The sequence below is a fragment of the Bufo bufo genome, chromosome 1, assembly GCF_905171765.1.
Source record: "Bufo bufo chromosome 1, aBufBuf1.1, whole genome shotgun sequence".
In the NCBI taxonomy this organism is placed as follows: Eukaryota; Metazoa; Chordata; class Amphibia; order Anura; family Bufonidae; genus Bufo; species Bufo bufo.
Genome location: NC_053389.1, coordinates 791121708 through 791265886, shown reverse-complemented (window position 1 = coordinate 791265886; position 144179 = coordinate 791121708). Strand labels below are relative to the sequence as shown.

The window sequence follows — 144179 nt, the reverse complement described above, 5'->3', positions numbered from 1 at the left end:
ATATGTTTGGCATTGATCGCACACTGCTCTGCGCACAGTAATAAGTTTGGCACATGCTCTATGCTTTCCTTCTCAGAGTCTGCGCCAGTGCCTGCGTCAGGGTTCCCCTCTCGCCACCATAATAGAGATGCCAGGCTCCTAATTGTAAGGCAGGGTGACGGGGGCACAGCAAGACCCAGATGCGCTATTTCTAACAGATGGTGTTGGCATTCCCTATTCACTGCCTTCATGCCAGCCTTCATGCCACCTGCACCCACCCTCCCTTCCCCCATCTCCTTTCTCCTTCCCTATTTCCACAAAGTGGTTATTACGGAGCCAGCACTTAACCCTCTCACCCCCAAACAGACCTGGCACCTGTATTGTACCAGCTGCAAATGTCAAGCCACCAGTCATCCTCTCGGGAGGGTATTCACAAGAAGGCAGGTGGCACGTCGCAGATTACTTCCTACAAGCAGAACAACACCAATTTCATTCCATCCTCGCTGACTAAATGTATCGCACTGGAAAGCCATTTCCCGCACCTGCCTTCCTCCTGTCCTCATCCCCAGGTCCATCATTTCTCCTGGCGTTCTCAACGCCCGTCCTTCCCGTACCCACACGTCTCAGTATCTCGGCTATCTATCATACGTGATACAATAACAGACGTCTGGGATTATGTGCAGAGCGCAGAACAATTACATACAGAGAGGAGACAATTTATGCAAACGCTCTGCACCCAATGGGAAAGATTAATTACTCCGGATATGCCAGGAAAAAAAATGTAAAAGTCAGGTTTCAAGGGAAATTTTAAATTTCGGTGGATTTTTAGCGAATTTTTCAAATTCACAAATTTCCTTGTACAATCTTTGACTTTTCTTGTGGCGTCTTAACCATCATTACACCTTTTTAATTTCTTACGTTAGAAATGTGAAGAAGGGGGGGTTGGTTTCTCTTTTCCATTACCTGGGGAAGGTCATGAAACCACGTAAGCCGTGTCCGCTTTTGAGAAGCGAACAAGGGGTTTTAGCACATACCGCACATGAAAGGGTTAATCTTCTCTGGCTCACTAAGTCCCTGCTTAGCGACGCTCTGCGGGCTCTCCGCCTCAATGGAGTTAGAGGGAAGAGTGCTCTGTGTGATCCTGCCAAAACTTCCATTTGGTTCGGTAAATATTTAATGGCTGTCAGGACTCCCCGAAGCATCTTCAGAAATTAAAACAGGGGGAGCCTGGCAGTGGCATTGCCCAGAGTGTACCTGCGCTGGGTACACAGGTCAGGGTGTAGTAGGACTTTGTATGAGTATGTCCGGTAGACTGGCATGGGTTCTTATTCATTGCGGTTGGCACGGTCGTTCTGAGGCATCAGGAACTTCTCTCTCACAGTGAAGCTCCGCACTTTCCTCAGTGTTGGCATATTTGAAAACATATTATGTTATACAGTATATATCAGCGTTCCTCAACTCCAGTCCTCAGGGCCCACCTGGCGGCCATGATTTGAGAATATCCCACAGAATGAATACCTGTGGTAAGTTCTAATGTATGGACACTAATTACATCACCTGCTCAATACTAAGGAAATCCTTAAAACATGACCGGTAGGTAGGGTGGCCAGAAGTCCGGTTTTAGGCCGAACAGTCCGGTTTTTAGACTCCTGGTCCTCCGCAAGGCCAGGACGGCCGGCCAGAAGTCCTCCTTTTTTGTGGTCATCGGTAAGTCCAGCAACTACTAGTACGGGGCACTTTAAGTATCACTCACATGTCACATCTGGATCACTAAAAGTGCAGAGCGCTCAGCGCACTGACATCCGGCAGCGCTGCCTGCAGATTTGCGCCAGTCAGTGGCATACCGCCAATATAGGCAGGGTACGCCACTGCTATGGGGCCCGCGGCACAGGGGGGCCCGGAGCGCACGGAAGGCGTTGCCCCCTGCAACTGCGCTCACTAAAGGCTCAGCTTGGGGCAGAGGCGGTCTAGCTCCCAGCGCCGCCGATAACACCCGGCCCGGGGCCCCCCCCCCCCCCTTCCCGAGTTCTCACTGGCTCTGCGCGCTTCCTAGTACCCAGCCTGGCTGAGCGCTCCCTCGGCTCGTGCGCCTGCACAGCTTCATACAATGGGCCAATCAGCATTAGGAGTGTGCAAAGTTCCTGCTGCTGATTGGCCAAGTGTTTCGCTGGCAGGCAGCAGCCACGCACCCAGCGTGGAAGAAGTTGAGAGTGACTTGTGCTGCCCGCCTCGCCAGTGTCGCCAGCCAAACTGTCATCCCACAGCCAGTCTGGAGACTGCCCCAACCCCCAGTCACTATCTTTCCAACCCCAACCCGGATCATTAAGTTTCACTGGCGTAATTAGAAATGACTGGGCCCCACAGCAAAAATTTTTAATGGGCCCTCCAGTTGTCTGGCACCTCTGACCGGCAGAGACCCTTGACTTCTTCCCTAATACAGTCCAATTATCGTCCAATAGACAGTGTTAAAATATCATATTACAGTATACATATATTTTCATTACTCGTCTATTGGTCAATAATTGGACTGTATTAGGGAAGAAATCAAGGGTCTCTGCGGGACAACTGGGGGGGCCCAGTCATTTCCAATTACGCCAGTGTCCCTAACGTTTTCAGTAAGTCATGTATACATTTCTTTATTAACAAATGGGGGGGTGGCAGGGGAGGAGCCAGGGCAGGAGGTGGGATGGGCCAGGGTAGTGGGCGGGGCTATGGGGCCCAATGATTTCTATGTACGCCCCTGGCACCAGTCAATTCTGGTTTGCAGGCGCGGGGGGAAGTGGAAGTAAGACTCTGAGGAGGTAGTCGTAGCTTACTGGTCTGAAAGACTGTGCTGTTGCTGTGGCCGGGCTGGGGATTGCTGAAACTAAAAGGGGGGGGGGGGGGGGGGGGAGTCTGAATGGGGGGAAATAAGTTGTAAGAAAGTGAATGGCTAGTGGCTACTGGGCTGGCACTGCTGATTTTGAAAGGGGTTAATAACTACTATGGGAGCTGAAAGGGGGGGAATAAATAACTACTGTGAAGAGGGGACTGAAAGGGGTTAATAAATACTGTGAATGGGGGACTGCTGAAAGGGGTTAATAACTACTGTGAACTTCCGAGAGAAGCACTCCGGCTGCCCCCAGCTCACTTTCCCCTCCCCCATTTTTTCCCTGCCTGCAATGGGGTCGTGGCTTCACAGAGCCGGGGTGTTGCTTATCCCTTTGGGGGCGTAGCCAGTGAGGTCCAGCTTTCTGGGGTGAAGCCAGTGGACACCCTACTGGTAGGTGGGACCAGAGACTGGAGTTGAGGAGCCCTGGTTTATATGGATCACACATGTTTTGGTAGTGAAGGACCTGTAAATAATCCATGTGGAGAACATCAGCAAGCTGCAGAATAAGGAAGGCAATCGTACCGTACACTGCAGATCACACAAATTTGCAGGGGCTTTCCCTTCATAATAAAGCTATGTATACTTTGTGTCCCCATATTCAGGACTGGCATCAGGAAGAACATCGGCCCCGTCTGGAGGCATTCATGTCAACAATGCCAGTGGCTTGACATGGTTGCCAGGGGTGCTTATATGATGAAGGGGCCTTGTTCCCACCCTTCAGGGTTAAGTTCACTGGCTACAGAATGTTTAAGAAGTTCCTGGAAAAAGGGAGTCTTCCTGGACTACCGGAAAAGATAGGAAATCTCCCAGTGCTGCCGCTGCTTTTGTGCACTGCGCTCTCCTACCTTCTGGATCCCCCGGCTCATGGTACGTATGGATTAATATTCTGTGGCACCGAGGTTCTCTTGGTTGCCCTCCCTTTCTTCCCCTGCCTCCTCTGAGGGTACCACAGTGAAGCCTCCCACCCAACTTCCCTTTTATTTCAATTGTCATTCTCTTATCTTGTTGTTTCATGTTTGTGTTACGAATTTTAATTCACAGCTGGAGGCCAGAAAGATGGAGAAGACATGAAGGTGGACCTGACCGTTGAGAGCATACCGCTATACAATCTAATAATGTTTGCAATTAAAGGGGTGGCAGACCATTTCTGACAAAAATAATAATAAGTTGTCTGAAGTGGGGGGAAAAGAGCTGAAATGAGAGTTGATTACATTAATTAGGGGGAGTTTGGAGTTGCCACCGTCCAAAACGTGACAGGATTGTTCTGAATTTACAGAGATAATCCTTACAAATTATTTTTCTTAAAGGGGTTGGCCACTCTCTGGTTATTGTTGACCAATGTGTTTGTGAGATGATTATATGGCACTTACTAATGTAGATTTTCTTGAAATTCTGCACCATTTTCTATATTTTATAAGGTTTGCCTCTTGGACTGTCCACACAGAAATCCTGTCCATAAGATGGCCGCTGAAGGAGGGTCATGTGACCAGACAAATCACAGTCTTTTCTGTTGAAACACACTGCACCAAATTCCTAACAGAACAAGTGCAGATGGCAGGGGCAGTGTATGTACAATGAGAAGACATCACATGGAGATGATTTGCCTGGTCACATGACCCTCCATAAGCGGCCATCTTATGGAAAAGGCCTTTGTGTGGACAGCACAAAAAAACTTTGTAATCAAGGGGCATATCTTATGAAATATAGAAAATGGTGCAGAACTTCAACAAGGATTATATTAGGAAGTGCCATATAATCATCTCAACCACATTGATCAACAGTAACTAGAAAGTGGCCAACCCCTTTAAGTTTATAAAATAGGTGAGGTTTATGTAAACCACACCCAGAAATGGGTGTTTCCAGGTAGATGTGGGTCAGGGCTAAAATTCCTCAAATTTACCAATAAACACATTGGTGAGTATAGGAGAGCTGTTCTGAGCAGTCCCTATGAAGACGTTCCTACATTAAATGGGTTGTGCACCTTTGGGGAGTTTTTGGAAACCGCCTTTGCTCTCTTTGGCAAACCCTTGAAAGGAAGCTTACCTGCTTGCCGGCGCTGGATCCTCACTCAATCTCCAAGGCCTCGGCTGTTCCATGGACTCCCTTGATGTAAACTTCCTGTTTGACGCTGCTGCAGCCAAATGCTGGCCACAGCGGTAACCTGCTCCTCTTGCATCACATGACCATTTGTCATCATGCAAAGGAAACAGGTCATCATGCAGGGAGCGCAATGGAGCAGTGGAGCGAAGGAGCTAGCACCGGGAAGCATGCAAGTTTGCTTCCCTTCACAGGTCCAGCCAAAGAGGGGAGGAGTGCTAAAAAAACAAAAAACAAAACAAAAGGGGGGCAACCCCTTTAATACTGAAACGTCCACATGACAGCCTGCACTCACCCTCAGAGCTACAAAATGTTTTTCTTAGGCCTCATGCACACGGCCGTGTGTCACGGCCAAGAGCGGTCCGTGGTAACCCGGCCAGGATTCCTGTTGACAGCAGGAGCGCACGGCGTCATTGGTTGCTATGACGCCGTGCGCTTCATGCCGCCGCTGCACTACAGTAATACACTCGTATAGATCTATACGAGTGTATTACTGTAGTGCAGCGGCAGCATAAGGCGCACGGCGTCATAGCAACCAATGACGCCGTGCGCTCCTGCTGTCAACAGGAATCCCGGCCGGGTTTCCACGGACCTCTCTCGGCCGTGACACACAGCCGTGTGCATGAGGCCTTAGGGTCCATTCACACGTCCGTAATTTGGGTCTGGAACGGATGCAAATCCACATTTCCTGGATCCGCATCCGCATTTTCGGGATCCGCATCAGTTTTTTTGGGATCCGTTTTTTCGGGATCCGCAATTTCCTTCCTGGAAAAAATAGAACATGTCCTATTCTTGTCCGCAATTGCGGACCAGAAAAAGCATTTTCTATCAAAGTGTCTGTGATGTGCGGATCCGCAAATTGCGGATCGCACATTGCAGGTGTCCGTGTTTTGCGCAAAACACTTACGGAAGTGTGAATGGACCCTTAGTGTGTTTAGACAGTTTCATACATGTCAAAGAAATCGGATGTGCATTTCCTGTGGAATCCACTGCAAAAGTCTCAGGCTGATGGTCAGATTTCGGCTGCGGGTTTGCACTATGTACTGCCATGGATCTGACCGTGGATTGGCCCCTTTCAACAGAGCAATCCACTTGCAGTCACTTTTTTTTTCCATCCTATAAACTAAAAATATGAACTATGGTGCAGAGAGGCCAATGGCAACTGGATTATGAGTGGAGTGCACACGGGAAAGCAGCGCCTTGTGAACATAACATTCGGCAGAATTCACACAGGCAGATTTTTTAAAGAAATTTGTGATTCTACCAATTATCTCAATAAGTCTTGCAGAAAGCCATGCAAACACTGACAAACTGAACCGATTGAAACTCACAGAACTTTCTGCAACAAATCTGCAGTGTGAAAATACACCCTTCGGCCAGACATACACAAGCTATTTCAATGAGAGGAACTTGCAGCGTGTCGGCGCAAGTTCCCGTTCTGACCTCTACTCAGACAGGATCGCGCAAGATTATAATGAGTTATAATTGATTTATTTTGCTGTCTAAGGGCACACACCCGTATGTATTTTGCAGTCCACAAAAAAAAACAAAAAACGGATGACGTCTGTGTTGGATTGTTTTTTTTTTTTTGCAAAACAGACAAGAATAGGACATGTTCTATTTTTTTTGCGGAACAGAGATGCGGACATATAGAAACGGAATGCACACATTCATTTCAGTTTTTTATTTGCGGACCCATAGAAATCAATGTTTCTACATACAGACCTGTAAAAAAAAAAAACAACGGAACATAAACGGAAAATACAAGATTACACTCACCGGTAATCACTTTTCCATGAGCCCATGACCGCACCCTTGAGAGAGCCTGCCTCTATCCAGGACAGGAAACAGGAACTTCCGTGGAGAGCTTCTTAAGGAGGGACCCGGCCTCTATCCACCAGTTATTTGCGAGAACCTGTCCCAAAACATATAAACCATCCAACAACTCTTTTTTATTTATTTATTATTTTTATTATATATATATATATATATATATATATATATATATATATATATATATATTTGTGGTCAAGGCTACGGCCAAGGGGATGCCTGGAAACCTAAGGAGATAACACTAAGACTAACCTAACCTAACTGGACCTGTCTTAGATGACCTGACTGAATGGCTGATGATGTGCCCTTTTGCCAATGCCGTGGGTAGGCCTATAAGGGGGCAAAAACCGAGCCGTGTAGTATAGGAAAGAACCTAATTGGCATGTACAACCAAATCACCAAGCCAAACTGCGAAGAGCGACAGAATTCTTCACATGGGGGTTCGGGATGTATTGGGCAAAACAAGAAGAACGCCGAGGTCCCATCTTGCTGATGACGTGGCCTGAGACATGCTGCTTTGACACTGCAGATGCTAACCCCAATGTGGAACGAGTGATCTGAAATGGCATTGGGGTCGGAACCTGGTCTAGCCGCTAGGGTACGGACATGGGAGAATTGAGATAAGGTGATGGCTCGGACTTTGAACGGAAGTAGTGGGCTATCCGGGGCGGAGTGACCCAGAACCCGCAATAAACTATTGGAAAACCTTAACTGGGCACCAACACAAAACAACCGGAAGTACTTGGCCTCCCCTGGTAGACTGACCTGCGATGTTTTAAAAGAGCGGAGATGCAATGTGAATGGACATTGCACCATGCTGACTGACGCTTGGTTAAGCTTTGGTGCTATCGAAGTACTAGTGAATTCCCTGGTCTCAGGAACTGAAGAAACCGAAATACATGGTCGCCTTTATAACTATGCTGGAATGGGGCCCAAAAAGGATTACCATCTAGGGAGGAAGAAAGATTCCTGAATGGTTCCCCTGATATTGGCTGTCCTCTTGAGACAGTCCCTCTACTGTTCTTCTGTATGCCCCTGAGGGTTACTTTTATCGCTAGGGACGGCAAGACCGACCTACTAACTATCTTCTGCCGTGAAGAAAAGCTGGACCCCGGCCAAATACAATTTAACTGTGTTGTAAGAGAGTCTAATGCCAGTATGGCAATAAGCTAAGAAGGTCATAATATACGAGGTCCTGTCAATGTCCTCCCGTGGGTGAAGGAGTGCAAATTTGATATAAATGCTCCAGGCGGTTTTGTAATTTCTAACCGTATTAACAGACCAAGACTTTTGCACAAGAGACTTGGCTGAGGAGATGTATGCCTTTTGACCGTGATCAGAGACTGAAATGCTGGAGAGGATAGCCCTACTTGTTCCTTTTCCCCACATGACCTGAAAAAAGCATGGAGAATTAAAAACAAGACAAGGCAGCTGCGGCAAAATTCTTTTTTTTTTTTTTTTTTTTTACTTCTTAGACCCTGGATGGAAGGGGCGACCGGGACATTGAGTTCTGAAACGCTTGTACCGGGGAAGCGACAGACATTAGCGATTTAAAAAGTGAACCTGAAGAACGTGACAGGTAACAGACATTTGATAAACATAAGCTTGAATAAACGTAACAGTCAATGGAAATTCGGGATTAATAAATGTAAGCCTGAATAATGTAAACAGGCGACAGACATTAGAAATTTAAAAAACTCGAGCCTAAGTAACGGAAACAGGCAACAGACCTTAGTAGTTAGTAAACGTAAGCCTGAATAACGTAGACAGGCAACAGACATTGGTAGATAGTAAACGTAAGCCTGAATAACGTAAACAGGCAACCGTAACCAGTTAACGTAAGCCTGAATAATGTAAACAGGCAACAGACATTAGTAGTTAGTAAACGTAAGCCTGAATAACGCAAACAGGCAACAGACGTTAGTGATTAATAAACGTAAGCCTGAATAATGTAAACAGGCAACAGACATTGGTGGTTAGTAAACGTAAGCGGCCACAGACAGTTGTTAGCAAACGTGAGCCTGAATAACGTAAACGGCCACAGACAGTTGTTAGCAAACGTGAGCCTGAATAACGTAAACGGCCACAGACATTAGTTGTTAGCAAACGTGAGCCTGAATAACGTAAACGGCCACAGACATTAGTTGTTAGCAAACGTGAGCCTGAATAACGTAAACGGCCACAGACATTAGTTGTTAGCAAACGTGAGCCTGAATAACGTAAACGGCCACAGACATTAGTTGTTAGCAAACGTGAGCCTGAATAACGTAAACAGGCAACAGACATTAGGAGTTAAAATCAAAGCAGATTGTTTTGGCTAGCAAAGGCAAGGAGACCAAGCTGAGTGAATACGAACCGAGGCATGAATACAAACAGTAGCATAAAAACCAGCTCACCCAAGCACCACAGACTGCTTTTTTTTTTTTGTAACAGAACCGCTCTCCAGTAAAAAAGCTATGCTTTAACCAAACTGTTGCTATCCCTCCATGATTTCTCCTGGCAATGCTGGTACAACATGGCAGCTGAGTGCCAGACAGACGGATCCAAGGGAGCATAGCCGGTAGGGTAGAGAACGCTGGAGGCAGACACCCCATAGCTGCGACACTAGGAGCGGTGAACAAGAGACCAGGGTGGCGAACAGACAGACGAAACAGCCACACTGTGCGAGACCGTGAGTGTGCCGCACATGCAAGGAAGCCGATGGCGTGGCTGCGAGTGCAGGTAAGGAAAGCTCAAGGCGGGGAGGGAGATCAGAATGATCCGTGTGCTTGAAGCTGCGGGAGCCCTACCCGACCTGCAAGCCCAGCCAGAAACAAACCCAGAGCGGCGGTTGTCCTTGAGCCAGAGTTGTGCTTACCGTAAGAAACTTTGGCTGGCTCGAGGCACCGTGGCCCCTGCATACTTACGAGTCGAGCGCTCTTCAGCGTAGCTGCTGTTGGTGTGAGCTACTTGGGTCAGGGATGAAAACACGCCCCCCCTGCACCTGAGAACTCACACCCGTGGGTGAGGCCGTGCCTCGTTTATGAAGTGCCTCCGCCCCTCCCACAAATACAGGCTGACTCATCAGCCTTAACTACATATATATATATATATATATATATATATATATATTTTTTTTTTAGTTTTTTTTAGGGAGGGAATAAGTAGCGGGTGCTGTCATGGGCTCATGGAAAAGTGATTACCGGTGAGTGTAATCTTGTATTTCCCTTATGCCCATGACAGCACCCTTGAGAGAAGACTATAATAGAAGTAGTCTAGGGAGGGATTACAGCCTGTAAAACTTTCCTACCAAAGGAAAGCTGATCTCTGGAGTCTAGATCTAGCTTGTAATGGCGGAAGAAAGTACAAGGGGATTTCCAAGTAGCGGCCCTACAGATCTGCTCTAGGGAAGCTTCAGCTCTTTCTGCCCAGGAGGTAGAAATGGACCAAGTTGAATGTGCCCCGAATCCCAAAGGACAAGGCTCCCCTGCCGAGAAATAGGCCAAGGAAATGGCTGCGACAATCCATCTAGATAGTGTTCTGGATGTGACTATCACCTTTGTTCCTCCCAGCAAACTGCACAAAAAGCCTAGAGGATCTCCTCCAGGGTTCAGTCCTCAAGATATTTCAGGAGACATCTCCTGACATCCAGACAGTGCAATATCTTTACTTTTTCATTATTCGGAGCTTGGCATAATGAAGGAAGGACAATGTCCTGAGATCTATGAAAAAAGGAAACTACTTTGTGGAGAAAAGAAGGGTCCGGCTTAATTATTACTCTGTCTTCCAGGATCTTAGTATAGGGAGCAGAGGTGGAAAAGGCAGAAATTTCACTTACACTTCTGGCCGAGGTGATAGCCACCAGGAAAGCAGTCTTAAAGGAAAGTACCGTATTTTTTTCCCCATAAGACGCACTTTTTCTCCCCCCAAAATGGGGGAGAAATGCCCCTGCGTCTTATGGGGCGAATGCTGGCAGTTTTACATCGCAAGCTGCGATGTACGAGCGAGCGGGGGAGGGACTGGGAGGAGGAGCTGGGGGTCGGCAATAGCGGCGGGGCGGTGCAGTCAGTGTACTATAGCCCCGCCGCTCCGGTATACTAATATAAAATGTCTTATTCAATTAATAGTTATTAAACATGCCCCCCAACTCCTAATAGTACCGTACATCCTAACCGCTTCAGTAGAATGCAGGCAGGCAGGCCGGGCGGGCGGCAGCGTAACTCCCTGATGTCACGTGCCTGCGCCGCCTACTTTATGAATGAAGCAGGCGGCGCAGGCAAGTGACGTCAGTGAGTGACGCGCCGGCCGCCCGGCCTGCCTGCCTTCTACTGAAGCGGTTAGGATGTACGGTACTATTAGGAGTTGGGGGGCATGTTTAATAACTATTAATTGAATAACACATTTTATATTAGTATACCGGAGCGGCGGGGGGATCTGTGGATGACATTTTTATGGGGGACATCTGTGGATGGCACAGTTATGGGCTGGGGGGGTCTGTGTATAGCACTGTTATGGGCTGGGGGGGTCTGTGGATGGCACTGTTATGGGCTGGGGGGTCTGTGGATGGCACATATATAACAGTGCCACCCACAGATCCCCCTGTAACAGTGCAAGCCACATATCCCCCTGTAACAGTGTCCGTCACAGATCCCCCCCCCATAACAGTGTCCGTCATCCACAGATCCCCCCATAACAGTGTCAGTCATCCACAGATCCCCCCATAACAGTGTCCGTCATCCACAGATCCCCCCATAACAGTGTCCGTCATCCACAGATCCCCCCATAACAGTGTCCGTCATCCACAGATCCCCCCATAACAGTGTCCGTCATCCACAGATCCCGCCATAACAGTGTCCTTCACAGATCCCCAGTAATAGTGCCATCCATAGACCACCATTAGTTCCAAACCCACCAAAAGCACACCTTTTGGTTAAAAATATTTTTTTTCTTATTTTCTTCCCCAAAAACCTAGGTGCGTCTAATGGGCCGGTGCGTCTTATAGGGCGAAAAATACGGTAATTTAATTGGCAAATCTTGAATAGGTTCTAATGGAGGTTCCATCATCCTGGACAATACTAAGTTGAGGTCCCATGGAGGGGCAGATATTCTGGTAATTGGTCTGGTACGACTGACAGCTTTAAAAAAAAAATCTTCTCACCCAAGGATGGTTGGCTAGGGAGAAGTCAAAATATGCACTAAGAGCTGAAACATGCACTTTAAGTGTACTTATCCTCAGTCTTTTGTCTAGGCCGTTTTGAAGAAAATCTAGGATTATCGGCATAGGAGGGGGACCTAACGGGTCTATTGGAAGCGCAGAAAAATTTAAGAAGTTCTTCTAATCTAAATGCTCAGGTATATAGAAGTGACATCTTTCCTACATGACAGAAGGGTATTGATCACATCCCTGGAAAGGCCCTTCTTCTCTAGTATAGACCTCTCAGATACCATGCTGCTAGGTGTAGATTGGTTACCTCGGTATGGTGAACCGGTCCTTGATACAGAAGGTCTTGTCTGTCTGGCAGAATCCATTGTTCGGATATTGATAGTTTGCGTAGCCAGGTGAACCATGACCTTCTGGGCCAAAACGGGGCGATCAGAATTAGTCTTGTCTTGTGTTGCCTCCGCTTCTGTAGAACCCTTGGAATTAGTCTTATGGGTGGAAAGGCGTAAAGAAGATCGTTCGGCCAAGGTAGGGAGAAGGCGTCTATGCCAGTTGGAGAATATTCTGTATTTAAAAAGAAAAAGATAACATTTCCGGTTTTGCCTGTTTGCAAACAAGTCTACTAGAGGACTGCCCCAGAGGTGGACAATCTGCTTGAACACTGTTTGATTTAAACACCATTCTCCCTGATCTAGACGATTTCTGCTTAAAAAAAAAAAATCTGCTTTTTTGTTTTCTGAACCTTTCAAATGTACCGCTTTTATGAAGGAGACTGAGGGAATGATTATGGAAAAGATTCTTTCTGCCAGAGACATAAGATCCTTTGACCTTGTTCTGCCTTGTCTGTTCAAATAAGACACTACCGTGGTGTGGTCTGAAAAGATCTTCACTATTTTTCCTTTTAATTTTGGAAGGAAGGCTATTAGAGCGAGGAGTACTTCCATTAATTCTCTTACATTCTGTGAATTCCTCTTTTCTAAAGGGGACCATCTTTCCTGAACAACGTCTTCCTGACAGTATGCCCCCCAACCTGTCAGACTTGCATCGGTGGTGATTGAAATCTGCTCCTGCATATTCCAGGGGAGTCCCTGAGACAGGTTTACTGGGTCTAACCACCACTGCATGGACTGAATGACCTGGGATTCTCTCAGAATCTGCCATTGAAGCTTCAGAGAATGCAGCAACGCCCATTTGACTGCAAGAATTGCAGATGTCATCCTGCCCAATACCGCCATTCCCCTATCTGATGGTTCTGTGTTTGGATGAAATCAAAGATTGTACTTCTTTCACAATTTTGGAGATCTTGTTCTGAGGAAGAAAGCAGCATTATTTCACAGAGTCTAGAATTAGGCCCAAAAATGAACAGCTCTTTGATGGGATTAGGTTTGATTTCTCCCAATTTATCCACCACCCCAACTCCCCCAATATCCTGATTATTTCTGAGAGGTGGGAGGACAGAGTGCTTTCTGATTCTGCCACTACCAGTATGTCGTCCAGATAGGGCATAGTCGGGATATCGTTTTCTCTCACACGAGCCATCACCTCTCCCAAAGCCTGGGAGCTTGGGATACTCCGAATGGGAGCGCTCTGTATTGAAAGTGGTGGGTCTGCCCGTCCATGGATACTGCTACCCTTAGGAACTTCTGGGAATCTGCATGGATTTGGATGTGATAATATGTGTCTTTTATGTCTAGGGTTGACATTACGCATTCCGGAAACAGCTGATTTATTGCTGATTGTATCGATTCCATTTTGAACTTTTTGTATTTTAGGAATTGGTTTAGGTATTTCAGGTTTATTATCATCCTGAAAGTCCCATCCGGTTTGGGGACCAGAAAAAAAGGAAGAAAAGAATCCTCTCCCTCTTTCTGACTCTGGAACCTCTATTAAAACTTTTTTCTTTAGGAGGATAAGTAAGGCCTGGTTTTAAGGCCTGTTTTTTTTTAATAGACTTTTGATCCAGACTTGTAACTATCATCCTCTCTGGTGGGAGAGGCAAAACTCTAGACGTAAGCCGTCTCTTATGACGCCCAGAATCCAAGGACTTGCAGAGATCTTCTCCCAAGCCTGAATAAAAAGAGACAACCTTCCTCCCACCGGAATGGAACCGTCATTGCTGACAGTTATTAGAACGGCTACTGGACTGGGAGCTGAAGAGGAAACCTCTTTCCTAGCTTTGTTATTCCTCCAGAATTTCTGTCTTTTATCTTGATTATATTCCCTCTTGTTTTTACAAAAAAACTGACGCTTTTTTGTTGGTTTGGAGGATGGAAAGGCTTTTTTGTCATCTGCGGCTTTTTCTAATAAATCATCCAAAACAGATCCAAATAAGAAATCCCCCTGGCAGGGAATAGCACAATTTATTTTTGGAACCTGTATCTCCAGACCACCCCTTCAACCATATAGCCCTTCTTGCAGAATTAGCTAAGGCCACGGACCTAGTACTCAGCTTTAAAGGGTTTCTGTCACCCCATTAAACCGTTTTTGTTTTTTTCTTTAATAATAATCCCTATAGTGCGATCTCATGATACATAATCAAATTAATAATTTTGGTTCAGTAGATTTTGATAAAAAACGATTTTTAAAATATGCTAATTACCTTGCTACCAGCAAGTAGGGCGTCTACTTGCTGGTAGCAGCCGCATCCTCCTCTGGTAATGACGCCCCCTCGGCAACATGATTGACAGGGCCAGGGAAGGGAATCTTTCTGTGCTGGCGCTGTTAGAATTTGAAATCTCGCGCCTGCGCCGTACCTGGCTTCAATCGGCGCAGGCGCACTGAGAGGCGGCCGCTCGCTCGACCGCTCTATCCTCAATGCGCCTGCGTCGATGACGTCATCGCATACACCCGGAAGAGAAGACGCCGGCATCGCTGGAAGGAGGCGGAGAGTCTGGATGACGTCGCTGGATGCTCGAATCAGGTAAGTATGTATGTACTAAGCATGCTGCCACAAAAACCACCAACGAAATGGGACTAAAAAACAATAAATAATTGTTATCAAAATTACAATTATTAACACTATACCACCAACGATTGAAGCCAGGTACGGCGCAGGCGCGAGATTTCAAATTCTAACAGCGCCAGCACAGAAGGATTCCCTTCCCTGGCCCTGTCAATCAGCATGCCGAGGGGGCGTCATTACCAGAGGAGGATGCGGCTGCTACCAGCAAGTAGCCGCCCTACTTGCTGGTAGCAAGGTAATTAGCATATTTTAAAAATCGTTTTTTAGCAAAATCTACTGAACCAAAATTATTAATTTGATTATGTATCATGAGATCGCACTATAGGGATTATTATTAAAGAAAAAAACAAAAAACGGTTTAATGGGGGGACAGAAACCCTTTAAGGCATCTGCAGAGGCGTCTGATACAAAGTCGACAGCGGTTCAAAGGGGGCTACAGTCAAACCAGATAGGACTAAGTTAAGATCCCAGGGAGGAACTCTAGGTCTTAGTAAAGGCCTTAATCTATCTGCCTCTTTCAAAATCCGGATGACCCACGGGTGATCCGCAATTTTTTTTATCAAACACTGAACTTAATGCCGAGATATGGACTCTCAAAGGGGTATTCCCATCTTCACTTTTCATACTTACCTTCATTGAGCGCGACGTTCACTTCCTGGATTCGGCTGGGCTTGATTGACGTCTTCTCCCGGCCGGGCCACGCTTGCGCAGAAGACTGAAGATTTTCTCCCGGCCGGGCAGTGCAATGTCCTGAACGCGCACGCTGCCGCGCATGCGCCATGGTGACTTATTCCTGGCCTGTATAGTAGAGAGCCGACATGCGCGTTAGCGGCTCTGTACTATACTGGCCAGGGAGAAGTCATCATGGCACATGCGCGGCGGCGTGCGTGGTCAGGACATTGCGCGGCCCGGCCGGGAGAAAATTTTCAGTCTTCTGCGCAAGCGTGGCCCGGCGGGATTCAACAGGAGAGGTGGCCGTAACCAGGGGAGACGAAAGACAACGATCAGGTAAGAGGGGACTTATTTTCTTAAAAAGGGTGGGAATTGGGTAATTAAATGTATTTACAAAAATGATCACTCTCAAATCATTAACAGATTTAACAGTGATCATTGTGATGGGAATACCCCTTTAAGGTATTTGGATGCAACCCTTTCTCAAATCCTGATTGCAGAACCCCTAAAATAGCTTGAATGGAGAACTTCTGTGAGGAATTTTTTGATTGAGTACACCAGCCACAGAACCTTTTCCAGAATTTAGAATAAATCTTTCAGGTAACCTCTTTCCAGCTGGCCGCCATGGTATTAATTAGGTGATCAGATAAACCCCTGGATCTCAAGGTCACCCTCAAGTTCCAAGCAGCCACCTTGGGATGGTGAACCGGTCCCTGGGACAACAGATCTTGCCTCCAGGGAAGAATCCATGGGCTCTGAACTGAAAGGAGCTTTAGAAGAGGGAACAACGACTTTTTCGGCCATAACAGAGCTATTAAGATAACATGGGCTCTGTCCTGACGAATCTTTTTTAGCACCCTGGGAATCAGCGGAAGGGGAGGAAAAGCATATGCCATTTTTTGGGATAGCGCATCTACCCCTATGTTCCCGTCAAAGGGGTTTTGGGAAAAGTACTTCTTGTTCTTCGTGTTTTTTGCAGAAGCAAACAGATCCACCCGGGGCGTACCCCATAAGTGTGCTATCTGGAGAAAAACAGGCTAGGCTCCATTCTGTTGACCTTAGAGATACCCTGCTTAAGAAATCCACCTTTGTATTTAGGGACCCTTTTAGGTGTACTGCAGATGGACTTGAGATGAACCTCTGCCCAGGAAAAAAAAATTCTGTCATCAGATTTAGGCTTACACTTCTTGTTCCCCCTTGACTACAGTCATGTTGTCCGATCTTACTTGAATGTCTTTCCCCTCTATATTTTGAGATAGCGCTTTTAGAGCTTCCCAAACCACGGATAATTCCCTCAGGTTTGAAGATAGAGTCATCTGATCCTCGGACCATTGCCCTTGGAAAGAGAGATGAGAGAGATGAGAGCAATGAGCTCCCCATCCCCAAAGGCTTGCATCTGTTGTGACAATCCGCAGGGACTCCATGAAACCCCTCTCCTCAGATGATCTGGATTTAGCCACCACTGCAGAGACTGATTTACCAATAAGGGAATTTGAATTGTTTGCATGATGTTAGCATGCCCAGCAGTTTCATAGCTTCCCTGATCGTACAAGCTGAATGCCCCTGGAAGCTTGAAACTTTCTCCATTACCCCTGCCACTTTTTGAGTGGGAAAAAAGGTTTTTTGAAGAGTGGAATCTAAGCAAACCCCTAAAAAGATTAAACTTTGGGATGGACAGGGTTTTGACTTTTTCCAATTTATCACCCAGCCTGTCCGATAAAGCATCTGACAGGTTTGGAACAAATTGCTTTCTAGACCTTCTTTTGAGTTTCCTACAATTAGGAGATCGTCTAGGTAGGGGATTATTATGATATTACGTTTTCTCAGGTGAGCCACCACCTCTATCATTACTTTTGTAAAAGCCCTCCGAGCCGAGGTGATCCCAAAAGGGGAAGACTTGGAATTGAAAATAATGTAGATCTTTCCCCAGAAAAACTATTATACAAAGGAATTTTAGAGCTCTCTCACCGGAATATGGTAATATGCATCTCTCAAATCTATTGAAGCCAAAAAGTCTCCTTCTCTTAACAGGCTTATGGTGGATCTTATAGGATTCCATCTTGAATTTCTTGTATTTTATGACTCTGTTCAGGCTCTTCAAGTTTATCAGACGGAATCCTCAGTTTGTATTTTTTTTACCAAAAAAAACTGTTGACTTTGTTGAAGGGTTGGAACCGGGATAATAGCCTTTTGAGCCAACAGATTCAAAATACCTTCCTCTAGCTTTTCTTGTAGAAGAACAGATTTCTGAATGGGGGTTACTTTGAAGATATTTATGGGTGGAGGAAGACTGAAAGAAATATGGTAACCTTTTGATATAATCTTTAGAACCCAAGGGTTCATGGTAATTTCTTCCCATTCTTTTGTAAAGAGTTTTAGTCTTCCTTAGCGTCATTGCTTGGAAGATTCAGAATTTTTGGGGTTAAACAAGAACCCCCTGCCTCTACAAATCTTCTGACCTTTGGACCACTGTCCCTCTCTGTCAGATCTATTAGACTGGAAGGAACCTCCTTTTTTAACTTTCCAAAAGGGAAACTTCCTTTTATTTGTTTCACGGGGAAAAGATTTTTTAGAAGCAGACGCCTTCTCTAAAATACTCTCCAAACCCAGACCAAACATTAGGTTACCGTGAAAAGGAAGACTACATAGTTTCATCTTTGAACTGATGTCACCTGTCCAAGATTTTAACCATAGAGCCATTCTGGCCACAACCGCTAACCCAGTGGTTCTTGCCACCATCCTTACCGACTCTGCAGTGGAATCTGACAAGAAATCCACTGCCTTCAGTATAAGAGGGAAGAGTCATAAGAGGAACCGTTTTTCATAAAGGGATTCCAACTGTTGTAACCATCTTTTAAGAGATCTGGCAACAGATGTGGCAGCCAGATTTGGTTTGAAAAGGGCAGCAGAGCAGGCTCCCAAGTTCTTTTCAGCCCTGAATCTACTTTTTTATCCACGGGGTCTTTTAGGGACCCATGTCCTCAACGAGAAGAGCATTAGACCCTTTAACCAATTTTGAAAGGGACACATCTACTTTTGGACAGGAGGTTAACAATACTTTCTTCACTAAAGGGACGTCTGATTGTTTTTGGAATAAATAGCTTCCTATCTGGAGTCTTCCATTCCCTTTTTATCATTTCATGCATGTTTTTATGGACTGGAAAAACTATTTTCTTTGTTCTAGACCACTAAACATCTTCTCTTGGACCGACCTATGGACTCATCGGAGCGGTCGATGGTTGCCCTGACTGCTTTCATCAATTGTTTTGTATCTTCCAAGGAAAAAAAGAAAGCTTTTAAATTCTGTATCAGATCCAGAGGAATTGATAGAGCAAGAGTCTGAGTTAGAGAGTCTCAATTCTGAGTCTGAGGACGAGGAATTTGAGTAGACCATTTTTGGTTCCCTAAGCTTTGATGTAGTGGGACCAGGAACGGCTGTAGGATTTTCAGATAGGGCCGAACGCATCTCCTCTCTGATTGATTAATCCCTTATTACATGCATCTGGTAATTTTACCGAACATATCACACACTTCCTATTTTTAGGACTGGTTTTTAGCTCTTTGAGCACTATCCTTATCACTCTGCATGCACACAGGGGGAGAGGGCAAGAAAGGTAACAAGGGGGTTAGCATAAGTAAATATATACCGCATCTCCCCCAAGCGAAAGTAACTTACAACAGTAGGCCCCAGAGAGGTCTCCATCTGGCTTGTACCCAGTTCAGACATACTGTCCAGCCTCTGTAACCTCAGTTCCCGTTTAAATATCTCTTACCTGCAGACCTCAGATCAGAGGGCGATTTCCACTTTGATCTGTGCGCCAAATTAAGCTCCACCCCTTCTAAGCGCGTCACGCATGCCGGAAGTTCCTGCTGAAACGCATCCAACTTCCTGTGACGTCATCGCAAGCACCAAAAGTATCGGGTTGCGACGGGGAGCGCTCAGAAAACCAGAGGAACTTACTGAGTGTCCGGTCACCACATGGACCTCCTCGCCCGACCTACAGACTCCCCAGCACTTCAGAAACCCAAATAGGGAACGGGTGCTGTCTGCTTCACTCATGTGGTCAAGGCATAAGTAAAATAAACAGCCGCCTCTGTCTGTCTTCACAGACGTGGACCCATAGCAACTGCCATGAGGAATAACCCGTCTTCCACCTGGAGGGACAGGAAGAAACTGAGGAGGAGCCGGAGGAGGGTCTAAATTTATTCTTCCTGTCCCTACCTGGATGGAGGCGGGTCATCTCTCATTGTATGCAGTCATGGAGGATGAAAGGGGAAAAATAACTGAATGGACATGGAAAGAAAATACCTTTGTGTGCATGATCCCTTATACTGGCATAATTCAGTAGATTCCAGGTCTCTCAGGGACACACAGCATTATTAACCACCTCAGCCCCCAGTGCTTAAACACCCTGAAAGACCAGGCCACTTTTTACACTTCTGACCTACACTACTTTCACCATTTATTGCTCGGTCATGCAACTTACCACCCAAATGAATTTTACCTCCTTTTCTTCTCACTAATAGAGCTTTCATTTGGTGGTATTTCATTGCTGCTGACATTTTTACTTTTTTTGTTATTAATCGAAATTTAACGATTTTTTTGCAAAAAAATGACATTTTTCACTTTCAGTTGTAAAATTTTGCAAAAAAAACGACATCCATATATAAATTTTGCTCTAAATTTATTGTTCTACATGTCTTTGATAAAAAAAAAATGTTTGGGTAAAAAAAAAATGGTTTCGGTAAAAGTTATAGCGTTTACAAACTATGGTACAAAAATGTGAATTTCCGCTTTTTGAAGCAGCTCTGACTTTCTGAGCACCTGTCTTGTTTCCTGAGGTTCTACAATGCCCAGACAGTACAAACACCCCACAAATGACCCCATTTCGGAAAGTACACACCCTAAGGTATTCGCTGATGGGCATAGTGAGTTCATAGAACTTTTTATTTTTTGTCACAAGTTAGCGGAAAATGATGATTTTTTTTTTTTCTTACAAAGTCTCATATTCCACTAACTTGTGACAAAAAATAAAAACTTCTATGAACTCACTATGCCCATCACGAAATACCTTGGGGTCTCTTCTTTCCAAAATGGGGTCACTTGTGGGGTGGTTATACTGCCCTGCCATTCTAGGGGCCCAAATGTGTGGTAAGGAGTTTGAAATCAAATTCTGTAAAAAATGACCTGTGAAATCCGAAAGGTGCTCTTTGGAATATGGGCCCCTTTGCCCACCTAGGCTGCAAAAAAGTGTCACACATCTGGTATCTCCGTACTCAGAAGAAGGTGGGGAATGTGTTTTGGGGTGTCATTTTATATATACCCATGCTGGGTGAGAAATATCTTGGTCAAATGCCAACTTTGTATAAAAAAATGGGAAAAGTTGTCTTTTGCCAAGATATTTCTCTCACCCAGCATGGGTATATGTAAAATGACACACCAAAACACATTCCCCAACTTCTCCTGAGTACGGAGATACCAGATGTGTGACACTTTTTTGCAGCCTAGGTGGGCAAAGGGGCCCATATTCCAAAGAGCACCTTTCGGATTTCACAGGTCATTTTTTACAGAATTTGATTTCAAACTCCTTACCACACATTTGGGCCCCTAGAATGCCAGGGCAGTATAACTACCCCACAAGTGACCCCATTTTGGAAAGAAGACACCCCAAGGTATTCCGTGAGGGGCATGGCAAGTTCCTAGAATTTTTTATTTTTTGTCACAAGTTAGTGGAAAATTATGATTTTTTTTATTTTATTTTTTTTCATACAAAGTCTCATATTCCACTAACTTGTGACAAAAAATAAAAACTTCCATGAACTCACTATGCCCATCAGCGAATACCTTTGGGTCTCTTCTTTCCAAAATGGGGTCACTTGTGGGGTAGTTATACTGCTCTGGCATTCTAGGGGCCCAAATGTGTGGTAAGGAGTTTGAAATCAAATTCTGTAAAAAATGACCTGTGAAATCCAAAAGGTGCTCTTTGGAATATGGGCCCCTTTGCCCACCTAGGCTGCAAAAAAGTGTCACACATCTGGTATCTCTGTATTCAGGAGAAGTTGAGGAATGTGTTTTGGGGTGTCTTTTTACATATACCCATGCTGGGTGAGATAAATATCTTGGTCAAATGCCAACTTTGTATAAAAAAATGGGAAAAGTTGTCTTTTGCCAAGATATTTCTCTCACCCAGCATGGGTATATGTAAAATTCATGCGGACATCTGAATGGAGCTTTACAGGGGGGTGATCAGGGAGTCTATATGGGGTGATCACCACAGTCATTGATCACGCCCCTGAGAGGCTTCATTCAGACGTCCGGATGCGTTTTGCGGATCCGATCCATCTATCAGTGGATCCGTAAAAATCATGCGGACGTCTGAATGGAGCTTGACAGGGGGGAGATCAATGACAGGGGGGAGATCAATGACAGGGGGGAGATCAATGACAGGGGGGAGATCAATGACAGGGGGGAGATCAATGACAGGGGGGAGATCAATGACAGGGGGGAGATCAATGACAGGGGGGAGATCAATGACAGGGGGGAGATCAATGACAGGGGGGAGATCAATGACAGGGGGGAGATCAATGACAGGGGGGAGATCAATGACAGGGGGGAGATCAATGACAGGGGGGAGATCAATGACAGGGGGGAGATCAATGACAGGGGGGAGATCAATGACAGGGGGGAGATCAATGACAGGGGGGAGATCAATGACAGGGGGGAGATCAATGACAGGGGGGAGATCAATGACAGGGGGGAGATCAATGACAGGGGGGAGATCAATGACAGGGGGGAGATCAATGACAGGGGGGAGATCAATGACAGGGGGGAGATCAATGACAGGGGGGAGATCAATGACAGGGGGGAGATCAATGACAGGGGGGAGATCAATGACAGGGGGGAAATCAATGACAGGGGGGAAATCAATGACAGGGGGGAAATCAATGACAGGGGGGAAATCAATGACAGGGGGGAAATCAATGACAGGGGGGAAATCAATGACAGGGGGGAAATCAATGACAGGGGGGAAATCAATGACAGGGGGGAAATCAATGACAGGGGGGAAATCAATGACAGGGGGGAAATCAATGACAGGGGGGAAATCAATGACAGGGGGGAAATCAATGACAGGGGGGAGATCAGGGAGTCTATATGGGGTGATCAGGGGTTAATAAGTGACGGGGGGGTGTAGTGTAGTGGTGCTTGGTGCTACTTTACTGAGCTACCTGTGTCCTCTGGTGGTCGATCCAAACAAAGGGGACCACCAGAGGACCAGGTAGCAGGTATATTAGACGCTGTTATCAAAACAGCGTCTAATATACCTGTTAGGGGTTAAAAAAAACACATCTCCAGCCTGCCAGCGAACGATCGCCGCTGGCAGGCTGGAGATCAACTCTCTTACCTTCCGTTCCTGTGAGCGCGCGCGCCTGTGTGCGCGCGTTCACAGGAAATCTCGCGTCTCGCTAGATGACGCGTATATGCGTCCAGGCGGAATGAATCAACCACCTCCAGGACGCGTCTGTGCGTACAGCGGTCCGGAGGTGGTTAAAGGGGTTATCCGAGTTAACTTAACCTTATCTTTATGGCTTTATTTCTCCTATACCTTAGTTTTCCTAAATCACTTGCTGTACCTATCTTGTGCCGTTTCTCTGCTACACTAAACAGTCATGTGACCGCCCACGTCATCAGCTGTGACGTTCCGTTGACATGGAGCTCTCTGCTTGTCGGAGTGACTAAGCCATGTCAACGGAACGTCATCAGCCTTGGCCACGCCCCCACCTCTCTGCATTACAGTCCGTGCGGCTGTGAGTTGATCGCGCATGCGCGATCCTCACTTGTGCCGCGGCTACCTCCAAGTTCCTCCCTGCGGCTAATAGCTGCCGCTAGTACAGATGTCCCACCGTGCTGCCACTCCATCCCCATTTATTATATTGGGGGGGGGGGGGGGGCGGGGTGGAGGTTTTTCTTTTGAAATCAACCCCTCCCACAAATATTCATGAGGGAGAGATGAGTCATTGTTGTTACTGCTGCATGTAAACACAGCAATAACAGAACCTGGAAAAGGTGTAAGGATCGTTCTTTTTTCAAAAAATCAAGCTTGACTAATGTATATGTATATCCCGATTAATTTTGTTAGGTTTTATTTTTTTTCCCATAACTCGGATAACCCCTTTAATCATTATAATGCTGCGCCATCCTGTCAGAAGAGCAGAGGTAAAAATGGGAACTCACACTGCGAGTTTCTCACATTGAACTCTCTTGTGTGTGAATACACCCTTAGAATTTCTGTTGGTTTGAATGGAGAATAAAAGCTGAAAACAGCTGTGGCAAAATGAAATGCTTAATCAGTGGTAGGAAGGCACCCACTGATTAGGGTCAGCCACAGTTCCCCCCATTACTGTGCCAACCACAGTGTCCCCTAATGGGCAAGTCACCAGACCCCCCATAAATGTGCTAACAAGCAAGGGTGTACATACTAGAGACAGCCCATGGCAATGTTCCGACAGCTATGGTAGCAAAAAGGTGAGGGGCAAATAGCCAGAGGAAGATGCAGCCATTCTGTACTACAAGGAATGAGAAGGGCACTAATTGAACTCCTGTGCCCTGTGTACATCACTGCTGGTAACTGTGCCATGCCACAGTTCTCCCATGACAATACCCTGCACTCACATCTCTTTCTTTTCCTGCACTAATCAGAGAAGACTAATCTGAAGGAGTGAAGTTGGGGCATCATGGGAGGTGGTTGTGCCATAGGCACCTGCCTCTCCTGCCTAACCCATTGATGAAAAGATAAAAAAATTTCCAATATACATATTAGACTGTGTATCAAGAGGTGGCAGTGGTAGACTTTACCATCACGCAAACCAATCAAATACAACGGTCCCTCAAGATACAATATTAATTGGTTTCAGGACAACCATTGTATGTTGAGTAATTGGTTCCAAAGCCCCAAAATGTCATACAAGATGAGAGAAAATAAAGATTACTAAGACAGATAAAACAAGTCCTTACATATAACTGTCAGGAGTAGCTGCTAACTAGCAACTAATCCAGCTATTTTACCAGAGAAGTAGCCTTGCTTGGCTGGATCAGAGTCTGAAGCATTGTATGTTGAGTCTGGTTTCAACTTACGATGGGTCAGAAAAGACCATTGTATGTTGAAATTATTGTATCCTTAGGCCATTGTATCTTGAGGGATCACTGTACGAGTTCAGGGGGCCCCCTGCTGGACACAAGTGGTTGGCTGAAAAAAAAACTAAAAAAGGGGTGGACATATTGTCTGTGCAGCCGTTTTAGCTGCAAAAAGGGGCCCTTTTCCAGCTTCACTGCTAAGCTGAGAGCGGGGCTTAGCAGGCTGATGGGGCGGAGCCTATCAAGCTGACAGGAGAGCTTAGCGGTGTGATGGGGCGGAGCTTAGTAATGCAACAGGGACCCCCGCTGATCAGCCCTTTGAGAAGGCACCAGCATTCGCAGTGGCGCCATGGCCTACTCGCAACTTTGCCTAGGCCAGTGACGTCACGTTCATAGATTATATGGCTGGGCTCCAATACCAAGCACAGACGCTATACAATGTACAGCACTGTGCTTGGTAAGCCGAGAGAAGACCACGGAGCTACTGCGAGCACTGGTGCCTTCTTAAACAGCTATATCGGTGGAGGTCCCGGGTGTCGGACCCCCACCAATCAAATACTGAGGACCTCTCTGTATTTGCCTCTTTGTTTAACACTAACACCTAATGGGCTCACACACGGCAGACCTGGAAGCCTTTGTTAGGCACCAATGCCATGACCACCCCATGACCATGCTGCACAGACACTGACATGATTACAGAGGCTGCCCCCTCCTCCTAGAATATAATAAAGTGATAGTAGAAAAACAGTGGCTCAACCAACCTGAGAAATAATAGTTCGGTGCACACCCCACAACACACCCACTGTCAATAAAAGGACAATGTTACAATATACATGGCCGTCTTTAACAAGGGGCAAAAGAGGCAGCTGCCCCGGGCCCAGTTGCTCCTGGGGGGCCCAAGGAAGCTCCCTCTTGAGCCCTGCTGGCCACTGCCGTGGGTGTCAGGCTGTCAGCTACACAAGAGGGTGCTGCCATGCCATGCCTGCCAGCACTCCAGGCAGTGAACTGTGATTCTCTTAGAAGAAAGGACCTTAGATGACATCACCATGTGACCAGTAACCTAGCAATATTACTGGTCACATGGCTATGAGGTCATCAAAGGCCCAGTCTACCAGGAGTGTTGCTGCAGGAGAAGTTTGCCTTAACTGTGGAGCTTTTTTTGTGAAGATTACATCAGGAAAAGGTGACAGGGGCTGTTATACTAATATACTGTATGCTATTGTATACTGTGGGGGGCTGTATACTGTGGGGTGCTATACTGCTCTACTGTATACTGTGGGGTGCTATACTGCTCTATTGTATACTGTGGGGTGCTATACTGCTCTATTGTATACTGTGGGGTGCTGTATATTGTGGTGTGCTATACTGCTCTACTGTATACTGTGGGGTGCTGTATACTGTGGGGTGCTATACTGCTCTACTGTATATTGTGGGGTGCTATAGTGCTGGGCTGTATACTGTGGGTGGGCTGTATATTGCTAGGTGCTGTATACTGTATAGTTTGGGGTGCTGTATATTGTGGGGTGCTATACTGCTCTACTGTATAGTATGGGGTGCTGTATACTGTGGGGTGCTATACTGCTCTACTGTATATTGTGGGGTGCTATCGTGCTGGGCTGTATACTGTGGGTGGGCTGTATATTGCTAGGTGCTGTATACTGTATAGTTTGGGGTGCTGTATACTGTGAGGTGCTGTATATTGTGGGGTGCTATACTGCTCTACTGTATAGTATGGGGTGCTGTATACTGCGGTGTGCTATACTGTATACTGTTTGATGCTGTATACTGTGGGTTGCTATACTGCTCTATTATATACTGTGGGGTGCTGTATACTATATAGTGTGGGGTGTTGTACACTATAGGGTGCTATACTGCATACTGTGGGTTGCTGTATACTATAGGGTGCTATACTGCATACTGTGGGGTGTTGTATACTATAGGGTGCTATACTGCTTGCATACTGTGGGGTGCTGTATACTATAGGGTGCTATACTGCTTGCATACTGTGGGGTGCTGTATACTATAGGGTGCTATACTGTGGGGTGCTGTATACTATAGGGTGCTATACTGTGGGGTGCTCTATACTATAGGGTGCTATACTGCTTGCATACTGTGGGGTGCTGTATACTATAGGGTGCTATACTGCTTGCATACTGTGGGGTGCTGTATACTATAGGGTGCTATACTGCTTGCATACTGTGGGGTGCTGTATACTATAGGGTGCTATACTGCTTGCATACTGTGGGGTGCTGTATACTATAGGGTGCTATACTGCATACTGTGGGGTGCTCTATACTATAGGGTGCTATACTGCTTGCATACTGTGGGTTGCTGTATACTATAGGGTGCTATACTGCATACTGTGGGGTGCACTGTAACACTAGGGTGAGCCGAGCCCTGGTCTCCTTCCTGCAGAGCGGTGCCCACTTCCAGCCTGAGCCCAGCTGCCCAGAGCACTGACCCTGAGCCGCTGGAGTCTTCAGAACTGGAAGTATTTACAGTCATTCACTGTACTCTACGAGGTGTGAGGATTTTTTTTTGTGTGTGTTGTGGTGGAGGGCGTGATTGCATGCTAGGGTGTGGGAAGGCGGGATCCAGGGGGCCCAAATAAATTTTGCCCAGGGTCCAATCAATATTAAAAAGACGGCCCTGACAATATATAAAAAAATAAAAAAATGTAATATGTGGATGCCCAGTTGGTCACCCTAGCAGACAACCACCACATACATTTAGGACATCAGAAATTTATACTATACATAAACCCCCATGTAGATAGAATAGACATCTATAGCTTATCAACTTCAAAAAATGTAAATAATGAAAAAATAAAAATCCATAAAAATGGAATAAAAAAAATGGTTAAAAAATGCTATATAGCTCCGTTGCAGTGTCCCAATGTACAGTATATTCGGCCTGCTGGCATATAAGATCGTATTATATAAATGGCAGATACAGCCTCTATTTAAAGCTCCAAATGACGCAATTGTTGTATTGGTCTATATTAGTATTGTGCCGAGTTGCCTAGATACTGGTGACCATTTATAGTTGTATTCAAGAGAGGCACCGGTATCCTTTTAAATGGTAAAGAGTGGTAGAAAATCCTCTTTGTAAGTATGGCAATGTCTAATAATTCACAAATCGATATACCGCAGTGATAGATACTATTAATGATGGCTATGTAGCCAAATGACAGTACATTGCCAGTCCCGTGGATGATTGTTGGTGTCTCCAAACAGCAACTTTTTTGTTGCTCTGTGTGTTTGCAGGTCCGTACGCCGGCGTCCCACATGGTCAGGAGTTGTAGCGTTGTTCAACCACAGGAGACTAGTTCACAAATGATAGGTATTGGAATGTAGATTGCTTGATGGGACACTGCAACGGAGCTCTATAGCATTTTTTAAATTACATTTATGGATTTTTATTTTTTCATTATTTAATTTTTTTCTAGTTGATCAACTATAGATGTCTGTTCTGTCTAGATTGGTTTATGTACAGTATGCATTTCTGATGATGTCCTAAATATATGTGGTGGTTGTCCGCTAGGGTGACCAACTGGGCATCCATCATTACATTTTTTTAGGCTTATTTTTTTATATATTGTAACATTGCAGTTTATGAATAAATTATATTCTTTCTATATTAGCTGATCCATTAGCAATCCATACATCACTAGATAGAGTGCCCCCAACTAATTCTTCTTGTACTTTGCCCCCTCCTCCTGTCTAACCACTTCAATGCCATGGTCGCCACTGACCGGCAAATCTAATGGGTAAAATGGTCAGGATTCTGTGTTATCCACATGCAGTATATTTAAGGATAGTGACAGCCAGGTGGATCTACATCAGCTGACACCAAGAGGTTACAAAAAAATAAAAATCAAGGTCAGCAGAATTATGGCTGCAGCTCTGGGGAGACATAGCTGGCTTACTGAGCTTGCCTTAAAGTATTTAATATATACTCTGAAAATGGCTGGACCGTGGGGCACTTATGCCTGCTGCCCATTATCTAACCCAGCCCTTACTGCATTATCTTTCTTAGATAGCCCCCCGCTTGTTCATTTACACCCCACACATAGTGTCACTGCTCGCATATGTGTGAGACACACACACATATACACACACACACACATACACATATACACACACACACACCTCAAAAAAATAAAGGGAACACTTAAACAACACAATGTAACTCCAAGTCAATCACACTTCTGTGAAATCAAACTGTCCACTTAGGAAGCAACACTGAGTGACAATCAATTTCACATGCTGTTTTGCAAATGGGATAGACTCCTGTTCAGGTGGAAATTATAGGCAATTAGCAAGACACCCCCAATAAAGGAGTGGTTCTGCAGGTGGTGACCAGAGACCACTTCTCAATTCCTATGCTTCCTGGCTGATGCTTTGGTCCCTTTTGAATGCTGGCGGTGCTTTCACTCTAGTGGTAGCATGAGATGGAGTCTACAACCCACACAAGTAGCTCAGGTAGAGCAGCTTATCCAGGATGGCACATCAATGCGAGCGGTGGCAAGAAGGTTTGCTGTGTGTCAGCGTAGTGTCCAGAGCATGGAGGCGCTACCAGGAGACAGGCCAGAGCCCTGCAAAATGACCTCCAGCAGGCCAGAAATGTGCATGTGTCTGCTCAAACGGTCAGAAACTGACTCCATGAGGGTGATATGAGGGCCCGACGTCCACAGGTGGGGGTTGTGCTTACAGCCCAACACTGTGCAGGACGTTTGGCATTTGCCAGATAACACCAAGATTGGCAAATTCGCCACTGGCGCCCTGTGCTCTTCACAGATGAAAGCAGGTTCACACTGAGCACGTGACAGACGTGACAGTCTTGAGACGCCATGGAGAACGTTCTGCTGCCTGCAACATCCTCCAGCATGACCGGTTTGGCATTGGGTCAGTAATGGTGTGGGGTGGCATTTCTTTGGAGGGCCGCACAGCCCTCCATGTGCTCGCCAGAGGTAGCCTGACTGCCATTAGGTACCGAGATGAGATCCTCAGACCCCTTGTGAGACCATATGCTGGTGCGGTTGGCCCTGGGTTCCTCCTAATGCAAGACAATGCTAGACCTCATGTGGCTGGAGTGTGTCAGCAGTTCCTGCAAGACGAAGGCAGTGATGCTATGGACTGGCCCGCCCGTTCCCCAGACCTGAATCCAATTGAGCACATCTGGGACATCATGTCTCGCTCTATCCACCAACGTCACATTGCACCACAGACTGTCCAGGAGTTGGCAGATGCTTTAGTCCAGGTCTGGGAGGAGATCCCTCAGGAGACCGTCCGCCACCTCATCAGGAGCATGCACAGGCGTTGTAGGGAGGTCATACAGGCACGTGGAGGCCACACACACTACTGAGCCTCATTTTGACTTGTTTTAAGGACATTACATCAAAGTTGGATCAGCCTGTAGTGTGTTTTTCCACTTTAATTTTGAGTGTGACTCCAAATCCAGACCTCCATGGGTTGAAAAATCTGATTTTTTTTTTTTTTTTTTGCGTGATTTTGTTGTCAGCACATTCAACTATGTAAAGAACAAAGTATTTCACACTTACTAATCATATTAGGTCAGAATGTGCCCAGTAAGCCATCTACATGTGTAGAAACTATGCCTAGAATTCAGACCCAGGGGGGTCAGGACATGATAACTGGAGTCCATCAGGCTGGGAAAACCTGCATTACTGCACATAGACATGGAAAAGAGTGCAGAGCTGCAGCACCACCATGTGGACAATGGCAGCTCTGCAATTGGAAAAAAAAACAACACACACACACACACACACACACACACACAAACACTAGGCTGATGAAAATCACATTCACAAGGCTTGTCCCAAATAGCCAACATATGAGCACAAGACCGGCACTCCACCTCTCTCCAATGGTTCCACATAATGTACGTTATAAAACTCTGATCAATCGAGGGGGGGGGGGGGGGGGGGGGGTCTGGCAGCCATGATAGTTCAACTGCACTACATACACACATTGCATATGGGCTATAAACCACTCACCATTCAATACCGCCTTCTGATTAGTCATTGCACCTCGTGGGCCCCCATTTCGGTTGGTTCCCATTAGGTCAGAGCGTGATCCAGCTGGAGGATCATTTGGGATTCATTAGGATGTGATCAGGACACTGGGGGTCATTTATCCAATCCGATTCCATCTTTCATTTTTGACAGCTACTTTGGAAAATGAAAAGGTTGAATCTGATTGGTTGCCATGGGTAACTAAGCCAGTTCTACTTTATGCCAGTTTGATAAATGACCTCCATTTTTATTTAATTTTTTTTTTTTTAATCCTAAAAGGGGCATTTGTGGCTGTGATCGGAATACCTGTCCGATGTGGTGGCCAGGGTTATGGAATCGCTCTGGTGGGCTGCGCTGCTCGGTTTTTGTAGCTTCTATGCATTTCTATGGGAATAACATGGCATGGCACTGCCCCGGGCACTCCTGGCCACTGGTATTCACATCTCAGCCATGAATGGCTAAAAATGGGAAGCCCCTTTGGGGATGGAAACCAGATCATCATCATTCACAAACAGCAAGCAGAGATCTTAGACATGAAGCATTGCAACACAGTCTATTTAAAAGTTGGACCAACTGCAATTCCATTTTAAATCTTTTATGCATGAAATTCTGTTACAGGCCGAAAGCAGAGGCTGCACTACTGAGAGATTGTGCCAATATGCCCCTTCTGCGGGCTGCGGTACTGCCATACCTGGGTTGACACATTAACAAAACTACCTTCACTCTACATCTCAGCCGGTTTTGAATGATAACTTTATACATGTTTGTTGATCTACACAGGGCATCCCTCAGTAGTGCAGCCTCAGGCTTCTAGCCGTCATGTCTCCGTCTTAGTAATAAGGCTTCCATATGTGCACTAGACGTTTCATCTCCGATCGGTCTTCTATATCTATACGGTGGGACTACGCAGCAATGTTGGTCACAACGGAGCGCTGCCTGAATGGCAACTAATGAAAGGGAATGACCTCTCGTTGTGACCTGCAAGTTGCCGTGACCAGGCTGTCGCAAGAAATCCAAACCCAATAGATTTCTTACCACTGTGGTGTCGTGGCTCACAATGCGACCCCTTTACTGTCACTAGTTGCAATGCAGTCACTTTATCCATATAAAACTGGAGAACCACTGTCATCTGGTGGTCAGTAGTGGAACTGCAGCCATATCTGTACATTCTGGATAGATGCCAGATTATCAGTTATGCTGAACAAAACTTTTACGAGCAGACCAACAAAATAAATATATATATATATAAATTTATTTATTTTTTTTATTAATATGACTGGTCATTTGAGATTTTAGGATCTGTAGTGCATTATCAGAAATGTCTGGATTATAAGAATTAAAGGAAAGCCTGAAATCTTAATAAAAATCAGTTTATTCCTTCAGGTGGTAGGACCCACATTTGGTCATTCAGTTACAGATTACAAAAATGACAGGGAAGACGATAGCACCCTTCCTCCGCTCAGTCAAATACACAAGACACACATTCAGGGCAATGAAAGGTGCAGCATTTCCTGTACAACAGGCTGTCCAGGTGACGTACAGGAAGTGGGGTGTGCGAAGGAAAACCCCTCCTCCCTAAGAACACTACAGACAGGCGTTTACCACCGTGTACACTGCAAAGGAGACTGATGCTATTACAGCTAAAAAAGAAGGGGCTGTGAACAGGCACCATGGCACAGGGTATAACCCTGAATCAGGCATTGGGAGAGAAGGGCTGGCACATGAAATACCAGTCCTATGGCATAGCCGCAGATGGCAGTCAGGGGCTATGCTGGCGCTGTGCTCGCTTCCTCTACTAGCAGACTAGATAAACATTTTAATGATATACTGTCCACCAGGGGGCGCTCCATCAGGGAGTTTACAGAATACCTCTAGAACAGGGATCAGCAACCTTCAGCTGCTGTGAAACTACAACTCCCAGCTGTTGTTATAACTCCCATAGACGTGAAAGTAGGGAGTAGTCTCAGAACAGCTGGAGTGCCGGAGGTTGCTGATCCCTTGTCTAGAAATAAACCCAACATGTGGCCACCACCCCTACCAAATCCTGTGCCAACATATGGTTACAATAGGCCCTATTTAAGTAGAAGTAGTGCAGAGTGCAATGCTATGGGCAAAACTTCTGCTGCTGGTCTGCACTACTGATTCCTAATGGGCAAACAGCGACTCATTCCAAAGACGGCACAGGGGGGGGGGGGGGGGGGTGAATTTGCAAACTTGGAACCAGCCAAAAATGGAATACGACCCGTCTGTAGATAAATTAAACAGTCATCCTAAATAATCTTCATACGCGTCCCAGCGCCCTGTGCAAAGTGCAATACCCGTTCATGGCACAAGGGGGCTGGGGGCTAGTTTAATAAAAATGAAAACATTCTGCAACTTTTAAAAACAAACATACTATGCAGTTCAATTCCAAGACCTGCTTGCTGTCAGTGAATGTTTACATTCAGGTCCTGATGATCTTCTGCTCATACTGCTGAGGCTTTATGGCACTGCGTGATGACAGCGCTTCCCTACACTGATCCATTGCAACAAGCCTGCCAGCTGTGTGAGGAGCGCTAGGTCAGGACAGACTTAAACATGCTGTTATTCACTGACAGCAAACAGATGTAAAAAAAAAAAACGAAGTAGCTGAAACTAAAAAACAGAAATTTGCAGAATTTCTCATCATACAAAAATTAAAGGGGGTATTCATTTTTTTAATCCAACAGTACCTGTAGAGAAATCCCTACCTCGCCTGCGCCCCACTGCTCTGTTTCAGCTTCCTTCATCAATCTTCCAGCCCAAAAAGCTTCAGGATGGACAGTCATGTGCACCACCGCAGCCAATGACTGGCCTCAACGGCAACATGTCCCCAGCTGGCATCCCACGGTTAGGTCAAGTGTCACTGCTGAGGCCAGTTATTGGCTGCAGTGGAACACATGACCATGTCTATCCAGAGGTTAAGAGACTGGGACCGGAAGTGAGGTGAACGGAACGGCAGGGTGCGGGTGTGTGGGGATTTCTCCACAGGCAATTAAATAAAATATGGACACCCCCTTTAAGCACAAAACTGATAAACGCTTTTAAAGCATAGAAGTCCAAGTAACGGAAAAAATATTTAAGGAATGTACAAAAAGTAAAAAAAAAAATATATATATAAAAACACAATAGATTAAAACCCAGATACAGAATGTAAGACATCCCATCGTTAGTTTTGCATTCCTCTCCATAAGGAGTGGCGTCAAAAAAATAAAAATAAATCTATAAAAAAACATAAGTTAAAAACAATCATCAGACTGTTATACACATGGTTCAGGGGTCATCAGGGGGGTCCCACTTTTCCTGTGGCAAAAGGACAATGGAAGGTCAGAGGCCATTCTAGAGGCCCTGTGTCGGACAGAGTCTTTCATTCATTCAGTCTGTGGCTTTTAGGACACTGGCAGAAATCCCTCGCCACTGCCACCCCGACTGATCTGCTGATCATAGCGGGTCTCACAGTCACATTCTTCTACGAGAACCACCTCTTCCCACCACACCTGCCCTCCGCGACAGCGCAGGGGGACAGACACCCGACGGGAACGGATCGGGGCGCACGACAGACAAGGCTGAGACCATCCGGAAGGCCAACCGGGAACGTAAAAGGAATGGCACTGACCAAAGCAAAACTTATTGTCAATCCGCAGTGGAACGCAGTTCTTCCTGTAGACGTTCTGGAGAACAAAGAGGCACAAAATATTAAAGGGGCGGCTTGCATGTGAAACTTTTTACAATAAAAGGAGGAAAATTTGCTTGTCTTTTGAAACTCCAAGTCAGACCTGCACAAGACGAGCAGATTTTCCTCCTATATCGGTGTTGTAATTTGATCTCTAGCATCAGCTGGGTCAATCACGTTTCACCTCCTTCATAGGCTCCGATTTATCATACCTTCACTCCAGAATTCTGGTATCAAAAAGTCGCAAAATAGGGCTTTTGCCACTTTTTTGTACTTGCGCAAAATTTATGCGATTGCACAAAAATTTGCGACTTTTTACACTCACGCAAATTTTTTTTGACTTTTTTCATGTGTACACCACTCACTCCAGTTTTGTAATGTGGTTGGAAAAGTGGGTATGGTTAGCCATGTTAATTTGTTTCACTCCAGTTTTATCATTGAGACTTTAAAAAAAAAGTCTCAATTAGAGATGAGCGAACTTCTGTTTTAAGTTCGGCGTCTAAAGTTCGGCTTCCGGTTAGCGGAGAATCCCGATATGGATTGCGAATTCCTTTGTGGTCCATGGTAGCGGAATCAATAATGGCCATTATTGATTCCGCGACCACAACGGAATTCATATCGGGATCCTCCGCTAACTGGAAGCCGAACTTTAGACGCCGAACTTAAAACAGAAGTTCGCTCATCTCTAGTCTCAATCTCACTCCAGGAGGAGGGTGGAGTAGGAAAACTGGAGGAGCTTCTCTAGACAGAAGTGTTAGGTTTAAGGACAAGCCAAATTTATCAAACATGCACCATCTGATAAATGTGGCACAAAGTATTGCAACACAGACTCAAGCAAAACAGACTTCAAATATTCTAATAAATTCCCCCCCATAGTATATTTGCTGCCCACCATTCAGGACTATATTGAGTCATGTGCCCCCCCAACCTCCCACCCTAAGGGCTTTCTTGCTTCTGATTTAAAACCCCTGACTTTTCTCCATGACCGACAGCAGGTTCCATGGTGAAGACCGTTCCATGCACCTTCCTAGAGCCATATTATAACTTTTTATGATGGTGGCAGAGGGTTAATGTTGAGAAATACTCAACACAAAACTTGCAGGGTGACATTACCACCTAGGGTTGGGTGTAGCATAGAAAACAAAAACAGACAAATTTGTAGTAGGGTTCTGTCATCATGGGGATCGACTTGAACAGCTTGCTTACCTGTATAAATGGCAGAGCGTTGCATCTTGATCTTTTTAAGGCATCTGGTCCAAGCGGTAGCACCTGGTCTGGGCGAGACTTTGTTGTCTCCTTCCGGATGGCATTCTCCCAAATCATTTTCCTTTGGGCAGCTCCTTGTTCCATGTGGTGAACTCTGGGCATTCCTTGGAAGACGGGCTTGAGGGAATCCGTTTTGCCTCTTCCGCTAAAAGGGTTGTTGAGGAAGGACAAATGTGGAACCCTTTGAACTCCGAATACAGAAGTCACCTGTGGTCTTCTATGGTTTGTGCCCAGACTTCCGAAGGCAGAACCTTCTACTTCCTCAAGGAAAGGAGCAGAGCTCACTGAGGAGGCAGCCAGAATAATTAAGAGCAGTAGCATTTTCTTCAGTAGTAAGGAAGGTCTAAGGCTGTATAGTCTGGGGATCTGTCCCCCTTTCGTCAATCTTGAAGGGCCTTCAAGAGACCCTAGAGTCATAGGATTTACTTTTTCAAACACCGTAGGGACTGTAGTGCCTTATATACCCGTAGAAGAGAGAAATCCTCCACACTCAACACACCTGTCCCAACAAAAAGAAAACAAAAAAATGAACTTGTGTCTTGCCAAGAACTGGGATCTGCTGTCTAGTTTCGGCCATTCAGACCTGTTTGAGTTTCATAGAAGACAGGTGATGGGGCGTCTGTACACAAGGCATTGCCACCAGACAGCTCAACTCTATGTACAGGAGATGTCGACACCGCAGGTGTCAACCATTCACCATGGTCAGGGGTCCACAATCACAATGTAAAAGACAGACTAGATTATCTATAACATGATAAAGAGGACATCGGGGAGATATATGAAAAAATTACAGTGTTCAGTTTCCCTGCAGCACCCCCACAGGTATACTTGAACATTACACAGTGCCCAATTAAATCAACTGTCCATGTAATACATAAATTTGCAGGTCCTCTTTGTAGCTGCTCCCAGCTTTGGATCGGGGTGCTAAATTCCCTTTAAATGGGCTTCCTAAACCTGACCTGCAGATGTACTAATGGATGCCTTTATCATTCTGCAGCAAAAAATGACGGCGGCAAACTATCGGGCAATACTGCAAGTCCTCCAGCAGAGGGAGACAACTCGGAGACCAATGCCTTAGCCCAAATGCACAGGCAGTAGAAATACAGATCAGAGTTAGGCCTCATGCACACGGCCGTACAGTGTTTTGCGGTCCAAAAACCACGGATAGTGGCCGTAAGCATTGAAGTGAATGGGTTTGTATCAGAGACGCCAAAAATGCGTTTCGGATTTATACCCAAATAACGTCCATGTGCATGTGGCCTTAGGATGGCTTCACACTTTTTTAAAATAAACTGCAGATTACACACTGCCAGATGTCATATGTTAACCAATAGGAAATCATAAAAACACCCTACAAAATATTTTTAAGGTTCTTTTTCCTCCCTTGCCGTGACCGAATGGGAGGATAGTTGGTAAATCCTGGTGTTCGGACCACCACTGATCAGGAGATCGGTGGTCCTGAAGCTGGAAAGCGTGTACTGACCCAGCGCCACTCACATAGCAGACAGTCTCGTTACATGGCATTGTCGTAGTCAAGAGTTCATGACTGGAGAGAGATTGTAATACTCCATAAACGCAACGTCAAAACCATAGACTTGGGGCTCATGCACACAAACTTATTTTCTTTTCGTGTCCGTCCCGGTTTGTTTGCGGACCGTATACGGAACCATTCATTTCACTGGGTCCGCAAGAAAAAAAAGAAAAAAAAAAAAAAAAAAAAGGTACTCTGTGTGCATTTCGTTTCCGTATATGTCCACATTTCTGTTCCGCAAAAAAAATAGAAGTCCTATTATTGTCCGCATTACGGAGAAGGATAGTACTGTTCTGTTAAGGGCCAGCTGTTCCGTTCCACAAAACACCGATGTCACCCGTGTTTTTTGCGGACCACAAAATACATCTGGTCATGTGAACAAGCCCTTATTGTAACAAATCTTCAGCTGTGAGGGCAGAATATCAGAGGATTTTTCAGTCTCTGAAGGCAAAACTTTACTTTCTAGAGCAGGCATCCTCAAACTGCGGCCCTCCAGCTGTTGTAGAACTACAACTCCCACCATGCCCTGCTGTAAGCTGTTCAGGCATGCTGGGAGTTGTAGTTTTGCAACAGCTGGAGGGCCGCAGTTTGAGGATGCCTGTTCTAGAGGCTTAGAAGTGTTTGCCCCATTAACTAGTTAGTGACCGCCAATATTCCTTTTTATAGCAGTCACCAACTAGGCTGCCTCCTTTTTACAGTGCAAGTCTCCCATGCAGGTCGCTCACGACAGCTGGGCTCCTGCTCTAACAGTCTGGACCAGCAGGCGTTCTGGTTAACCCCTTAGTTTAGAAGGAGGGGGCTCCCTCTCTCAGGCATCGGCACCCCGTGAAAGAGATCCCAGGGAGCAGATGACTTCACATACTACCTGCAGTGTATGCCTATCAGGTTGCACCTGTCGGACGCAGCCTGACAGTATAGTACTGGCGGTATAATACATTGTACTACATAAGTATTACGGTGTATTACACAAGCGATCAGAAGATAGTTTGTTAAAGTCCCCATGTGGTACTAATAAATGGTAATTTTTATTAAACAAAAATATTTCAAAAGCTGAAAAAAAAAATGCAAAAATAAAATGTCCACATACTTTGTATTGCCACGTCCGTAACGACCCGCACTACACAATTATGTAATTTTGTTTTGTTGCTCATTTGCCACCCAAAAAAACTGAAAGCAATCAAAAAGTGTTATGGACCCCCCCCAAAATTCTGACCCACATAATAAATTATTTCCACCGAAAAATGAATACCGCAAAATTTATAACCTAAAAATTCTGTGGCACGTAAGTATCCAGAGGATAGGGTATAAGTGATGTACAATGGTCTGACATAGAAACATAGAATGTGTCGGCAGATAAGAACCATTTGGCCCATCTAGTCTGCCCAATATACTGAATACTATGGATTGCCCCCGGCCCTATCTTATATGAAGGATGGCCTTATGCCTATCCCATGCATGCTTAAACCCCTTCAATGTATTTGCAGCTACCACTTCTGCAGGAAGGCTATTCCATGCATCCACTACTCTCTCAGTAAAGTAATACTTCCTTATATTACTTTTAAACCTTTGCCCCTCTAATTTAAAACTGTGTCCTCTTGTGGTAGGGCCCTTTCCGATCACAAGGATGGGGGCCTGGGCTGCCCCTGTTTAAATGGAGTGGCGGTCATACATGTGTGCTGCCGATCTATTCAGATCTCTAGGGCTGCCGGACACAGCTGAGCGCTTGTACTGCATTATCTCCAGCAGTCTTAGAGGTGAGTGGAGCTGAGGGGACTCCATTCGAATGGGGGGGGGGGGGGGGGGCAGCCCCCATTCTCATATTTGACGAGGGCCTCAGTGGTCGGACCCGCACTGATCAGTTACTTATCCCCTATCCTGTGAACAAAGGACAAGTTGTCTTAATGGGGACAACCCCTTTAATTTGTTGTGGAATAGCTTTTCTCACAGCTGAGGGTTTGTTTCAATTGTATCCAGTCGAGAAAATTCCCCAAGTTAGGGCTCGTTCACACAAAATAAATTCATTTCAATGGGTCCAGAAATCCGGAGATGCGGAACGGAACACTACGGAGTGCTTCCTGGAGTTCCGTGCCTCCGCACCGCAAAAATATAGAACATGCTCTATCTTTTTGCGGAATGGAAAGATCGTGGACCCATTCAAGTGAATTGGTCCACGATCCCCATGTGGCTGCCCCACGGACAGGGCAATTTGCGGTCCACAGCACGGGCTTCACACGTTCGTGTGAACAAGCCCTTAATAGTTTTTCACAGACCCTCTCCTTATTTCCCCAGTGTTGCTACCCTTTTCAGGGCCACATTTAGGTGAATGGAGGGCTTCCTACGCTAATATATATTTATTTTATGAAAAGAAAATTGGACACTGAAAGAAAATATGTCCGTGTCCATGAGCCCATAGCCAGATCGCCATTCAGTATAATGGGATCAGGCATAAAAGCAAGCTTTCTGCAGACATTTATGTCGTATCCGCTAGCTCCCATTACAGTGAATGTGGATCTGGCGGTACCCTGTGGTGTCCGGCTATGCCCGGATACAGTAACTCCAGTAGTCTGCTCCTCTGCAGAAACAAACTAGCGGATTTACCAAACACAGATGTGGGCAAAACCTTAGAGCACAGAACTCCCTCTCCCTTATTTCTTGTCTGCAGCCACCACTAGGGGGAGCCCCACCGACAGATATAGTAGGGGGTTGGAATGGTTCTGCTATAGGTATGCAGCTAGACTGCCCCATCACAACAGAGCCCTAACTTCTATAGAGAAATTATGAAATCCAAGGATTTGTACATTTGAAAGGGTTTGTCCATGATAAAAATCTGTTCTATAAATAGTCAGAATGGTGTTTGGGGGGGGGGGGGGGGGGAAGGCGATCCAGCGCTTACCAGGTCTCCGGTTCCTGATGTCGGTTGGACACACAGTGCGTCGAACGGGGACCTGGTGAGCGTTGGATCGGCCTTCCTGCCCCTTATCCAAGAAAATATTATCCCACGGGACAACCCATTTAAGTGATCATCAATGGAAAAAAATCCAAGCATCTGTGTGCTATAAGGGGATATGACATGTTGTCTCTAGGTCCTACCTTAGTCACTGGAAGAATATAAAAAACACATTCCCAAGAGAGATTCCTTTAATCTGGCATCTGATAATCCAACACTTGTCAGGTCCCTTTTATAATCGGATTAAAGGAGTATAATTTAGGCTACTTTCACACTCGCGTTTGGTGCGGATCCGTCTGGTATCTGCACAGAAGGATCCGTACCGACAATGCAAACGCTTAGATCCGGTAACGGATCCGTTTGCATTGTTCATTTAAAAAAAGTCTAAGTCAAAACGGATCCGTCCTGAGTTACACTGAAAGTCAATGGGGGACGGATCAGTTTTCAATTGCACCATATTGTGTCAGTGAAAAACTGATCCGTCCCCATTGACTTCGGCCTCATGCATCCGCGTCCGTGGTTCCGTTTTTTTTCGCGGCTCCATTGACTTTCAATGGGTCCGTGGAAAAATTGGAAAATGCACTGTTTGGCTGCCGCATCCGTGACCCGTGTTTCCTGGCCGTGAAAAAAATATGACCTGTCCTATTCACGGTCAACGGTTCACGGACCCATTCAAGTCAATGGGTCTGTGAAAAATCACGGATGCACACAAGATTGTCATCCGCGTCCGTGATCCGTGTCCGTTTTTCCTATCATTTTCAATGCAAACTTGACTTAGTTTTTTTTCACTTTTCATGTCCGTGGATCCTCCAAAAATCAAGGAAGACCCACGGACGAAAAAACGGTCACGGATCCCGGACCCCGTTTTTGCGGACCTTAAAAAAAACGGTCGTGTGCATGAGGCCTTACATTGTAAGTCAGGACGGATCCGTTAGGCTCCGCATAGTCAGACGGTCACCAAAACGCTGCAAGCTGCACTTTGGTGTCCGCCTCCAGAGCAGAATAGAGGCAAACTGATGCGTTCTGCGTTTTAAGCTACTTTCACACTGGCGTTTCTGGGTCTGCTTGCGAGATCCGTTTCAGGGCTCTCACAATCGGTCCAAAACGGATCAGTTTTGCCCTAATGCATTCTGAATGGAAAAGGATTTGGCTGCTTTTTGCCTCCGTTGCGTTTTTTAGACTGTCACTAAAACGCAGATCGCGTCAGTTTGCCTCCCTTCCGCTCTGGAGGCGGACACCAAAGTGCAGCTTGCAGCGTTTTAGTGTCCGCCTGATGATGCAGAGGCAAACGGATCCGTCTCCCATTGACCTTCAATGGAGTTCATGATGGATCCGTCTTGGCTATGTTACAGATAATACAAACGGATCCGTTCTGAACGGATGCATGCGGTTGTATTATTGGTGTGGATCCGTCTGTGCAGATCCATGATGGATCCGCACCAAACGAGAGTGTGAAAGTAGCCTAAGAAAATAGGCTCAGCGAAATAGCCTCCTGCTCGATATGAAATGAGAGCGCGGCTTCTTCTGCCCTTGAATAGAGCGCAGCCTCCTGTCACTACCAGGCGAGGACAATAGAGTTCTCCAGAGCAGCGCTCACGCTAATCTCATAAACTGGTTACAATGTTCAGCGACTCATTATGTGGAGCTAATGATCTGCCCTCGTTACAAATTAGCCACTTCCATTACTACCCGGCGTCCCCCGTTACTGCGGCGATGGCAGCGCTCTCGCTCCACATTACAATATCAATGAGACAGACGAACGAGTCGCTTAATTCTGCAATAATTTATGCTGATTAATTCACCCCGCTATTTACTGCACACAGCGTCCTCAGTTATTCACATTGGAGCTGGCACATTGTCACGCAGTGCCCACCGACACATGGCACCTAGAGACCGTCCATACAGCTGGAGAGAGGGCAGAGCTAGTACAGAGGCAGTGTCGTTACAGTGTGCACATGAGCAGAGGACACAGAGGTAGGACCGCCACGATGAAAGAGCTTTCTGTTACAGGAATTTTGCTTAAAAGGTTGTCGGATTTACACAGTAGGAAATCAGAGAGGTGCCAAAGGGGTTTATTTAAGCTTTTTAGGGCGCATTTAGACTGTAAATCGGGGGGGTCTCAATGTCAACTTGAAAAATTCATAGAGTATCTGCCCCATGCAGGCATACCCTTAAAGGGGTATTCTCATCATAGGATATGCCATCAATGTTAGGGTCGTGTGCTGGCCTGGCCCATGCTGTGGGCCGCAATGCACGGGCACTGACAGTAAGGCCGCCGCATGCGGATCTGGACAACGGCCGTGTGCATGAGCCCTTAGATGGGTGCAGGTCCCACACCAGGACACCCAAAGTTATAAGAGCAACTGCACATGCGCGTCCACTCTTCATTCACCACTATGGACGTTCCAAACATAGGACTCTTGCACACAAACGTAGGGTTTGGCATCTCCGGATTTGCGGACCCATTCAAGTGAATGGTTCCGCATCCGTAATGCCCACGGAACGGCGCCCATGTATTGCGGATCCGCAATACGGCCACGGAGCGCACACGTTTGTGTGAAAAAGGCCGTAGTCGAGAGCTGGCTCGGCCACCCGTGAACTGAAGGAGAGCACAGCACATCTGCGCAGTGCTTTGTCCATTCACCGCTCTCCATGTGAGCGCGCTCACCCATCTATTTGTGGAACTCCCATGGCAATGAATAGAGCGCGCACTGCACATGTGCGGCGTCTTCTCCTTCACTTTGGCTGTTCCTTTCTGGAGATAGGTGTCAGTCCCACATCTGGAACCCGCGCCGATCAGACACTGAGGGCGTATCAAACTGCAGAGCTTACACGGCAGAACTGAAGGGGACAAACCCCCATGGTTTCCTGTAGCAGCAAAGTGGATGTAATTTTCGGGAATCTGCCCCACACTATCCGCTCAGAATACGAGCAGATATTGAGTGGTGCTGCGGACTGTAAATCTGTGGGTTTCCTCCATGGATCTGACACCTGCAGATCATGCGGCGGATTTAGCCACAAATTCCACTGTGAATCTGCAATCAACATTCTACGTGGACGTTCCCTTCTACTGACGGCTCATGCAGGCAGAAGCCATCAGGCCCCATTGTGGGGGTGCAGCTGCCAATCAGCTGAGCAAAAGCACAGCGCCATATGTACACTGGTGGCTGTGTCTGGTACTGCGAATTAAAGGGGTATTCCGATTACATTAAGTTATCCCCTATCCACAGGATATAGCCGAGTACAGCGCCCGGGGATTCCCATAGACATGAACGGAGCGGCAGTGGGTACAGAACCTCCGTTCTTGTGATCGGTGGGGGTCCCAGCAGTAGGACCCGCACCAATCTAATACTTAATCTAACCGAAATACCCCTTTAAGGTTTCCCATGAGCATAGTTCATAGCTCCCAAAATTGCAAGGAGAAACACCAGCGGCAATTTTGTTTTCACAATGTAAGCCACGCCCATAGCTCCGCCCAATACCTACAAACCCACCCACATGAAAGTCATCTTATTCCCCCCTTACAGTATAATACCCCTTTAGTGCCTGTGACGTACTATGATGCCCCTTTAGTAGAATACCATTAATCCCCCCCCCCCCCCATGCTGCAGAATGATCACTTAGTGCTCCCCAAAACAGTATTATCTCCCCTTAGGTGCCCCCCACCACAGTATGATGTTCCTGAAAGTGCCCTCACACAAATCCATTCCCCCCCTTAGTGCCTCCAAATCGAACTATGATGTCCCCTTAAAGGGTTTGCATCATCTCTGACAATAGGGGCATATTGCTAGGATTTACCCCCCCCATTGTCTGATAGGTGCGGGTCCCAGAGGTGGCACCCGCACCCATCTCGTAAAGGGAGCTTTGAAAGACATGAGGGCGCACCGCGTATGCGCGGCCAAAGCTCCCATTGATTTCTATGGGGCCCAACAGAAATGGCTGAGCCAGTTTCGGCGGCCCCATAGAAACTAATGGAGGGCGGCCACGCATGCCCGAAATGCCCTCGGTCACTTTCAAGGCTCCCTGCACGAGATAATGGGGGGGGGGGGGGGGGGGTATCCTAGCAATATGTCCCTATTGTCTGAGATGATACAACCCATTTAAGTGCCTCCTAAAAAAGTGTAGTACCCCCGTAAATGCGCCCCAACACAGTATGACGGCCCCGCAAGTATCCTCACAAAAAGTGATGCCCCCTTAGTGCCTCCAAACTGAATACTTACCTACCCCACACTCCCAGGATAAGCAGAGCAGGTCTGGTCCGGATCAGCAGGCGCCATGATGTCACTGCCTGCGACAAACCACCAAGGACGCAGATACCGCTGAAGTCAGGACAGGGGCCAAAATTCGGAACGCAGGATAGTCGAACATTGACACTGACGCACTTTTCCTGTCATGTCCCTCAGTAATCACATTCAGGGGTGTGCAACAACTTCCACAGTAACCTGCGGACCACCAGGGTGGGGTTCACCCTCACTGCATCGCCCCCTTCCCCCCTCATTTTGAATGTCAGTCATATACATAGGACTACTATACAAAAAAAAAAAAACTATGGCCGGAAGAGTGGGATGATGTGGGTGATACCCCGTTACAGTGCATGGTGTGAGCCGATACTGGATACAGGATGAAACCGTCACCTACTTGTGTACACAGGGCGTCTCATCCCTGCTGTCACCTATACAGGAGCTCGCCCTACCACACTCCACCTGCTGATCCCCCCAGAGTTCAGAGGCGCTGGAAACTACTTTAACCCTTTCACTTCCAGGACTATTTCACACTACCGGCAAACAAGTCATTTATACCTAAACCTATACACTTTCTGAAAGTAGACAGCAAAAGCGCCTTTACACCCATAGGCACCTTCATGCGGTTTTGCGTGACGCCCCCTAGAGATACAAGTCCAAGCTCTGCAGAGTTCATACCCGTCGCTTATGTCCTTCTCTATATGTCCAAATCAGGGGTGCACCACCAATGAGGCCATCACCAGGAAGGGGCAAGGTGGGGGAAGGGGGGGGGGCAGCCAAAGGAATTGGGTAGGGGGGGCGCCGTTTCAGTTTTCGCCTCAGGTCGCAGAAAGGCTAGGTGCACCCCTGGTGCAAATCTTCATATAAATCACCAGTACCAAAAGTTTCCAAACATCCGAGGCGACAAACGTTCCGATTGGCCTCTGGGCTTTCATACGTTTTTGGCTCTGGCGCTTCTATTCTAGCCTCGGCAAGGTGCTAAAGTCATGACGGATTACAGAATTAAAAGGAAACTCTGCTTTCTAACAATAGTGTTGTCATTGCCTTGGGCAGAGTAACCCCCTGCACTTAAACTGCACTCCCTGCTTGCTGTGACACCATCCTAGTGGTTAGCCGCAGCAGCGGCCACTAGGGGGAGCTCATGACAAACAGCTACAGTTATGCAGTTAGCCCCCTCTAGTGGTGGCTGCAGGAAACCAGGACTTGACAAAAGACCACTGGATTCTAGTAGGAAATCACTCAGCACAAAGTGTTGGCCGCCAACATGAATACAGGTATCATGTCAGAGCCCACTGATCTCCGTGAACCCCCTGCTGCTACATATTCTGATTTATAGGAGGTTGTCATCTCCAAATTTACAATTCTGTTTGCATCCTGTTGAGCAGTGCATTTTGGGAGATCAGGTGACAGTCAGGTCACATGACTGACAGCACAGTGAAACCAAACTGCTGTCTGTTACCAAGGGCAACTGACAAAAATGTCAAAAAGAGAAATCATAAATTGACTCAGTCTACAGGCGGAAAACCCACAGCGTTTTATAACAGCGGCCAGGTGGATGAGAGGTTAAAATCGCACTAGGAGTGGACCTACCCTAAAAGGGGTGTTTCGGTTAGATTAAGTTATCCTCTATTCACAAGATACGGGATAGCTATTAGATTGGTGGGGGTCTCAGCGGTAGTACCCCCACCAATCATGAGAACGGGGGCCTGTACCCCCCCCCCCCCCCCTGTTCATTTCAGGGAGACAGCAGGGGGTTCGGTGCACCTGTACTAGTGATTGGTGGGGGTCCCAGCGGTAGGACCCCCACTGATCTGTTATAGGGGATAACCGGAATACCACTTTAAAGACAAACTTACCCCTTATCTACAGGACAGCAGATAAGTGTCTGACCGCTGGGGCCCCCACCAATCAGGAGAATGTCACACGTCTGACCACTGCTCTGTGCAAACGGGGGAGAATGGGTCCCCGTTATTGTGATCATCGGGAACCCTGCGGTAAGACCCCCTTCGATGAGTCACTTGTCCCCTACACCAGTGACGGTGAACCTTAGAGACCGAGTTACAAATTGTAACCCAAAACCCACATATCTATGGCAAAGTGCCAACATGGCAAATTAACCTGAATACTACAGTCCAATACAGTCTATCTCCCAGGTACTTTATCACTTAGCTATAACCGGCTACATTCAGTGCGATGCCTGCGCCCTGCGTGGATGAACAGTAGGAAAAGTCTGAGGCACATTGGTACACCATATTGGTTCTACCAGGGTGCGGGTGCCCACAGAGAGGGTTCTGAGCGCCACCTCTGGCACCCGTGCCATAGGTTCGCCACCACTGCCCTACACTATAGTCAGCAGATAAGCCATTTTACAGAGCCAAACCTTTAGAAGTGAATCAGTCGTGGGAAAGGAACGTATATGTGACCGAAACGCTCGCCCAATCACATAACCTCAAAACACACCACATAATAGCAAAAAGCACCTCATATCTCAGCTTCCAGGAGCAGTGTGTGGAGGAGGAGGGGCAAACACTGGAGTTAAACAGGATGTCCAGGACTAGAAAAAAAAAAGTCTGTCTCCAGAAACAGCGCCACATCTGTCTAAGGGCTGCGTCTGGTATTGCAGGTCATCCCCCTTCAGTTCGATATCAGACGCAGCCCATGGGCATACACAGCGGGGGTCATTCACAAAGACCAGCGTGTTACGCCAGTCTTTATTCCCCCCCCCCCCCCCCCCTTCACTGCCAGAATATTCTGCCAATTTATGATGTGCACCTTGTCATAAATTAGGTGCAATTCCGGCAGTCTGTGCACCTGGAGTGAAACCTACTCCACACGTTTCCAGGCATACAAGATGGCACATTTGTCTGGCACGCTCCCATCACTCCCACATGATGGGGGGGGGGGGGGGGAACTTACAACTTTTTGTTTTTACACCTAAAACACGCTACGTAAATGACCCCCCAGAGCGTTTTTCAGTCCTGGACATTCCCTTTAACCGCCCCTTAATTTTTTCAGCTTTCATTTGAAACTCTCGTACACTTCCATATTATATCCGGCGTGGCACGACACACGTGGTATTACACCTCCTCCTATTTAACAGAACAAAAAGGTGGCGCACAGAGTTGTCCGACCATGCACCGCCATGTCCAAAGCAAAATTTGGCAACATGGTGTACTTCTATAAAAGGATAATAATGGAACAGTCCCATAAAAACACCCTAAAAAGTAGCAAAACTGATTAATTATTATTATAACAATAATAAAACCGATATCATTTTAATTCACCTCCTTGGACGCTTCCATTCCAGCGGTGACTGTGAGATGCAGACTTGCACGGCCTCCTTATCACACCTGTGCTCTGCTCCCCTCCCCCACCATGTCTGCTTTATTAGCGATAATTAGGCTCCAATTAGAGAGAATAATTCAGGCAGCGCAGCGAGCGCCCCCTGGCGGCCATTAGAGTTCTGCGCAGGCAAAGCAGCGGGCAGCTATGGAAGGACCCTGCAGTGACGCAGCGCTCTGACAAGAAAAAAGGGTGTACAAAGATGGCGCTGCCCATGCTGAGAGGCTGGGCAAGGCTGCGGGCGCTGACCTTACCCTGGCCAGCGGCGGGTTACCATGCCAGGCCGAGGACCAGGGGCATGGACGTCATCTATAAACCTGATCCTAACGACCCAGAGACCAAGGCCTGGCATAAAGGGCCGGCCTATGAGGCCAAGCTGTATGGCCGCTATGGTAGCGCCTCTGGTGTCAACCCTGAGAAGCTGTGGCCGAGCCCCGAGCAGCTCCGGGCGATAGTGAAGGAGGAGGAGGAGTGGCACCCGAGCCTAAGGGAGATGCAGGAGCGGCTGGAGGCCAAGGAGAGGGAGCTAGAGCAGAAGCAGAAGGAAAGGTCAGTTACTATAGCAACCACTAGAACTACAAGTCCCAGCATGCCCTGTCTGGGTTCGGTGAGAAATCTGACAGCCTTTTATGCCCAGGAGAGGGCGGTAGAGCGCAACCTTTAGGGGCAGCTTGTCCGCTATTGTAGAACGCGGAGGCGAACACCAGGTGGCGCCAATATGGTGACAACCACTGGTGAATCCATTGGTCCCGTCCTATGGCGCCACCTGGTGTTCAACTCTGTGTATTACATGATTGTCATCGCGTCCATCAATTCCTCCTATCTGCACCAGGGATGCCCAACCTGCAGCCCTCCAACTGTTACAAACCTACAACCCCCAGCATGCCCGGACAGCCTACAGATATGAGCATTTTGGAAGTTGTAGTTTTGTAACAGCTGGAGGGCCGCAGGTTGGGCATCCCTGATCTGCACCATGTTGGGAAGCTATGGAGGCTACAGCTTATTTACTTCAGTAACTGTGGGCATCAGGGGGGCAGCAATTTCTGAGGTGTCACATGAAGGGCGTAACAATGTTAGGCCTCATGCACGTGGCCGTACTGCGGCCCGCAAACAGCCATGTCCTCCCCGCAATCCGGAGCTGCGGTGCGGAACAGAGGCACGGAAGCACTACAGAGCGTTTCGCGGTGCGGACGGACCACGGACCCATTTAAGTTGAATGGATCTCGATGCTGCACGGACGTTGCCTGTGCCTTGGGGACCGCAAATTGCAGTCCCCAATGCACGGAACGGCCGCGTGCATGAGGTCTTATAGAGGAGGGCTCTGTTCTTGGCGATTTTCTACAGACCTCCCATAATCTGGCACGTGCCAGGTCCCATCGATGCCACGTTAACGAGGGGGTCCTGTTGTCTCCTGGCACTCTCTACACGCTTTTATTTAACATGTTGCTGTTTTTTTAAGGGAGCGGCTGATAGCGGCCAACATGGCGAAAATGCCGAAGATGGTGGAGGAGTGGCGCCGGGCAAAGAAGGAGACAAAACAGAAAGAACGAGAAGACAAAGCCCGGAAGGAGCGGCTCTTGGCTCTCGCCCGCGAGAGGTTTGGCGTCCATGTCGATTCCCGCAGTGCCAAGTTCCAGGAGATGGTGAAGGAGTTGGAGAAGGAGGAGAAGAAGAAAATGAAGGCCGTGAAGAAAAAGCAGAGGGAGGAAGAGCGGGCAGCAATGGCGGCGGTTTTAAATGCCATCCCTACAGCGGCACAGCCATCACCACCAGCCCCCGATAACGCCGCGTGATGCCGGATTACCGGAACACTGGACTGGCACCTTCACAAAACTTTTACTGTAGGGCGGTTCCTGCTTCTTCCAGTGATGTCAGTCCATGGCAGGGATCAGCAACCTTCGGCACTTCATCTGCTGTGAAACTACAACTCCCAGCATGCGCACTTGCCTGGCTGTTCTTGTAAGGCTCCATTCACACGTCCGTGGTGTGTTGCGGACCCGCAAATTGCGGATCCGCAACACACCCGCCCGGCACCCCTATATAAATGCCTATTCTTGTCCGCAAGCTGCGGACCTGAAGATCGGGGCCGCGCTCCGCAATTGCGGATGCAGACAGCACACTGTGTGCTGTCCGCATCCATTCCGTACCCATAGAAAATGAATGGGTCCGCCCCCGTTCCGCAAAATTGCGGAACGGATGCGGACCCATTTGCGGACGTGTGAATGGTGCCTAACTCGCATAGCAGTGAAAGGAGGATTCTGGGAGTTGTCGTTTCAGAACTGCTGATCTGTGTTCTATGGTCACATGACTGATAAGTGCGGGTGTATATACGGATATGTGTGAACTTGATCGGATTTCTAGTAAATTAAGCTTGAGATTTTTTTTATTTTTTTTTGTACTTCCACATCACTTTCTGTGGGGGAGGGGATTAGTGGCTGAAAAGCAGGTCAGTGCTTGTGAGCCAAGAGCGGGTCCCTCCCTTATACCTGGACGCCGTGTGGCCTCCTTCCAGTTTTGGCTCATAATGCTGACTGTGTGACCTAAGTCTTACATGATGGTGTATGTTTAAAATAAAAAAAATTGCACCTTAAAGGGGTTGTCTCACCTGGTTTCAGTGGCCTATTGCTATTATATGTCACCAATATCAGATAGGTGTGGGTCCCGCTGTCAGTGCTAGAACGGGTCTCCTAAAGTGAATGAGAGCGCACGCGCAGTGTGCTCCCCATTCCCTGCTATTTTTGAAGCGCCCATAGAAATGAATGAATGGCAGCACCAAGCGATCCTTCGTCGATGTGTAATGCAGCAGCCTCACCGTTGACCCTTGATCCAACAGGCCATATAGTAAACGTAGAAGGAAATGGCACCGGCAGCATCTAACATCTTCCAATCTTTTATTACAACCCCCAGACAAGTAAAAACAGCAACGTTTCAGCTGAAACTCAGCCTTTGTCAAGCCTAATGACATCCACATTGTTACACATATACAGTGGGGGAAATAATTATTTGACCCCTCACTGATTTTGTAAGTTTGTCCAATGACAAAGAAATGAAAAGTCTCAGAACAGTATCATTTCAATGGTAGGTTTATTGTAACAGTGGCAGATAGCACATCAAAAGGAAAATCGAAAAAATAACTTTAAATAAAAGATAGCAACTGATTTGCATTTCATTGAGTGAAATAAGTATTTGAACCCTCTAACAAAAAAAGACTTAATACTTGGTGGAAAAACCCTGGTTTGCAAGCACAGAGGTCAAACGTTTCTTGTAATTGATGACCAAGTTTGCGCACATTTTAGGAGGAATGTTGGTCCACTCCTCTTTGCAGATCATCTCTAAATCCCTAAGGTTTCGAGGCTGTCTCTGTGCAACTCTGAGCTTGAGCTCCCTCCATAGGTTTTCGATTGGATTAAGGTCCGGAGACTGACTAGGCCACTCCATGACCTTAATGTGCTTCTTCTTGAGCCACTCCTTTGTTGCCTTTGCTGTATGTTTTGGGTCATTGTCGTGCTGGAACACCCATCCACGACCCATTTTCAGTTTCCTGGCAGAGGGAAGGAGGTTGTCGCTCAGGATTTCACGATACATGGCTCCGTCCATTTTCCCGTTTATGCGAATAAGTTGTCCTGTGCCCTTAGCAGAAAAACACCCCCAAAGCAAAATGTTTCCACCCCCATGCTTGACGGTGGGGACGGTGTTTTGGGGGTCATAGGCAGCATTTTTCTTCCTCCAAACACAGCGAGTTGAGTTAATGCCAAAGAGCTCAATTTTGGTCTCATCAGACCACAGCACCTTCTCCCAGTCACTCTCTGAATCATTCAGGTGTTCATTGGCAAACTTCAGACGGGCCTGCACATGTGCCTTCCTGAGCAGGGGGACCTTGCGAGCCCTGCAGGATTTTAATCCATTGCGGTGTAATGTGTTTCCAATGGTTTTCTTGGTGACTGTGGTCCCTGCTAATTTGAGGTCATTAACTAACTCCTCCCGTGTAGTTCTAGGATGCTTTTTCACCTTTCTCAGAACCATTGACACCCCACGAGGTGAGATCTTGCGTGGAGCCCCAGAGCGAGGTCGATTGATGGTCATTTTGTGCTCCTTCCATTTTCGAACAATCGCACCAACAGTTGTCACCTTCTCTCCCAGCTTCTTGCTAATGGTTTTGTAGCCCATTCCAGCCTTGTGCAGGTCTACAATTTTGTCTCTGACATCCTTGGACAGCTCTTTGGTCTTTCCCATGTTGGAGAGTTTGGAGTCTGCTTGATTGATTGATTCTGTGGACAGGTGTCTTTTATACAGGTGACTAGTTAAGACAGGTGTCCTTAATGAGGGTGACTAATTGAGTAGAAGTGTCTAACCACTCTGTGGGAGCCAGAACTCTTAATGGTTGGTAGGGGTTCAAATACTTATTTCACTCAATGAAATGCAAATCAGTTGCTATCTTTTATTTAAAGTTATTTTTTCGATTTTCCTTTTGATGTGCTATCTGCCACTGTTACAATAAACCTACCATTGAAATGATACTGTTCTGAGACTTTTCATTTCTTTGTCATTGGACAAACTTACAAAATCAGTGAGGGGTCAAATAATTATTTCCCCCACTGTATATACACCCCACAAATCACCAATGATAGTCACAGTTCATCTCATCTACCAATCACTATAGATCGTGTGTTCACTCAATAGGCCATTACCTTCCACCTGGTTATGGACATGCAAAGACGCTGTTTAGTTGCAACCATAAAATGGCGACATTGGTCATGTCGGCGTTGTCCCGAGTGCACTGCGCAGCCGCGCGTAGTTACACTTGCCCAGTAAGATGTGTCCGACCGTGTCCATGGCAACTGACAGCGCTCATTCATGCAGCCAATCGGCTGTCTCGAAGATCACATGACGCACGTATCAACGCGTCATGTCCGCAGACGTCATCAAGGCACACCCTCGTGTGTCCAATAGATATATCTCGCGAACCCTCACGAGCGGCGTCATTGTACCGCATCATCATCAGTGCCATGGTAACGGGGACGTATCTACAAAATGAAACAAAACCTGTTCAGATCAAATTACTGAGCAATCACATGGGACAATTACATGATTTTCCTATTTTATGACGTAAAGTCATGATTTTATTAAAGACACGGAGGCGAGTATTGCTTTCTCTTTCTTTACTAAAACTCACAGCAGCAAAGAAAAAAGCATCAATCAAACTGATAACCATGGCAACAAGCTCCTCCCCACTGTGCCTGTATAATAGTCTCTGGCTCTGTTGACTCCTCCTCTTTCTTTGGTGACGACCGATGTCCATAACTCTGAAGGTTAGAACCAAATTCTCCAATCACGGAAACTGTAATCCAACGGAAAAACAACTCTACTCTTCAATGGAAGAAAGAAACCGGAAGATCAAACACCATCCGTATCCAGAAGACAGTATATTTAACCTATGAAAAGAAATAAGATAAAGGTAGAAAACATTCTAATATCTCACAAAATATTATCAGCAATGTACAGTAATGAATATATTGCATAATCAGATGATGAGAGAATAATGTACAAAGACTAGTAGATAATGTATAAACAGAAAAGACTCAGGGGGGGGCAAATGAAATGGGAGGGGCAATACTCGCCTCCGTGTCTTTAATAAAATCATGACTTTACGTCATAAAATAGGAAAATCATGTAATTTTATTACACGACACGGAGGCTCCTATTGCGAGTTTAAAGCTGACCTACAACAGGGGAAAAACATGAACCGTAGGCCTGAAATAAAACTCACGAAACGTAGATACACGAGACCAATCCGCCATCTTCATAATATCCTCCAAACGCGCTCCAGCTAGTGCCATAGATGTCGCAGAGGCTCCTCTAGTGGAATGAGCAGTGAAGATCGCAGTATCCACTCCTGCTAACGTCATAACCCATTTCACCCAACGGGCTAATGTGATCGTGGAGACTGGACGGAAAGGACGCCAATAGGACAGAAAAAGCTCAGGAGAAGACAAAGAACGATGAGAGGCCATACGAGCCTCATATTCCTGAAGACATAACACTGGACAAAGAGCAGGAGAATCTGGGAAACTGGGGTACGAGACCGACCGAATACTGGTTTTGGTGCGACGTGTGATGTTGAACACGACCCCATCAGGAGTGAAAGAACGAGCGTCGTGATCTAAAGCGCGGACGTCTGACACTCTCTTGCAAGAAATTAAACAGAATAAAGAGACCAGTTTGGCTGCAAGTTGACGGAGGGAGAGGTCCGTATTAGAGGGCCATGAGGAAAACAAGGAAAGGATCAAAGAGACATCCCAAGTGGAAGAGAAGCGAGGCCTGGGAGGGCGAGAGAGACGGGAACCCTTGAGAAGTCTGCAAACGAGAGGATGCTGACCAGCGGGACACCCGCCAAACCCTTGATGAAATGCGGAAATGGCAGAACGGTACAAATTGATGGTACGGTAAGTCTTGCCTTCTTCAAAAAGTGAAGCAAGAAACTGAAGAATTTCCGTTACAGAACTTGAAATGGGATCCAGGTGTCTAGCCAGGCACCAATCAGTCCAGGACCTCCAGGCTGATCGATAAGCTCGTCTGGTTCCCGGTGCCCAAGCTTCGTCCAATAGACGTCTAGCTGTTTCCGAAATTCCAGCGATGTCCCAGGGATCCCTGAAATTCTGCATGCCAGGAGCTGAAGAGAGCCGTTGATGATGAGAGGGTGTCCTAAACCTGCTGGATCCAACAAGAGGTCTGGAAAGACCGGAAGAAGTAGAGGGCATTGGATCAGACATTCCATGAGTTGAGGGAACCAGGATTGTGTGGGCCAGAATGGAATTATGAGTACAAGATCCGCTCCCTGACGGCGGATCTGAGACAATACTCGAGATATCATCGCAAATGGGGGAAAGGCGTATGCGAGGTGGCCGGTCCAATCCTGGAGGAACGCATCGATTGCTTCTGCGTCCGGGTCCGGACGCCAGCTGTAAAAGCGTGGAAGTTGGGCGTTCAAACGGGACGCAAAGAGGTCTAAAGAGAATGGACCCCAATGGGAGGATATGGATGAGAATACTGTGCAATCTAACTTCCAATCTCCCGAGTCCGACAGGAAACGTGAGCTCCAGTCTGCTTGAGTATTGTGGAGTCCTGACAAATACTCCGCCGTAACTGTGATTTCTCTGGCTAGGCAGAATGTCCAGAAGTCCCGAGCCAATCTGGATAGGATCGCAGAATGTGTGCCTCCCATGGCATTGACATATCGGACTGCGGAAATGTTGTCCATCCGTAGTCTGACGCAAATTCTGGATAAACCGCTCGCAAAACTGCGAACTGCAAAACAACCCGCCAGAAGTTCTAAGGCGTTGATGTGGAGCTTGGATTCCTCTGGTGACCAAGGCCCTCCGGTCATTACACCCTCGCAGTAAGCACCCCAGCCGAGAAGGCTGGCATCCGAGTCTATCGTGAAGTCCGGTCGGGGACTCAATAATGCCTTCCCGTTCCATGTCTCCAAGTTGTGGATCCACCACGTTAGTTCTTCTCTGGTGTCCTCGTCCAAGGTGACTAAATCTGCGTAAGATGCTCCCGCATGGAGGTGAGCAATCTTGAGACGCTGCATGCCGCGATAGTGTAAGGGAGCCGGAAATACTGCTTGAATTGACGAGGATAGGAGGCCTATGACTCGGGCAAGATGCCGCAGAGGAACTTGCTGGAGAGACAGAGTATGAAGAAGTTCCTTGCGGATGGCACGAACCTTGGCAGTTGGAAGGCTGAGAGACACTGTGGACGAATTGATAGTGAAGCCCAAGAATTCTATGGATTGGGCAGGAGTCAGTGATGACTTCTCCAGGTTGAGTAGGAATCCCAACTGGGATAACAGATCCATGGACCATTGTAGATGCGTAAGAAGGACTGAAGGGTCCTGGGCCATGATGAGGATATCGTCCAGATAAATAATCAGACGAATACCCCGAGCTCGGAGGTAGGATATAACTGGGCGCAGAATCTTGGTGAAGCACCAAGGGGCCGAGGATAGGCCGAAGGGTAGGCATGTGAATCTCCAAATTTCCGCGTCCCAGAGGAAGCAAAGGAGATCCCTGGATGATTCGGCAACCGGAACTGTCAGGTAGGCATCTTTCAGGTCTAATTTGACCATCCAATCTCCTTGGAGGAGCATATCTTTGAGGAGATGAATGCCCTCCATCTTGAAGTGCCGGTATCGCACGAAGGCGTTTAGTGCCCGGAGGTTGATCACGGGTCGCATCTGGCCTCCTTTTTTGGCCACAAGGAACACACTGCTTATGATACCCTCGGATGAGGAGGGAGCTCGCTCTATGGCGCCTTTCTGACATAGTGCAGTCAATTCTTGATGTAATAGCAGGTGCATTGAGGACGAGAGAATCACAGGATATGGGTGAGGGATCTGGATTTGGGAGCAAACCAGCTCTATGTGAAACCCTTGGATGGTAGCAAGGACCCATGGATCGGTCGTGATGGTTGACCAGACATGGGAAAAAAGACGGAGCCTGCCCCCCACCCAAGGAATCAAAGAAGACATTGGTATATGACTTACCGAAAGGGCGTCTAGAAGATGAACCTCTGGCTCCACGTGAACGCCATGAAGATCCGCGGGTGGGGAAGAAGGTGGGCGGCTGTCGGAATTCCTGGTTAAAGGGACGATAGGAGAAGGAGCCTCGACCCGAACCCCGGGTCTGGTATGATGAACGGCCGGACAGGCGGCCCCTAGAGCTGCCGGCCCTGTTAGAGACCCGTCCCTGGAAGACTCGCCTCATCGATGTTTGGGCCTTATCAAGGGCAGTAAAGGCTCCTACAAATCGGGACAGATCCTTAATGAAGGTATCTCCAAATGGCAATCCTTGAGCCTCTTTACCTGCTTCTGTCAGGGCTAAATTAGAGAGCTTAGGTTCGATTTTGAAAAGGATTGCTTTTCTTCTCTCTATAGAGAGTGAGGTATTCACATTACCCGTGATGCACACGGCACGTTGTACCCATCCCCGGAGTTCCTCCGGATCCACCAGAGTATTCTGGGTTCTGGCCGACTCTGCCAGTTCGAATATTTTTGTAAGTGGGCCCAAAAGGTCCAATAATTTGTCCTGACAGGACTTCCAGCCCGATTTTGATAGGAATTGGCACATTTTCGGATCAACTATGGGCGTTTCACAGACCTTATTGGGAATAATAAGTCTGGGGCATTCAGCTTTTAGCTTATTACGCGCTTCCTTAGAAAGGGGTTGGCGCACACGGGCCTCTAGGTATTTGGCCACATGGGGAGATGGGAGCCACTCCGCCGACCTCGGATGATGGATTGCATCAGGGTCAAAAAGGGGTTCACCCGCGGGATCCAAAATGGCCGAGGATTCCAGAGGAACCTCAATGGATGCAGTAGGCAGTGTATTAGGTACTGAGGATGGACCCGGATGGTCCGTATCCAAAGAATCCTCCTCCTCCTTATCTATAAAGTCCGAAGACTGGTACAGAGCCTCCTCATCAGATTCGGAAACCGAACCACTCTCAAATTGCGCTCTGGCGCATTTCCATTGCCTCGCCTTTTCTGCCTGGCGGGCGTAGGCTCTCTTGCGCGAATGATGCGCGCCATCTTGGGTGGCTATTACTCCACCAGTCGTATTGGTTCTGGAGGCTGGTAACCCCTTTTCAGGTTTTGAGGAGGAAGGATGAGCCATAAGGGCCTCAGAGATGGAGCTGGAAATGGCTGAGGACATGGATCCCATAGCGGTCTGAATTGCAGCAGCCACAGAGCGTTGAATCGCTAAGGACTGCGCCTCAGAATAAATGGTATCTGATTCCTGGACATGAGGGGTAACATCCAAACCCTCAGGGACAGGGCTACTCCCATGTACGTTGTCCCTAGACATGATGTAAAATGGGGCAACAGAAACGCTTTTTTACCTCAGTAAAGTTTGCTAATATCACTCCCCAGGTAATGTGCTGGACAAGGAGAAGCTAATTATTAAGTACAGGGAGTGCAGAATTATTAGGCAAGTTGTATTTTTGAGGATTAATTTTATTATTGAACAACAACCATGTTCTCAATGAACCCAAAAAACTCATTAATATCAAAGCTGAATATTTTTTAAAGTAGTTTTTAGTTTGTTTTTAGTTTTAGCTATTTTAGGGGGATATCTGTGTGTGCAGGTGACTATTACTGTGCATAATTATTAGGCAACTTAACAAAAAACTAATATATACCCATTTCAATTATTTATTTTTACCAGTGAAACCAATATAACATCTCAACATTCACAAATATACATTTCTGACATTCAAAAACAAAACAAAAACAAATCAGTGACCAATATAGCCACCTTTCTTTGCAAGGACACTCAAAAGCCTGCCATCCATGGATTCTGTCAGTGTTTTGATCTGTTCACCATCAACATTGCGTGCAGCAGCAACCACAGCCTCCCAGACACTGTTCAGAGAGGTGTACTGTTTTCCCTCCTTCTAAATCTCACATTTGATGATGGACCACAGGTTCTCAATGGGGTTCAGATCAGGTGAACAAGGAGGCCATGTCATTAGATTTTCTTCTTTTATACCCTTTCTTGCCAGCCACGCTGTGGAGTACTTGGACGCATGTGATGGAGCATTGTCCTGCATGAAAATCATGTTTTTCTTGAAGGATGCAGACTTCTTCCTGTACCACTGCTTGAAGAAGGTGTCTTCCAGAAACTGGCAGTAGGACTGGGAGTTGAGCTTGACTCCATCCTCAACCCGAAAAGGCCCCACAAGCTCATCTTTGATGATACCAGCCCAAACCAGTACTCCACCTCCACCTTGCTGGCGTCTGAGTCGGACTGGAGCTCTCTGCTCTTTACCAATCCAGCCACGGGCCCATCCATCTGGCCCATCAAGACTCACTCTCATTTCATCAGTCGATAAAACCTTAGAAAAATCAGTCTTGAGATATTTCTTGGCCCAGTCTTGACGTTTCAGCTTGTGTGTCTTGTTCAGTGGTGGTCGTCTTTCAGCCTTTCTTACCTTGGCCATGTCTCTGAGTATTGCACACCTTGTGCTTTTGGGCACTCCAGTGATGTTGCAGCTCTGAAATATGGCCAAACTGGTGGCAAGTGGCATCTTGGCAGCTGCACGCTTGACTTTTCTCAGTTCATGGGCAGTTATTTTGCGCCTTGGTTTTTCCACACTCTTCTTGCGACCCTGTTGACTATTTTGAATGAAACGCTTGATTGTTCGATGATCACGCTTCAGAAGCTTTGCAATTTTAAGAGTGCTGCATCCCTCTGCAAGATATCTCACTATTTTTGACTTTTCTGAGCCTGTCAAGTCCTTCTTTTGACCCATTTTGCCAAAGGAAAGGAATAATAATTAATAATAATTATGCACACCTAATATAGGGTGTTGATGTCATTAGACCACACCCCTTCTCATTACAGAGATGCACATCACCTAATATGCTTAATTGGTAGTAGGCTTTCGAGCCTATACAGCTTGGAGTAAGACAACATGCATAAAGAGGATGATGTGGTCAAAATACTCATTTGCCTAATAATTCTGCACGCAGTGTATATATAAGAATATTTTATAAAATGAGGGTCCGGAGAGCAGACAGTAAATATGCTGTGTGACAGAAGCAAATCCCGGTGTTCGTAGGTAAGAAACGGCCGAAATCCCGCTAAATCTCGCGAGATCTCGGCGATTCTAAGCGCAGAGCGCGCGAAACTACGCCGCAGCAGGAAGAAGACAAAATGGCGGCCGAAATCGCGCGAGACTTCGGCCGTCTGAGGTGAAACTGTGAGCAGCAGCGGCGCAGACAAGGTAAGGGCTAGAAGACCGCAACGCAGATAAAAACGCCAAGCAGGGCGAGAAAAAACGGGGAGACTGAACCCTAATAAGGGAAAGGGAAGCTAAATAAATAAAACACCTATAAAGGAAAAAATATATATATATTACCTCCAGAGCGGAGGGGGGGGGGGGAAACCCCCCAAGCACAAGGAGGTTAAACTATCACAGAACCGATATAGATAAATATCACAGTAAAATAAAAGCAATTGTCAGAATAATATCCCCCACAGATATATATGGGAAAAAACTAGTACTTATCTGTGAGGGGAGCAGCAAAGAAAGAGGAGGAGTCAACAGAGCCAGAGACTATTATACAGGCACAGTGGGGAGGAGCTTGTTGCCATGGTTATCAGTTTGATTGATGCTTTTTTCTTTGCTGCTGTGAGTTTTAGTAAAGAAAGAGAAAGCAATAGGAGCCTCCGTGTCGTGTAATAAAATTCATGGAACATGAGCAAAAAACGCATATATGACATAGCCATACAGTCTGCAATCCATCCATGAATAGATCCAAATATAATGGTTAGGAAGGCACAAGGTAAAGCATGTATCATATATTGTAGATACAAAATAATAGAACACACGTAAATGAAGTAATGGCAAATAAGTATATTAGAAGGCAACTGGTTCACCCTAAAGTCAATGGAAGTGACATAGAATTTGACGTCACTTCCATTGACTAAGATGGGTAGCTAGTATGTTCTCTAGGTATCAAGACATCTTGTTTTTATTATGTTATATGTAAATTAGTCCTGGGCGATTCATCCCTCACCCTTTAGGGTGAACCAGTTGCCTTCTAATATACTTATTTGCCATTACTTCATTTACGTGTGTTCTATTATTTTGTATCTACAATATATGATACATGCTTTACCTTGTGCCTTCCTAACCATTATATTTGGATCTATTCATGGATGGATTGCAGACTGTATGGCTATGTCATATATGCGTTTTTTGCTCATGTTCCATGAATTGTCCCATGTGATTGCTTAGTAATTTGATCTGAACAGGTTTTGTTTCATTTTGTAGCTGCGTTCCCGTTACCATGGCACTGATGATGATGCGGTACAATGACGCCGCTCGTGAGGGTTCGCTAGATATATCTATTGGACACACGAGGGTGTGCCTTGATGACGTCTGCGGACATGACGCGTTGATACGTGCGTCATGTGATCTTCGAGACAGCCGATTGGCTGCATGAATGAGCGCCGTCAGTTGCCATGGACACGGTCGGACACATCTTACTGGGCAAGTGTAACTACGCGCGGCTGCGCAGTGCACTCGGGACAACGCCGACATGACCAATGTCGCCATTTTATGGTTGCAACTAAACAGCGTCTTTGCATGTCCATAACCAGGTGGAAGGTAATGGCCTATAGAGTGAACACACGATCTATAGTGATTGGTAGATGAGAGGAACTGTGACTATCATTGGTGATTTGTGGGGTGTATATATATGTGTAACAATGTGGATGTCATTAGGCTTGACAAAGGCTGAGTTTCAGCCGAAACGTTGCCGTTTTTACTTGTCTGGGGGTTGCAATAAAAGATTGGAAGATGTTAGATGCTGCCGGTGCCATTTCTTTCTATACCTACACTAAGGACAGGTCGTTAATACCTAAAGATCAGAAAACCCATTTAGATTCCATTCACACTGTGGATTTTGCAAAGGAAGAAACCATCCGGTTTTATGCTACGGTTTTTGAGTGTGATTGGGGCTGCCCTGCTCGTGGTTTAGCCTCATGGCTGGAGCTATATGGCCAGCAGACACCCACCGTGGCTCCAGCACCATTCATCCAGACACTGCGCTAAGGTAGGACGGGTTCTTTCAGTCGTAGCTGTAGACCACAAGAAGGGCAGCGTGGCCTCCCTTCAGCAGCTTCTAGGCACAGGCCCTGTGTAAAATCCCATCGGCAAAAAAACTCCCTTGCCTCCTGAAAGGACATAATGCGGCCAGATTTGGTGTCGGTGTTAACCCTGCAGGTCCTTGTGATCCTGTTAATTTAATCACCTTAAAGGGATATTCCCACCACTCACTAGACTGGGGGCCCCTGTGCACACAGCTACTCCATTCATCTCTATGAGATGATCATAGTACTATGTCGGTCAGCCCCAGGACACGCATGCTCGACCGGCCGGGGACTGATCAGACATTAGGGGATAGGGGCTAAATTATTGTAAGGCCTCATGCACACGACCGTTGTTTGGGTCCGCAACATGTCCTATTCTTGTCCGCGCTTTGCGGACAAGAATAGGCATTCTATTGACAGCCGTCCGTTCTGTAAATTGCAGAAGGCACATGGGTGGCTTCCGTTTTTTGCAGATCCACGGTTTGCGGACCGCAAAAAATGGCACAGGCGGATGCATGAGGCCTAACCTGAATACCCATTTAAAAGCCACACAAAAGGTTAAACATCAGATGGAGTTCTGGGTGAGGAGGTTTATAGATCTGTCCGCAGCTAGATGGGTGTGTGGGTAACAGCGATGCCGAGAGAGCCCACCGCATTCTATGTCACCTAAACTCAGTGCCCCCAACATGTTTCACCACAGTCCTAGCATCTTTAGGGGTTAAAGGGCCGTATTGTGTGTTTCCCTCCACTCCATGTGATAACTAGGCCAAAGTCTGTACATGAAAGGCGTTCTCCAGAGCAGACATTGGAAGACGTGGTCACATGAGTTATGGGTTTTCGCCCTTCTCCTCTACAGGTTTACTTTAAAATAAGCAAAGTCCCAGGAAAATCTCTTTAACCACCTCCCGTCCGCCCATAGACTAAAAAACGTCCGGGAGGTGGTTCTCGATTTCTGAATAAACGTTCCTTAACGTCCATTCAGAAACTGCAGCTGCACGCTAATCGTGCAGCTGCAGATCGGGTTGCTCGCTGTCAGTGACAGCAGGGCAACCCTTAGGCCTCTTTCACACGGGCGTTGAGGGAAAATGTGCGGGTGCATTACGGGAACACCCGCGATTTTTCTGCGAGTGCAAAACATTGTAATGCGTTTTGCACTCGCGTGAGAAAAATCACGCATGTTTGGTACCCAAACCCGAACTTCTTCACAGAAGTTCGGGCTTGGGATCAGTGTTCTGTAGATTGTATTATTATTTCCTTATAACATGGTAATAAAGGAAAATAATAGCATTCTGAATACAGAATGCATAGTAAACTAGCGCTGGAGGAGTTAAAAAAAATAAAATAATAATTTAACTCACCTTAATCCACTTGATCGCAGAGCCGGCATCTCCTTCTGTCTTCATCTTAGGCCTCTTTCACACTTGCGTTGTCCGGATCCAGCGTGCACTCCACTTGCCGGAGGTGCCCGCCAGATCCGTAACAACGCAAGTGAACTGAAAGCATTTGAAGACGGATCCGTCTTCAAAATGCGTTCAGTGTTACTATGGCACCCAGGACGCTATTAAAGTCCTGGTTGCCATAGTAGTAGTGGGGAGCGGTATACTTACCGTCCGTGCGGCTCCCGGGGCGCTCCAGAATGACGTCAGAGCGCCCCATGCGCATGGATGATGTGATCCATGCGATCACATCATCCATGCGCGTGGGGCGCCCTGACGTCACTCTGAAGCGCCCTGGGAGCCGCACGGACGGTAAGTATACTGCTCCCCCGCTCCCCACTACACATTACCATGGCAAACAGGACTTTAGTGTACTGGGAGCCATGGTAACCATTCAGAAAAAGCTAAACGTCGGATCCGGTAATGCGCCGAAACGACGTTTAGCTTAAGGCCGGATCCGGATTAATGCCTTTCAATGGGCATTAATTCCGGATCCGGCCTTGCGGCAAGTGTTCAGGATTTTTGACCGGAGCAAAAAGCGCAGCATGCTGCGGTATTTTCTCCGGCCAAAAAACATTCCGTTCCGGAACTGAAGACATCCTGATGCATCCTGAACGGATTTCTCTCCATTCAGAATGCATTAGGATAAAACTGATCAGGATTCTTCCGGCATAGAGCCCCGACGACGGAACAGAACAACGCAAGTGTGAAAGAGCTAGCTGTGTGGAGCAACAGGACCTGTGGTGACGTCACTCCGGTCATCACATGATCTTTTACCATGGTGATGGATCATGTGATGACCGGAGTGACGTCACCACAGGTCCTGTTGCTCCACACAGCTAAGATGAAGACAGAAGGAAATGCCGACTCCGCGATCAAGTGGATTAAGGGCTCTTTCACACCTGCGTTGTTGTCTTCCGGCATAGAGTTCCGTCGTCGGGGCTCTATGCCGGAAGAATCCTGATCAGGATTATCCTAATGCATTCTGAATGGAGAGAAATCCGTTCAGGATGCATCAGGATGTCTTCAGTTCCGGAACGGAACGTTTTTTGGCCGGAGAAAATACCGCAGCATGCTGCGCTTTTTGCTCCGGCCAAAAATCCGGAACACTTGCCGCAAGGCCGGATCCGGAATTAATGCCCATTGGAAGGCATTGATCCGGATCCGGCCTTAAGCTAAACGTCGTTTCGGCGCATTGCCGGAGCCGACATTTAGCTTTTTCAGAGTGGTTACCATGGCTGCCGGGACGCTAAAGTCCTGGCAGCCATGGTAAAGTGTAGTGGGGAGCAGGGGAGCAGCATACTTACCGTCCGTGCGGCTCCCCGGGCGCTCCAGAGTGACGTCAGGGCGCCCCAAGCGCATGGATCACGTCATCCATGCGCATGGGGCGCTCTGACGTCATTCTGGAGCGCCCCTGGAGCCACACGGACTGTAAGTATACCGCTCCCCGCTCCTACTATGGCAACCAGGACTTTAATAGCCTCCTGGGTGCCATAGTAACACTGAAAGCATTTGGAAGACGGTTCCGTCTTCAAATGCTTTCAGTACACTTGCGTTTTTCCGGATCCGGCGGGCACCTCCGGCAACAGAAGTGCACGCTGGATCCCAACAACGCAAGTGTGAAAGAGGCCTAAGGTGAGTTAAATTATTATTTATTTATTTTTTAACCCCTCCAGTGCTATTTTACTATGCATTCTGTATTCAGAATGCTATTATTTTCCCTTATAACCATGTTATAAGGGAAAATAATAATGATCGGGTCTCCATCCCGATCGTCTCTTAGCAACCGTGCGTGAAAATCGCACCGCGTTGTCCCACAAAATGGTACCAAAGGCGTAAGTCCCACAAAATGGTACCAATAAAACAGTCACCTCATCCCACAAAAAATGAGCCCCTACATGAGAAAATCTCTCAAAAAATAAAAAAACTATAGCTCTGAGAACATGGAGACACTAAAACATCATTTTTTTTTTGTTTAAAAAATGCTATTATTGTGTTAAAGTGAAATAATAAAAAAAAAGTATACATATTAGTTATCGCCGCGTCCGTAACAACCAGCTCTATAAAAATATCACATGACCTAACCCCCCTCAGGTGAACACCATAAAAAAAAAAAAACTGTCAAGAAAAGCCAATTTTGTGTTAAAGTGAAATAAATAAATAAAAAGTATACATATTAGGTATTTCCACGTCCGTAACGATCTGCTCTGTAAAAATGTCACTTGACCGAACCCCTCAGGTGAACGCTGTAAAAATAAATAAAAACGGTGCTAAAACAACCAATTTTTGGGTCACTTTGCCCCATAAAGTGTTCTAATGAATGATCAAAAAATCATATGTACCCAAAAATAGTACCAATAAAACTGGCACCTTATCCCCTAGTTTCCAAAATGGGGTCACTTCTTGGGAGTTTCTACTGTAAGGGTGCGTCAGGGGGGCTTCAAATGGGACATGGCATCTAAAAACCACGTGGCGCTCCTTTTTTTCTGCGCCCTGCCGTGTGCCCATGCAGCAGTTTATGACCACATGTGGGGTGTTTCTGTAAACCGCAGAATCTGGGTAATAAATATTGAGTTTTGTTTGGCTGTTAACCATCGATGTGTTAAAGAATAAATTGGATTAGATAAATAAAGGTGAACTACAGGGTGGGCCATTTATATGGATACACCTTAATAAAATGGGAATAGTTGGTGATATTAGCTTCCTGTTTGTTGCACATTAGTATATGTGAGGGGGGAAACTTTTCAAGATGGGTGGTGACCATGGCGGCTATTTTGAAGTCGGACATTTTGAATCCAACTTTTGTTTTTTCAATAGGAAGAGGGTCATGTGACACAACATCAATCTTATTGGGAATTTCACACTAAAAACAATGGTGGTTTTAACGTAACTTTATTCTTTCATGAGTTATTTACAAGTTTCTCTTTGTTTACAGCTATTGACATGTCGCCGAGGTTAACAAGTGAGGAGCGGATAGAAATTGTGCTGATGTCTGGTGAACGCAGTAACCGGGTCATTGCAGCAGATTTCAATGCAAGACACCCTACGAGACCACCCATCTCCCATGCTACAGTTAGCAAACTGCTTGCTAAGTTTTGTGAAACTGGTTCAGTGTTGGATTTGCCAAAATGTAGAGGCATGAAATCTGTCTCTAATGAAGAAACATCAGTGGCTGTCCTAGCTTCATTCAGCAAGAGCCCACAGCGTAGCACTCGCCGCGTGTCACTGGAGAGTGGCATTAGTCGAACATCCCTTCGGCGGATATTAGCTACTCACAAATGGCACCCTTACAAACTCCAGCTACTGCAGCATCTCAACGAGGATGACCCAGATCGGCGCACTGAATTTGCAGAATGGGCAAAACAAAAATTGGAACAGGACCCTCGGTTTACGCAGAAGATTTTGTTCAGTGATGAGGCAAACTTTTATGTGAATGGTGAAGTTAGCAAACAAAACCACCGCTATTGGTCTGACACTAACCCACATTGAATAGATCCCTCCAAGACTGGTATGGTGTGGGATATGGGATACAAAGATAGTGGGGCCATTCTTCATCAATGGAAACCTCAAGGCCACTGGATATATGCGAAATTGCTACATGATGATGTGTTTCCCTCTTTATGCACTGAAGCTGGCACGTTCCCTGAGTTTTTCCAGCAAGATGGTGCACCACCACATTATGGGTGTCAGGTCCGAGCATTCCTAGATGAACAGTTTCCTGGAAAGTGGATTGGTCGTCGTGGGCCAGTTGAATGGCCCCCAAGGTCTCCCAATCTGACCCCCTTAGACTTTTATCTTTGGGGTCATCTGAAGGCAATTGTCTATGCTGTGAAGATACGAGATGTGCAGCACCTGAAACTACGGATACTGGAAGCCTGTGCTAGCATTTCTCCTGTGGTGTTGCTATCAGTGTGTGAAGAGTGGGAGAAGAGGGTTCCATTGACAATCCAACACAATGGGCAGCACATTGAACACATTTTATAAGTGGTCAGAAACTTGTAAATAACTCATGAAAGAATAAAGTTACGTTAAAACCAAGCACATCATTGTTTTTCTTGTGAAATTCCCAATAAGTTTGATGTGTCACATGACCCTCTTCCTATTGAAAAAACAAAAGTTGGATTCAAAATGGCCAACTTCAAAATGGCCGCCATGGTCACCACCCATCTTGAAAAGTTTCCCCCCTCACATATACTAATGTGCCACAAACAAGAAGTTAATATCACCAACCATTCCCATTTTATTAAGGTGTATCCATATAAATGGCCCACCCTGTACATGGACTCAAATTTATGACTAGCATGAAGTACAATGTGTCACGAGAAAACAATCTCAGAATGGCTTGGATAAATGAAAGCGTTCCAAAGTCATTACCACATAAAGTGAGATATGTCAGATTTGCAAAATTAGGCCTGGTCAGGAAGGGGGCAAATGGCCCGGATGTGAAGTGGTTAAAAAAACTCTTACTTGAGCTCAATAAGCAGACTCCATGTCACATAGCTCCTCCCCCCTGTATCACCCTGTGGTGGGAGGAGCAAACTCCATGTCGCATAGCCCCTCCCTCCTGTCTGTCACCTTGTGATGGGAGGAGCAAACTGCATGTTGCATAGCTCCTCCCTCCTGTATCACCCTGTGGTGGGAGGAGCAAACTCCATGTTCCATAGCTCCTCCCTCCTGTCTGTCACCTTGTGATGGGAGGGGCAGACTACATGTCGCATAGCCCCTCCCTCCTGTATCACCCTGTGGTGGGAGGAGCAAACTCCATGTCTCATAGCTCCTCCCTCCTGTCTGTCACCCTGTGGTGGGAGGGGCATACCATGTCACATAGCGCCTCCCTCCTGTCTGTGCCACCCTGTGGTGGGAGAAGTAGACTCCATGTGACATAGCTCCTCCCTCCCTCCTGTCTGTGCCACCCTGTGGTGGGAGAAGTAGACTCCATGTGACATAGCTCCTCCCTCCCATGTCATGTGGTGGGAGGGGCAGACTGACACATAGCTCCTCCCCTCCACAGTCATTAAAATAAACACAGGATAAAACATTACAACAACTATACAATTTAATACATTTACAGCCAGTAATCTGGTTCTAATGCTGCACAGGGCCATAAAATAGAACAGCCTTACAGAACATGTGACCTTCTCATCACAGCCAATCATTTTTCTAGAAAATAAAAACCGAACTTTGGCGGCGGTATAGGAGACCATTTTCTGTTGAGACTAGTGTAACACATTAATTATAACTGGTCATTATTAGCGTCTCCTCTCCAGTTAATTTATATAAAACCTATCACAGACCAAACTGTAAACTGCACTGGAGTAGGATGGCGGTTAGAGATGAGTGAATTTCATATTTTGAAATTCGTTCACGCTTCGTTTGGTGGTAAAAGCAGAATTGCGTTATGGATTCCGTTACCACGGACCATAACACAATTCTGTGACGGAATGACTTTAGAGGCATCCCGTTATTCATTCCGTCATAATAGAAGTCTATGGGCTGCAAAACGGATCCGTCCCGTTTCTGTTATGCATAAATGAAACGGGACGGATCCGTTTTGCAGCCCATAGACTTCTATTATGACGGAACGAATAACGGAATGCCTCTAAAGTCATTCCGTTATGCATTCCGTCATAGAATTGCGCTATGGTCAATTCTGCTTTTACCACCAAACGAAGCTTGAACGAATTTCATAATATGAAATTCGCTCATCTCTAATGGCGGTATTATGAAGATCAACCTTTAGGAGGCTGGCTTTGATTTTGCAGTATCTCCTTTAGGTTGTATCTGTGGTATCTATGAAAGCTGGTACAATGGCGGTCATAACGGGCTGGCGCCATCTGTGCTGTTCTCCTCCGATTCTGCGGCTTTAAGCTTTGAGAGCGCAGCGTGAATCCTGAAGAGGGTCCGTGATTCCATGGAGTAACTCTTGTAATTGTTTCTGTAGGAAAGACAGGAATTAGAGACATGCCCAGTATATGTAGTTTCTGACACACAGCTCCAAATCCCCTGCATAGGCAGATTAGATTACAATGCTGGCTCCCTGCAGCCACCACTAGGGGGAGCCAGCGTTTGGAATCGCAGATCGAGTCTCTAAATGGGCAAGTTGCAACACTGAGAGGCATTGATAATTTGCAAAAGAGTTTGCTTCTCACCGAGCAAGCACTCTTTGGGGTAGATGAGGGGGAGGGTGACAGAGAGGAGGCTGAGGAAAGTGAGGTAGCTAGCTGGGTAAAAGTTAGAAAGCGGGGTAGAGGGAAGAGTGCCAGGGAGGCTAGCCCTGATCTGACACACCCCAACAAGTTTGCACGGTTGGCAGATGAGGGGGATGTCGGTTCAGGGAGAGCACTGCTGCAGCCAGACACTTCCTCTGCCAGTCAGGGGAATGTCAGCTCCGGTAAGCAGGGGACCAGGAGAGCAGGGCAGGCCAGACAGGAGCTGGTAGTGGGAGACTCCATTATTAGGGGAACAGATAGGGAAATCTGTCACAAAGACCGTGATCGCCGAACAGTGTGCTGTCTTCCTGGCGCTAGAGTTCGACACATCGCGGATCGGGTTGACAGATTACTGGGAGGGGCTGGAGACGATCCAGCGGTCATGGTCCATATCGGAACCAATGACAAAGTTAGAGGTAGGTGGAGAGTCCTTAAAAATGATTTCAGGGATTTAGGTCAAAAGCTGAGGGCAAGGACCTCAAAGGTAGTATTTTCCGAAATACTGCCTGTACCACGAGCCACACAAGAAAGGCAATGGGAGATTAGGGAGGTTAACAAGTGTCTCCAGAACTGGTGTAGGAAGGAGGGGTTTGGGTTCCTGGAGAACTGGGCCGATTTTTCTATCGGCAACAGGCTCTATCGTAGGGACAGGCTGCACCTCAATGGGGAAGGGGCAGCTGTGCTGGGGAGAAAGATGGCTAGAAGGTCGGAGGAGTGTTTAAACTAGGGACTGGGGGAGGGTAATTACGTTATAGGAGGGGAAGATAGTGCAGATAGAGACCGGGGGCAAGGTAGTGGGACTGGGGGAGGAATGGAAGGAGGGACTAGAACAGTTCAGAAGGAAAGGTGTAGGGTAAAAAATATACATAAACCTCTCAAATGTATGTATACTAATGCCAGAAGCCTGACTAATAAAACTGGTGAACTGGAATTAGTGATGTGTGAGGACTATGACATAGGGATACTGGGGGCTGAAGCTATGACAGTGGGAATAACTGAGACATGGCTGGATGATAGCTATGACTGGGCAGTTAATGTACAAGGTTACAGTCTGTTTAGAAAGGATCGCTAAAACCGGAGAGGTGGAGGGGTCTGCCTTTATGTAAAGTCCTGTCTAAAGCCCACAGTCCGAGAAGATATAAGTGAGGGACATGAACATGTGGAGTCACTGTGGGTAGAGATACATGGAGCTAAAAACAACAATAAATTACTAATAGGAGTTTACTATAAACCACCTAATATTCCAGAGTCCACAGAAAATCTACTACTAAACGAGAAAGACGGCAAATAATAATGAGGTGGTTATTATGGGGGACTTCAACTACCCAGATATAGACTGGGAAACTGAAACTTGTACATCTCATAAGGGAAACAGGTTCGTGGCTATAACCAAAGACAATTACCTCTCCCAACTGGTTCAGGACCCGACTAGAGGGACGGCCATACTGGACTTAGTATTAACCAATAGGCCTGACAGAACAACAGACGTGCAGGTTGGGGGACACCTGGGAAATAGTGACCATAAAGTAATAACCTTCCAATTATCATTCAAAAGAGCGTTTCTACAGGGAGGAACAAAAATACCAAACTTCAAAAAAGCTAAATTTAGCCAACTAAGAGAGGCCATAGGCCAAACTAACTGGGACAAAGTCCTCACAAATACAGACACAAAATGGGATATCTTTAAAAACATCCTAAAAACTCATTGTGAGAGGTACATACCGTATGGTAATAAAAGGTTAAGGAACAAAAAGAAACCAATGTGGATAAACAGAACTGTAAAGAAAGCAATAAATGACAAAAAGAAAGCATATAAAACACTAAAACAGGAGGGTAGCACGGAAGCACTGAAAAACTATAAGGAAAAAAATAGAACATGTAAAAAACAAATAAAAGCGGCCAACCTAGAAACCGAGAGATTAATTGCCAAAGAGAGTAAAACTAACCCTAAAATGTTCTTCAATTATATAAATGTTAAAAAGTATAAATCTGAAGGTGTTGGCCCTTTAAAGAGTAATGAGGGGGGAGTCGCAGAGAGCGACGAGGAGAAAGCAAAGCTGTTAAATATTTTTTTCTCCAATGTATTCACTGAGGAAAATAAATTGTCAGATGACATGCAGAATGCAAAAATAAATTCCCCATTAAAAGTGTCCTGTCTGACCCAGGAAGAAGTACATCAGCGGCTTAAAAAGATTAAAATAGACAAAATCGCCAGGACCGGATGGCATACACCCCGTATCCTAAAGGAATTAAGTAATGTCATAGCCAGACCCTTATTTCTGATATTTGCGGACTCTATACTGACAGGGAATGTCCCACAGGATTGGCGCGTGGCATATGTGGTGCCAATATTCAAAAAGGGGCCAAAAACAGAGCCTGGAAACTATAGGCCGGTAAGTTTAACATCTGTTGTGGGTAAACTGTTTGAAGGTTTTCTGAGAGATGCTATATTAGAGCATCTCAACGGAAATAAGCAAATAACGCCATATCAGCATGGCTTCGTGAGGGATCGGTCATGTCAAACTAATTTAATCAGTTTCTATGAGGAGGTAAGTTCTAGACTTGACAGCGGCGAATCAATGGATTGTCCAAAGCATTTGACACTGTACCGCATAAAAGGTTAGTATATAAAATGAGAATGCTCGGACTGGGAGAAAACATCTGTATGTGGGTAAGTAGCTGGCTGAGTGATAGAAAACAGAGGGTGGTTATTAACGGTACACACTCAGATTGGGTCACTGTCACTAGTGGGGAACCTCAGGGGTCAGTATTGGGCCCTATTCTCTTCAATATATTTATTAATGATCTTGTAGAAGGCTTGCATAGTAAAGTATCAATTTTCGCAGATGACACTAAACTGTGTAAAGTAATTTACACTGATGAGGACAGTATACTACTATAGAGGGATCTGGATAGACTGGAGGCTTGGGCAGATAAGTGGCAGATGAGGTTTAACACTGACAAATGTAAAGTTATGCACATGGGAAGGAATAATGCAAGTCACCCGTACATACTAAATGGTAAAACACTCGGTAACACTGACATGGAAAAGGATCTAGGAATTTTAATAAACAGCAAACTAAGCTGCAAAAAACAGTGTCAGGCAGCTGCTGCCAAGGCCAACAAGATAATGGGTTGCATCAAAAGGGGCATAGATGCCCGTGATGAGAACATATTGTTACTACTTTACAAATCACTGGTCAGACCACACATGGAGTACTGTGTACAGTTCTGGGCTCCTGTGAACAAGGCAGACATAGCAGAGCTGGAGAGGGTCCAGAGGAGGGCAACTAAAGTAATAACTGGAATGGGGCAACTACAGTACCCTGAAAGATTATCAAAATTAGGGTTATTCACGTTAGAAAAAAGACGACTAAGGGGAGATCTAATTACTATGTATAAATATATCAGGGGTCAGTACAGAGATCTCTCCCATCATCTATTTATCCCCAGGACTGTGACTGTGACGAGGGGACATCCTCTGCGTCTGGAGGAAAGAAGGTTTCTACACAAACATAGAAGAGGGTTCTTTACGGTAAGAGCAGTGAGACTATGGAGCTCTCTGCCTGAGGAGGTGGTGATGGTGAGTACAATAAAGGAATTCAAGAGGGGCCTGGATGTATTTCTGGAGTGTAATAATATTACAGGCTATGGCTACTAGAGAGGGGTCGTTGATCCAGGGAGTTATTCTGATGCCTGATTGGAGTCGGGAAGTAATTTTTTATTCCCCTAAAGTGGGGGAAATTGGCTTCTACCTCACAGGTTTTTTTTTTGCCTTCCTCTGGATCAACTTGCAGTATAACAGGCCGAACTGGATGGACAAATGTCTTTTTTCGGCCTTATGTACTATGTTACTATGTTACACACTGGATTCAGTGGGATCCCCCTAGTGGCAGCAGCAGGTATCACAGATGTGCAGTTACGTACTTGGCACGTCGTAGGAGTGGGATGGCATCTTCTCCTCTGCGTTGCTGCATATAAAGGAGGCTCAGCTCCAGCAAGGAGTTGGGGACTAAATGGTGATCGTACTTTATCTTTTTCTCACTGCGGAGAAAGAAAGAAGATCAGTCCGCGGGGCAAACGTTAACCCCTTCACACCTGCCCCGTACTATTATGCTACATAAATTAATGTAAAGTGATGTAATAGTACTGCATTGGGGCTCGCTGGGCTCAGGAGCTGTGCCCGCATCATCACATGCTGGTGCCAGCTGGGTACTGCTTGTGCTCTGATCTCCCTGGCAGTCCCATAGGTTTACATGTGCATGCAAGTAGGGTTGCACCGGGTATCAAAGTATCGATACTTTTAGACCCGGATCGATTCGATACCGGGATTTGCCATTTACCGATAGAGAACATGGCATTGCCGCTCTCAGCGCGCGCCATGTTCTCCTCAGCAGCATAGTGATGCGGCTGCCGCTGCCAACATTGAGGAGGAAGGGAGGGGCTGTGGCCACTGCGCCACCAAGGAATATAATAACCCATTAATTCAAATGTAGGTTGCGGGTGCCGGCAATATGACATACCCGGCCTCTATGACAGAATGTGATCCCGTGATCTGCGGCAATTACCTCCTCAGGTGCAGCACCTGATGGGTTAATTGACGGGGATCGCAGCACCCTGTCCTAGTGGCCGAGTATGTGATACCGCCTGCACCCGCAACCTACATTTTAATGAATGGTTTAATTATATCCATCAGTGGCACAGTGCGCCCCCCCAGTAAATCATTGGTGGCAGTGGCCATAGGGTCCCCTCCCCCCCTCCTCATTGGTGGTGCAGTGGTAGCTTCTGATCGGAGCCCCAGCAGTGTAATCGTGGGGCTCCGATCGGTTACCATGGCAGCCAGGACGCTACTGAAGCCTTCCATGGTAGTCTCCCTGCTGCTGTGTGCACAAAGCCCAGGGCAGCAGGGAGAGTGTGAAGTCCTATTCACCCTGATAGAGCTCTGTTAGGGCTCATGTGTTTGGTGAGTAATACGTTACTGTTTCTGATCCGCAAAAAACGAATCGCATACAGAAACCATACAGATATATTTTGTGGAATAACGGAACAGAAGAGGACTTAAATCAGAGAAAACAAAAAAAACTCAGATACGGCACAACTGATCCGTGAAAAACGGACCGCAAAACAACAACGGTCGTGTGCATGAGCCCTTAGGGTGAATAGGACAAGGGATGAAAAGATCCCTAAGGGGGCTAATAGTTAGTAAGTAAAAAAAAACAAAAAAAAACACCAAAATATTAAAAGTTTAAATCACCCCCTTTCCCAATTTTACATATAAAATATATAAACAATAAAAAAAAAAAATAAACATATTACTTATCGCCACGACAGAAAAAGTCCAAAATATTAAAAAATATCTCCTATGCGGTGAACGCCGTAACAGAAAAAAAAAAAGAAAAATGTGTGATTCGCCATTCTTTAGTCTCCTTGTCCACCCCAAGAATAGGATAGGACTGTTCAATTATGGGCCGGACGTTCCATAAAAGGCAGAATGTACGCAACTTTTTTGGTGTTTTATTTTTTTCAGTTTTATACTTTTTCATGGTATCGAAAATCGTATAAAAATGTTGGTATTGTGACAACCCTACGTGTATGACCATCACACCATTCAAACAGTGGAACACAGGGCCCCGTTCTCATGATCAGTGGATGGACCCCCGATGATCGGACCAGGATAGGGCATAAGTCTTTGTAATGGGACAACCTCTTTAAAGGGCATCTGTCAGCACTGGCTGACCTGTTACATGTGCACTTGGCAGCTGAAGGCATCTGTGTTGGTCCCATGTCCATATGTGCCCGCATAGCTGAGAATAATGATGTCTTAATATATGCAAATGAGCCTCTAGGAGCAATGGGGGTGTTGCCATTACACCTAAAGGCTCAGCTCTCTGTGCAAATGCCGCTCACTCTGCACTTTGATTGACAGGACCAGGTGTGATGACGTTTACACTGTCTGGCCCTGTGAATTGAAGTACAGAGGGTGTGGCAGTTACAGAGAGAGCAGAGCCTCTAGGTGTAATGGCAACGCCCCCGATTCTCCTAGAAGCTCATTTGCATATAATAAAACATTATGAATATGGGACACATATGAATATGGGACCAACACAGATGTCTTCAGCTGCCGAGCGCACATGTAACAGGTCAGCCAGTGTCATAGGGACAAACCTGCTGACAGATGCCCTTTAAAGATGATGGCATATCATTGTCTGACCTCTGGTAGATGTGGGTGAAGCATTGTTCAGCCTGCGCCAGCCTCCCCTGATGCTTCAGGCACAGACCTTTTAGGAGTAATATGGAGCAGCGGTCGTCGTCCAGGTACTCGTTGGCTGTAGAGGAAAGCACAGAGTAATGTGTATGTAGATGGCACCATACAGTTCACCGTGTGCCCCCACTGCCAGCACGGGCACACTGTTTACCTGGCTCTTGCAGCAGGCGGTTCTCAGCCTCACAAAGCGTATTCAAGGTGTCTTCTGTCAACCGGACGTCCTTCCCAAGCACAGAAAATCCATTCCACAAGTACATTATGTCCTGCAGGAAAGAAGCAAATGTCCAGCTTTTAGGGCTTTTCTTTTATTTTTTTATACTGATGAGCTATCCTCAGGATAGGTCATCAGTATCTGATCGTTGGGGGGGGGGGGGTCCAACACCGGGGACCTCTGCCAATCAGCTGTTTGAGAGGGCACAGCGCCATACATTGTACAGCGGGGTACAATAAAAAAGGAGATTCTAGAACACTCCTAAGGTTGACTGGGTTCAGAACTGAACCCGGACATATCCCCATTTTCACCCTGGCAGCCCACTGTTATGCCTTGCATTGAATTGCGCAGGGCAAAGGCCTTTTATGGAGTTCCAGTGACGTACTGGTCTCTCCATAGGGACTGCAAGGCAGAGGCATCCGCCCATCAGTGAGCTCGGTGACATCACCTGTACTGATGGGCGGGGCTTAAGCACTGCCCTAGCCTGTAAAACAGCTAGGGCAGCGCTAAAGCCGGCCCATCAGAGCTGGTGACGTCACCGAACACACTGCTGGGCGGGAGCCTCTGCCTAGCAGTGTACTAATGTAAAAAAAACAAGCCCTTGCCCTGCGCAATCAAGTGTAGGGTAAAGGGAGAGCATCAGAGCATGAAATGCCCTGACGCTCATATCACAGGGGCCGGAGGGGTGAAAATGTGGGTATGTCCGGGTTCAGAGCTGACCTTTAAAACACATGAAAAAATAAAAATAAATTGCAGGCAGTGCTACGCGTTACGAGAGAGGGCCACCATCTTCCTCAGATACTTTATTATTCTTTATGCGTTTTAAGAAATCAGTAAACCTTAGGAGCGCTCTGGAAGACCTACCCCGATTTCACTGGAAATGCGGCTTCCGTGGAGCTGCACCTGGTTGGCGTCTAGACCCCGGACCCATTCAGACCTGCGTGCGCTCAGCCGTGTTCTGCCGGCTTATGCACAACCTTATCTGGCAAGCCTCACTCTCTTCTGAGGGCTTGTTTTGCTGCTGGTCCTCAAACTATGTAGCGCCCTGCTACTTCTTCATACATTGTATAGCGGCTGTGCTTGGTATTGCAACTCAGCCCGATTCACTTGAATGGGACTGAGCTGCGCCTAAGCCACGTGACCAATGGACATGACATCACGGACCTAGGAAAAGCTGCGAGAAGGTTCCAATGAGTGCTGCGGCCTCGTCAATCTGCTGATTGGCAGCAGTCCTGGGTGACGGGACCCTCCCTAATCAGATACTGATGACCTACCCAGAGGATGGATCATCAGTATAAAAAAAAGTTGGAAACGCCCTTTAAAAGGGGCACATACACAAAAAATCCCATCTTATCGACCGCTATCTTTCCCCCTTTCTACTCACAGACAGGTCACATTAATCATGTACGCACCAGTGCTGGGACGGGTAAGCTGACAGGATCCTTGGCCTGGTATCTCCTCGCCTTCCGGACGGCATACTTTTCAGTGGGTTGAGATTTTCCAGCTATTTTTTGTTTCAATGAGGGCATAAGCCTGTGGGCAACAGGGCGAGACGTTAATGGTTCCTCGCACGTCCGTATTTGCAGTATAAACCCAGCACTATGGAGTCCGTACCTGAACAGCTCCACCTCACTCTCTCCGAAAGGCCGGGGCTCGTCAGCAGGTAGCATGCTGAGAAAGGCCGCCTTCATGAACACGTACGTGGCCTGCGGAAGAGAGAGGAGAAATGTGACAGAGAAGGAAACGGGGGCATGGTGAGACACGGGGGGGGGGGGGGGGGTTGTTCTTTGCTAAATCTTTGAGAATTATCAAGCAGGAAATGTTGGGAGATTTCAGCTGTAAATCCTGCAGAATTATGAATGCAGCTCTGGACTATACTACAGCCTGTAACTCAGGACCTAGATAAGCTATCTTTGTCTACAACACATGACCATCAAGGTGTATTTGTAAATTAGCAGGTAAGTGACCAACAATGAAGCAGAGGGATGAGAGGAGGGGGTAGGTAGCACACCTTTGACCAGCGGCTTTCTTTGCTCAGGAGATCCGCATAGAAGTATGCCACCTTCCACATCCCCTTGTAGGCAAAGCACCACATCAGCTCCCAGTAACACACGTGGTGGAACTGCTTCCAGGACTGCTGGGCTGAACAACCAGACTCAAACCAGTGGATGGCCTGGGAGGGGGCGAGAAGAAGACACGCAAAGTGACGCAGGTGTACATTTACCGAGACTCATAGTCTGATCAGTGATTAGGATTTCAACCATCAATCAACTTTGTGCATATTTTAAATACAATATTCCTGATGTCTTAAGTAGTTTAGGGGTTAATATCTAATATCTATGGTGATTTGAGGGGGGGTAAAATGAAATATAGATGATATTGGAGGTACAGTGCGAGCCAACACAGTATCCCAGTGGCTAAGGCTGCTTTCACACTCGCGTTTGGTGCGGATCAGTCATGGATCTGCACAGACGGATCCGCACAGATAATACAACCGCATGCATCCGCTCAGAACGTAGCCGTTTGTATTATCTTTAACATTTCCAAAACGGATCCGTCTTGAACACCATTGAAAGTCAATGGGGGACGGATCCGTTTTCTATTGTGCCAGATTGTGTCAGTGAAAACGGATCCGTCCCCATTTGCCTCTGCATCGTCAGGCGGACACCAAAACGCTGCCAAAAGCGTTTTGGTGTCCGCCTCCAGAGCGGAATGGAGGTGGAACGGAGGCAAACTGATGCATTCTGAGCGGATCCTTATCTAATCAGAATGCATTGGGGCTGAACTGATCCGTTTTGGACCAAATGTGAGAGCCCTGAACGGATTTCACAAACGGAAACCAAAACGCCAGTGTGAAAGTAGCCTAAGAAAGTGCTATACTGTGACATCACTGTTTATTATCTCTGTACTGTGACATCACTGTGTTTATTATCTCTGTACTGTGACATCACTGTGTTTATTATCCCTGTACTGTGACATCACTGTGTTTATTATCTCTGTACTGTGACATCACTGTGTTTATTATCCCTGTACTGTGACATCACTGTGTGTATTATCCCTGTACTGTGACATCACTGTTTATTATCCCTGTACTGTGACATCACTGTGTTTATTATCCCTGTACTGTGACATAACTGTGTTTATTATCTCTGTACTGTGACATTAATGTGTTTATTATCCTGTACTGTGACATCACTGTTTATTATCTCTGTACTGTGACATCACTGTTTATTATCTCTGTACTGTGACATCACTGTGTTTATTATCCCTGTACTGTGACATCACTGTGTTTATTATCCCTGTACTGTGACATCACTGTGTTTATTATCTCTGTACTGTGACATCACTGTGTTTATTATCCCTGTACTGTGACATCACTGTGTTTATTATCCCTGTACTGTGACATCACTGTGTTTATTATCCCTGTACTGTGACATCACTGTGTTTATTATCCTGTACTGTGACATCACTGTGTTTATTATCCCTGTACTGTGACATCACTGTGTTTATTATCCCTGTACTGTGACATCACTGTGTTTATTATCTCTGTACTGTGACATCATTGTGTTTATTATCCCTGTACTGTGACATCACTGTGTTTATTATCCCTGTACTGTGACATCACTGTGTTTATTATCTCTGTAATGTGACATCACTGTGTTTATTATCTCTGTACTGTGACATCACTGTGTTTTATTATCCCTGTACTGTGACATCACTGTGTTTATTATCCCTGTACTGTGACATCACTGTGTTTATTATCTCTGTACTGTGACATCACTGTGTTTTATTATCCCTGTACTGTGACATCACTGTGTTCTGTATTATATACACTACTCACAAAAAGTTAGAGATATTTTGCTTTCAGGTGAAATTTATGGAAAACGTTCCCGCTCCAGTAATATTACATCATGAAAGTCGGGCATTTAAGTAGAAGCAGTAATGGTGATTTCCTTAAATAAAACTATTTATTGACACAAAAGCCGCCACCAGTGCTCGGTATACCACCACAAAAATGTCAGTGTCTCAATAACTTCTCACGTGGCCTTGAGCATAAATTAAAGCTTGACAACGACGTCTCCTGCTGTTCACAAGTCGACTTATTGTCCACTGAGGCATGGCATCCCACTCTTCTTGAAGGGCGGCCCTCAGGTCATCGAGGTTCTGGGGTATAGAGTTACGAGCCTCTACACGGCGACTCAGCTGATCCCATAGGTTTTCAATGGGATTCAGGTCTGGAAAAAGTGCAGGCCACTCCATTTGAGGTACCCTTGTCTCCAGCAGCCGTTCCATAATGATGCGACCTCGATGAGCTGGCGCATTGTCCTCCATGAAGATGAAATTAGGCCTGTGTTGTTCATGCAGAGGAACAATGACTGGATGAATAATGTTATTCAAGTAGTATGGGCTTGTCACTGTAGCATTCACACAGTGTAGGGCAGTTCTGTATTGACTAGACACACCTGCCCACACTGTAACACCACCACCACCACCTCCACCAAAGGCTTGTCTGGTGACAACAGTGGCTGATGCATAGCGCTGTCCTTGACGTCTCCAACATCGTTTGCGGCCATCATTTCTGCTCAGTGTGAATCAACTTTCATCAGTGAACAGCACTGAGGCCCACTGGTCCCTTGTCCAGCGTAGATCCTCCCTGACCAATGTAAGACGATGACGCCTGTGCCTGGTCGTGTGGTCAGGTACCCTTGCAGGTTGTCTAGCACGCAGACCATGCTGATGTACATGGTTTCAAATGGTCTGACGTGAGACTTGGGTGCCTCTCACCTCCCTTAAATGTGCCTGGAGTTGTGTGGCATTCATCATCTGGTTCCACAGGGCATTGTTCACAATGAAGCGGTCATCAGGACGTCCACTTCTATGCCTTTCTGTGACTCTTCCAGTCTCTCTGTATCTCTGATACAACCTGCTGATGACACTCTAACACTCTAAGCTCAGTGACCACTTCCATCTGAGAACACCCTGATTGAAGCCTCGCAATGGCGAGGTACTGTTGATCAATGGTTAGGTGTCATCTTGGTCTCATGATGTCAAAATGTGAGCAGCATGATGAGGAGGACTGTTTAAATAGCAATTCTAATTGAGCCAGGAAATTTATTGGGTGATTCATGGATCAAACACCTGTTGTGAACTTTGCCGTTAGGCTTCTTGTTAGAGAACAGCAAGTTGTGCAAAAAGTACAGAAACATTGAACACTTGGACATGTGCATTCAGAAGTTTAGAGAAGGTCACATTAATTTCACCTGTAAAGGTTAGAGCGCATTTTAGGTGCATCCTGAAATTTCACCCACAAGCCAAATATCCCTAACTTTTTGTGAGTAGTGTATATTGTATTGTGTATTATCACAATCTGCTTTCCATGATATCTTGTTACATGACCTGTTCAGTGTCTACATCATGTACTTTGCTGGGGTTTCCCATCCAAGCTCTTACTTGATCAATGTTGCCTTTAATTTCCTCGATCCTTCCAGCAAAAAACAGGAAGATGACGCTCTGTGTTGAATAAAAGATCATTTGATTAAAAATGTGGCACTGCAGTCTGATAATAGTGGCACTGTACGGGAAAAAATATATAAAAGTGGCCCCATGTTGTAGATGGGTCCGGATTGACTGAACACGGGCCAACACAAGTAGGCTGGGTCTGCAACACCAGCAGAACCAAATAACACAATGCAGCATAAAATACTGCCCTAAGACCATACTGAGGACGGTGATAAAGTTGAGTTCAGGGGGGCACCTGCGGCCGTTGGTGGATAAGTTACCTGATGCTCCTGCATTAATTAATACTGAGAGCATTAGATGACAGCTGTGAGCAGGCTTGGGCGGCCCTATGGGCATTGGCCCACCAGGATATTTCCCTGTAGGGTCTATGGCCAGTCGACCCCGGCATGAGAATAGTAACATTGGAAAGTAACTTCGGTAACTACTTTTTTTTTTGTTTCTTTTGGTAGATGGCAGTGTGTAAAGAAAGTAATTGTAAAATACTGCAGTTTTGATACTGACCACTAGATGTCAGTGGAGGGGATAGCACTTAAAGCCGCTCACTTTTCATTTGCTGTGCTCCAAAAATATTTGCTCATTCAATCAATTTGTTATGACCATTACTGGATGTAAAGACTGCAGGGATATATGGGAAAGTAATGTAGTATATTAAAGCCCAACTTCATGAGGGCTTATATGGCCACCAGAATTCAGGTTCAGAAAAATTCTCACCGCTGTGGAGTAGCTATAAGAGGTAGAGAGGTTGTGTATGCACAAAGCCCCTCTGCCAGGGCTCAGCATGCATAATAACACTGGGGTACTGTCAATGGGGGCAGAACATTCAGTTGATATGGGGCTGGGGGGCCAGACAGGACATTAGAAAGAGTCCCTGCACATGGTTTGGCCATTCCGCTTGCAGAGATTGCTATTAAGCTGTGTTCTTATGAGTAGCTGCTCTATAAAAGGGGTTTTCTGATGACACACAAAAAAAGAAAACACCAGCGTTCAACCTTACTGCATTATATAAATCAAAGTGCATTTTGGCCCCTCCACCATAATTGCGATCCAAGTCCCATGCTTACACGGCTCAAGACTCACAGAGAGTGTCTGTAGCATCAGGTCTCTGCCTCTCTCTCCCTCTCCTCCTCTGAATACAGAATGCAAAGTAAAATAGCGCTGGAGGGGTTAAAAAAAAAAATAATAATAATCATTTAACTCACCTTAGTCCACTTGATAGCGCAGCCCGGCATCTCCTTCTGTATTCTTTCTTCAGGACCTGGGTAAAGGACCTTTGATGACGTCACTCCGGTCATCACATGGTACGTCACCATGGTAAAAGATCATGTGATGGATCATGTGATGATCGGAGTGACGTCACCAAAGGTCATTTTCCTGTAATAAATGCTCACCACAGGTCCTGTTCAGCAAAAGGAGACAGAAGGAGATGCCGGGCCACGATCAAGTGGACTAAGGTGAGTTAATTTTTTATTTTATTTTTTTAACCCCTCCAGCGCTGTTTTACTATGCATTCTGTATTCAGAATGCTATTATTTTCCCTTATAACCATGTTATGAGGGAAAATAATAATGATCGGGTCTCTATCCCGATCGTCTCCTAGCAACCGTGCGTGAAAAAAAAAAATCGCACCGCATCCGCACTTGCTTGCGATTTTCACGCACCCCATTTACTTCTATGGGGCCTGCGTTGCGTGAAAAATGCAGAATATAGAGCATGCTGCGATTTTCACGCAACGCACAAGTGATGCGTGAAAATCACCGCTCATGTGAACAGCCCCATAGAAATGAATGGGTCGGTATTCAGTGCGGGTGCAATGCGTTCACCTCACGCATCGCATCCGCGCGGAATGCTCGCCCGTGTGAAAGGGGCCTAAGACATGGTATCACTGCTGACATCACGTCTACAGGGTCCAGGAGAATGAGCAGAACATCACGCAGATCACCGATGATGTGTCACAAGGGCACAGCCTTACCACACCTCAGATGTAGACGTGATGGGGAACCAAATGCCATGAGACCGCGGTGGAGGGAAGGAAAACGGGGCAGTACAGATAAACACTATTAGTAAGTGATACCGTGTTGTTTCCTGTCAACTGGTGCTGAAAATTGCAAAACTGAAACACCCCTTTAAAGAATCAGGCATTCTAATAGTGCTTGAGGATACCTCTGTCGGCTGCAGGGTCTTGAACCAAGGACCTTCTGTATGAGAGACAGAAACCTTAGCAGTTGAGCCACAGGCTTGACTGTGGAAAATGCCAGATGTTCTAAAAGCCTCAATAGTATTCTTCCCATGTATAATGTACTGATCTCTATATAATCAGTACACTGTATGGGGTAACAGCAATTACCAAAAATGTAAAGGAGCAAAATAAATTGCAACAAATACATTTTGTATGGGTATGTATATATTATACTGTTATCCTATATAATGTGCTGATCTATAGAGATGTATTTATACATATCAGCAGATTACAATAGGGAAGAATACTATTGAGGCTTTTAGTCGGAGAACCTCCTGCCATTGCTAAGGTTTCTATCTCTCATACAGCAGGTCCTTGGTTCAGAACCCAGCAGCAGAAGTGTCTTCAAGCACTATAAGGTCACATTCACATCAGCGCTAGTTATTTTTGTTATTCTGTTAGAGGAGCAGAACAACAAAAATAATGAAAGTGCTGCATGCAGGACGTAACTGACCTGAACAGAGCCAAACAGATCCTATAGACTATAATGGGGTCCCTTTGGGTGCCTGCTTTTTTGGTGGAATCTGCGACAAAGGCCCCGAGCAGGTCCTCCAATGCAGATGGGAACATGCCCATAGAAAGCTGAAGGCCTATCCCTGGCGACAGGTGCGGTGCCATAGATCTTACAGGGAAATTTTTCAGGGGGCCACCTGAGCCCTCCTCACAACCGGCCAGTGGAAGTTTTTGAGGATGTACTTTGTACTGCTGGCGGCAGTATTTTGTGATGCACTGTGGTATTTGGCACTGTTGGGGAGGTATAATGTGCCACAATATGGTATTGCTGGCCTTGACTTCCATCAATTTGAACCAGACTACAAAACGTGGCCACTTTTAGCATTTTTTCCAGGGCCACTTTTTCCCCGTTTCCAGTCTGCCCCTGCATAGCAATATGTAGAGAAGGTGGGCCCTGCATAGTAAGTGAAGGTTGGAGGGCCTGGCAGAGGCCCTGCATTAAGTCCCCATTACCTTCATGCTGATGGACATTGTGGATTAGAAAAATCTCATAAGGCTTTTATAGAATGGTCAAGGTTTACTAATACTGAAAAGTCCATCTTTGTAGACCCGTTCTCACCTTAGGATATCGGCTGAGGTAGGGCTGAAGAAGGGAATCGGCTTCTGTAAGATCTTCATCACCGATTCCTGTAAAACATGAGGAAGACTCCCAGGACTATGCTCCACCACATTCTACAGAAGATCTCCTGAACAGTCGGGTTAAGTTTTTTTTAGACATTTCTCTCCATCTACTGGGGACTATGGCTGTTCTTGCACAGAAATAAACAGAGGCTTGATGATCGCAGTTGTTTTTGCTACCACCAAGTTTTAGGGGGACACAGAAGACTTTAGCAAAAAAAGAAACGTTCTCCTAGACTCTTGTCTTCACACTTTAGAAACATAGAAGATTGATGTCAGAAAAAGACCCCCTGGTCCATCTGGACTGCCCTTACGTTACACTCCTCAACACTAACTGCAGCTCCAAGAAGGACAAGCCATAAAAGGTTATGCAAATCGAGATAGCAGTAGGTGTCACTAAGATCTGCAGTTGATCGAATTTTCAAACACCTAGCCCCAATCTGTGGTGGTGGGCATAAAAGCCAGATTAAAAGCAATGTTTCTTGGCCACATGAAACCTCAGTAATTGGATTAAGCCATATGGGATGATTGTGTGATGCCTCCTGTCCATCGATTTGCCACTTATCACCACTTGTCACAAACTGACAGACTTGGTTTATCACTCTGGCAGATCGCTACGTGCTTAGGCCGAGAGGTCAGCACTGTTCAACCTTGAGTGTCCCGGTGGTTGGGAGAACAACAAACCAGAAAGTCAGCAAGAGGTGCACTGAGGAGAACCTCTGCACAGAAGAACGGATCATCTGATTAGAAGAATTTCCCGTCCTACTGTGAGCAGCCTAAACATGCAACCATGGCCTGTAGCATCTCCAAACTTGAGTCCCATCAACCAAATCTGGGATGTCATTGGTCGGCAATTGCAAAGGGAGCTGCCAGAAGTAGATCTTGGTGATTTGCGTGCCCAAGTGCATTCATTGTGACAGAGCATTCCTGAGACAACCATTAATAGCCTCCATACTGAATAAGCTGAGATGTTTTGAATATTGTGTTTTTTCCATTTTGTTATCATTTGCATATCATTAACATGTCTATCGACCTTTCCTTCTGATTGTTGTCATTTTAACGTTAAGGAGTGTCTTGCTTCTCTTAGGATAGACATGACTATCCCAGGTAGGATTAGCTTCACTTACTGTAGATTACCCAACTACATGTGATGGGAGATTGTTCTAATCCTCAGTCACCTACTCTTTCGGCTGATATTGGTTCTGATCTTCCTCCCATAGGTGTATGTAGTCCTTGGAGTGTTCTCCGATAGGGTCAATCCAATTTTTTTTTCAGCCATAGATTTTGATGATTTGCTTCATATACAGCACCTTACTTTCATGGCAGTAATGTTTTTGTAGTACACACTTTACTTTGATGGTCCAGTGTGTGATGAAGTCACCATGATGTCGATGCAGGTGAGAGGGTGGACTTATTGTGGCTGCATGAGCGTAATGGTAGCGCTGAGCCATGTCCACCCTCTGGCTACACCCATGACTTATTCACCAAGGAGGAGCCACTGGGCAATGTGACTGGTGGCCTGTATGAAATTAAATTTGAGTCTGGGGTCTGAAATTAATTTGGGGGTTGAATCTGGAATTTGTATTCATTGAAACAGTTGTCCAAGATTAGAAAAAAATTGTCTGCTCTCTTCCAAAAGCAGCTCCACACCAGTCCTCAGCTTGTATGTGGTACTGCAGCTCAGCCCCATTCACTTCAGTGAAGTCCAGTGACAGGCACGGTTTTTAGACTACAGCAGCCACGTTTTTCAAATACCGGACAACCCCTTTAAGTAGTGTCAAGCCCAAGTTAGTTTAACTGTTCTAGTCTTAGGTCGTTGGGGTTTTGTGTCTGTGATGGAATTAATTTGGGGATGGTGTCCTGGTTTGGTATCATTTTGGAGGTTTGAATACAGAGTCTGTATTAACCCCTCGTGACCAACAATACACCTTTTAAGGGCGGTCACTAAGGAGCTTTAGGCTGGAAATCCACCTTTTTATGGTGGCCCAGCCTAAGAGCTGTACAGGTCTCCCATGCAGAAGAGAGCAGGGGCTCAGCTCTAACATTAGAACCTTGCTCCTGCTCTACATCCCGGATAAGCAGTGGCGACGATCCTGGCCGTACATGCTGTGGGCAATAGCACCCGTGGCATGTAAGCAGTTACAAATGGAACAAACAAAAGAGATCCAGGGGTGCTGACATCAGTGCCAGCAGGCTGTGGCCTAGTGAAGGCTTCAGGCCTACCTACAGAGTGTCCCAGCAGGCTGTGGCCTAGTGAAGGCTCCAGGCCTACCTCCAGAGTGTCCCAGCAGGCTGTGGCCTAGTGAAGGCTCCTCTCTGGCACAGCCTGCCGGTGGATATCAGTACAGAAATGACATTGACTGCAATGTATTTTAGACCCGCCTATTATAGCCCCCTTGTGGGACTATTAAACGGTTAAAATTTAATAGGACTCTGTGTAGGGATCTAAAAGGACAAAACTTGAACAGACTATATAGACCATTAAGTTCTTGTGAGTGCTCCGGCTGATCTGTGACCAGCAGACGCTCCTACGATTCTGCAACAGAAGACATGTAACGGGGCCACAAGGAGGATGCTCACCTAGGACAATGCTCAGGAGGGTGTAGTAACATAGCAGAACCATGGTGCATAGCAAGGAGCGCAGGTTATACGATGAGGCACCTTCACGGAGCTGACTAAGACCATAATCCTGAGGAGGAAAAGGACAAGTTGAAAACACCAGAGACATCCTAGCCCTTACATGAGACCTCACTGGTGGCTTCAGTAGGTCACAATGGCTTCATGTATGTTGGTGTGCCATCTGACCAACCACAGCCAGGTATAACTTTATAATTACAGGGAACAGATATAATAATATACCAAGACACTGGAAGGAAACATAAAGAGACCTTATCTCCAGAGAAGCCGGCAAATTCCAGAATCTTCAAAATTCGTGGAGGGAAGAGAGACAACGTCTAAGAGGAACACAGAGAAGTCAGTGAGCAGGACCGAGTCATGACTGCTTCTCTACAGATTTGGTTACCACAGGTACACGCATAGTACTCTAGATAAAAAGTGCTGTCACTGTGCAAATATATTACATATCATCTACTGGGCTGCAGTCACAATTCTACAGGCTTCACAGCTGGAAATCTCCCTCCTTGTTCAGTATCTGAACACTACATCATTTGTTGATTCAGGATAACTGTCATGCTGCAAAATAGGAGCTCAGCTAAGCTGTTAGGGGTATATATGACACAAGCTTGCTGACTGTTTCCAATAGCAACCAGCAGAACTATGAATGCAGCTCTGGAGTGCAATACAGTGTGTAACTAAGGAGTAAACGTAAATGTTAAGATGTTAACATGTTCTGACCTGAGACCACCAACCCAAAGCTACTTAAAAAGGCAGGTCATAACAGGCATTAGTACATACCAAGGAGACGGGCCCTTGCCTTGGGTTTCAAGAACCAATGGAAGAAGATCTGACCCAAGGGTTACAAAAATGGAGGCAACAAGGATAACAAAAACAAAGCCCTTCTTTTCTAGGTGGTAAAACTTTGGGAGGGTCAGGAAATTTACTGTCCTGTTTTAGTAACCACGACGGATGAAGACTACAGTTGGCCTATCCATAACCTGGGATGGCTGATAACCGTGAGCGATGGAGGACATTAACCTGCAAAGCAACTTGAAGGAACATTAACTGCAGGTTTTGGTGCCCGGTTAAATCTGTCCATCTATCAAGAACTCAAGAGATACTGGCGATGAGTGCACTTTCCACCCCCCTCCTCCCACCAAATGTCCATTGTAATGTAATCATATACATTTACCTCCGGACTGAAATCCACTGGCGGCAAGAAAAGACAGAAAAGTGTCATGAAGAATAACAGCACAAGACAGGAGGACACAGTCCACAGCACGAGCTACACACAGACAATACTCACCAAATTAAATGCTCCAATACCCAGCGAGACGCCGCCCTGGAGGTGAACGTGTGACTCGCCCTTCTTGAAGCCATTGGACTGCACAAAGTTATTCAGATCTCTGGAAAGAGAGAGACCTCCATTCATATCGTAGTTACTTAGAGGGACAGACATAATCTCACCTCCATAGGTTGTCAGAGCATGCTGAGAGTTATAGTACTGCAACAGCTGGAGACTGCTAATCTACCAAATAATACAACTGGACTTGTTTCCATATGTTACATACTGGTCTCACCTGTAGATGAGGTAACTACTCCGAACCTTCATCCCACCCTTTATGAAATGTATCATATTCTCATCCTGCAAAAGAAGATTTATAGGATTACACTTACAGTAGTTATATTCCTGTACATAGGAGCAGTATTATAGTAGTTATATCCTTGTACATAGGAAGCAGTATTATAGTAGTTATATTCCTGTACATAGGAGGCAGTATTATAGTAATTATATTCTTGTACATAGGAGGCAGTATTATAGTAGTTATATTCTTGTACATAGGAGCAGTATTATAGTAGTTATATTCTTGCACCTAGGAGCAGTATTATAGTAGTTATATTCTTGTACATAGGGGCAGTATTATAGTAGTTATATCCTTGTACATAGGAGGCAGTATTATAGTAGTTCTATTCTTGTACATAGGAGCAGTATTATAGTAGTTCTATTCTTGTACATAGGAGCAGTATTATAGTAGTTCTATTCTTGTACATAGGAGCAGTATTATAGTAGTTCTATTCTTGTACATAGGGGCAGTATTATAGTAGTTCTATTCTTGTACATAGGGGCAGTATTATAGTAGTTATATCCTTGTACATAGGAGGCAGTATTATAGTAGTTATATTCTTGTACATAGGAGGCAGTATTATAGCAGTTATATTCTTGTACATAGGAGGCAGTATTATAGTAGTTATATTCTTGTACATAGGAGGCAGTATTATAGTAGTTATATTCTTGTACATAGGAGGCAGTATTATAGTAGTTATATTCTTGTACATAGAAGCAGTATTATAGTAGTTATATACTTGTACATAGGGGCAGTATTGTAGTAGTTATATACTTGTACATAGGAGCAGTATTATAGTAGTTCTATTCTTGTACATAGGAGCAGTATTATAGTAGTTCTATTCTTGTACATAGGAGCAGTATTATAGTAGTTATATACTTGTACATAGGGGCAGTATTATAGTAGTTATATCCTTGTACATAGGAGGCAGTATTATAGTAGTTATATTCTTGTACATAGAAGCAGTATTATAGTAGTTATATTCTTGTACATAGGGGCAGTATTATAGTAGTTCTATTCTTGTACATAGGAGCAGTATTATAGTAGTTCTATTCTTGTACATAGGAGCAGTATTATAGTAGTTATATACTTGTACATAGGGGCAGTATTATAGTAGTTATATCCTTGTACATAGGAGGCAGTATTATAGTAGTTATATTCTTGTACATAGAAGCAGTATTATAGTAGTTATATTCTTGTACATAGGAGCAGTATTATAGTAGTTATATTCTTGTATATAGGAGCAGTATTATAGTAGTTATATTCTTGTACATAGGAGTAGCATGTTAAGAATTCATATTTACAGAAACTTCTCATGATATAAATTAGGGCTGTTTGACATGAGCGTGTCCAGTGCCGAAATCACACTCTATGTGTGAGCGTGATTCTACATTCTGGACAATGCTCTTTTCTATGTTGCACATTTATAATGCTGTGTGTCTTTGCATGACCTCACTGCTACAGAATGATACTAACAGCTTTATGTCAGTATAATTCAGTAGACACAGGTCATGCAGAGACACACAGCATTATAAATCAGTATAATGCTATGCACTCCAGAAGAAAAGAGCTGCGTCCAGAACCGAGAATCACGCTCACACGGAGTGTGCTTTCAGCACTGCACACGCCCATCTGAAACAGCCCTTATACTGATTCATTTTCTATAGTAGCTCTGGGTCCGTCCCTTCTAGATGACTTCCAGAGTTAAAGTTTTGTGATTTATTTGTAGATGAAAATGACAGACGTACCTGCAGGAAGATCAAAGCCGCCCTTTGTAGCAGACACTCGGCGAAGCAAACTTCTGCATGTGCCTCAACTGCAACATGAAATACACCAGTGTGACCAGTGCGTCAGCGCCAAACCCCAGTGTTCACCATCAGGGGGAAGCTATGTAGAGATCTCCATACACTATGCAACTACAGAGCATGGAGCAGTACAGCCAGGACTGGAGTACATGAGGTGAGTGATCCCAGCCAGAGGCAAGGTCTCAGGTTACATGTTCACAATTCAAGGTGCGCAGGTTTTTGTTGCTGAAGTAAGGCCCCTTTCACACGGGCGAGTTTTCCGCGCGGATGCGATGCGCGAGTTGCACCAGCACTGAATCCTGACCCATTCATTTCTATGGGGCTGTGCACACGAGCGGTGATTTTCACGCATCACTTGTGTGTTGCGTGAAAATCGCAGCATGCTCCTCTTTGTGCGTTTTTTCACGTAACGCAAGCCCCATAGAAATGAATGGGGTTGCGTGAAAATCGCAAGCATCCACAAGCAAGTGCGGATGCGGTGCGATTTTCACGCACGGTTGCCAGGAGACGATCGGGATGGAGACCCGATCATTATTATTTCCCCTTATAACATGGGTATAAGGGAAAATAATAGCATTCTGAATACAGAATGCATAGTAAAATAGCGCTGGAGGGGTTAAAAAATATAAATAAAAAATAATAAAAATAATAATAATAATTAAACTCACCTTAATCCACTTGCTCGCGCAGCCGGCATCTCCTTCTGTCTTCTTTCTTTGCTGTGTGCAGGAAAGGGACCTGTGGTGACGTCACTCCGTTCATCACATGATCCATCACCATGGTAAAAGATCATGTGACGGACCATGTGATGACCGGAGTGATGTCACCACAAGTCCTTTTCCTGCACACAGCAAAAAAGAAGACAGAAGGAGATGCCGGCTGCGCGAGCAAGTGGATTAAGGCGAGTTTAATTTATTTATATTTTTTTTTTTTTAACCCCTCCAGCGCTATCTTACTATGCATTCTGTGTTCAGAATGCTATTATTTTCTCTTATAACCATGTTATAAGGGAATATAATACAATCTACCCAGAACCTAACCCAAACCCGAACTTCTGTGAAGAAGTTCGGGTTTGGGTACCAAACATGCCGATTTTTCTCACGCGAGTGCAAAACGCATTACAATGTTTTGCACTCGCGCGGAAAAATCGCGCATGTTCCCGCAACGCACCCGCACCTTTTCCCGCAACGCCCGTCTGAAAGAGGCCTTACTCTTCTACAATATACACTGCAGCTACCGCAGAACCTCTTTGTAAGAGACAGATGGCAACAGCTCAGTGGGTTTACCTTCCTCTTGAAAAAGAAAAACTGCAGCAATTTTTCCTATGATACCATATAAGTGTGACAGCTTCATCTTCAATGCAGGATCAGTTTTAGGAGGTGGCAAACTGCTCAGGGTACCCATTTACCAGGGGGCACACAAAGGGCGTGAACAGTAGGAGGAAACTAAAACCATCCAGTGCGATTTATTTGGATACTGAAAATTATTTTACCACTATATGGCAGTATTATTTAGCAATTATATGGCGGTATTTTCAGGGCTGAAATTAAAACGGATAATATAATGGGAAAAATCTGCAATTTTCTAATTTATTTTATGCTTTAATCTTGTGGAATTTAAAACATTTTTGCTTGCTATCAGTGAACAGAAACCTGTAGAGTCCTAGTACTTCTCACATCTGAGGGTTTGTTACAAATAAGAAAATAAGAATCTCACCTTCTGTAAAGGTTTCTGCTCCGGATTTATAAAGGAGGGAAGTTTTCTTCCTGAACCTGAAAAAATAAAAAAAATTATAATAATAATTTACCGTAGATCACATCTCTATAATATTAACCGGATGTTGACTACACCTGGACGTCATATAACAAAATGTGGTGCAGTCTGCATAGAGCAGGAGGAGCTGAGCGTGAAAAAAATTCTGTAAAAATATAAATACATTTATTCACCTAAACCAGGGATGCTCAACTTCCTCCAGCTGTTGCAAAACTACTACTCCCAGCAAGCCTGGACAGCCCTACAGCTATTAGGGTATGCTGGGAGTTGAAGCTTTGCAACAGCTGGAGGGCCACAGGTTGAGCATGCCTGATCTAAACCTCTGCTCGTTCTGGGCTTAGGAGTCATGTGGGCGGTCCTTATCAGTTACTCGCAGCAATCTCTGTATACACAGTCATAAGGACAAGGCTGTCAGACACTAAGACCACCCACATGACTCCTAAGCCCAGAACGAGCAGAGATTTGGATGACTAAATGACAAATTATCCTGAATCTTTTCCCATACAACTATATATCAGTCTGCTCAGCTCCTCCTGCTCTATAACCTGCTGTCTGCATTTTCTCCAAAAGCCTTTCCACTGATTGAAGTAATTTAATATCTATATCTGCAAAGAAAACGGAAGGTGGAGCTGTCCTTTAAATCATCTGATCTTTGTTCAGAATGTTACCTTTGGCATAGCTCTTGTGCCTGCTTCATCACCTGCCCAGCATTGCTGATGTCATCGTGTTCGAATGTCATCATAGCCTGCATCTCCAGGATAGTGCCATATACGAGACTGTGGTACATGCTGTCTTTAGCCCTATGAAAGGAAGATACTTAAAGGCTATGGGCACCTTCGAGGCAACATTTTACTCATCTTGCGCTTTCAATAGGTGTTTATTAAAAAATTTCAGCAGTTTTTGGGATACATGGGGTTAAACAAAAAGCAGTCTATTTGCAGATTCTTGCTCCTGAGTTCCATCAGCTGACGGCTCATAAACACTCATTTGAGCTAAAAGCTTATCAAACCGATTAGAATATATCAGTTAAACGGTAAAATAGATTCCGCAGGCTGTTCTGGCTGGGAACAGCCCGTCGGATCAGTCCTTGCCGGACACAGCCGAGCACTGCCGGCAATCCGTCCGGCCCCATTGGGGTCCGACAGAGAATCAGCCGCAACCAAGCAAATATGCCAACGATCGGCCGGACGAAAACCGCTTTGTTCCTGCAGGATATGTTTTACCGCTAGTGTGAAAAGGCCCCTAAATTAGTGTTTATGAGGTCAGGAGGCAGCACATGAGCCGCCAGCTGACTGATTTTTAAACCCATGTATCACAAAAACTGCTTAATTTTTTTTTAAAAAGACCAATAGAAAAAAAAAAATATATATATATTAGTAAAATAGAATCATAAAAAAAATTGCCCCAAAGGTGTCCAACTCCATAGCTTTTTATAATGGTTTTGAAAATGTTAATAGGGGTCTATCTTTATGCTTCCAGCCTCATCTATAAGGCATTAGGCAAATGTGTCCAGCACCCCCAAAAACAATCAAAAAAACACTAGGGAATTTTCTGTCTCACCCAAGTGACGCCTAAGATATTTTAATCTATATTTACTGTTTAATTTTAATTTTTGAAATTTTGGTACGCGATTATGGGGGCGGCCACCTTGCCTAAGCCGCTGCTCAGCTTACAGAAGTTCAGAGATTTGCTCTACAGCAGTGATGCTCAACCTGCGGCCCTCCAGCTGTTGCAAAACTACAACTCCCAGCATGCTTGGACAGGCTACAGCTATTAGGGCATGCTGGGAGTTGTAGTTTTGCAACAGCTGGAGGGCCGCAGCTCTACAGCATACGGGGAGGTCAGTCACCTTGGTTGTAGAAGTTCCAGGCTTTCATCGAAGCGGTTGTTCAGGAAAAGATTGAGAGCGTCCATACAATCACTGAGATCCCGGTACAGGTCCATGTTAGACCTGCAAACACAAATCACACGTCTAAGTCTTTCCTTAAAGGAGAAATCTACTGACATGTACATTTCAATTTTATTGAGAAATATCAGACAATTTTTTACTCCATAGAAATAATACTGATATAAGTTATGCACAACAAATGAGCAAAATCCTGTTACTGAAGCCTGAAAGAAACTAAATCAGTACCAGGGAGTGGGGCTTAGAATGACAGTGGCCTTCCTGTCATTTCCTGACCACCTATGGAAACACCCTGAGAAACTTCACCTACAGCTGATAAATTAAAGGTTTAGCAAATAAAGGTAATCTATTCTCAGTACATAAGCTTCAGATATAAAACCACCCCCAACATCCCTGCGCTTCAGAAATAGGGTGTCACTCTACTGTATATTTACTTTGGTGGAGTATGAGCAGTGCACGTATAATCATTAATGAAAAGTTATTACATCTCCAATAGAATATAGACTGAAACCTGAACAAAACAACATATCACTGTGAGTATAGTAAGATGATACAGGGGTAATAAGAGGATCAGGAGCCGGGTTACTGTAATAAGATGTTACATGGGTAATAAGAGGATCAGGAGCCGGGTTACTGTAATAAGATGTTACAGGGGTAATAAGAGGATCAGGAGCCGGGTTACTGTAATAAGATGTTACAGGGTAATAAGAGGATCAGGAGCCGGGTTACTGTAATAAGATGTTACAGGGTAATAGGAGGATCAGGAGCCGGGTTACTGTAATAAGATGTTACAGGGGTAATAAGAGGATCAGGAGCCGGGTTACTGTAATAGGATGTTACAGGGGTAATAAGAGGATCAGGAGCCGGGTTACTGTAATAAGATGTTACAGGGTAATAAGAGGATCAGGAGCCGGGTTACTGTAATAAGATGTTACAGGGTAATAGGAGGATCAGGAGCCGGGTTACTGTAATAGGATGTTACAGGGGTAATAAGAGGATCAGGAGCCGGGTTACTGTAATAAGATGTTACAGGGTAATAAGAGGATCAGGAGCCGGGTTACTGTAATAAGATGTTACAGGGTAATAGGAGGATCAGGAGCCGGGTTACTGTAATAAGATGTTACAGGGTAATAGGAGGATCAGGAGCCGGGTTACTGTAATAAGATGTTACAGGGTAATAGGAGGATCAGGAGCCGGGTTACTGTAATAAGAGGATCAGGAGCCGGGTTACTGTAATAAGATGTTACAGGGGTAATAGGAGGATCAGGAGTCGGGTTACTGTAATAAGATGTTACAGGGTAATAAGAGGATCAGGAGCCGGGTTACTGTAATAAGATGTTACAGGGTAATAGGAGGATCAGGAGCCGGGTTACTGTAATAAGATGTTACAGGGTAATAGGAGGATCAGGAGCCGGGTTACTGTAATAAGAGGATCAGGAGCCGGGTTACTGTAATAAGATGTTACAGGGGTAATAGGAGGATCAGGAGTCGGGTTACTGTAATAAGATGTTACAGGGTAATAAGAGGATCAGGAGCCAGAATACTGCAATAAGATGTTACAGGGGTAATAAGAGGATCAGGATCCAGGTTACTGTAATAAGATGTTACAGGGGTAATAAGAGGATCAGGAGTCGGGTTACTGTAATAAGATGTTACAGGGTAATAGGAGGATCAGGAGCCGGGTTACTGTAATAAGATGTTACAGGGTAATAAGAGGATCAGGAGCCGGGTTACTGTAATAAGATGTTACAGGGTAATAGGAGGATCAGGAGCCGGGTTACTGTAATAAGATGTTACAGGGTAATAGGAGGATCAGGAGCCGGGTTACTGTAATAAGATGTTACAGGGTAATAGGAGGATCAGGAGCCGGGTTACTGTAATAAGAGGATCAGGAGCCGGGTTACTGTAATAAGATGTTACAGGGTAATAGGAGGATCAGGAGCCGGGTTACTGTAATAAGATGTTACAGGGGTAATAGGAGGATCAGGAGTCGGGTTACTGTAATAAGATGTTACAGGGTAATAAGAGGATCAGGAGCCAGAATACTGCAATAAGATGTTACAGGGTAATAGGAGGATCAGGAGCCGGGTTACTGTAATAAGATGTTACAGGGTAATAGGAGGATCAGGAGCCGGGTTACTGTAATAAGATGTTACAGGGGTAATAGGAGGATCAGGAGTCGGGTTACTGTAATAAGATGTTACAGGGTAATAGGAGGATCAGGAGCCGGGTTATTGTAATAAGAGGATCAGGAGCCGGTTACTGTAATAAGACGTTACAGGGTAATAAGAGGGTCAGGAGCCGGGTTACTGTAATAAGATGGTACAGGGGTAATAAGAGGATTAGGAGCCGGGTTACTGTAATAAGATGTTACAGGGTAATAGGAGGATCAGGAGCCGGGTTACTGTAATAAGATGTTACAGGGGTAATAAGAGGATCAGGAGCCGGGTTACTGTAATAAGATGTTACAGGGTAATAGGAGGATCAGGAGCCGGGTTATTGTAATAAGAGGATCAGGAGCCGGTTACTGTAATAAGACGTTACAGGGTAATAAGAGGGTCAGGAGCCGGGTTACTGTAATAAGATGGTACAGGGGTAATAAGAGGATTAGGAGCCGGGTTACTGTAATAAGATGTTACAGGGTAATAGGAGGATCAGGAGCCGGGTTACTGTAATAAGATGTTACAGGGGTAATAAGAGGATCAGGAGCCGGGTTACTGTAATAAGATGTTACAGGGGTAATAAGAGGATCAGGAGCCGGGTTACTGTAATAAGATGTTACAGGGTAATAGGAGGATCAGGAGCCGGGTTATTGTAATAAGAGGATCAGGAGCCGGTTACTGTAATAAGACGTTACAGGGTAATAAGAGGGTCAGGAGCCGGGTTACTGTAATAAGATGGTACAGGGGTAATAAGAGGATTAGGAGCCGGGTTACTGTAATAAGATGTTACAGGGTAATAGGAGGATCAGGAGCCGGGTTACTGTAATAAGATGTTACAGGGGTAATAAGAGGATCAGGAGCCGGTTACTGTAATAAGATGTTACAAGGTAATAGGAGGATCAGGAGCCGGTTACTGTAATAAGACTTGTGGGGTAAGTTCTCACATGATGCTTATGGTGTGACCCTTGTGTAAATAACAGTGCAGGGCGTGGACACTTGTGCAGGGACAGGCTGTGCAGCAGAAGATAAACAATGAGGGAGATGAGATCCCAGTAACAGGATGTGCTGGTGAAGCAGCTGCTGGAGGGATCTTCTATACCTGCAGTTCTGTCTCTGGAGGTCCTGTCCACCACCTCTGACCCCTCAGAGATAAGAGCTCTGATTACTATCTTCCGGTGGAACATGGAAACCTACTTTAAGAACAATCTTTGCACAATAACAGAGAAGTCATAGAAAGCAGAATAAGAAAACAGGACTGACCTGAGGACTGTGAATAAGAGATCACATTATTACCCACTAATCTTGGGGCCCCCAGATGCCTCTGGAGAGAGAGCGACTACCCGCTGTCACAGCTGAATGCCAGGCTGCTGCCGGTCAGCATCAGAGATGGCACACAGAGCTGCCCGCGCCATACCGTCCATAGATCATACGCTACCTGACCGGAGGATCCTGCGCCCTGCTCATGCTGCGGCACCTGTAGTGACTACAGGGCCCCGCCCACCCACACCTGTACAGGGGGAGGGGCTATTACAGGCCACGCCCTCTCTACTGGAAGCGCCTGAAAAACACGCCCATTGACACGTGGAGCGCGCAGGTAAAATCTAGTCACGCCCACCAGAGCTGTGCAAAGATAACTTTTTTTTTTTTTTTTGCTTTGCGTTGCCTGGAAACAGGAATGTATGTTCTGTACATGCAGTTACCACGTACACCGGAATCTCTTTTTCTAGGTGTATTACGTATTGTGAGGGGAGGATACAAGGCGTGTTATTTATCAATGCTTTTGAACGGGGCGGGTAGGGGGCTTCAGCAAAATGGCCGCCCTCTCCCAGCGCCCACTCCGCCATCCCGGCGCAGCGCAGCCTCAGGAGCTCCCTGTCTCACAGCGTGACGTGATGACGTCACCACAAACAAAGCTGAATCTGCTACAAAGGAAGACTGGTTTGGTTGCCCGCAGCAATCAATCAGATGGCAGCTTTCGTTTTACAAAGTAGATCTGAAAAATAAAAGCTGGAATCTGATTGGTTGCTACGGGCAACTAAGCCAGTTTTCCTTTGCACAACTTTTGATAAATGTCCCCCATTACAATAAGTATTTTTCGTGTTTCGTTAATGAATTATGAGAACTCTTCTCAATAATAAAATAAATTGCGCTGAGCTCTCACATGAAAACAGAAAAGACTGGCACACAAATGGGTATCAAAGTGGGCACAAATGAGTGCATAATAAAGGGTTTTTGTCAGACCAGGAGAGGGCATGCGTCTTTGTAATGGGACAAGCCCTTTAACCCCTTCAGGACCCTGCCATTTTTCACCTTAAGGGCCAGGCCATTTTTTAGCAAATCTGACCAGTGTCACTTTATGTGGTAATAACTTTAAAACGCTTTGACTTATCCAGGCCGTTCTGAGATCGTAATTCTCGTCACATATTGTACTTCATGACACTGGTAAAATTGATAGAAGAAACAACCAGTACGGCACAACTAGGTGGCGCTCCTTTCCAATGCGAGCATTTGCACGCCATCTCTATACACAGCGCAGCGTTCCCTGGTTCCTGCTTCCATAGCGGCTGATGTTTGATAAAGGCTATTCCAGCCGAAACGTCACACAAAGTGTAACTTTGCCGCACTAAAATAAAGACAATATCAACGCATTTTGCTGGAGTTTTTTGATATTCTAGTGTTAAAATTGAGTCAATTTTTTTTTTTTTTTATTTATTTAAAAAAAGCCAAATTTACAAAAAAATTAGAAAAATTAGCAAATTTCCAAATGTCTATTTCGCTACATTTATAATAGATAGTAATACCTCCAAAAATAGTTATTTCTTTACATTTCCCATATGTCTACTTCGTGTTTTATTTTTTTATGGACGCTAGAAGGCTTAGAAGCAAATATTGAAATTTTTCAAAAAATTTCCAAAACCCACTTTTTAAGGACCAGTTCAGGTCCATTTTAATAAATTTTTTGCCATTAACAAAGCAAGGGTTAACAGCCAAACAAAACTCAATATTTATTGCCCTGATTCTGTAGTTTACAGAAACACCCCATATGTGGTCGTAAACTGATATTACAAACTTTGTTAACCCTTTAGGTGTTACACAAGAATTAATGGTAAATAGAGATGACGTTTCAAAATTTTACTTTTATGGTAGATTTTCCATTTTAATCTATTTTTTCCAGTTACAAAGCAAGGATTAACAGCCAAACAAAACTCTATATTTATGGCCCTGATTCTGTAGTTTACAGAAACACCCCATATGTGGTCATAAACTGCTGTACGGGCACATGGCAGGGCGCAGAAGGAAAGAAACGCCATATTGTCTTTGGAAGGCAGATTTTGCTGGACTGTTTTTTTGACACCATGTCCTATTTGAAGCCCCCCTGATGCAACCCTAGAGTAGAAACTCTAAAAAAGTGACCCCATTTTGGAAACTACAGGATAAGGTGGCAGTTTTGTTGGTACTATTTTAGGGTACATATGATTTTTGGTTGCTCTATATTACACTTTTTGTGAGGCAAGGTAACAAGAAATAGCTGTTTTGGCACCGTTTTTATTTTTTGTTATTTACAACATTCATCTGACAGGTTAGATCATGTGATATTTTTATAGAGCAGGTTGTTACAGACGCGACAATACCAAATATGACAACTTTTTTTGGTAGTTTGTTTCAGTTTTACATAACAAAGCATTTTTGAAAAAAATTAAGATTTTTTTGTGTCTCCACATTCTGAAAGCCGTAGTTTTATAAATTTTTTGGGCGACTGTCTTGTGTAGGGGCTCATTTTCTTCGGGATGAGATGACGGTTTGATTGGTACTATTATAGGGTGCATATGACTTTTTGATCGCTTGCTATTACACTTTTTGTGATGTAAAGGGATTCGTCTATGTGATATTTTTATAGAGCAGGAAATTACGGATGTGGCGATATCTAATATTTCTACTTACTTTTATTTATGTAAGTTTTACACAATAATATAATTTTTGAAACAAAAAAAAAATCATGTTTTAGTGTCTCCATATTCTGAGAGCCATAGTTTTTTTAGTTTTTGGGCGATTGTCTTATGTAGGGTATCATTTTTGCGGGATGAGATGACGGTTTGATTGGTACTATTATAGGGTGCATATGACTTTTTGATCGCTTGCTATTACACTTTTTGTGATGTAAAGTGACAAAAAATGGCTTTTTAGACACCGTTTTTATTTAAATTTTTTTACGGTGGTCACCTGAGGGTTTAGGTCATGTGGTATTTTTATAGAGCAGGTTGTTACGGACGCAGCAATACATAATACGTATACTTTTTTTAAAATTTACTTAAGTTTTACACAATAACCACATTTTTTGAAACAAAAAAAATGATGTTTTAGTGTCTCCATATTCTGAGCCATAGTTATTTATATATTTTTTTGGGGCGATTGTCTTAGGTAGGGGCTCATTTTTTGCGGGATGAGGTGACGGTTAGATTGGTTCTATTTTGGGGGGTATACGCCTTTTTGATCGCTTGGTGTTGCACTTTTAGTGATGTAAGGTGACCAAAAAATTGTTTATTTAGCGCAGTTTTTATTTTTTTGACGATGTACACTTGAGGGGTTAGGTCATGTGATAGTTTTATAGAGCCGATACGGACGCGGCGATACCTAATATGTCTACTTTTCTTTTTTCCCTATTTTTTCCCCTTTATTTTGGCAAAAGAATATTTATATTTTTATTTTACTTAAAACTTTAAATTTTTTTTTGTAAAACGTTATTTTTTTTACCTTTTTTTTTTTTCACTTTAGTTTTTGTCCCACTCTGTGACTTCAACTTTTGGGGTTCTGATCCCCTTTACAATGCATGACAATACTTCTGTATTGTCATGCATTGGCTGTAAGTGTATTACACACTGTAATACACTTACAGCCCTCCTGCCTGTGACATCCAGGGGGCTGGATCTCACAGGCTCTCCCGGAATGCAGCTGAAGGCATCTGTGTTGGTTCCATGTTCCTATGTGCCCGCATTGCTGAGAAAAATTATGTTTTAATATATGCAAATGAGCTTCTAGGTGCAACGGGGGCGTTACCATTACTCCTAGTGGCTCTGCTCTCTCTGTAACTGCTGCGTTCTCTGCACTTTGAGACGGCCAGGTGTGGTGACGTTTTCACTGCCTGGTCCTTTCAATCAAAATGCAGAGGGAGCAGCAGTTGCAGAGAGAGCTGAGCCTCTAGATGTAACCGCAACGCCCCCATTGCACCTAGAAGCTCATTTGCATATATTAAAACATAATTTTCTCAGTAATGCAGGCACATAGGAACATGGGACCAACACAGATGCCTTCAGCTGCTAAGCGCACATGTAACGGATCAGCCAGGTTCATAGGTACAAATCTGCTGACAGATGCACTTTAATATGCATTAGGGCCACTGATCCCACACTGCCAGCTTACAGAGTGTGATGCCCCGCATCATATTCAGATGAGGTCAGGTTCTTGGCACATTGTGACAAATACCACACCTCGTGCCCGCTTGACGTCGCCTACGTCGAGCTCACGAGAAGCAGTATGGTCATGGGTTACCAAAAACGTGACGTTACGCCCTCCAGAGGAGCAGGTAAGGTCAGCTTGGTACAGTTTACACAGACACCTCCTGTCACGCGGGCACAGAGAGGCAACAAGCTGAGAGAGCCTTTCCACTGCCGCAGTGAAAACAGCGCTGTCTCAGCCCGGGTATCTGCCACCAGCTTCCCGCTAACGGGATTATATAGAGTTAGAAACCAACCCGCGGTAGCTTATAACTAGGCCAAAACACGGACGTGGGGATTCGTGATCGAGATACTAGACAGCACAAGATGAAATTATATATTTAATCGCCGTAAGGGCAAACACTATATATAACACAATATACACAGAGAATATATACAGTGATCTGAGGTTACAGATACAGGTTATATGGGTACAACAGGGTTAGGCTTCATGCACACGACCGTTGTGTGCATCCGTGGCCGTTGTTCCGTTTTCCGTAATTTTCTGCGGACCCATTGACTTTCGGAAAATGCACCGTTGTTCATCCGCGGCCGTGATCCGTGTTTCCTGTCCGTCAAAAAAATATGACCGGTCCTATTTTTTGGACGGACAACGGTTCACGGACGCACACAAGATTGGCATCCGCGTCCGTGGCCGTAGGTTACTTTTACACAGATGGATCGTAGATCCGTCTGCATAAAAGCTTTTTCAGAGCTGAGTTTTCACTTCATGAAAACTCAGATCCGACAGTATATTCTAACACAGAGGCGTTCCCATAGTGATGGGGAAGCTTCAAGTTAGAATATACTAAGAACTGTGTACATGACTGCCCCCTGCTGCCTGGCAGCACCCGATCTCTTACAGGGGGTGATCCGCACAATTAACCCCTCAGGTGCCACACCTAAGGGGTTAATTGTGCGTATCATACCCCCCTGTAAGAGATCAGGTGCTGCCAGGCAGGAGGGGGAACACCCCCCTCCCTCCCCAGTTTTAAATTCATTGGTGGCCAGTGGGCCCCCCCTCCCTCCCCTGTATTACTGTACATTCATTGGTGGCCAGTGGGCCCCCCCTCCCTCCCCTGTATTACTGTACATTCAGTGGTGGCCAGTGCGGCCTCCCCTCCCTCCCCCTCCTAATTAAAATCCCCCCCCTATCATTGGTGGCAGCGGAGAGTTCCGATCGGAGTCCCAGTTTAATCGCTTGGGCTCCGATCGGTAACCATGGCAACCAGGACGCTACTGCAGTCCTGGTTGCCATGGTTACTTAGTAATTTTTAGAAGCATTATACTTACCTGCGATGTCTGTGCCCGGCCAGGCGCTCCTTCTACTGGTAAGTGACAGGTCTGTGCTATAAGCAATGCGCCGCACAGACCTTTCACTTACCAGTAGGAGGAGCGCCCGGCCGGTCACAGACAGCAAAGGTAAGTATAATGCTTCTAAAATTGCTAAGTAACCATGGCAACCAGGACTGCAGTAGCTTCCTGGTTGCCATGGTTACCGATCGGAGTCCCAGCGATTAAACTGGGACTCCGATCGGAACTCTCCGCTGCCACCAATGATCGGGGAGGGGAATTTAAATTAGGAGGGGGAGGGAGGGGTGTGCCCCCTCCTGCCTGGCAGCACCCGATCTCTTACAGGGGGCTATGATCCGCACAATTAACCCCTCAGGTGCGGCACCTGAGGGGTTAATTGTGCGGATCACAGCCCCCTGTAAGAGATCGGGTGCTGCTAGGCAGCAGAGGGCAGTCATGTACACAGTTCTTAGTATATTCTAACTTGAAGCGTCCCCATCACTATGGGAACGCCTCTGTGTTAGAATATACTGTCGGATATGAGTTTTCACGATCTAACTCAAATCCGATGGTATATTCTAACAGAGGCGTTCCCATGGTGATAGGGATGCTTCAAGTTACAATATACCATCGGATTGGAGAAAACTCCAATCCGATGGTATAATAGGGACTCCTGACTTTATATTGAAAGTCAATGGGGGACGGATCCGTTTGCAATTGCACCATATTGTGTCAACGTCAAACGGATCCGTCCCCATTGACTTGCATTGTAAATCAGGACGGATCCGTTTGGCTCTGCATGGCCAGGCGGACAACAAAACGACTTTTTCCTTCATGTCCGTGGATCCTCCAAAAATCAAGGAAGACCCACGGAAGAAAAAACGGACACGGACCTACGGACCCCGTTTTTGCGGACCGCAAAAAAAAAACAGTCGTGTGCATGAGGCCTTTAGCAGAGTAAAAGTCAGTTACTGGGTAAGATGAAAGTTCCTTTAGGTTGTGAGGTGTTCTTTGCTGTAGTCACATGAAGGGCCGCGATCTCAGCTAGTTCCTGGGTCCCCCTAAACACATTACACGATGTGACCCTTCTTCAGAGAAAGACACGCCCACTTGCTGGCACAAGCCTTTTAACCTGTAGCTGGCCCCTCCCCTTCCGGCCTGTGGGAGGGGTCCACCCTCCTCTGCTGGACTGGCTGCAAATGACCCACAAAACCCTTTAGGGTTCATAGCTCCAGTCCAGATGGTCACAGGGAGATGGTTCTGGGACCAACTGATCCGCCTGGTTTCCGGCTACAACTAGAGTCCAAACATGGTGCCGCTATTGGGTTTCTGTGGGGAGATATGGATATCTCCCTTCCCTGGCATGCCCCCATCAAACAAAGCCTATGGGCCTGTTCACCGTAGCCACCGGGACACAAATATGTATCTGGTTTGCGCCTGCGATGGCCGGGCGATTTATAATTCCTTATGAAATGTAGGTGCCAACATGTCTGGGAGGAATCATTGATTTTGGGCAAGAGCTGAGACCTCCTGCTGGGGGTTTTCCTGCAGATTTGGCTGCCTCCAAACTGGCTGGTTGTGGTGTGACATTATCCACCTGGGGCCTCCTTGAAGCCTGGACCCCTGGGGCTTTCTCCCTTGCTAGCTGACAATCAGATGGCTGGGGGGTTGGAACATATTTTGCATGTACACTGACTGTGTACATGTACAAAGGTGAATCAACTGACAATCAGGGCTGCCAGTAAATAATAATCCATTTTCCTCACAGGTATATTTAGCTGTTTTTTTAAAGGGTTAAATGACTTTGGGCCACTGACCTCACACTGCCAACATACAGAGGCGATGCCCGGCATGGAATCCACTAGAGTGCCGCCAGATGGACACTCTACTGATGTGAATAAGTAACAGGGGTTAAATGACGCTGGGCCACTGATCTTGGGCTGTATTCACATCAGGTAGTTGTCCAACATGTAACATATACACACAACCTTATACTGATGATGAATGGGCCCGCAAAAAATGCAGACAAAAAATACGTTTGTGTTCATGAGGCCTCACACACGGTGTATATATACGCTTTCTGCTGGACTCTGCAGGGTGTATAACGGCAGTATTCTACACTTTCACACCCCCCTCCCGTCCAATTTATAGTTTAACCACCTCCGGACCGCCTAACGCAGGATCGCGTTCCGGAGGTGGCAGCGCTGCGCACAGTCACGCATATACGCGTCATCTCGCGAGACGCGAGATTTCCTGTGAACGCGCGCACACAGGCGCGCGCGCTCACAGGAACGGAAGGTAAGAGAGTTGATCTCCAGCCTGCCAGCGGCGATCGTTCGCTGGCAGGCTGGAGATGTGTTTTTTTTAACCTCTAACAGGTATATTAGACGCTGTTTTGATAACAGCGTCTAATATACCTGCTACCTGGTCCTCTGGTGGTCCCCTTTGTTTGGATCGACCACCAGAGGACACAGGTAGCTCAGTAAAGTAGCACCAAGCACCACTACACTACACTACACCCCCCCCCCGTCACTTATTAACCCCTTATTAGCCCCTGATCACCCCTAATCACCCCTGATCACCCCATATAGACTCCCTGATCACCCCCCTGTCATTGATTACCCCCCTGTCATTGATCAACCCCCTGTAAAGCTCCATTCAGACGTCCGCATGATTTTTACGGATCCACTGATAGATGGATCGGATCCGCAAAACGCATCCGGACGTCTGAATGAAGCCTTACATGGGCGTGATCAATGACTGTGGTGATCACCCCATATAGACTCCCTGATCACCCCCCTGTCATTGATTACCCCCCTGTAAAGCTCCATTCAGATGTCCGCATGATTTTTACGGATGCACTGATACATGGATCGGATCCGCAAAACGCATCCGGTCGTCTGAATGAAGCCTTACAGGGGCATGATCAATGACTGTGGTGATCACCCCCCTGTCATTGATTACCCCCCTGTAAAGCTCCATTCAGATGTCCGCATGATTTTTACGGATGCACTGATAGATGGATCGGATCCGCAAAACGCATCCGGACGTCTGAATGAAGCCTTACAGGGGCATGATCAATGACTGTGGTGATCACCCCATATAGACTCCCTGATCACCCCCCTGTCATTGATTACCCCCCTGTAAAGCTCCATTCAGATGTCCGCATGATTTTTACGGATGCACTGATAGATGGATCGGATCCGCAAAACGCATCCGGACGTCTGAATGAAGCCTTACAGGGGCATGATCAATGACTGTGGTGATCACCCCATATAGACTCCCTGATCACCCCCCTGTAAAGCTCCATTCAGATGTCCGCATGATTTTTACGGATGCACTGATACATGGATCGGATCCGCAAAACGCATCCGGTCGTCTGAATGAAGCCTTACAGGGGCATGATCAATGACTGTGGTGATCACCCCCCTGTCATTGATTACCCCCCTGTAAAGCTCCATTCAGATGTCCGCATGATTTTTACGGATGCACTGATAGATGGATCCGATCCGCAAAACGCATCCGGACGTCTGAATGAAGCCTTACAGGGGCATGATCAATGACTGTGGTGATCACCCCATATAGACTCCCTGATCACCCCCCTGTCATTGATCACCCCCCTGTCATTGATTACCCCCCTGTAAAGCTCCATTCAGATGTCCGCATGATTTTTACGGATGCACTGATAGATGGATCGGATCCGCAAAACGCATCCGGACGTCTGAATGAAGCCTTACAGGGGCATGATCAATGACTGTGGTGATCACCCCATATAGACTCCCTGATCACCCCCCTGTCATTGATCACCCCCCTGTCATTGATTACCCCCCTGTAAAGCTCCATTCAGATGTCCGCATGATTTTTACGGATGCACTGATAGATGGATCGGATCCGCAAAACGCATCCGGACGTCTGAATGAAGCCTTACACGGGCGTGATCAATGACTGTGGTTATCACCCCATATAGACTCCCTGATCACCCCCCTGTCATTGATCACCCCCCTGTCATTGATCACCCCCCTGTCATTGATCACCCCCCCCTGTCATTGATCACCCCTCTGTAAGGCTCCATTCAGATATTTTTTTGGCCCAAGTTAGCGGAATTTTTTTTTTTTTTTCTTACAAAGTCTCATATTCCACTAACTTGTGTCAAAAAATAAAATCTCACATGAACTCACCATACCCCTCACGGAATCCAAATGCGTAAAAATTTTTAGACATTTATATTCCAGACTTCTTCTCACGCTTTAGGGCCCCTAGAATGCCAGGGCAGTATAAATACCCCACATGTGACCCCATTTCGGAAAGAAGACACCCCCAGGTATTCCGTGAGGGGCATATTGAGTCCATGAAAGATTGAAATTTTTGTCCCAAGTTAGCGGAACGGGAGACTTTGTGAGAAAAAAATTAATAATATCAATTTCCGCTAACTTGTGCCAAAAAAAAAAAATTTCTATGAACTCGCCATGCCCCTCATTGAATACCTTGGGGTGTCTTCTTTCCAAAATGGGGTCACATGTGGGGTATTTATACTGCCCTGGCATTCTAGGGGCCCCAAAGCGTGAGAAGAAGTCTGGTATCCAAATGTCTAAAAATGCCCTCCTAAAAGGAATTTGGGCACCTTTGCGCATCTAGGCTGCAAAAAAGTGTCACACATCTGGTATCGCCGTACTCAGGAGAAGTTGGGGAATGTGTTTTGGGGTGTCATTTTACATATACCCATGCTGGGTGAGAGAAATATCTTGGTCAAATGCCAACTTTGTATAAAAAAATGGGAAAAGTTGTCTTTTGCCAAGATATTTCTCTCACCCAGCATGGGCATATGTAAAATGACACCCCAAAACACATTCCCCAACTTCTCCTGAATACGGCGATACCACATGTGTGACACTTTTTTGCAGCCTAGGTGGGCAAAGGGGCCCATATTCCAAAGAGCACCTTTCGGATTTCACAGGTCATTTACCTACTTACCACACATTAGGGCCCCTGGAAAATGCCAGGGCAGTATAACTACCCCACAAGTGACCCCATTTTGGAAAGAAGACACCCCAAGGTATTCCGTGAGGGGCATGGCGAGTTCCTAGAATTTTTTATTTTTTGTCACAAGTTAGTGGAAAATGCTTTTTTTTTTTTTTTTTTTTTTCATACAAAGTCTCATATTCCACTAACTTGTGACAAAAAATAAAAACTTCCATGAACTCACTTTGCCCATCAGCGAATACCTTGGGGTCTCTTCTTTCCAAAATGGGGTCACTTGTGGGGTAGTTATACTGCCCTGGCATTCTAGGGGCCCAAATGTGTGGTAAGGAGTTTGAAATCAAATTCTGTAAAAAATGACCTGTGAAATCCGAAAGGTGCTCTTTGGAATATGGGCCCCTTTGCCCACCTCGGCTGCAAAAAAGTGTCACACATCTGGTATCTCCGTAATCGGGAGAAGTTGGGGAATGTGTTTTGGGGTGTCATTTTACATATACCCATGCTGGGTGAGAGAAATATCTTGGCAAAAGACAACTTTTCCCATTTTTTTATACAAAGTTGGCATTTGACCAAGATATTTATCTCACCCAGCATGGGTATATGTAAAAAGACACCCCAAAACACATTCCTCAACTTCTCCTGAATACAGAGATACCAGATGTGTGACACTTTTTTGCAGCCTAGGTGGGCAAAGGGGCCCACATTCCAAAGAGCACCTTTCGGATTTCACAGGTCATTTACCTACTTACCACACATTTGGGCCCCTAGAATGCCAGGGCAGTATAACTACCCCACAAGTGACCCCATTTTGGAAAGAAGAGACCCCAAGGTATTCGCTGATGGGCATAGTGAGTTCATGGAAGTTTTTATTTTTTGTCACAAGTTTGTGGAATATGAGACTTTGTATGAAAAAAAAAAAAAAAAAAAAAAAAAATCATCATTTTCCACTAAATTTTGACAAAAAATAAAAAATTCTAGGAACTCGCCATGCCCCTCACGGAATACCTTGGGGTGTCTTCTTTCCAAAATGGGGTCACTTGTGGGGTAGTTATACTGCCCTGGTATTCTAGGGGCCCAAATGTGTGGTAAGGAGTTTGAAATCAAATTCAGGAAAAAATGAGGAGTGAAATCCGAAAGGTGCTCTTTGGAATATGGGCCCCTTTGCCCACCTAGGCTGCAAAAAAGTGTCACACATCTGGTATCCCCGTACTCAGGAGAAGTTGAGGAATGTGTTTTGGGGTGTCTTTTTACATATACCCATGCTGGGTGAGATAAATATCTTGGTCAAATGACAACTTTGTATAAAAAAATGGGAAAAGTTGTCTTTTGCCAAGATATTTCTCTCACCCAGCATGGGTATATATAAAATGACACCCCAAAACACATTCCCCACCTTCTCCTGAGTACGGAGATACCAGATGTGTGACACTTTTTTGCAGCCTAGGTGGGCAAAGGGGCCCATATTCCAAAGAGCACCTTTCGGATTTCACAGGTCATTTTTTACAGAATTTGATTTCAAACTCCTTACCACACATTTGGGCCCCTAGAATGCCAGGGCAGTATAACTACCCCACAAGTGACCCCATTTTGGAAAGAAGAGACCCCAAGGTATTCGCTGATGGGCATAGTGAGTTCATAGAACTTTTTATTTTTTGTCACAAGTTAGTGGAATATGAGACTTTGTAAGGAAAAAAAAAAAAAAAAAAAAATCATCATTTTCCGCTAACTTGTGACAAAAAAAAAAAAGTTCTATGAACTCACTATGCCCATCAGCGAATACCTTAGGGTGTGTACTTTCAGAAATGGGGTCATTTGTGGGGTGTTTGTACTGTCTGGGCATTGTAGAACCTCAGGAAACATGACAGGTGCTCAGAAAGTCAGAGCTGCTTCAAAAAGCGGAAATTCACATTTTTGTACCATAGTTTGTAAACGCTATAACTTTTACCCAAACCATTTTTTTTTTACCCAAACATTTTTTTTTTATCAAAGACATGTAGAACTATAAATTTAGAGCAAAATTTCTATATGGATGTCGTTTTTTTTTGCAAAATTTTACAACTGAAAGTGAAAAATGTCATTTTTTTGCAAAAAAAATCGTTAAATTTCGATTAATAACAAAAAAAGTAAAAATGTCAGCAGCAATGAAATACCACCAAATGAAAGCTCTATTAGTGAGAAGAAAAGGAGGTAAAATTCATTTGGGTGGTAAATTGCATGACCGAGCAATAAACGGTGAAAGTAGTGTAGGTCAGAAGTGTAAAAAGTGGCCTGGTCTTTCAGGGTGTTTAAGCACTGGGGGCTGAGGTGGTTAAAGGGTTTCTGTCATCAGATTTAACCCTATTAAGCTAGCTGACACTAGCGATGTGCTAATGTCAGCTAAACCTAACTAGCCTACTCCTACTTTTATCTATGCCCCCGTTACGCCAGAAATCAAACTTTTATAATATGCTAATTAGCCTCTGGGGGGGGGGCATTGTTCCTGCTCCTAGAGGCTCCGTTCTCCCACCTTTGTCGCCTCCCTCCAAGTCCTGATTGACAGGGCCAGGCAGCGCTCACATCTAAAGTAGGAATAGGCTAGTTAGGTTTAGCTGACATTAGCACATCGCTTAATAGGGTTAAATCTGGTGACAGAAACCCTTTAAGTGTAGGACAAAAAAAACATAATGTGATATGTGAACACAACCTTACATTGCCAACAGACAGTGGATGATGCCACAGTACAGGTTTATGCCCAGCACCACTTGGCCGAGCTGACCTCATCTGAATATGATGCGGGGTACCACCCTCTGTAGGCTGCCAGTCTCCGATCAGTGGCCAAGACCCATTTAATTAACACTGATACCCATTTGCGTGCCAGTCATTTCTGTTTTCATGCTGCTTTCCCCTCAGGAGAGCTAAGTGCAACTTATTTTATTAGCAAAAGTACACGAAAAATACTAATTATGAGAATAAGAAACCAACCTCAGCTTTGTAGTCGGCGTTGAGCTTTCACCACACAGCGTGGCCTCAGCGGACGTGGTCGGGCAGTGGATGCACACAGCTGTAAGCAACCACCGACAGGACTAGAAGAAAATGTATGCAGCACAGACGTGGAGACTGTTTCCGAAGGGAGCATTCCATCTCATGCACTCAACGTATTTTGTTTCCATGTCCGTTCCGTTTTCTTTTTTGAGGACTGTATGTGGAACCATTCATTTCAAAGGGTCCGCAAAAAAAAAAAATGAAGGTACTCCGCGTGCATTCCGTGTCTGTATGTCCGTTCCGCAAAAAAAAAATAGAACAAGTCCTATTATTGTCCACATTACAGACAAGGATAGGACTGTTCTATTAGGGGCCGGCTGTTCCGTTCCGCAAAATACAGAACACACCTGGACATCATCTGTATTTTTTGCTGATCCGTGTTTTGCAGACCGCAAAATACATATGGTTGTGTGCATGAGGCCTTAGACGGTGGACTGACCGGCGGCAGTAGTGTTTACACCAGACTGTGGACTGACCGGCGGCAGTAGTGTTTACACCAGACTGTGGACTGACCGGCGGCAGTAGTGTTTACACCAGACTGTGGACTGACCGGCGGCAGTAGTGTTTACACCAGACTGTGGACTGACCGGCGGCAGTAGTGTTTACACCAGACTGTGGACTGACCGGCGGCAGTAGTGTTTACACCAGACTGTGGACTGACCGGCGGCAGTAGTGTTTACACCAGACTGTGGACTGACCGGCGGCAGTAGTGTTTACACCAGACTGTGGACTGACCGGCGGCAGTAGTGTTTACACCAGACTGTGGACTGACCGGCGGCAGTAGTGTTTACACCAGACTGTGGACTGACCGGCGGCAGTAGTGTTTACACCAGACTGTGGACTGACCGGCGGCAGTAGTGTTTACACCAGACTGTGGACTGACCGGCGGCAGTAGTGTTTACACCAGACTGTGGACTGACCGGCGGCAGTAGTGTTTACACCAGACTGTGGACTGACCGGCGGCAGTAGTGTTTACACCAGACTGTGGACTGACCGGCGGCAGTAGTGTTTACACCAGACTGTGGACTGACCGGCGGCAGTGTTTACACCAGACTGGACTGACCGGCGGCAGCGTTTACACCAGACTGTGGACTGACCGGCGGCAGCGTTTACACTGTGGGGCACATGGACTCTGTAGCCCATGACTGGCAGCAGCAGGGACTTTTCATGTGCCACATGAGACCTATCACCATTGGGGCCAGTGCTACAGCGGCCACGTGACCCGTATCCAATAAGATGTTGACATGGGGAGACCCAAGACCCGTGGTGCCCAAGGGGGAGCGATGAAGCTGGAATACAGCAGTGGGGATCAGGTAGATTACCACTGCAGGCCTGCAGAAAAGGGCCCCAGGGGCGAACCTTTCATCCAGAAGCTGCGATGTCCCCGATGGTGTAAGTGACACTGCAGAAGCGTGGGTGACCAGGTACTGCAGTATTACACAGCACATGTTGACACTAATGGTCCCTAAAGGACCCAAAGGTTTCTCTGCCATATAAGATACCACCAGTATTATAAATAGATGGGGGTCCTGTATTTGATTAGCACTCTTCCTACCTTGTCTTCCCCCACACAAGCTGTAATTCAGGTAGCAGGACGCTGCATCTCATTGCCATCTATCCAGCAGTATATAATAGCGTCCGGTCACATGGCACAGAAAACCTCCCAAACCGGATTCTCCAGGATGCTTGGGACAGACCTTTCACTGCATTAACCTTTTCTGGGTTACAAGCTGTGTTGGGGGTGGGTGAAAACTGTATTGGGGCAAGTTGATAGAACAGTGCAACCCAAAGGGATAAAGCTTCTGCACGCCAATGCAGATTCTACTGGAGGCTCCCCACCTTGTAAGGCTTACACCGAGTCTCTTAAAACACCAGGCCCCGACAGGCAGCTACCTCTAACCCCATACCCTAAGCTATGCTCCTGGGCCAAGCCAGAAGAGCATGTGATGTGCCTAGTCCTAGAAGATGGCTAGTGTAGTACTGAATGTAGCCACCAGGTGGCAGTATACTACACATTGTTACTAGAACACTGCTCTATGTTCAATATTGCTAGAGCTCAGTCTCATGCCAACCACATGGCACAACTGTCACATGTCAAGCCACAGGCGCTTACCATGGTATGGGCACAGGCCGTGGCCTGAAACGTGGAGCATATGGCACTGTATGCCTGATTCCAGAGGAAAGGTAGGAAGTGGCAGGACCAGCAGCGTGGTTTGCAAGGCCCTATTGTGCCAATCATGTACCAGTAAAGGGACTGAGGGCACAATTGGCCCATCACATAGTGTAGTCACTGGCTCAGGCTGTATTTAATATCTTTATGGCCCATGTTCTACATCTAGTGGAAGCACAGGGACATGAAGACCCAGGAGGACAATGCATAGAAGACCAAGCCACACGGCAGCCGGAGAGCACCGGCAAGCATCTTGCTTTTAAGGTTTATTCACACGGTGCAGTTTGACACCATTGCTCCTAAGCTTTGGCAAAGATTTTTTATTTATTTTTTAAAAGCTTGTCATTACTGTGCAAAATACTAACTCCCTTCAGCCACCAGAGGGCACAGTAGCTACTGCCCTGGTGCCACACAGCTGCAGTAGTGCCATCACTAGTCAGAGTTCTGTTTGAATTCACAAAAAACTTTTACACTTTCACTATTACAAATTAGAAACAATGAACACAAAGGAGACTAGTTTGGACACAATGTATTTAATTAGAAATTTTAACCGACATCTGTACATTTCCAAAACATAACCCATTCATACATTCTGGCGAAGAGCCCTGCGTCACTATAAATTAATAGCATACAGCCTGAAGCAGGGTGGGTTCTCAGAGGGGCCCAGGGCCCCGTTTCACCACGTCACAGGACACTGAGGGGCATATGTTGGCAAGTCAATTTAAACACTTGTGGTCAGATGTCAAGTCCAGATAGAAACAGCAGTTGACATGGCTTACTAGAGTGCAAGCTCTTCTACAGCCAGACTGGCAATCACATGGCAAGCCCTGCTGACAAAGGGTAGGTGAGACATTTACCTAAACAGTCAGCTGTCACCTTAGCGGGGGGCTATTCTGCTCCCCATAACTAGTAATCACGGTGGTGCAGATCAGCAGACCGGTACCACAATGGCACTGCAGGGTCAGTCTGATGCTATAAAGCTCTAAGAAGCTGAAGAACACTGAATCTTGATACTGCAATGAATGACCCGGGTCTAGGGGGGGTGGGGGTTCAAGGAATGATTGTGAATATGGCAGCACACACCGGGTGCCATGACTGGTCTTCGCACCCCACAAGCCCCTCAGATGGATAAAAAGGAAAAAGAGGGGGGACGGTTCCTGTGAAGCACAAGTCAGCAGAACCGCCAAGTACTGCAGTGAGGGTGCGCTTACTGCAATGGACACTTGCACTGGAGATGGACACAGAACTGAAGTCAGGAGAGAGGAGATGGGGAGGGGAGGATTGACAGACCGTCTCCAAATAAAGGGTTAAAACAAAAACTGTAAAAAATATATATAAATTTAGAGAGTCTCATAGAGACAGAACGATCCCATTTCCCCTCTCCTATCTAAGACATGACGCCCAGGGAAGGGGAGCGCTGGTAGGGAGGACAAACAAGCCTTCAACTTTAAAGCTCATCTTTCTGGAGTGTTTCTTCCTCTTCCTCGTCTTCCTTTTCTTCCTCCTTCTCTTCCTCATCGTCGTCATCTTCATCGTCCTCCTCTGCTTCTGCTTCCTCTTCCTGAGGCTCTTCCTCTTTCCTCTTCTTATCCTCTTCCTCCTGCTTCTTGCGTTCTTCCTCATCTTGCTGTTCCTTCATCTTTTTCTCTGCATCCTGAGGATTGAGAGGGGGGAGAAGAGGTCAGAAAAAGGATCCCCCAAGTCTATGGGGCACTGCAGTAGGACAGTAGAGGGGTACTGTCACCTCATACATACACTGGTCACTGCATCAGGCTGGAAGGGGTGGCCATGCTAATAGATACAGAAGCATGCTGCACTACTACCCCATTTCCATCACTATGTAAGATGCAGTAAAGCCACCTTCTCTTGCAGCGAGCGAGGCAGAGGGATTGCTGTTCCAAAGATGTGCAGGTCCCAAAGACAAGCCCACAAGCAAGAGGAGAAAAGCTCAATTACTGGCCATCTACACGACTAGCAGGTCCAAGTGGATTAGTGACGACCATGTGTTATATGGCTGATCCCATGAAGTCATGCTGCTAGCAGGGATGGCTCTTTAGACAAAGGAGCAACATTTAGCTCCCATCAAAACTATTGCCCAACTATTCAGTCAGTTGCCCAGTGTGCCACACCAAGCAACAGAAGCCATGAAGTGCACCCCTTTATGGGGTTGTGTCATGAGACTTAGGAACCACACCCGGTCTCAGACGTGGGACCTGAACCCATGGCGCATACTCCAGCTTTTTTTTTTTTTTAACACCCATAGACGTGGTGTGCTCTCCTTCAATTTGGGGGCCCTATTCTAGAGATTGGCAAGGATCCCAAAAGGTGGGACCTGAGCCAATCTGACATAGTGGCATCTCTCTAGGCCCACAAATGTTTCAGGTGTGACACACCTCTAACCTCTTGGGGGACACAGGGCGTACAGGTATGCCCTGATGTCCCAGTACTTAAGGACACAGGGCGTACCTGTACGTCCTGTGTATTTCCGATCACCGCAGCATGGCAGACGGGGATCGGAACAGAGTGCCTGCTGAAATCATTCAGCAGGCACTTTGACAATGCCGAGGGGGGTCCTGTTCAAGATTTGCTTCTAAACTAAGCCTTCTAACGTCCCCAAAAAATAAAATGTCATTCCCAAAATGATCCAAAAATGAAGTAGACATATGGGGAATGTAAAATAATAACTATTTTTGGAGGTATTACTATCCATTATAAAAGTAGAGAAATTGAAATTTGGGAATTCGGCAATTTTTCAACATTTTTGGTAAATTTGGAATTCTTTTTATAAATAAAAAAATTTGACTAAGTTTTACCACTGTCATGAAGTACAATACGTAACGAGAAAACAATCTCAGAATGGCCTGGATAAGTAAAAGTGTTTTAAAGTTACCACATAAAGTGACACTGGTCAGATTTACAAAAAATGGCCTGGTCCTTAAGGTGAAATATGGCAGGGTCCTTAAGGGTTAATGGATCAGGATCTTGTCTGGTGTGACCCAATTGGTTTTCTTCCTATAATACCCTATAAAAGGGTGACCAATGTCTACTAACGAGCACCTCAGTATGCAGAGGAGGGTGTGCGAGGTCTGCTAGTTGTGCTGTGACAGACTCATTACTGCTGGAGGGCGTTACCTTTCTGACACCCCATGTCTTGGAGGCATGCTCCTCTGCGTGTTTCTCATCATCTGTAATCAAGACGTCGTCAAAGATGGTTCCAGATTTCACCTGCAAGAACAGACATTCATCACTATGAGAAGAGCGATACATTGCCAGGCAAGTATGGCGGCATCTATCATTCATACCCTTACCTGCCACAGATCAAAGCCGATCACACCGAAGTCCTCAAAGGCGTACAGGTCAGAATCTGGGGTGTACTCTGGGTTATCGATCTCCGGGTGGACCCACTTTCCTTTGTAGTCAGGGTTGTCGATCTGACGGGGTTTCCACTCTCCCTGTTGGGACACCATATGTTAGAACATGTGCAAAGTACTGGCTGCCAGGTCAGATATTTCTATGGTGGTAAATATGGCAGATCGCTAGCGCCAACACTAGAATTCATTAAAGGGTTATTCCCATCTCAGACAATGGGGGCATATCGCTTGGATATGCCCCCACTGTCTGATAGGTGCTACGAGAACGAAGCAGGGAGTTCTGTGGCTGGAGGACCCAGGATTTCCTGGGGTCCGTCCACCACCAAGCGCTGCTCCCATAGAAGTGAATGGGAGCACACAACGCACACGCGGCCCATGCTCGCATTCATTTCTATGAGGCAGACGGCAATAGCTGAGCCAGCGCTCTGCTATTGTCGGCGACCCCATAGAAAAGAATGGAGGGTGGCTGCGCATGTGCAGTGCGCCCTCAGTTCTGTTCCCGACTCCGTTCTCATTGTAGGTGCGGGTCCCAGCGGTGGCTAGAGTACGCCCCCATTGTCTGAGATAGGAAAACCCCTTAACCCCTTCCCGATTTCCAGAGCCACAACTTATTTTTCCGTTCAGCCATGTTAGGACAAGGTGTACTTTCTAAAGACTCCATCTAATATATCATGATTTAGAGGGAAGCTGGAAAATGTAAATGAGTCCCCTGGTGCAACAAAGGCAGTGCAGTTGCACCCAGAGGCTCTTTGGCGTACACGCTGTACAGGGATGGAGCGCACTGCGGTCTGCATCCCCAAGACATGGGTCCAGCAGCATTACATTCAGTCAATACGCGCACATCTCATCCGGTGGGTCTGAAATGCTGACATGTCCTTTAACACTTTAACACCCCCCTATAACTAACATGTCTATGGAGCTGTGAGGGCCTTCTTTGCAGGGCAATTTGAAATTTTAACAGATACCATTTTTGGGTGCGATTAAATTTTTGGGAGGTGAAAAGCAAATCAGCCGTTTTTCCATTCTGCCATTCACAGTACACCATAAAATATTTCTGTATATGTTAATAGTTTGAGTGTTTCACGATCTGGTGATGACCATGATTTTATAAAATTAGGAAAGGGGGCAATTTGAATTAATGTTAGGGGGGGGTGTTATGTTTGTTCATTTTGTCACATCCATCTTTAGTCCCTCCCTGGGGGACTTTAGTATCTGACCGTCTGATCATTTATACCATAGACTACAATTTACCATTGCAGCCTGTGGGAAGATGCCTTCCATCTAAAGCTCTTCCACCAGCCGGGCTTGACAGGAACTTCGCTATGGCAAACCTCAGTCTCCGAAAGCTCATCGTGGGGGGAGCCATCCAGTCACTTGGAGTAACTGACTTAGATATTATGAGAAGTCTGATCAGCGTTACTGCTGATCAGACTGGCACCAAATGCCTGTAAGACACCAGGCACTCGGCAGCCATGTGCTCAGATCCTGTGCAGGCACCATCTTTAAAAACCAAACATCTGCTGTGCTTATTGGAGAAGGGTTAAACTCAATTACCCTGTAGAAAGGCAGGGGGGCACACTATTTAAACTGGTTACTGTCTAGAGGTGCCCTTAAAGGCAATGCCCCACCTAATCTGTGGGGGCCAGACTTGGGAATTCAACCAGTCTTACCATGGACCTGGAGTCCCAGAGTGAAGGCAGCAACACTCACATGCCCTTTACTACTCCATTCATCACTATGGGACTGCCAGAGTGCTGTACACCGCTTCAGCTGTTCCACAGAAGGAATGGACTCCTTTCACTCCAGGACTCTGTTCTAATGAATGATGGGGAATCCAGCTGTCAGACCCTCACCAATCAGACTTCTCTATTTTATGGATAGGAGGCACCTTTTTATTGTAGACAAGCCTTTGTGGCTGAGCGGGTGCAGATGACATCTGCTACACATCCCATGGTTAGACAGGTAGGGCTGCAGTAGTTTGAGTGAAGGACATGGAAGCTTACTAAGGTGCCCTCTAAATCCATATCAAAAGTTTACTTTGGGCACAGTAACCTAAAAACGCCAACTCTGCAGCATTCAGTAATGTAGATGCCAAGAACTCCAGTTCATGTCAGTCCCTTACCAGGAAAGATTACAGATGCCCAATGCACATGACTGAATAGTTCTGAGCTCACCTTGTACTCTGGGTTCTGGATAACGGGGGGCTCCCACTCTCCATCCATCTCCTCATCCCAGTCTTCTGGTTTCACTGCATCTGGATCAGGGATGTGCTCTGGCTTGTCCCAGTCCTACAAGGGTTGGATGAAGAGAACATCAATCACCAGCCCAGCGTGAGGAGAACATACCACAACAGGCAGAGGCCGACACTCACTTCTGGTCTCTTGTCCTCTGGGTCATCGATTTTGGGGCGCTCATCCCAGTCATCAGGCTTCTTGGCCTCAGGGTCTTTGATCTTCTTGGGGGGAAGGAAGTCCCAGTCGTCCTCCAAGTTTCCAGATTCCACCTTGCTGTTGTCAATCTTCACCTCGTAGGTGTTGTCAGGACGCACAATCAGTGTGTACAAATGAGTGTGAACATCATCCTGAGGAGAGAACCAGAGGATGAGGGCATGTCTAGTCCATCACGATGCATATAGCATGCCTGGCCAGACTCCTTTATACAACACCACCCCATAGGGCTACCTTACAGGTAAAATGTCCTCACCTTACAACGGATGTCCTTGTTGATCTGCAGGTTCTTTCCTTTGTAGTTGAAGATGACGTGCACCTTCTTTGTAGGAGGACCACAAATATCAGGGCCTGAAAGATGCACAATTATGGGATTAACACAAACTGCTCAGAAGAGGGTGATGGAATTTAAGCAACACTCCTGAGAACAGCTTCCCCTATCCTATGACTGAGGGACAGCCTGCCAAAGGAGTTCAGAGACTAGTCATACTCCACCCTATTGGGCCCTGAACAAGTGTGGTTGTGTAGCAGAACATGAAGCAAGGTATCATCTAATCTTGTGACTAATTACAAGTAACCAGGCATGTTCTTGAAGAGGGTGGCAAAGCAGCTGTAGAACCAGGCTCCTGATGACACTGGAGGATGCAGAAATGGCCAAAGAAACCAGTGACTTTACCACTGCCCCACTCAGGCATTAGCATGAACAGGTCATCAACGCTCAAGTCCAAAGATTTCAACTTCTACTCTATACACAAGAAAGGGGGCAGGTGTTTTCTGGGAGTCTGACCACTGGGACACCCACCAATCATGAAGATGTGGGTTCTGTGTCACCTCATGACTAGAGCAGTGGTTGAGCATGTGCACTCACGTTATTCACCATGCAATGTCTTCGAGAATTAATTTGGGGGATGGGGGCTTAAGACAATCTCCATAAGGTACAGGGCCCATGTTCTCATGATCATTGGGAGTCCCAGTGGTAGGACCACAACCTATATAAACCTGTGGATAGGGGATAACTAACTGGAATCCCCCTAGGAATCTAGGTCAGGAGGCACAGAGCTTGGCTGGGAGTTGTGACACTGAAATACACCCACATTATGGACAACACCAGCCATATTACACTGGTATTAGTACCCCTAATGGCATGCCCTGTAAACTTAACCTGTACATTACCTACCGAACATAATGTTGTACTCTGACTCTCCGTGCATGTCAGACTGGTCCAAAGTGCCGGGGAAGACCTTCACGTATCCTCCCCCACAGTCAATGTTCTGCTCGTGCTTGACGGTGAACTGGATGACCAGTGTTTTACCCTTATTGGAGAAAGAGTTGAACCGGGCAGACTGGGCATAGAAGCGGGCATCCTGGGTGGTCTGCAGACCTGAAGACAGAATAGTTACAAGATTAGATGTATGCAGTCGCACCCTTTAACAGGTCTGCAGCCTCGAGCTCCCCAACTGTTGGGAAACAACTCCCAGCATGCCTCAACAGCCACAAGAGTTGTAGTTCCACAAGAGCTGGCGCCACAGGCTGCAGAGCTCTTATAATCCATACACATTCTATAGCATCACTCACCTTTGTCTTTCTCGGGATCTCCGTAGAACTTGCCGGCACTAAGCTTGAACTCGCCGTAGTCTGACTTGTGCTTCGACTCCACCCAACGTTGTTTCCACCCGTCTGAAAGAAGAAGATGTGAAGCATTAGACGACCTCGTAATTGCCAACGACAGGTTTATAGGTGAAAATGCAGACACAATGACTAGCAGAGCGGTGCTGCTACCCAAGTATCACAGAATGCAGTAACTGCACAGTAGTGCCATGCTGGCGGTACATTCAGATGGAGGATTTCATCTGCAATAAATGCCACCATGGTGCGGGTTCTCATATGGACCTCCTTCATTGAATGAAGCTAAACCACAACCAGGCTCCTCCCGCGGCTTCGCGGGGGGGGGGGGGGGGTCAGACCTAACATGTAAGCATATCATGGACTAAACCCTTCAGCCCTGAGGTTCAGACATCCACCATATGACTAAAGCCTGTCCACGTCTCCACGTTACGCACCACGTCGGCCGGCAATGCTTTCTCTTTCTATACGGTGGGGAGGAGGGAGGGGGGGTGCAAGAAGCAGAGATCCCCCGCCCCCTTCTGCATGACAGGGAGGAAGAGGAGGACACAGGACAATGCATGCCAGGCCACTGCACCCAGAAGCATTGACATGGAGGCTATAGACTAGTGCCCATCTGGATTCAATGCCAGCCTACAAGGACAGTCTATAGAGTAAGGCAGGCAGCGGACGCACTACACGACAGGTATAGGCACCTGACCTGCAGAGAGCTGGATCGCAGTGGAAGCTTCCAGAAGGAGACCATGTATCATTACCTGCACATAACTTTTTGCAGATTTGAGGGTGACTAGAGCCCAGACTCCACCCCCCAACTAAAGACCATAAGCAGATCAGCTGTGTAAATATTCAATTACAGCAATCAGAGGAAAGCTTCTAGGGCAGGATGCAGGGCTATGACAGGGAGGCATCTATGGAGCTGGATAAACCCCATAAGAGCAGACAGGATGCATACACCCCCAGTAATCACACCATACAAGTTACACACTGCTAATTACCCGCTGCCCTCCTGGGGCCCCACCAGTGACAGCCTGTCATTAACAAGAAAGCAATATAACCACAAAGGGACTACAAATCCCAGAATCCCCTGCCATGTAAACCCATGACAAGGCATGCTGGGAGCTGTAGTCCAATATTAAAACCACCACAGCGTTTTTTTTTACCTCCGTCGGCGAACTCTTCTTGAAAATGAATGGTTGGGTCAGCCAAGCACATAGCCGCCAGCAGCGGGAGAACGAAGAGGGCGACGCGGGACATGGTGTTGCCCTATGAGACCTGTCACCAGCAGCGCCTGAGAACCACTGAGCACGGAGAAATCGCCGACCGCTGCTCTTATAAGCCCTCAGCGCTCCCTCCCTGCAGGCGTGCTCCTATTGGCTGCTCCAGCACCGGTGTCCGCTTTTCATTGGACAACGCCTTCTGCCAATCAAGGCACCCAGATGGCCAGTTTTGATTGGAGAAGAGGTTGGCCAATCAGAAATCACCACGCAGGGGCCTCCTACTAGTCGTCCGATGGTTGGCTGAGGGTGTTTAAAGGAGGAAGGCTGCGGGGAGAGGTCACATGGTGCAGGGCAAGGGAGAAGCGTACCACGTGATCTCTTCCGGCAGTGGGCGTGGCCTGATAGCCATGCAATAGCCTGAGCTTTAGGAGGTTGTAATTAGGAATGGGGGAAAGGAATGAGGGAAGTTTCTACACCCTGCCATGGCCGATAGACAGCTCATTGCCCCTGCAGCCTGTGTGTTGTCATGGTGACATGCGGCGTCTTGTCATGGGATGCCTGCTACAATCGTGTTCCTCCAGATGACACGGATAAACACAGCTCTGCTACATCTCCAGCACACAGTGTCTCCAGTTTCCCTTCCTGGTTTCCTCTAATAAAAGGTTTTATGTAAATAAAGTGAAATCATTGTATCCTGAAAAGTTCTGCAACTTTCTAATCGATTTTGAGTAGCCATTCTCCATCATTAAGATCTCTGCTTGCTGTCAGTGAAAGGGATTATTCTGATTTACATGCAGAGAGACTGAAAAGCCGCAGGTATTGAATGCGGGGTCCTGTTATAAGGCGGCATGCACATGGCGGACCCTCGTACACCTCGGTACACGTTCTGCGGGCACAAGGAGAGATCATGGAGCCGCTCTCCAGCCGGCATTTCATTGGACACGGCCATGCAATGTTTTATTTCACCTCTAGAGGGCGTATGGAGCTTCACCCATTAATGACAACTGATGGGTTAGAGAATCCATTACAAGCAGCTCAGATGGACAACCCCTTTAAACGAGGTCTCCTGCGCATGTGCCGTGTACACTCACATGGTGCTTATAGCCCATAAGTACAAAAATCATAGCTATACAACAGTACTAAATAATGTACCGGGTTTACCTGCAGGCCTCTGCTAAACCAAAGATGTCCACAGGAGTTGTGGCTAATGACAAACTGACCTCGGCTAAAAGTTTTAAACTCGTCCCTGCTTCATTCAATAAGCAAAAACTCTGCCACGCTTGATAAACACAGCTCTGCTACATCTGATAAACATAGCTCTTCCACATCTGATAAATACAGCCCTAATGCATCTGATAAACACAGCCCTGCTACATCTGATAAACATAGCTCTGCTACATCTGATAAATACAGCCCTAATGCATCTGATAAACATAACTCTGCTACACATTTGATAAACACAGCTCTGCTGCATCTGTTAAACACAGCTCTGCTACATTTCATAAACAAAGCTCTACTGCATGTGTTAAAGGGCATCTGTCAGCAGTTTAGTAGGTTGTCATTACTCTTAGAGCAGGGATCAGCAACCTCCGGCACTCCAGCTGTTCTGAAACTACAACTCCCAGAATCCTCCTTTCACTTCTATGGGAGTTACAAGAACATCCAAGAAAGTGTGCATGCTGGGAGTTGTAGTTTGACAGCGGCTGGAGTGCAGAAGGTTGCTGATCCCTGCTCTAGAGGCTCTGCTCTCTCTGCAACTGTCGCTTCCTCTGCACTTTGATTGACAGGGATCACATTTACACAGCCTGGTCCTGTCAATCAAAGTAAAGAGGACGTGGCAGTTGCAGAGAGAGCAGAGCCTCTAGGTGTAACGCTAACGCCCCCATTGCTCCTAGAGGCTCATTTGCATATGTTAAAACATAATTTTTCTCAGTAATGCGGGCACATGTGGACATGGGACCAACACAGACGCCTTCAGCTGCCGAGCGCACATGTAACAGGTCAGCCAGTGTCATAGGGACAAAACTGCTGACAGATGCTATTTAAACACAGCACTGCTACATTTCATAATGCATCTCTGATGCATCTGACAAACACAGCACTGCTGGATCTGACTCTGCTATAACTAATCAACAGTAACTACAACATCTGATAAATACAGCACTGCTACATCTGATCAGCAGTAACTACTGCAATTGATGAACACAGCTCTGCTATTTCTATAAACTGTAATGCAGATGTTGGCAGACTCAGATGATTTGCCTGTACATGTATACTGGTGGTCGTCATCCTGTGGTTCTCTGCTACTGTGAAACTACACTGCTCAAAAAAATAAAGGGAACACTTAAACAACACAATGTAACTCCAAGTCAATCACACTTCTGTGAAATCAAACTGTCCACTTAGGAAGCAACACTGAGTGACAATCAATTTCACATGCTGTTGTGCAAATGGGATAGACAACAGGTGGAAATTATAGGCAATTAGCAAGACACCCCCAATAAAGGAGTGGTTCTGCAGGTGGTGACCACAGACCACTTCTCAGTTCCTATGCTTCCTAGCTGATGTTTTGGTCACTTTTGAATGCTGGCGGTGCTTTCACTCTAGTGGTAGCATGAGACGGAGTCTACAACCCACACAAGTGGCTCAGGTAGTGCAGCTTATCCAGGATGGCACATCAATGCGAGCTGTGGCAAGAAGGTTTGCTGTGTCTGTCAGCGTAGTGTCCAGAGCATGGAGGCGCTACCAGGAGACAGGCCAGTACATCAGGAGACGTGGAGGAGGCCGTAGGAGGGCAACAACCCAGCAGCAGGACCGCTACCTCCGCCTTTGTGCAAGGAGGAGCACTGTCAGAGCCCTTCAAAATGACCTCCAGCAGGCCACAAATGTGCATGTGTCTGTTCAAACGGTCAGAAACAGATTCCATGAGGGTGATATGAGGGCCCGACGTCCACAGGTGGGGGTTGTGCTTACAGCCCAACACCGTGCAGGACGTTTGGCATTTGCCAGAGAACACCAAGATTGGCAAATTCGCCACTGGCGCCCTGTGCTCTTCACAGATGAAAGCAGGTTCACACTGAGCACGTGACAGTCTTGAGACGCCATGGAGAACGTTCTGCTGCCTGCAACATCCTCCAGCATGACCTGTTTGGCATTGGGTCAGTAATGGTGTGGGGTGGCATTTCTTTGGAGGGCCGCACAGCCCTCCATGTGCTCGCCAGAGGTAGCCTGACTGCCATTAGGTACCGAGATGAGATCCTCAGACCCCTTGTGAGACCATATGCTGGTGTGGTTGGCCCTGGGTTCCTCCTAATGCAAGACAATGCTAGACCTCATGTGGCTGGAGTGTGTCAGCAGTTCCTGCAAGACGAAGGCATTGATGCTATGGACTGGCCCGTCCGTTCCCCAGACCTGAATCCAATTGAGCACATCTGGGACATCATGTCTCGCTCTATCCACCAACGTTGGACCACAGACTGTCCAGGAGTTGGCAGATGCTTTAGTCCAGGTCTGGGAGGAGATCCCTCAGGAGACCGTCCGCACCTCATCAGGAGCATGCACAGGCGTTGTAGGGAGGTCATACAGGCACGTGGAGGCCACACACACTACTGAGCCTCATTTTGACTTGTTTTAAGGACATTACATCAAAGTTGGATCAGCCTGTAGTGTGTTTTTCCACTTTAATTTTGAGGGTGACTCCAAATCCAGACCTCCATGGGTTAAAAAATTTGATTTCCATTTTTTTATTTTTGTGTGATTTTGTTGTCAGCACATTCAACTATGTAAAGAACAAAGAATTTCAGAAGAATATTTAATTAATTCAGATCTAGGATGTGTTATTTTTGTGTTCCTTTTATTTTTTTGAGCAGTGTACAACTCTCAACATGGACGTACCACCTGGCGCTATTCGATCTTCAGGATAATACAAGCCTAGAAGAATTCCCAGCATCCTCTGTAAAACACAGGAAACCTTAGTATTCCTGAGTCTGATGGCTGACATTGTTTTCCCCATTATGAAATCTGTGCCAACTGACCAAGTAGCCACAACCGCCACATGGTATAGACTAGGGTAAGACAGAAGTGTACACATAGAGGGGGCACATACTAATCTGCAGATACAGAGCAGGAAGTCAGCACCGGAACCGGGACCAATACAGTCATGCATGACTGACTTCATGTGTGATCTGAGAGCACATGACCAGCCATGCTGAACGTCTATCCTGACACATCTACATACGATAGGGTTCACTAAGTAGTCATTTTCCCATAGGAGGCAGTATTATAGTAGTTATATTCTTGTACAGAGGAGCAGTATTATAGTAGTTATATTCTTGTACATAGGGGCAGTATTATAGTAGTTATATTCTTGTACATAGGAGCAGTATTATAGTAGTTATATTCTTGTACATAGGAGCAGTATTATAGTAGTTATATTCTTGTACATAGGAGCAGTATTATAGTAGTTATATTCTTGTACATAGGGGCAGTATTATAGTAGTTATATTCTTGTACATAGGAGGCAGTATTATAGTAGTTATATTCTTGTACATAGGAGCAGTATTATAGTAGTTATATTCTTGTACATAAGAGCAGTATTATAGTAGTTATATTCTTGTACATAGGAGCAGTATTATAGTAGTTATATTCTTGTACATAGGAGCAGTATTATAGTAGTTATATTCTTGTACATAGGAGCAGTATTATAGTAGTTATATTCTTGTACATAGGGGCAGTATTATAGTAGTTATATTCTTGTACATAGGAGGCAGTATTATAGTAGTTATATTCTTGTACATAGGAGCAGTATTATAGTAGTTATATTCTTGTACATAGGAGCAGTATTATAGTAGTTATATTCTTGTACATAGGAGGCAGTATTATAGTAGTTATATTCTTGTACATAGGAGCAGTATTATAGTAGTTATATTCTTGTACATAGGAGCAGTATTATAGTAGTTATATTCCTGTACATAGGAGGCAGTATTATAGTAGTTATATTCTTGTACATAGGAAGCAGTATTATAGTAGTTATATTCTTGCACATAGGAGCAGTATTATAGTAGTTATATTCTTGTACATAGGAGGCAGTATTATAGTATTTATATTCTTGTACATAGGAGGCAGTATTATAGTAGTTATATTCTTGTACATAGGAGCAGTATTATAGTAGTTATATTCTTGTACATAGGAGGCGGTATTATAGTAGTTATATTCTTGTACATAGGAGACAGTATTATAGTAGTTATATTCTTGTACATAGGAGACAGTATTATAGTAGTTATATTCTTGTACATAGGAGCAGTATTATAGTAGTTATATTCTTGTACATAGGAGGCAGTATTATAGTAGTTATATTCTTGTACATAGGAGGCAGTATTATAGTAGTTATATTCTTGTACATAGGAGCAGTATTATAGTAGTTATATTCTTGTACATAGGAGCAGTATTATAGTAGTTATATTCTTGTACATAGGAGACAGTATTATAGTAGTTATATTCTTGCACATAGGAGCAGTATTATAGTAGTTATATTCTTGTACATAGGAGGCAGTATTATAGTAGTTATATTCTTGTACATAGGAGCAGTATTATAGTAGTTATATTCTTGTACATAGGAGCAGTATTATAGTAGTTATATTCTTGTACATAGGAGGCAGTATTATAGTAGTTATATTCTTGTACATAGGAGCAGTATTGTATTATAGTAGTTATATTCTTTTACATAGGAGGCAGTATTATAGTAGTTATATTCCTGTACATAGGAGCAGTATTATAATAGTTATATTCTTGTACATAGGAGGTAGTATTATAGTAGTTATATTCTTGTACATAGGGGCAGTATTATAGTAGTTATATTCTTGTACATAGGAGCAGTATTATAGTAGTTATATTCTTGTACATAGGGGCAGTATTATAGTAGTTATATTCTTGTACATAGGAGCAGTATTATAGTAGTTATATTCTTGTACATAGGAGCAGTATTATAGTAGTTATATTCTTGTTCATAGGAGCAGTATTATAGTGGTTATATTCTTGTACATAGGAGCAGCATTATAGTAGTTATATTCTTGTACATAGGGGGCAGTATTATAGTAGTTATATTCTTGTACATAGGAGGCAGTATTATAGTAGTTATATTCTTGTACATAGGAGACAGTATTATAGTAGTTATATTCTTGTACATAGGAGGTAGTATTATAGTAGTTATATTCTTGTACATAGGAGCAGTATTATAGTAGTTATATTCTTGTACATAGGAGGTAGTATTATAGTAGTTATATTCTTGTACATAGGAGCAGTATTATAGTAGTTATATTCTTGTACATAGGAGCAGTATTATAGTAGTTATATTCTTGTACATAGGAGCAGTATTATAGTAGTTATATTCTTGTACATAGGAGGCAGTATTATAGTAGTTATATTCTTGTACATAGGAGCAGTATTATAGTAGTTATATTCTTGTACATAGGAGCAGTATTATAGTAGTTATATTCTTGTACATATGAGGCAGTATTATAGTAGTTATATTCTTGTACATAGGAGCAGTATTATAGTAGTTATATTCTTGTACAGAGGAGGCAGTATTATAGTAGTTATATTATTGTACATAGGAGCAGTATTATAGTAGTTATATTCTTGTACATAGGAGCAGTATTATAGTAGTTATATTCTTGTACATAGGAGCAGTATTATAGTAGTTATATTCTTGTACATAGGAGCAGTATTATAGTAGTTATATTCTTGTACATAGGAGGCAGTATTATAGTAGTTATATTCTTGTACATAGGAGGTAGTATTATAGTAGTTATATTCTTGTACATAGGAGGCAGTATTATAGTAGTTATATTCTTGTACATAGGAGGCAGTATTATAGTAGTTATATTCTTGTACATAGGAGACAGTATTATAGTAGTTATATTCTTGTACATAGGAACAGTATTATAGTAGTTATATCCTTGTACATAGGAGCAGTATTATAGTAGTTATATTCTTGTACATAGGAGCAGTATAGTAGTTATATTCTTGTACATAGGAGCAGTATTATAGTAGTTATATTCTTGCACATAGGAGCAGTATTATAGTAGTTATATTCTTGTACATAGGAGCAGTATTATAGTAGTTATATTCTTGTACATAGGAGCAGTATTATAGTAGTTATATTCTTGTACATAGGAGCAGTATTATAGTAGTAGTTAAAGTGCCTTGTGGTAGAGATGGCGACATCTTCTTCCATCCTCTTCTCACAGTGTTTTCTCTCCGGTGACACCAGGGTGTAATTACAGCAGGTAATAAGCCGTCACTATGTCACTGTTAACAATACATAAAGCCCCTGGTGTTCGGTGTTTACCTAAGTGAATCTCCCGGTAATCCTCCTGAGAGTCTGTGATTGTCATTTTCTCATCAGCCTCTGTAAGAATGAAATCAGTAATTACTGGATTCTCTCCTCTTTATGTACTGAGTTCTGCTCTGAGTCCCTGGCCTTCATACACATTATGTGGCGTTACAAATGGCCGACGACAGATCCTTTATCAGGTATGCGTCTTCAGGTCAATGCTGACAAGTGGGGGGAGGGGTTATTAAATGAGCAAAAACAAAAACATCTATCTCATGTACATGACCGTAGTTTGATCCGCACCTTTTGCAGATTGCACACTGACCCATATATTTCTAAGGGTCCGCACATGGATGTCTTCTGTGTGCTGCTCACATCCATATGTCTATTCCACAAATTATAGAACATGTCCTGTTCTTTTTTATTTAGTGGACAAGAATAGTAATTTCTAGTGATCGCAGTGAGAAAAATGCTGTTCGCACACGGAAGCTATCCATAGTTTCTGGATCCATGGTTTGCGCACTGAAATACGGATATGGTCGTGTGCATGAGGCCTTACTTGAGGACTTCGTCTATTGAGGTTAGGGAAAATGTGGCAGCGGTACCTGGTTCCATCAAGAGGTACAGTACATGATGTCTTGTGCCTCTTGTATTCCCACGTGAAACATAAAGTTCCCTGACACGTCTGTTTTAGTAACTCCTTGCATTCCCCATGTAATAACAATTCTGGGGCATCTATTCTTATAACTCAGTGTTATGCTGTTTCCTCTATTATTCCTGCTAGCAGGCACCTGCTTGCAGTCATTTGAGACACTGTTTGGGGCATAGACACTGTTGGGGCAACTTAGACAGTATATGGGGTATTTTTGGCACTGTATGGATCATCTTAGGCACTGTGTGGGGTATCATTGGCACTGTATGAGGCATCCTGGGTACTGTATGGGGTATTTGAGGCAGTGTATCTGGCATCTTGGCACTGTATGGAACATCATAAGCACTGAATGGGGCATTTTAGGCACTATATGGGGCATTTTAGGCACTGTATGCATCATCGTAAGTACAGTATGAGGCATCTTGGGTACTGTATGGATTATTTTAGGCAGTGAAAGAGGCATTTTAGGAACTGTATGGGGCATCTTAGGCACTGTATGGATTATCATAGGCACTGTATGGGGCATTTGGGGCCCCAACCCACTTTTTCATGGACAGACCATTTAGAGGATGATATTGCACCCCCTAGGTTAGTGTTACGATGATTTATTTCTTGTATGTGAGATAGATCTACTGCTGCTGTTCCTTCGGTCAACTTCCCGGCACTTTTTAAAGGCTTTAAAAGAACAGTCCAGGCAACACTTACCCACTTTGTTATGCCTAGTGCAAGGCCTCAGGGGGGCGGAGCATGACACAGGGGGTTCAAAAACTGATTGAAAACCCTCTAGGCATAATGTATACCATTCCCCCCATTCAGAACAGAGATGTCCTAGACCAGAAGATCCTACCATCACCCCTAAGACGTTCATATCCCTGACGGCAGGATTTCAGACCTACTTAAGAAAAGTCCACAAATTCAGTCCAGGAGTATGCGGATTTGGCCTTAAAATTTGATAATCATTTCAAAGTCCGACTCCATGCTACTCCCACTTTACAGCCTCACCTGCACTACCCTTATGTCTTCAGGACAAAGTCTGAAAAGGTGTCCGTTGAGGAAAAAAAAGTATTGTATTTTACATATGGAAGGCCTCCTTCTTAGCATGGCCGTATGCCTTGAGTCGAGCACGGGTCACCTCAGATCCTCTGTCCAAATGGATGGTTTTTACCTGCATAGTGTTACCATCCGTGGATGATTCTGTCTTTCCCTTGAAGGTGGTTTATGGGAAGTGTGGTGACCTAGGTTGTGCATTTTCTCAGGGGACGTGTCCTTTCCGCTGCAGCTGCTGGCAGTTAAAGGCTGGAACTGAGCATGTGTTTCCATCTCAGTGACTAGGACAGAGAAATTAGAAAAAGGACAAACAGCAGCTGGAGTTTTTTTGTGGGACAACTCCTTGATGCGGGAGCCTCATGAACGGTCAGGAGTATTTCTTGACCATTCCTTTTTACAGAACTGTTTCAGTTCAGCGATATTCTTGGGATGTCTGGTGTGAATCGCTTTCTTGAGGTCATGCCACAGCATCTCAATCGGGTCAGGACTCAGGGGCGGACTGAGAACCCTCAGGGCCCCCGGGCAAAATAAATCAAGGGCCCCCTTACAGGCCCCACCCATGTTCTGCTGCAAGCCCCACCCTTGTCCCGCCTCCGGCCACACCCTACACAATCTTTAATAAGATTTCAAAGTTAAAGTGACACAAAAGGCACCCAGACCCCTTCAGCTCATTGAAGTGGTCTGGGTACAGTGTCCCTTTTGCAAATCGAGCTGCAATGTTCTAGAGAAACTGCATTGTGTACATTCCAGCAATAAGTCGGCCTCTAGTCGCTGGCAGCCACCCGAGGGCTTCCTGGAGTAAAACAGACCTTTGGTCTGGTATCTGACGCTGGACGTCCTCACACTCTGCATGATGACCTCCAGGGTCAGATTTTTCCCCATAGGAAAGCATTGATTCAATGCTCTCATATGGGGTGATCTAATCTCAGCGTCCATTAGTGAGCCTCTGTTAGAAACAGTCCCCTCTACCTTGTACTTGTTCCACTGATCTGCTACTTGCGGGCTACGTGGGCATGAGTTCAGTCACTTCGGCGCGTGATCCCGCGGGACCCGTGACCTACAGCGGCGGGTCTTGCGGGATCACGCGCTGCAGGACGGGATTGCGCACCGAAGTGACTGAACTCATGCCCCCACAGCCCACAAGTAGCGGAACAATTACAAGAGGGGTGGGGAATAGCCAAATTAAAAAATATTTTGAACCAAAAGGTGTGCTTTTGGTGGGTTTTGAACTAATGGTGGTCTGTGGATGGCACTGTCGTGAGGGCTCTGTGGATGACACTGTTGTGGTGGCTCTGTGGATGGCACTGTCGTGAGGGCTCTGTGGATGACACTGTTGTGGGGGCTCTGTGGGTGGCACTGTTGTGGGGGCTCTGTGGATGGCACTGTGGGTGACACATATATAGCACCTTATGCTATATATGTGTCATTCACAGATCGCCCAATAACAGTGTCCCTGTGAGTGAATGACCCCCAATACAGGGTCTGGGGGCCGGCATCTGGTGCTGTAATGGCAGCGGGGCCCGGTGCAGTCACTGTATTCTATCGCACCGGGCCCCGCTCACTGTAATACTAATATTCATATGTGAACAACTTGAAATCCTCTGCGATCCTCTCCCTCTCCCTCTCTGTACTCACAAACTCAGTAGCAGGCCGGGCGGCAGCGCAACTCACTGACGTCACGCGCCTGCTCCTCCCACTTTATGAATGAAGCAGGCGGAGCAGGCGTGTGACATCAGTGAGTTGCGCTGCCGCCCGGCCTGCTACTGAGTTTGTGAGTACAGAGAGGGAGAGGGAGAGGATCGCAGAGGATTTCTCTTCTTGTTCACATATGAAAATTAGTATAAGGCTCCATTCACACGTCCGCAAAATGGGTCTGCATCCTTTCCGCAATTTTGCGTAAAGGGTGCGGACCCATTCATTCTCTATGGGGACGGAATAGATGCGGACAGCACACATTGTGCTGTCTGCAGCCGCAGTTGCAGAGCGCGGCCCCGATTTTGGGTCCGCAGCTCCGCAAAAAGATAGAGCATGTCCTATTCTTGTCCGCAGCTTGCGGACAAGAATAGGCATTTCTATGGGGGTGACGGGCTGGTGTGTTGCGGACCCGCAATTTGCGGGTCCGCAACACACCAAGGACGTGTGAATGTAGCCTTACAGTGAGCGGGGCCCGGTGCGATAGAATACAGTGACCGCTGCCTATACCACCATTACCAGGCCAGCATAACACATAATGTTATTCTGCGGCGGGCCCCCATCCCGGCCTGGCCCTCGGACCATGTCCGAAGTGCCCGACCGGTCAGTCCGCCCCTGTCAGGACTCTGGCTGGGCCACTCCAGAAGGCGTATCTTCTTCTGTTTAAGCCATTCTGTTGTTGATTTACTTCTATGCTTTAAGTCGTTGTCCTGTTGCAACACCCATCTTCTGTTGAGCTTCAGCTGGTGGACAGATGGCCTTAAGTTCTCCTGCAAAATGTCTTGATAAACTTGGGAATTCATTTTTCCTTTGATGATAGCAATCCGTCCAGGCCCTGACGCAGCAAAGCAGCCCCAAACCATGATGCCCCCACCACCATACTTCACAGTTGGGATGAGGTTTTGATGTTGGTGTGCTGTGCCTCTTTTTCTCCACACATAGTGTTGTGTGTTTTTTCCAAGCAACTCAACTTTGGTTTCATCTGTCCACAGAATATTTTGCCATTACTGCTGTGGAACATCCAGGTGCTCTTGTGCAAACTGTAAACATGCAGCAATGTTTTTTTTGGACAGCAGTGGCTTCCTCTGTGGTATCCTCCCATGAAATCCATTCTTGTTTAGTGTTTTACGTATCGTAGATTTGCTAACAGGGATGTTTGCATATGCCAGAGACTTTTGTAAGTCTTTAGCTGACACTCTAGGATTCTTCTTCACCTCATTGAGCAGTCTGCGCTGTGCTCTTGCAGTCATCTTTACAGGACGACCACTCCTAGGGAGAGTAGCAGCAGTGCTAAACTTTCTCCATTTATAGACAATTTGTCTTACCGTGGACTGATGAACAGCAAGGCTTTTGGAGATACTTTTATAACCCTTTCCAGCTTTATGCAAGTCAACAATTCTTTATCGTAGGTCTTCTGAGAGCTCTTTTGTACGAGGCATCATTCACATCAGGCAATGCTTCTTGTGAAAAGCAAACCCAGAACTGGTGTGTGTTTTTTATAGGGCAGGGCAGCTGTAACCAACACCTCCAACCTCATCTCATTGATTGGACTCCAGTTGGCTGACACCTCACTCCAATTAGCTCTTGGAGATGCAATTAGTCTAGGGGGTTCACATATTTTTCCACCTGCACTGTGAATGTTTACATGGTGTGTTCAATAAAAACATGGTAACATTTAATTCTTTGTGTGTTATTAGTTTAAGCAGACTGTGATTGTCTATTGTTGTGACTTAGATGAAGATCAGATCACATTTTATGACCAATTTGTGCAGAAATCCATATCATTCCAAAGGGTTCACATACTTTTTCTTGCAACTGTACATCTGTCAGCAGTGCAAGGGATTCATCTGTGTGTAATACAATATTACACAGTCGCAGTAATACTGCCAAGATGATGTAATCTGCATCATATAATATAATAACCTATACACCTAATCCTCTTCATGCCACTGCACAGTATTTATTCCCATATTGAGTCTTCACAGAATTATGCCCAGCTGTGCCACCAGTAATATGCCCACATTGTGCCCTTCACAGAAAGTAAAAAAATAAACACCACATACTTACCTTCTTCCTAACAGCAGGACATCGGCTGCTCTGGTCTGTGAAGGAGGCGGAGCCGAGACTGACTCCCAGCAGGCCACACCCCCCACACAGATCAGAGAAGTGGGGAGCCAGCAGGGAGTGGAGGGATGCATCATGGAGGGAAGGGATGCAAACGAGCTCTTAACAAGCTCTGCCTCTAATGCCACCAGATGTAAGGCAGCTATCCTATACATCAATGTTCAGCTCTTAAAATAAGCCTTGAGACATGACTTGGATATTAAATAAGCCAGCATCTCATCTGCAGACAGCTATTTAAGGGTGATTGCCCCTCATCAGTGCAGAGCAGAGAGTACTGGCTTAACTGGGTGAGAGGCCTGTGTCCGGGTCAAAGGGGGAACTAACTTTCCCTAGGGAGAGAGCACAAATGAGCTGTTAACAAGCTTTGCCTCTAATGCCACCAGATGTAACTCATGTCTCAAGGCTTATTTTAAGAGCTGAACATTGACTTTTAGGATAGCTGCCTTACATCTGGTGGCATTAGAGGCAGAGCTTGTTAAAAGCTCATTTGCATCCCTTCCCTCCCAGAATTCCAGAGGAGCGTGTATGGCCTATAAGTCTCCTCACACTGATTAAGGGGCTCTCTCCCTAAGGAGAGTTAGTTCCCCCCTTGATGGGATGCATTATAATACAGGCTACTGTTTCTGCAGAGACAGCTGCTAGAAAGCTGGACAGCCACTGCAATCTGGGATGGTTGGAAGGTATGCAACCATACATATAGGCACATACCCTTTATTGCACTTATGTTAGGTTCTGTTCACATTTGCATCCCCATTTCCATTTTTCAGTTCCAATAATGATGGACACCAGTAGCACCCACCAAAGACCATTGACTTCAATAGATTCCATCAGGTCTCCATTCCCCCCAAAGCACGATCTCCTCGGTGTCCTCATAAATATACGGCGAGGCTTAAAGGGGTTGTGTGGGATCCTAGAAAATGTCATTTAATTGTGCAAACCTCATCTAGTCTCCTACAGGCGTAATAGTGTACTTGTCACCTTTTCCTTAGTCTTCCTTCTCCACACTCCCAGGTTTATAACCAGAACTTCCAGGTTGTGGATGTATATGAACCGCAGCCACAACAATTCCTGTAGTGCTGTAACATCAGAAATGTAAACTCCCTCTACACCCTTCCCTGGGGTGAAAACTCAGCCTACTACACCCTCCATCATCCCTTTGCTGTCTACTCCTAATGTTTCCTCCCACACAGAAGCAGTGGACTGTCCCTACCCTGCATCGACCAGCCCATTCCAAGGTCACATGAGTCTGACATCACGACCATTTGGGTGGGGGTTATGACAGAGGAATCATGGGAGGCCTGGTCATGATGTCAGAGGAAATACAGTCTTCACAGAGGGTGCAGTCACGTGACCACTCTCCCGATCTCCGGAGGGAGGCAGAATAGAGGGTGCAGTCATGTGACCACTTTCCCTAGAGGGTACAGTCATGTGACCCCTCTTCCGATCTCCGGAGGGAGGCAAAATAAAGGACGCAGTCATGTGACTACTCTCCCGACCTCCGGAGGGAGGCAGAATAGAGGGCATAGTCATGTGACCGATCTCCGGAGGGAGGCAGAATAGAGGGCATAGTCATGTGACCGATCTCCGGAGGGAGGCAGAATAGAGGGCATAGTCATGTGACCGATCTCCGGAGGGAGGCAGAATAGAGGGTGTAGTCATGTGACCACTCTCCTGATCTCCGGAGGGAGGCAGAATAGAGGGCAACGTCATGTGACCACTTTCCCTAGAGGGTGCAGTCATGTGACCACTCTTCTGATCTCTGGAGGGAGGTAAAATAAAGGACGCAGTCATGTGACCACTCTCCTGATCTTCAGAGGGAGGCAGAATAGAGGGCGCAGTCATGTGACCAATCTCCAGAGGGAGGCAGAATAGAGGGCGCAGTCATGTGACCGATCTCCAGAGGGAGGCAGAATAGAGGGCGCAGTCATGTGACCACTCTCCCGATCTCCAAAGGGAGGCAGAAAAAGTATTGCAAGTACATTAGTACATTGCAGGGCCTGGTAGGTAAAGCACAGGGAAAGGGAAAAATGTATACCCGGATGACCCCTTTAACGCTGCCGAGCAGGTTTTACCTGTCATGTTGTCTGGAGTAACACTAGAGCAGATTATCTCTGACTTCCTAAAGGTGGCTCATGCGGTAGTGTCAGACATTTACATTTCCTGTTGGCTGTAGCTGTCCTCCTTTTGTGTACTCATCTGGATAGGTCCCTTGTATAATGTCAGGGCGACGATCGGCTGGAGTTCCTTGTTCCGCACTAATGACACACATGACGCTGTGTACACAGGGCGAGCCCCTGAGCGACCTGCCTGGGGGCGACACCTGCAGGTCCTGCTTCCTCACACCAGCACTCTGGTGCTCAAGGGGGAGATGCCAGTATTATAGATGGCACCTGTTATCATTGAGGCTCAAGACCATCAGGTTACACCCCCAACCCATACAAGAAGGGAAGATGCAGTTCTCGATATTCCTATATAGGACATATACTCATACAGGATTTGTTCCTAAATACCATTTTCATTGTCCGTATATGATGGACCAGGATGCTTTGCAGCAGACCCTGCTTTAAAGGGGCTGTCCAAAACCCCAAAACCTTTGCAGGGTGACTGGGGAGGGGTGATACCCTAGAAGAAAAAAATAAATAAAGAAAAAAAGATTTTTTTTTTTTTCAATAGGTCCCTGTTCCAGTGCGGTGGCTCCTGTTTCCGCTGCTTCCGGTTCCTGCTGGACTGGAAGTATGATGTGCGGTCTACATGCATGTCACCACCGCCAACCAGTCAATGGCTTCAGCAGTGACATGTGCATGAACAGCACATGACGCCTGAACCTCAGTGGTCACGTGCCATTCAGGCCACGTCACTGCTGAGACCAGTGATCAGGCGGCAGTGGTGATGTGCATGTAGACAACTCATTGTACATCCAGTCCAGCAGGGACCAGAAGCAGAGGAGTTGGGAGCCATGGTGCTGGTACCAGAATCTATTGAAAAGATGTTTTTTTTTTGTTTAGTTTTAGTCACCGCTCCCTCCTCAGCAGCCCTGTAAAAGTTTTTGGGTTTCAGACAACCCCTTTAAGAGTTCACCCTAGCCTGGATGGGTCTTCAGCTAATGGAGTTCCCCCTTTGACATTTTACCTTCAGAGTAATGGTCGCTATTTCTAGCCCCATTGGACCCCACTGGCCTCTGAGAATAGTGGTTGTCACTTGTACCCCCCCAACCCCATCATGTCATTGGCTTTTGTATGGACTCACCATGATCATGGGGAGGAGCACCAATTTGCAGAATTCTCAGGGTCACCGTTTTTTTTAGTAAGGAACGGTTAAAGTGGCCCTGGAAAAAAAACTAAAAGTGGCCCTATGTTGTAGGTGGGTCCAGACTAACAGAAAGTGGCCAACCGAAGTAGACGAGGCCAGCAATACTGTAGTGCAGGACAAAATACCGCCCCAGCAGAACTAAATACTACAGTGCAGCACAAATACTGCCACCTGCACCACAGTATGAAACTGTATCAGCATCCTGAGGATGACAATACAGTTGGCCTGATGCTCCTACAGTAATTAATGCTGAGAGCATCAGATCTTTATGTACCCGGCTGGCGGCCATGAGAATAGCTTGGGTAGCCCCCTGGGCATAGGCCCTCTGCAGGGTCTATGGACAGTCTGCTTCTGCTGGCAGGGTCCAGCTCTTCTCCACAGATCTCCTTCTACTCCTATACTACCTTTGGCCTTATTGCTTTTGGATAATATATTTATTATACTATAATAATATGTTTTATAGTAGTTATGCAGGTTCTCAAGTCAAAGGGAGAACAGGAGCCTGGGAGATTAAAAATATCAGTGCTCTGCAGACCTCGTGTCAGTAGTTCTTAGGCAGTGATCTGGAGAGAAGCTGCTGCTGGGGACAGATCCAGCCATACTTCTGCATTTTAGTCAGCTAGCAAGTAGAGGTGGGAGATACTAGTCATAAAGTTACATCATCTCAGGGCATAGATAGGGCCACAGAGAAGCTGAGCATTGCGGTGAAGAAGCATAGCCTGGAGCAGGGGTCGCTGAATTACACTTCTTAGGCCTGTTTCACACTTGCGTTGTTGTTTTCCGTTATTGAGATCCGGCAGAGGATCTCAAAACCGGAAAAAAAACGGTTACGTTTAGTCCTAATGCATGGAAAGAAATCTGTTCAGGATACCTCAGGATTTCTTCCGTTCCGCCAGCATTCCGTTTTGTGACCGGACACCAAACTGCTGCAAGCTGTGGTTTTGTGTCTGGTCATGGAAACAGAACAAACCGGATCCGTCACGAAAAAACAATATAAGTCAATGGTTACAGATGTGGTTTTTAGGATCCGGAATTGCGGAATGTTTGTTCCTTTTTGATTTCACACAAATGCTTCCTAACAGAACGGATGCATCCTGATAGGCAAAATCAAAACGGATCAGCTTAATTCCGGTTTTGAGATCCTCTGCCCGGATCACAAAACCACACAAGTGTGAAACAGGCCTTAGCTCCTGCACCCTGATGAGACCTGTGAAGAAGCCAGGCATGGACCACAAAGACCAGCCAGCCTGACACAGTGTAATCCACAAAGTGTGTGCAGAAGGAGATAACGCAGTCTGGAAGTGCCTGTTTAGGGTGAGAGTAAGTGTGTCACAAGGAGAGAGACACCATGGTCTGAAGAAATGCTAATGCGGAATGTGCCATGAGGAAAGCCATCTTTAATGCTGCTAGAGTTGCCACCTTTCTCAACAAAAAATACCGGCCAATTTTACACAGGTTAAAAAAGGGGTGTTATTGATTGATCATATTTTACGTTTTGCATCTTTTTCTTTTTCTTTAAAGGAAATTTTCCACTGTTGGGGGGGGGGGGGGGGGGGGACACACTGCAAGTTAAAGTTTTGTTTAGGGGCGCATTCACATGACTGTAGAGTTTTGCAGATCCGCAAAACACGGATACCGGCCTCAGGCCCGTCGCTAACAGACAGGCAAAACAAGCAATTGCTTGGGGCCCCGAGCTGGTTGGGGCCCCGAGCTTGGGCCAAGCAGAGCCGGTGCTTGTTTTGCTTCCTTTAATAGAGAATAGAATTTACCATCGGATCTGGTTAGAATATACCATCGGATCTGAGTTTTACGAGCGAGATCTGTGGATGGCACTGTTTAGGGGAGGGGGGATCTGTGGATGGCACTGTAGGGGGATCTGTGGATGGCACTGTTTAGGGGGGAGATCTGTGGATGGCACTGTTTAGGGGGGATCTGTGGATGGCACTGTTTAGAGGGGGATCTGTGGATGGCACTGTTTAGGGGGGAGATCTGTGGATGGCACTGTTTAGGGGAGGGGGGATCTGTGGATGGCACTGTAGGGAGATCTGTGGATGGCACTGTTTAGGGGGGAGATCTGTGGATGGCACTGTTTAGGGGGGATCTGTGGATGGCACTGTTTAGAGGGGGATCTGTGGATGGCACTGTTTAGGGGGGAGATCTGTGGATGGCACTGTTAAGGGGAGGGGGGATCTGTGGATGGCACTGTAGGGGGATCTGTGGATGGCACTGTTTAGGGGGGAGATCTGTGGATGGCACTGTTTAGGGGGGATCTGTGGATGGCACTGTTTAGAGGGGGATCTGTGGATGGCACTGTTTAGGGGGGAGATCTGTGGATGGCACTGTTTAGGGGAGGGGGATCTGTGGATGGCACTGTAGGGAGATCTGTGGATGGCACTGTTTAGGGGGGAGATCTGTGGATGGCACTGTTTAGGGGGGATCTGTGGATGGCACTGTTTAGAGGGGGATCTGTGGATGGCACTGTTTAGGGGGGAGATCTGTGGATGGCACTGTTTAGGGGAGGGGGGATCTGTGGATGGCACTGTTTAGGGGAGGGGGGATCTGTGGATGGCACTGTTTAGGGGAGGGGGATCTGTGGATGGCACTGTTCAAATTTCATGCACATTAAATGCAACAGCAGTATTTGCACTGTAAACCTCCTTTTTTATTTCTATTAAGTGTGGGTGAACTTAAACTGTATGGCTATACTGTGGTTCCTGTAGGATTTGCGTGCGTAAGGTGGGGAGGGCGTGGAGGGGGGGGGGCTTCCATGTCTATTTTGCTTGGGGCCCCCAAATTCCTTCAAACGGCCCTGACCGGCCTGCATGCATTCCGCAATTTGCGGCACATGACCGGCACATGAACTATAATAGAAAATGCCTATTTTCGTTCTTCAATTTATTTTATTAAAAGAGCGGAAAAAGGCAAAATATAGTACAACATCGTGTCTTGGGTATCAAATCAAAACATCACACGACAAATCGACAGCAGAATAGCACAATATTAGAATGGGCAATACGTTCCAATAGGACATCAAAAGTGGCGACAGCGAAAGCCGCCCACATTGAGAAGAATACCCAAACGAAGAGTATGCTGAGACACGTATATGACACCAAACATATAGACAAGGGTAAGGGGGGGATGGGGGGGGGAGTCTTGCGAAAAAATGCCTATTTTTGTCCCCAATTGCGGACAAGAATAGGACATGCTCTAGATTTTTTGTGGGGCCGCAGAACGGAACTACAGATGTGGACAGCACACAGGGTGCTGTCTGCATCTTTTGCGCCCCCACTGAACTGAATGGGTCCGTACCCGTTCTGCAAAATTGCGGAACAGATGCAGACTCATTCATACGGACGTGTGAATGAGCCCTTAACCTGTGTTTTTGGGATTCAAACTCATCACCATCTACATTAAATCAAGAACCTTAACCACTGAGCTAGAGAACGCAATGTTAAACTGCAGCAGATATATTATGGTTAAAAACCTCAATAGTAGTTTCCCATGTATTATATTTTCATATATAGCAGAAGTATAATTTTATATATTTTTTTGTAATTGCATATTTTTTTAGTAATTCTAAATTTATTTTGTGCCATAATAAATATAATTGTAAATGTAATATATGAATAGATAATACATGGGAAACTACTGCTTAGGATTTTGGCCACAATACATCTGCTGCATTTTAACATTGAGCTCTATAGCTCAGTGGTTAAGGTTCTTGCCTTTAATGTAGATGATGATGAGTTTGAATACTGGCAGAAACACTTCAGAAATAGAGGCTAAATAAAATGTAAATACACAGGGTGTCCCCAAGCACACTGAATGCTTGAGGATACCCCCTTCATCTTCATAGTTCTGACTTTATATATACAGTGCCTTGCAAAAGTATTCACCCCCCTTGACTTTTTTCGTATTTTGGTGCCTCACAACCTGGAATTAACATGGATTGTTTGAGGATTTGCATCATATTATTTACAGAACATGACCACCACTTTGAAGATCTTTTTTTTATTGTGAAGCAAACAACAAATAGGACAAAATAACAGAAAAAGTCAATGTCCATAACTATTCACCCCCCCCTAAAGTCAATACTTTGTAGAGCCACCTTTTGCGGCAATCACAGCTCCAAGTCGCTTTGGATAAGTCTCTAGGAGCTTGCCACATCTTACCACTGGGATTTTTGCCCATTCCTCCTTGCAAAACTGCTCCTGCTCCTTCAAGTTGGATGGTTTGCGCTTGTGAACAGCAATCTTTAAAGGGGTTGTCCGAGTTATTTTTTTGTTCTATGTTCCTAACTGGGCAAATATAACAGCTTTCCATTTCACTCACTTTATCTCCGGTGGCTGGTTTCTCAGATTTCACTGAGGGTCACATGACCTGTGATGTCAGCTTCTCTCCCTGCTCTGATAAAGTTTGTTTACAAGCCTGTAAACGAGATGTCACTGTGCTGGCCACGCCCCCTTCACTGCGGGCTGTCTGCTCTATCCTAGGATTCTTAACCCCTTCAGCTGCACAGACTGGCTAGCTGCAGCAGTGACAATTCTGGGCACAGGAGCTGACAGACTAGAGAGAGCATTGCACAGGTTGGGGGAAGATCCTGTCTGTATTAGCAGTGTCATTATATAGCTGGGACATGTAGTTCTAGACTTACAAGTTGCTGTTGATTCTCCCAGCACTCAGGGCACCTCTTGTATCCACTCCCTTAGCAGTGTCATTATACAGCTGGGACTTGTAGTTCTACACATACAACATGCTGCAGAGTCTCCCAGCAGGCAGACATGTCACCCAGGGCAGCTCTTGTATTCACTCCCTTAGCAGAGCAGGGGGAGGGGCAGAGATTGTTTTTATTGCATGTAAACAAAGGGCCAGAAAAGAACCAGGGAAATAAGGAAACATATATTTTTTTTTTGCATAAAACTTGCTTAGCTTAGTTATATATTGCTGCCCATCAGATTTTCAGTGCTATATATTTTTTTTCAGAACTCGGACAACCCCTTTAAGTCTGACCACAGATTTTCTATTGGATTGAGATCTGGGCTTTGACTCGGCCATTCCAACACATTTACATGTTTCCCCTTAAACCAGTCAAGTGTTGCTTTAGCCGTGTGTTTGGGGTCATTGTCCTGCTGGAAGGTGAACCTCCGTCCTAGCCTCAAATCACACACAGAGTGGGACAGGTTTTGCTGAAGAATATCCCTGTATTTAGCACCATCCATCTTTCCCTCCACTCTGACCAGTTTCCCAGTCCCATCCCCCCAGCATGATGCTGCCACCCCCATGTCTCATTGTGGGGATGGTGTTCTTTGTGTGATGTGTTGGGTTTGCGCCAGACCTAGCGTTTACTGTGATGGCCGAAAAGTTACATTTTAGTCTCATCAGACCAGAGCCCCTTCCTCCTTACATTTTGGGAGTCTCCCACATGCCTTTCCGCAAACTCACAACGTGCCTTTTTGTTTTTAGCTGAAAGTAATGGCTTTCTTCTGGCCCCTCTGCCATAAAGCCCAACTCTATGGAGCGTACGGCTTATTGTCGTCCTATGTACTGATGCTCCAGTCTCTGCTGTGGAACTCTGCAGCTCCTCCAGGGTTACCTTAGGTCTCTGTGCTGCCTCTCTGATTAATGCCTTTCTTGCCCGTTCCATGAGTTTTGGTGGGCGGCCGTCTCTTGGCAGGTTTGCTTTTGTGCCATGTTCTTTCCATTTGGTTATGATAGATTTGATGGTGCTCCTTGGAATCATCAAAAATTTGGATATTTTTTATAACCTAACCCTGACTTGTACTTCTCAACAACATTGTCCCTTACTTGTTTGGCGAGTTCCTTGGTCTTCATGGCAGTGTTTGGTTAGTAATGCCTCTTAATTAGGTGTTGCAGCCTCTGGGGCCCTTCAAAAAAGGTGTGTATATGTAATGACAGATCATGTGACACTTAGATTGCACACAGGTGGACATCATTTCACTAATTATGTCACTTCTGAAGGTAATTAGTTGCACCAGAGCTTTTTATGGGCTTCCTAACTAAGGAGGTGAAGACATAAGCACATGCTAATTTTCTGTTATCTATTTCTAAACAATAGTTTTATTTATATATTTTTCTTATTTCACTTCACCAA

At 45.8% G+C, this 144179-nt stretch overlaps 4 protein-coding genes across 6 annotated transcripts; 1 reads left to right on the top strand and 3 right to left on the bottom strand.

Annotated features, from left to right (window-relative positions):
* Positions 1–34132: 34132 nt before the first annotated feature.
* Positions 34133–35766, bottom strand: DAND5 (DAN domain BMP antagonist family member 5). The gene is made up of 2 exons (XM_040414993.1): positions 35623–35766; positions 34133–34414 (listed from the first exon to the last, which is right to left on the bottom strand). The coding sequence occupies exons 1-2, from the start codon at positions 35764–35766 to the stop codon at positions 34133–34135; spliced, it is 426 nt and encodes a 141-aa protein (XP_040270927.1).
* Positions 35767–47904: 12138 nt separating this feature from the next.
* Positions 47905–49700, top strand: GADD45GIP1 (GADD45G interacting protein 1). Its single transcript, XM_040414992.1, has 2 exons — positions 47905–48292; positions 49203–49700. Exons 1-2 carry the CDS (start codon positions 47946–47948, stop codon positions 49534–49536), a joined length of 681 nt encoding a protein of 226 aa, XP_040270926.1. The 5' UTR covers positions 47905–47945; the 3' UTR covers positions 49537–49700.
* Positions 49701–68482: 18782 nt separating this feature from the next.
* On the bottom strand, positions 68483–112682 carry LOC120986426 (tetratricopeptide repeat protein 39A-like). Of its 3 annotated transcripts, none has more exons than XM_040414990.1 (18): positions 112638–112682; positions 94081–94182; positions 92900–93031; positions 92175–92230; positions 90402–90469; positions 88609–88673; positions 88335–88434; positions 87301–87366; positions 86993–87101; positions 84354–84421; positions 80977–81036; positions 77537–77698; positions 77140–77231; positions 76938–77058; positions 75466–75577; positions 75261–75375; positions 72977–73093; positions 68483–68775 (listed from the first exon to the last, which is right to left on the bottom strand). In XM_040414990.1, exons 2-18 carry the CDS (start codon positions 94173–94175, stop codon positions 68655–68657), a joined length of 1659 nt encoding a protein of 552 aa, XP_040270924.1. In that variant the 5' UTR covers positions 94176–94182; positions 112638–112682; the 3' UTR covers positions 68483–68654. The 3 variants fall into 3 exon arrangements, with proteins under 3 accessions (XP_040270924.1, XP_040270922.1, XP_040270923.1); XM_040414988.1 differs by lacking the exon at positions 112638–112682 and adding an exon at positions 97735–97818; XM_040414989.1 differs by lacking the exon at positions 112638–112682 and adding an exon at positions 97560–97710.
* A 1086-nt stretch (positions 112683–113768) lies between these two features.
* CALR (calreticulin) lies at positions 113769–122020 on the bottom strand. Its single transcript, XM_040414991.1, has 9 exons — positions 121854–122020; positions 120646–120747; positions 120248–120451; positions 119327–119421; positions 118995–119204; positions 118798–118911; positions 116561–116704; positions 116385–116477; positions 113769–114906 (listed from the first exon to the last, which is right to left on the bottom strand). The coding sequence occupies exons 1-9, from the start codon at positions 121945–121947 to the stop codon at positions 114700–114702; spliced, it is 1263 nt and encodes a 420-aa protein (XP_040270925.1). The 5' UTR covers positions 121948–122020; the 3' UTR covers positions 113769–114699.
* Between the last annotated feature and the right edge of the window lie 22159 nt (positions 122021–144179).

Excerpts from the sequence above, each read along its gene's own strand:
- DAND5 (XM_040414993.1), bottom strand. The coding sequence starts at position 35,766 with ATGGAACAAGGAGCTGCCCAAAGGAAAATGATTTGGGAGAATGCCATC. Across the intron at positions 34,415-35,622 it reads ACGCTCTGCCATTTATACAG|AACGTCTACAGGAAGAACTG; the intron begins GTAAGCAAGCTG and ends TTTGTTCTCCAG.
- GADD45GIP1 (XM_040414992.1), top strand. The coding sequence starts at position 47,946 with ATGGCGCTGCCCATGCTGAGAGGCTGGGCAAGGCTGCGGGCGCTGACC. Across the intron at positions 48,293-49,202 it reads GAGCAGAAGCAGAAGGAAAG|GGAGCGGCTGATAGCGGCCA; the intron begins GTCAGTTACTAT and ends TGTTTTTTTAAG.
- LOC120986426 (XM_040414988.1), bottom strand. The coding sequence starts at position 97,763 with ATGAGCAGGGCGCAGGATCCTCCGGTCAG. Across the intron at positions 94,183-97,734 it reads GCGCAGGATCCTCCGGTCAG|GTCTAACATGGACCTGTACC; the intron begins GTAGCGTATGAT and ends TTGTGTTTGCAG. Across the intron at positions 88,435-88,608 it reads AGTAGTTACCTCATCTACAG|AGATCTGAATAACTTTGTGC; the intron begins GTGAGACCAGTA and ends CTCTCTTTCCAG.
- CALR (XM_040414991.1), bottom strand. The coding sequence starts at position 121,947 with ATGTCCCGCGTCGCCCTCTTCGTTCTCCCGCTGCTGGCGGCTATGTGC. Across the intron at positions 119,205-119,326 it reads ACAAGGACATCCGTTGTAAG|GATGATGTTCACACTCATTT; the intron begins GTGAGGACATTT and ends TTCTCTCCTCAG. Across the intron at positions 116,705-118,797 it reads TCCAGAACCCAGAGTACAAG|GGAGAGTGGAAACCCCGTCA; the intron begins GTGAGCTCAGAA and ends GTGTCCCAACAG.